Genomic DNA, 144,179 nt, shown 5'->3' on the forward strand with positions numbered 1-144,179 from the left:
TTATTAGAGTATTACATCTTTATATTATCTTTAAAGCAATTAATTCAAATTTTCACTAATATCTGCCTACAGAAAGCAGGTAGTTTTTACTTGTTAATCTCTCTGTCTAGAGCAGTCATCCTGCTATACCATCTAACTGTTGTGCTCTCTACCTGGAGCCAGAGTCTTATCCAGCCTGTTAGTCTATGTCTTTTTATTGGGGAATTGAGTTCATTGATGTTAAGAGATATTAAGGAAAAGTGATTGTTGCTTCCTGTTATTTTTTATATTATTTTAATGCTTAATTTGTTGAAAGATTGCTTACTTGCTTTTTCTAGGGTGTAGTTTCCCTCCTTGTGTTGGCATTTTCCATCTATTATCCTTTGTATGGCTGGAATTGTCGAAAGATATTGTGTAAATTTGATTTTGTCATGGAATATCTTGGTTTCTCCATCTATGGTAATTAAGAGTTTTGCTGGGTATAGTAGCTTAGGCTAGCATTTGTGTTCTCTTGGGGTCTGTATGACATCTTCCCAGGATCTTTTAGCTTTCTTAATCTCTGTTAACAGAGAAGTCTTGTGTAATTCTGATAAGTCTGCCTTTATATGTTACTTGACCTTTTTCCCTACTGCTTTTAATATTCTTTCTTTGTTTTGTGCATTTGGTGTTTTGACTATTCTGTGATGGGAGAAATTTCTTTTCTGATCCACTCTATTTGGGGTTCTATAGGCTTCTTGTATATTTATGGGCATTTTTTTTCTTTAGGTTAAGAACGTTTTCTTCTATAATTTTGGGTAAGATATTTACTGGCCCTTTAAGTTAAGAATTTTCACTCTCTTCTATACCTATTATCTATAGGTTTGGTATTTTCATTGTGTCCTGGATTTCCTGTATATTTTGGGTTAGGAGCTTTTTGCATTTTGCATTTTCTTTGACAGTTGTGTCAATGTTTTCCATGGTATTTTCTGCACATGAGATTCTCTCTTCTATCTCTTGTATTCTGTTGGTGATGCTTGCATCTACGACTCCTGATTTCTTTCCTAGATTTTCTTTCTCCAGGGTTGTCTCCCTTTGTGATTTCTTTATTGATTCTATTCCCATTTTTAGATCCTGGATGGTTTTGTTCAATTCCTTTATCTGTTATGTTTTATTGGTTATGTTTTCCTATAATTCTTTAAGAGATTTTGGTGTTTCCTCTATAAAGGCTTTTACCTGTTTACCTGTGTTCTCTTGTATTTCTTTAAGGAAGTTACTTATGTCCTTCTTAAAGTCCTCTATCATCATCGTGAGATGTGATTTTAAATCAGAGTCTTGCTTTTCTGGTGTGTTGGGGTATACAGGGCTCACTGTGGTGAAGAATTGGGTTCTGATGATGCCAAGTAGCCTTGGTTTCTGGTGCTAATGTTCTTGCCCTTGCCTCTTGCCATCTGGTTATCTCTGGTGTTAGCTGGTCTTGCTGTCTCTGACTGTGCTTGTCCCTCCTGTAAGCCTGTGTGTCAGTACTCCCTGTTTCTGTGTCCTGATGGCTCTGGGCAGGTCCTTCTTGGGCCAGGAATTTGAGCAGAAGTGGTGGTCTTACCTGTGCTCACAGGTGTATAGCTCTCTCTCGGTGGTATTTGGGTATAGAGCTCAATGACACAGGATCAGCTCTGGGCACTCAACTATGCAGATCTTAATAAGACATCTAAATTTTAGCCACAAAGATCAAAAGCTTCCAGAAATCAGAGGACTGTTATCACTTTACTTCTAATTTAATAAGAAGAAAAGTAAATTATTATTTTGAGGTGTCTCTGTATTGTAAGTACTCTCATATTTATTCATGTTGGGGTTCAAATATGAAATGGCTCTCACAGCTCATATGATTGAGCACCTTGTGGTGTTCATTAAGAAGGCTGTTGATGTTCATTAGGAAGGCTGTTGAACTGCTAGGAGGTGGGTCATGACTACAAGAGGTGATTCCTGGGGATAGGCCTTTATGGGTTATAGTGGAGTCTTGCCTGTAGTTACCTGATTTTCCTGCCATGAGCTGCACCCTATCATCCCAGCCATGACTGACTACAACAAGCCAAAGAAACCATGACTTAAAATAAACTTGTTGTCTCTTTTTTTCCTAAGTATTGTTTCTCAGAAATGAGAAAATAAGTGAGGACTGTCCTGCTCCATCACTTTTGCTTTTACTTATCACTTCTAAAACACAGTGTTTTCTGTTTGTTTGTTATATTTTGATGGGAGTTTTATAAAGTGTGTTTTGTTCATACTTATCCCCTCTCCAGCTCATCCCAGGTCTACTCCCTCTGCTATTCCCTAACCCATTCAACTTTATGACCTTTTTAAAAAGGAAATAACACCCTCTCAAGCCTAATTCATGCTGCCCAAATATTCTTGGATATATGGCCTTCCATACAAATGAGGTCAACTTTCCAGGGAATGCACTCTCTGAGAAAACTGTCTGTCATTTTTCTACTACCTAATAATTGTTAATAATTCCATGGCTAGGGGTGAGGTTTTACATATATCTCCATTCTAGTTATTATATTATTTTTTGTTCTGGCTTGAACTTGTACAGGTCTTGTGGCTGCTGTTGCAACTATTATGTATCCATATATGCAGCTGCCCTGCTGTGTTCAGAAGACACTGTTTTCTTGTACTCATCCACTACCTCTGACGCCTACACTCTTTCTGTCCTCTTTCTTTACTGATCCCTGCACTTTCATAATTCTCAGCTCCATTTAAGGCTGAGAATTCTGAAGTCTCTTGTTCTCTACACCTTGGCTAGTTGTGTGTCTCTGTGTTAATCACCATCTACTGAAAATAGAGGTTTCTATGATGAGCTATATTGGTCTATAAGCATAACCATGTCATTATGACTCAGTTTAATGTTATGTCTATTTAGCCAGTATAGCAGTTGTTTCTTGTAGAGGAATTTTAATCCAAAAACATAGCTACTCTGGCAAAGGATCACACTCAAAGACCTAGATTTGTGTGATCTGGCTGAAATACAGACATACCCTTAGTACACACATTTAATTCCAAACAATGATGTCTAATTGAGAGGACAGATAAAGTAATGAATCAGAGAAAGATTTGACAAAATGTGTCAGAGATAGGATATGCCTAACTCTCTTGAGATCAGACAGGAAAGAAAGGCTATTTAAGATCAGTGCAGGGCGAGAGGTGAAATTGAGGTCAGTTGAGTTTTTGCAGTTCCATTTAGCAGTCAGTGCAATTCAGTTTGTGGAATTCATAGGCAGTTTTTTCAAGTAGAGCAATTCAGTCAGAAACTTAGGAAAGCCAATTTGAATCAGTCAGCTTGGAGAGAAGTTTGATACAGAACAGCTGAGTTGAGTGAAGCCAGAGTTCAGAAAGAGCTAGAAAGAGTAAGCTTATTCAGCAGTAAGTCTTGGAGGTTGAAACATTTTAGGTGTAGGTTAGAAGACAAAGAGAAGAAGCTGAAGCCTTCAAGATCCAAGCTTATAAAAGAAATAGATTTTATGAAGGCTAGAAGCTTCCAGGCTTAGGTGTGGAGATAGTTAGATAAAAACACTCTGGGTTCAACCAAAGCCATGTATTCAGAAAGCTTGAGTATGGCTCTCATCTCATCCCATCCTCTGAGGAAATAAAAACATCTACATTTCTCTCCTAGGGCCTATGACAACTCTGGTCTTGGGTTACATGGTATTCTTTTTTCCACAACATGTGGCCTCTTTAACTCCTAGAAACTACCTTTATTCTCTTATCCAACTACATAACTCTTTCCTCTTTCTTTTCTATTCCACTAACAATGAGCTTCCTTACCTTTGCTCTGTTCTCCTTCAAAATATTGTTAAATCACTAACCTCAGTTTGTAGCCTCAGGGAAAAGATTAAGTTTACTATCTCTTAAGTTCTTGCCAAAAACACAAATACCATATTCACCATGACTTTTGTCTTAATTTTTTTGTTTTTGATTTTTTGGGTTTTTTTTCTTTTGGTTGGTTGGTTGGGTTTTTTGGTTGGTTTCTTTGGGTTTTTTCTGCTGGTGGTGGTGGGTTTTTTTTGGGGGGGGGTGTTGGTTTTTTTGTTTGTTTGGGGGGTTTTTTTGAGTTGAAGAAGAAACCGTGGAAGAATGTTTACTGCATGACTGGCTCTGGTTTGTTCAGCTACCTTTTCTGTGCACCTTGGGCCCAACTGTTTAGGACTAAAAACACAGCTCTTCTGCATCAATCATTAATCAAGAAAATATGCCACACAGGCCTACAGGCAATCCGATGAAGTCAACTCCTCAATTGATGTTCCCTCTTTCTAAGTGACTCTAGTTTGTGACAAGTTGACAAAAACTAACCAATGTAACTAATAAAAAAACAGATCTTTGCAAGCTCCCATACACTTTGTATAAGCATGCATTTACAGTACTAATGCTTGTTAGCATTTGAGAATAATGAACTCTCAAAAAACCATCCATATATATTTTCATTTTCTTTTATCTAAAAGTAATATTTTCACTTAATAACTTTAAGGGAAATTATCACAGTTATTAAGACAAAGAGAAAATGAGTGGAGAAAGAATTTAGTAGGGACACAAGAGTGACTATTGGTAAATTTCACACTTTTCATAAGTTTCACTAAACAATCTTAGTATAAAAATATTCATTCTGTGTCTATATATAACTCCAAGGGAAGGTTAAATGTGCCCCAATACTATGTCTCCTAAGCCAACAAAAGGGGCACAGAGTTGCTTTCCGGCCAAAGGATGCAAAGGAAAGGACAGAGATGCCTGCTGGACATCCCCTCAGAGGCAGATGCTACTTCCTCTGGAAGTATTACACATTTGCTGGCAAATAAAAGCTCCCTTTTAGGGCAAGCTAGGGAGGACAATAAAGACACGTCATCACCCACCATCTGTCATGAAAACAAACACCAGCTGACAGGGAAGGCAACTCAAATCCTACTCCCACCCCCACAGTAAAGTCATGCCTGACCTCCTGAAAGGCTGGCAGGGAGTGAGGGGAGAGGTAAGGGATTATCCACAGGGGACTATGGGGATCAAGTTTAGGGTCAACCTGCTCAGATTGCTGCATTTTTCTCATCATGGCCTAAAAAGCATCAGATTTTCACTGTAAGTAGAAGGGGCAAAACAAATTAGGTAAATAGAAGTTAAAGTAAAAGAATCTAGAAAAACAACCACTGTTATAGGTGACCAGACAACCTGTTGTGTCTTGATATCTAAGGCCCCAGAGGGACAACAAGGTAAGAGAAAGCCAAGCTTGGATTACAGGCAACAGAAACAATTGAACACTGTCAAGGCAAGAACCAGACAAAGCCAAGTAATGTAAATAGAAGTCTCAGTCTCAAGATAGTTCAATAAAGAGAGAAGGCATTTTGAACTAGCCGTTAGAGGAAAGATTTGGCTTATCACTGCTTGTCACAGAACTATTTTGTGTGGGAGAGTCAGAAATCCTAGCCTCTGTGCTACCTTTACTAGTTCCTTATTAGTTCAAGAAATCATTCTTCTCTGACTCATGAATAGCATAAGTAGATGGTCTCAGAAAAAAAGAAAATACTGTCTAAGGTCTGAGACAAAGTTAAAGAAATTGCAAACCCTAATAATAAAACTATATCCCACCCCAATACAGAAATTCAGCACCTCTAATTTCCAGTAGACCTGATCTGAGGAGTTTAGACCCACATGGTGGATCCACAAAGGAGCTAAAATTGTACCTTTTCTTCTATCATAAAGCATTTCCTTACAAAACTTAGAATCAATATTGAGGCCATGAGGGCTTTTCCCTATCCATTTTGACATGTCTATTGCTTTTCTTGTTTGGCTTATGTTTTGGTAAATGGTGTTGATAAGACTTTGTAAGTATAACTTCTGACATTACTAGAAGATACATCTCAGAGCAAACTCTCTGATTCTCTGGCCCTTACAATCTTACTGTCCTCTATTCTGCAATATTTCCTTTAGGGATCTTTAGGAGTGTTTTGTGACTGTAACCTTAAGACTGTGCTGCACAACTGCATATTGATTAGTTGCAGTTTCTGTAATGGTCCCTATCTGTTGGAAAGAGACATTTCTGCAGTCTTCTCCAGGGAAGAGTACACCAATTAGCTATTTAATATCAAAAGACCAGCCCTAAAAGCATACATAAAAATAGCATACAGACATATTAGGTTACATTTAGGAATATAAATGTATATGCATATACATATATGCATGTAATAGAAATTAATAAAAAAGAGGCCAAGAATTTTAAAGAGGAAAAGAAGTGTATGAAAGTGTTTGAAAGAATGAAAGAGACAGAACAAATGATATAAATATAATGTCAAAATTAAACTTAAAAAAAAAGTAAACATTTTAAGGGACCCTTACCAGTTTTACAAATTTGGTATGTTGTTCTCAATTTGTTAGAAAATGTCTCCTTGAAATGAAATCATCAAACAAAACAGTGTTTATAGTCAGTTTTTAAAATAATTATAAGAGAAACAAGAGAGAGAAATATTTATTCTGGTTCATGATTTATGAGGACTCAGGTGATCATGGTGGGAGAAATAGGGCAGAAGATATGAAGATAAGACCTTGTGTTAATACTTGTTAGATCAGAATTATACCAGGTTATACTTGGTAGATCAGGAAACAGAGACCTTGGGCCAAAGTGGGGTCAGGCTATAATCCATGAGGCCCATTCTCCAACAACTCGATTCCTTGAAGATTCCAGTCTTTCAAAACTATGCCATCATTGAGGACCAGTGTTTCAAACACATGAGCCACTGACAGATAGTTTAAATTATAACACTCTACCCCTGGACTGTATAGATTTGTGATCATCTCATACTAAAAACTGCATTCAGTTCAATCTCAAGAGTCCTTACAGTGTTAATAGTGCCAGAGCTGTTGAACGGTGCAGAAATTCCAAGTCTCTTTTGAGACTCAAGAAAAACTCTTGAGAGACTCTATTTTTGAGAGTTCCTGTAAAAATAAAAATACTAAGCTATGTGCAGTAATAACAGTACTGAGTAAACATCCTCATTCCAAGGGTTAGAAAGAATATAGCTTAAGAAGAATGAACCAAAGCAAGATGAAAACCCAGAAAGGCAAACACCAAACCAAAAAGCTTAATATCTGACATCTAACACTTGTATGGGGCTCATCTACAGACCACAAATGGTTGGGTAGTTCCACACCTGCAACCCAGTCACTTGACGCACACAATGGCCTCCTTCCTGAGCCACCTCCATTTCTATCTTCACTTTTTCTTCTGCTATCACTTCTTCATGAAACAAATGTTTCATGTTGCTGGCATTTCCAAAATCCTGGGATCTCCATTGCAAATTAGGCTTTATTATCATTGCCTAACAGATTGGTTGTTTGGGAACTATTTGCAAGGAATGCACTCCTGTTACACATTTTCTGACCTCATCGTCTGTTTTATGGAAACATGGCATGTTGTTTCCATAACATACATGACCCTTCCTCATTCTTCCTGAAAACTAGTTCTAAGCCAAGAAGTACATAGTCAGATTTATTGCATCAAAACACCCACTCCTAGCACTATTTTTTCTGTTGTAGTTAGCTTCTCTTATCATTGTGACAATTTTTCTTAGATACCAACTTTTGAAGGGAGGATTTATTCTAGTTCACAGTTCAAGGAGAGGATCCATATCTCCTTGGCGAAAACATGGTAGATGAAGGAAAATGACAGCATGTCGTGTTGTATCTCAGCTGAGAAAAATGGAGAGCTAGAAACAGAAATAGAACCAAGCTGTAACCTCCAAGGCCCACTCTTAGCCACTCATTTCCTCAGCTAGGTCCCACCTCCTAAAGGCTCCAAAACTCATCCATTCAGCAGCAGCAGCTTATGGGACTGTTAGGCCATTTCATACCCAAATCATACTGGTTTTATTTTCCATTCACTGGGAGAGATGACTAGTCAGATTCAGTGAGTACATTGTTTTACTTAAAGTTACAGGTGTGTAAATTCTTAAAGACAAAACTTCTTTTCTTTGCATAAATCCAATTATCAGGTGCAGTTTATGATTTCTCCTTTACATCTTCTAATGGTTTTCCACTAAGTTAGTCCAGAGCTTAAAATTTTCTATACCCCATCTCATTATTTTTAGAAAAAAAAATTGACTTTTCTCCTCTTTCCATTATTAAAATAGCCTAAATAAAATCTTGCCTGCCTAACATTTTCCTAAGGAAAGTTCTGCTTAGGCAATCTATGTGGCACAATTTCTTTAGAAAACAGCATTCCTCCTAGTTTGAAATTATACTTTGTTTTCCATATAAAATTTATGACTAACTCTTTTCTTTTTTTTAACAAATATTTATTGACAGCAGAAGAGGGTCGGAGTTAAAATCAGCCTGAGGGGCCTGCTATAATGAAGAGAAGTCCCTAATTTTATAAGAACCTCTTGAGCAGACTGGCCTTCTCTGGCAGAGAGTAAAGATGTCCTCATAGACTATATCCCAGTGCACACTGGTTCAATTTTATCTCAAACAAAGGGCTGTGGAACAACAACAACAAAAAAAAAGCCCTGAAGTAATGCAGTTATTAATATTGAGAATAAACCTGGAAAACCTACATTGCCATCCTGGATCTCAGGTCCATTATCTGGGACAATGATTCCTTCCAATCTGTCTTTGGGCTAATTAGTTCTGTTCTTTCTTTGATTTATTCTACTTGTGAGGGGACTTAGTGTCACTGGTTTTTCTTTTTGTTCTTATTAAAAGAATCAAAACATGTACACATACATACACAGATTCTCTCCCCTCCTCTTGTAAAAAAAAAAGCATATTAGAGTTACTAAGTTGAATACTAATATGAGCTAAAAAGAGATGAAGGATAATACTAGATAAAATACATGAGTACAAGAATGAGAGATCTTGATCTTCAGAACAAACTGAAAACTAAAAAGCATCTAACAGAATAAGCATTTTCAATTTGTGTATGGTCCTCTGCCTTCCTAATTGGTACTTTTTCCCACTAGTCTTAACACTAGTCTGTCCTCCTTGCCCTTTTCTTTCTTCTCCTTCTTGAATTTCTTCACAAATGGTTCCTCAGTCCCATGGAAATGAAAAAGGAATAGCAAGGAGAGGAACAACTACCATGTCTACATGTTAATTTAAACATAAATCACTTGTAATTCTCATGAAAAGTTATGTAAGAAAGATTATTATCTTTACTTTACAAATGAAAAACAGAAACAAAAAATAGTGTATTTTTCCAAGAGCATAAAGCAAGAAAACAAATGAAGCAACACTTACAGGCACATAGCAGTATCATTTAACCAGAAGAATGACATTCCAAATCCTCCTGTGTGATCCACCAACCACTAGCCCTCAAAGATGAAGGAATAGACTCATGTCATGTCCCTAGTTAATCAATAAAATCTGCATCATACATTAGTTAGTAAACATGTGGTATCAAATTAGGCCTGTTTCCTACTCTTTATATAACTGAGGGTAGTTTACTTTGAAAATGTAATATGTCTATGTATTAAAGGAGGCGTAAAAAAATCAAATAAATAAGCTATCACTAGCCTCCACAGAAAAGAGTAGTTCAAAGTAGAAAAAAAATTTTTTTTTCTTATGGCATTGAAGTCCTCCTTTCTGAGTAACAAAAGTGGGGCATTTGGTTAAATATTTGGGAGTATTTTCCTGCTGTGAGAACACTTGTTTATAATGGCTATTTCTCTTTGTTGGGGTTGATTTTGATCAAAATTTACCTTAATTCTTTATATGGTAGGCTCATAAGCAAAGAGGAAGATCTTTGAGGTACTTGATGTCATTCCAGAGGAATAACATCATGGATTACATATAAGCTACCCAATGAGATGATTGATACCTCTACTGTCTGAATGCTTGTGTCCTCTCAAATTCATATGTCAGAAATTGATATACAATGAGATAGTATTAGCAGATGATAATTTTTGGAGGTTGTTAGACCATGAAGGCAAGTCCTCATGAGTAGGGCTCACTTCTCAAAGAAGCTTGAAGGAGTCTCATATTTTTCTACCAACTGAGGACACAAAACACATCATTGAAAAAAAAAAATCCTTAGAAGTCTTTGGATTTGTTGGTGTTGTGATAATGGATGTCCCAGCTGCAAATGCATACTGTGTAAAAATAACACAGGCTGAGGCATTGTGTTGTAACAGTTCCTGAGAGAACAGCCTCTTCCTGAGTTTGCACGGATCAAATTTCACTCACTGGTAGTTGACACAGTTTTGAGATTCCGGACAACTCTGAATCAGGTTGTGTATGATGATGAGAAAACCCAAAGAAGTCAGCACTGCATGAAAGTGGGAGGCATCAGTTTCCCCGTTGTGGCACTGATGGCCCTCAGCAGTTCTTCATAACTGGCATCAGCAGAGGAGCCAGCCATTGTATTCTGGGAGTCATCTTCAGGAACAATTTCAAACTGAGGTTGTACACCACTATCCTTGATCTGACAGGTATACAGACACTTCTGGTCTGGGCACTTCATGCTGGCATACACTCTGGTACTGCAGTGGCCCACAGGATAGATGACATTCTCATCATGGAAGCCAGGTTGGTTGGTGAGGATATTCCCCAAGCTATACACTGTCAGGCCCCCTAGTCCGATAGGGAACACAGGCTGTTGAAGGATCCAGGGCAATGAGCCGAACCAGCTTTCGAGAACCTTCCCTCCATTTTCTTTTTCTTGGATGTTTCCTTCAGAACTTCCAGTTTGCTGTCCTCCTTGCCCTTTTCTTTCTTCTCCTTCTTGAATTTCTTCACAAATGGTTCCTCAGTCCCAGTGCTGGGCCCAGCTTCCTGGATAGTTCCCACAGAGCTGGCGACACCATAAGCCAGGGGCAAACTGGAGCTGTGGGAAGGAGCAGCAACCTCTGGTTCCCCTTCAGTTAGAGCATGAATACGGAGAAGTTTCTTTAGCAAGTATCTTTCTCTTTTTTTTGTTTTAAGAAATTTTTCTTCAAGATCAGTAATTTCATCACAGAAGCATTTTCAAACACAGCCTTAGCTGCTCTGCACAACCATGGGTACTGCAGCAGGTACTTCTCTTTCTGGCTTTTTCTTAAATGTTATTTACTTACATTTCAGATGTTATCCCCTTTCCCCGTCCCCCTTGAAACCCCTTATCCCATCCCCTCCTCCTGCTGCTTCTATAAGGGTGTGCCCCCACCCACCCACTCCCACCTCCCCTCTCGAATTCCCCCACACCAGGCATCCAGCCTTCACATGACGAAGAACCTCCTCTCCCACCTATGCCCTACAAGGCCATCCTCCCCTACATATACAGCTGGAGCCATGAGTTCCTCCCTATGTGCTTCCAGACTGGTGGTTTAGACCCTGGGCACTCTGGTTGGTTGGTATTGTTGCTCTCCCCGTGGGGCTGCAAACTCCTTCAGCTCCTTCAGTCTTCTCTCTAACTCCTCCATTGGGAACCTGTGATCAGTTAAATGGTTAGCTGCAAGCATCTGCCTCTCTATATGTCAGGCTCTGGAGACCTCTAAGGAGACAGCTATATCAGGCTCCTGCCAGCATGGAATTCCTGGCATCCACGAAAGCATCTGCCTTTGGTGGCTGCACATGGGATGCATACCCAGGTGAGGCAGTCTCTGGACAGCCCCTCCTTCAGTTTCTGTCCCACACTTTGTCTCCATATTTGCTCCCATGAGTATTTTTTTACTTCTTCTAAGAAGGACTGAAGCAGCCATACTTTGGTCTTCCTTCTTCATAAGCTTCATGTGGTCTCTGAGTTGTATCTTGGATATTTCGAGCTTTTGGGCTAATATCCACTTATCAATGAGTGCATACTCTGAGTGTCCTTTTGTGATTGGGTTACCTCACTCAGGATGATATTTTCTAGTTCCATTCATTTGCCTACGAATTTCATGAATTCGTTGTTTTTAATAGCTGAGTAATACTCCATTGTGTAAATGTACCACATTTTCTGTATCCATTCCTCTATTGAAGGAAATCTGGGTTCTTTCCAGCTTCTGGCTATTATAAATAAGGCTGCTATGAAGATAATGGAGCATGTGTCTCTGTTGTATGTTGAAACATCTTTTGGGTATATGCCCAGGAGTGGTATTGCTGGGTCCTCAGGTAATACTATGTTCAATTTTCTGAAGAACTGCCAGACTGCTTTCCATAGTGGTTGTACCAGCTTACAATCCCACCAACAATGGAGGAGTGTTCCTCTTTCTCCACATCCTTGCCAGCACCTGCTATCACCTGAGTTTTTTATCTTAGCCATTCTGACTGGTGTGAGGTGGAATCTCAGGGTTGTTTTGATTTGCATTTCTCTGATGACTAAGAATGTTGAGCATATCTTTAGGTGCTTCTCAGCCATTTGAGTTTCCTCAGTTGAGAATTCTTTGTTTACCTCTGTACCCCATTTTTAATAGGGTTTTTTTGGTTGTCTGGAGTCTAAGTCCTTTGTAAATTTTGGATATTAGCCCTCTATCAGATGTGGGATTGGTAAAGATCTTTTCCCAATCTTCTGGTTGCCATTTTGTCCTATTGACTGTGTCCTTTGCCTTACGGAAGCTTTGCAATTTTATGAAGTCACATTTGTTAATTCTTGATCTTAGAGCATAAGCCATCGGTGTTCTGTTCAGGAACTTTTCCCCTGTACTTAGGTATTCGAGAGTCTTCCCCACTTTTCTTCTATTAGTTTCTATGTATCTGGTTTTATGTGAAGGTCCTTTATCCACTTGGACTTGAGCTTTCTACAAGGAGAAGAATGGATCGATCTGCATTCTTCTACATGCTAACCTTCAGTTGAACCAGCACCATTTGTTGAAAATGCTGTCCTTTTTCCACTGGATGGTTTTAGCTTCTTTGTCAAAGATCAAGTGACCGTAGGTGTGTGGGTTCATTTCTGGACCTTCAATTCTATTCCATTGATCTTCCTGCCTGTCTCTGTATCAATATCATGCAGTTTTTATCACTATTGCTCTGTAGTACAGCTTGAGGTCAGATCCTACTACAAAAGCCTATACTCAACAAAATTAGAAAATCTGGATGAAATCAACAATTTTCTAGACAGATAGCAGGTACCAAAGTTAAATCAGGAGCAGATAAACCATTGAAACAGTTCCATAACTCCTAAAGAAATAACAGCAGTCATTTAAAGTCTCCCCCCCCCCAAAAAAAAGCACCCAGGGCCAGATGGTTTTAGTGCAGAATTCTATCAGAACTTCAAGGAAGACCTAATACCAAGTCTCTTTAAACAATTCCACAAAATAGAAAACAGAAGGAACACTATCCAATTCATTCTATGAAGTCACAATTACGCTCATACCTAAACCACACAAAGACCCAACAAAGAAAGAGAACTTCAGACCAAGCTCCCTTATAAATATCAATTTCACCTCTGCCCAGTCTGCTGTTGTGTGAACCCCGGATTCCACCGGAGACTTTCTGGAGGTTCCACGGATCCCACAGCCAGCCTAGGTAGGAAGACCCACATACTGCCCTAAGCCCATAGCTGGGTGCTGTGAGTGCTCAGATTCCAGCAGATACTCCCCCTCCCCACCCCTTCGGACTAGCACTCCCCTTCCGCCCCTCTCCCGGATCTGAGGCCTGGACCAGACCTCTGCCCAGTCTGCTGTTGTGTGGACCCCGGATTCCGCCTGAGACATACTGGAAGGTCTACTCAACCCAGAGACACAGAGGAACAACTGAACTCAGAGCATCAGACAACATATCCTGAGATATCCTAGAGGAGACACTGCACCCAGAACAGCAGACACCTAGCTGGACTGCTACCTTGGAGGCACCATATCCTGAGGCATCCTAAAGGTACCACTGTAATCAGTGCAGCTAGAAAAGATCACAGAGACATCTGGACCCCTGGGAGATCAGACACAAGCGAGATAACTGGAAAGGCAGGCATCAGTCAGAGACAGCAAGTACAGGCAGCACTAGAGTTAACCAGATGGCAAAAGGCAAGCACAAGAACGTAAGCAACAGAAACCAAAGTTACATGGCATCATCAGAACCCAATTCACCCATCATAGCAAGCCCTGAACACCCCATCACACCAGAAAAAGCAGGATTCAGAATTAAAATCACTTCTCATGACAATGATAGAGGACTTTAAGAAAGACATAAATAACACTCTCAAAGAACTTAAGGAGAACACTGGTAGACAGTTAGAAACCCTTAAAGAGGAAACACAAAAATCCCTTAAGGAAGTGCAAGAAAACACAACCAAAAGAGGAAGGAATTAAACAAAACCATGCAGGATCTAAAAATGGAAGTAGAAACAATAAAGAAATCACAAAGGGAGACTACCCTGGAGATAGAAAACCTAAAAAAAAAAGAAATCAGGAGTCATAGACACAAGTATCACTAACAGAATACAAGAGATAGAAGAGAGAATCTCATGTGCAGAAGATACCATGGAAAACATTGACATAACTGTCAAAGAAAATGCAAAATACAAAAAGCTACTAACCCAAAATATACAAGAAATCCAAGACACAATGAGAAGGCCAAACCTAAGGATAATAGGTATAGATGAGGGGGGAGACTCCCAACTTAAAGGACCAGTAAATATCCTCAACAAAATTATAGAGGAAAACTTCCCTAACCTAAAGAAAGAGGTGTCCATAAATATACAAGAAGCCTACAGAACTCCAAATAGTTTAGACCAGAAAAGAAATACTTCTCGCCACATAATAGTCAAAACATCAAATGTACAAAACAAAGAAAAAATACTAAAAGCAGTAAGGGAAAAAGGCAAAGTAACATATAAAGACAGACCTATAAGAATTACACCAGACTTCTCACCAGAGACATAAAAGACAGAAGATCCTGGACCGATATCATACAGACCCTAAGAGAACACAAATGCCAGCCCAGACTACTATACCCAGCAAAACTGTCAATCATTATTGATGGAGAAACCAAAATATTCCATGACAAATCCAAATTTACACAGTATCTCAACACAAATCCAGCACTTTAAAGGATAATTGGTGGAAAACTCGAACACAAGGAGGGAAACTACAACTAAAAAAAGCAAGAAAGTAATCTTCCAAAAACCGTAAAAGAAGGTAGCTACACAAACATATCTCCACTGCCAATAACAAAAATAATAGGAAACAACACTCATTTTTCCTTAATATCTCTTAATATCAATGGACTCAATTCTCCAATAAAAAGACATAGACTATCAGACTGGATATGTAAGCAGAACCCAACATTTTGCTGCAATCAGGAAACGCACCTTTGTGAAAAAGACAGACACTACCTCAGAGTAAAAGGTTGGAAAACAATCTTCCAAGCAAATGGTCCCAAGAAACAAGCGGGAGTAGCAATTCTAATATCAAATAAAATCATTTTTCAACCAGAAGTAATCAAAAAAAAGATAAAGAAGGACACTTCATATTCATCAAAGGAAAAATGTACCAAGAGGAACTCTCAATTCTCAACATCTATGCCCCAAATGCAAGGGCACCCACATACATAAAAGAAACTTTACTAAAGCTTAAAGCATACATTGCATCCTACACAATAATAGTGGGAGATTTCAACACCCCACTCTCAGCTATGGACAGATCACGTAAACAGAAACTAAACCGAGACACAATGAAACTAACAGAAGTTATGAACCAATTGGACTTAACTGACATCTATAGAACATTTCATCCTAAAACAAAAGAATATACCTTCTTCTCAGCACCTCATGGTACCTTCTCCAAAATAGACCATATAATTGGTCACAAAACAGGCCTCAACAGATACAAAAAGATTGAAATAATCCCTAGTACCTTATCAGACCACCATGGACTAAGACTCATCTTTGATATGGACAAAAACAACAGAAAGCCCACATACACTTGGAAACTGAACAATGCTCTACTCAATGATAACTTGGTCAAGGAAGAAATAAAGAAATTAAAGACTTTTTAGAATTAAATGAAAATGAGGACACATCATATCAAAATTTGTGGGACTCCATGAAAGCAGTGCTAAGAGGAAAAATCATAGCTCTAAGTGCCCACAAAAAGAAAATGGAAAGAACGTACATTAATAAATTGACAGCACACCTGAAAGCGTTAGAACAAAAAGAAGCTAATATACCCAAGAGGAGTAGACGGCAGGAAATAATCAAACTCAGGGCTGAAATCAACCAAGCTGAAACAAAAAGAACTATACAAAATATCAACAAAACCAGGAGCTGGTTCTTTGAGAAAATCAACAAGATAGACAAACCCTTAGCCAGACTAACCAAAGGGCACAGAGACAGTATTCAAATTAATAAAATCAGGACTGAAAAGGGAGACATAACAACAGAAACAGAGGAAATTTAAAAAATCATCAGATCCCACTACAAAGGCCTACACTCAACAAAATTGGAAAATCTGGATGAAATGGAAAATTTTCTAGATAGATACCAGGTACCAAAGTTAAACGAGGAGCAGATAAACCATCTAAACAGTCGCATAACTCCTAAATAAATAGAAACAGTCATTAAAAATCTTCCCACCAAAAAATTTCCAGGGCCAGATGGTTTCAGTGCACAATTCTTTCAGACCTTCAAGGAAGACCTAATACCAATCCTCTTCAAGCTAGTCCATTGAATAGAAACAGAAGGAACACTACCCAATTCCTTCTATGAAACTACCATTACACTCATACCTAAACCACAGAAAGACCCAACAAAGAAAGAGAACTACAGACCAATCTCTCTTATGAATATTGATGCAAAAATACTCAATAAAATTCTCGCAAACCGAATCCAACAACACATCAAAACAATTATCCATCAAGATCAAGTAGGCTTTATCCCAGGAATGCAGGGATGGTTCAATATTCAGAAATCCATCAATGTAATCCACTACATAAATAAACTCAAAGAAAAAAACCACATGGTCATCTCAGTAGACTCTGAGAAAGCATTTGACAAAATTCAACATCCCTTCATATTTAAAGTCTTGGAAAGATCAGGAATTCAAGGCCCATACTTAAACATAGTGAAAGCAATATACAGCAAGCCAGTAGCCAACATCAAACTAAATGGAGAGAAACTTCAATCAATCCCACTAAGATCAGGGACTAGACAAGGCTGCCCACTCTCACCTTACCTATTTAATATACTACTGGAAGTCCTAGCTAGAGCAATTAGACAAAAAAGGAAGTGAAAGGGATACAAATAGGAAAAGAAGAAGTCAAAATTTCACTATTTGCAGATGATATGATAGTATACTTAAGTGACCCTAAAACTTCCACCAGAGAACTCCTAAACCTGATAAACAACTTTAGCAACGTGGCTGGATATAAAACCAACTCAAACAAATCAGTAGCCTTCCTCTACTCAAAGGGTAAACAGGCTGAGAAAGAAATTAGGGAAATGACACCCTTCACAATAGCCACAAATAAAATAAAATATCTTGGCGTGAATCTAACCACACAAGTGAAAGATCTCTATGACAAGAACTTCAGTCTCTGAAGAAAGAAATCAAAGAAGATCTCAGAAGATGGAGAGATCTCCCATGCTCCTGGATTGGCAGGATTAACTTAGTAAAAATGGCCATCCTGCCAAAAGCAATCTACAGATTCAATGCAATCCCCATCAAAATTCCAAATCAACTCTTCATAGAGATAGAAAGAGCAATTTACAAATTCATTTGGAATAATACAAAACCTACGATACCAAGAACTATTCTCAACAATAAAAGAACTTCTGGGGGAATCACCATCCCTGACCTCAAACTGTACTACAGAGCAGTAGTGATAAAAACTGCATGGTATTGGTACAGAGACAGACAGGAAGATCAATGGAATACAATTGAAGACCCAGAAATGAACCCTCACACCTGTGGTCACTTGATCTTTGACAAGGGAGATAAAACCATCCAGTGGAAAAAGGTCAGCATTTTCAACAAGTGGTGCTGGCTCAACTGAAGGTCAACGTGTAGAAGAATGCAAATTAATCCATTCTTATCCCCTTGTACAAAGCTCAACTCCAAATGGATAAAGGACCTTCACATAAAACCAGATACAATGAAACTAATAGAAGAGAAGGTGGGGAAGACCCTCGAATACCTAAGCAAAGGGTAAAAGTTTCTGAACAGAACACCAATGGCTTATGCTCTAAGATCAAGAATCAACAAATGGGACCTCATCAAATTGCAAAGCTTCTGTAAGGCAAAGGACACTGTCAACAAGACAAAACGGCAACCAACAGATTGGGAAAAGATCATTACCAATCCTATATCCGATAGACGGCTAATATCGAGTATATACAAAGAACTCAAGAAATTAGATGCCAAACAACAAAATAACCCCATTAAAAATTGGCGTACAGAGATAAACAAGGAATTCTCAATTCAGGAAACTCATATGGCCGAGAAGCACCTTAAGAAATGCTCAACATCCTTAGTCATCAGGGAAATGCAAATCAAAACAACACTGAGATACCACCTGACACCAGTCAGAATGGCTAAGATCAAAAACTCAGGTGATAGTAGATGCTGGTGAGGATGTGAAGAAAGAGAAACACTTTTTCATTGTTGGTGGGGTTGCAAGCTGGTACAACCACTCTGGAAGTCAGTCTGGCAGTTCCTCAGAAAATTGGACATAGCACTATTTGAGGACCCAGCTATACCACTCCTGGGCATATAACAAAGACATTTATAATAGCTAGAAGCTGGAAAGAACCCAGATGCCCTTCAACAGAGGAATGGATACAAACAATGTGGTACATTTACACAATGGAATATTACTCAGCTATTTAAAATAATGAATTCGAGAAATTCTTAGGTAAATGGATGGAACTAGAAAATATCATCCTGAGTGAGGTAACCCAATCACAAAAGAACACACATGGTATTTACTCACTGATAAGCGGAGATTAGACCAAAAGTTTGAAACAACAAAGATTCAACTACCAGACGACATGAAGCTTATGAAGAAGAAAGAACAAGTGAGGATGCCTAGGTCTTTTTTAGAAGGAGTAACTAAATACCCAAGGGAGCAAATATGGAGACAAAGTGTGGGACAGAATCTGAAGGAGAGGTTGTATGGAGACCATTCCACCTGGGTATTCATTCCATGTGCAGTCAGCAAAAATAGACGCTGATATGGATGTCAGGAAGGGAAAGCTGACAGCAGCCTGATAAGGCTGTCTCCTTAGAGGTCCCCCAGAGTCTGACATACCCAGAGGCAAATACTCACAGCTAACCATTAATCTGATCAAAGGTTCCCAATGGAGAAGTTAGAGAGTAAACTGAAGGAGCCTAAAGGTTTGGTGGCCTCATGAGGAGAGCAACAATACCAACCAGCCAGAGCTCCCCAGGGTCTAAACCACCAGCCTAGGAGCACATATGGAGAGAGACACATGACTCCAGCTGTATATGTAGGGGAGGATGGCCTTGTTGGGCATAGGTGGGAGACAAGGTCAATGGTACCTTGAAGGCTGAGCACTGAATGGAGGGGGGGGAAAATCTGAGGGTGGGGAGGGGGATTGGGGGGTAGGTGGGTAAACACCCTCATAGAAGCAGGAGGAGGGGGGATGGGATAAGGGGTTCCTGAGAGGTGGGGAGAATGCGGTAAGGGGATAAAATTTGAAATGTAAATATTATATCCAATAAAAAAGAAAAGCTGTTAGAACCAACATCCTTAATAAAATGGCAGCCCTCTTTTAAAAAGAAAAACTATCTTGATACTAAAATTTGTTTTGAGAATTGTATATTGCAGAATGATCAGCCTTGGTGTATCTACTCATCAAGCAAGCTGGGCAGACCTGCTCAAATCTCTGAGGTCCGGGAATTCCATCTGGAGGCAGTGAAGACACAGCATCAGAGGTTTATTAACTTGTTCTTCCCCCCACTCCTCTTCTAATATCTCAACACCCATAATCAGCTTGAAGAAGCTAATGAAGAGTCAGTGCCCCTATTCCCTGGGCTTGGGGACTAAGGAAGTAACTGTTGGGCTGTCTTTCTAGGGAAAAGTAGTGGTTTTGTGGGCATAGAGAGGATTAGCTAGCATTTATTGCATAGCCATAACCTATTAGTAGAAATCTGTATAATTAGTATCAAGATGAAGATATAAATTCTTAAATGGCACCAATTTACTTTGATTACAAATTTTAAGGTTTTCATTGACATGAGCTTCTTAGTGATACAAGAGTGAGATGAATATTGTTACTCTCATAGGCATTGTACCAGTATAACACATTTAGGAATACAAGGCTTAGACCCAGTCCTTCTTTAACTTTTTTAACTGATTTGAGATGGTCAGCCTGTGAGTTAAGGAACTATAGCAAATTCATGGCTTGGAGTTTATTGTTAGAGTGTTTTATTTAGAAATAGCTGAGTGGAGTTAACAGGCAAAAGTCCAGATTACCTTACATGGATAGTTGGTTTTCAAAACATCAGAAATCCTTAGAATTGACATCACAAACATTTCTGTATTAATCTTCATTTTCATTAGAGACCTGTCTGCTCCTAACAGCTTCCTATATTGAATTCTAAGAAGAAATTGAGCATCTTTGGAGTTACTCCAGTTGTGGTGAGATAGCCACTAGGCAAGAATTGCCTCTTTCCTTCTACAGACAAATTACTGTCCAGAAAAGGACACACTTGCAGAATAGTTGACTGATTATATCTGCCTAGACAGAGTAATCAGCCCTTAATAATTCTGCAGCACTAAGGTCTGATCCTGGGCCAGAAGGCTGAAGAACAGATGTTCCAATGTTTTGTAGTAGAGGGAGTGTCCAGGTGTTCAGAGGTCTCTATAAATTGGCTAAGTTTTAGAAGCTATGCTTTGTGCTTCCCACAATTATAGTTAACTCAGTCATTCTGGATTTCTGATGGGGTTGAACATTTATAGCCTCATAGCCAATCCTGGCTATTTACCTTGAGAGAAAAGATTTGAGTGGATGGTCATCAGCTGACATTCATCCTAAAGCCAGGTTCAGAACTAAATGTTTTAGTTAGGATAGATGACAGAGGTGCTGGTTAGTCAACAAAAGGATGGACTGGGTATTAGGACTATCTTGTACCTCACTGGTACAAATTGGCATAATTATGCTCTAATTGTATTTTGAGAGAAAAGTTTCATTTTAACAGGAAGGGTGATATGTAGGAGGAGCTAAGGTGGGAGGAGTACTGAGAGGAAGAGAAGGAGTAAGAGGAGGAGAAGAAGAAGGAGAAGAGAAACTGGTGATGAAAGAGAGAAAGAGGGGTGAGACAGGGAGGCAGATGTTCATGTATCTCCACCAGTCAAAGATAGTTGATATATCTAGGTTGGGTAGTGGGTTACACCTCTGATTGATCAATACCAAACTTATAAAGCCTATGATTAACATTTTTTAAAAAATGTATAAATGCCAAAAGGAAAAGGGGGCATGAGATAGGGGCTTTCTAAGGGGGGAAATGGGGAAAGGGGATGGCATCTGAAGTGTAAATAATATATCTAATAAAAATGGAAAAAAATATCAATTTCAAAAATACTCAATAAAATTCTTGCAAACCAAATCCAAGAATACATCAAACAATCATCCATCATGATCAAGTAGGCTTTATCCCAGGAATGCAGGGATGGTTCAATATTCAGAAATCCATCAATGCAATCCACTATATAAACAAACTCAAAGAAAAAAAACACATGATCATCTCAGTAGATGCTGAGAAATCATTTGACAAAATTCAACAGCCCTTCATGGTGAAAGTCCTGGAAAGATCAGGAATTCAAGGCCCATACCTAAACATAGTTAAACCAGTATTCAGCAAGCCAGTAGCCAACATCAAATTAAATGGAGAGAAACTTGAAGCAATCCCACTAAAATCAGAGACTAAACAAGGCTGCCTACTCTTGCCCTACCTGTTCAATATAGTACTGGAAGTCCTAGCCAGAGCAATTAGACAACAAAAGGAAGTCAAAGGGATACAGATAGGAAAGAAAGAAGTCAAAATTTCACTATTTGCAGATGATATGATAGTATACTTAAGTGACCCCAAAACTTCCACCAGAGAACTCCTAAACCTGATAACTTCAGCGAAGTGGCTAGATATAAAATTAATTCAAATAAATCAGTAGCCTTCCTCTACTCAAAGGATAAACAGGCTGAGAAAGAAATTAGGGAAATGACACCCTTCACAATAGTCACAAATAATATAAAAAATACCTTGATGTGAATCTAACCAAGCAAGTGAAAGATCTGTATGACAAGAACTTCAAGTCTCTGAAGACAGAAATTGAAGAAGATCTCAGAAGATAGAAAGTTCTCCATGTTTTGTCTTTTTTGGGGGGAGACTTTTCATCCTGGCCTTGCTGGACATCATGGTGCACAGCTTGGAGGCCAGGCTGCTCAACATGCTCATGGTCTGGCTCTTGCTCAGGGGCTCCAGGCTGCAGAGGGGATGGCACCCAGGCAGAAACAGATGGCCCGAAATGTTTATTGACCGCCTAGTAGGTGCTAAAACCTGTGCACCTATTGTGAAATGAGTTTTAAACTTTCCAAACCTTTTCAACCTTTTTCTGTTGTTGTTGCTACTTTGATAGAGTACTGGTTAGGAATTTTGTGTAATGTTCCTTAATAAAAATTTCTCTGATATTATCCTAAGATCAGATTGAGGAATTTTTTTTTAAAGTGACATTTTTGTCATATCAAATATAAATTGAGATTGCTCAGCATGTAAAATCAGGACACGAGTTAGATCCCCAAACTCATGGTCAAAGGACAGGACCACTCTTGGAAGTTATCCTATGACCTCTATATACATGCTATAGCTTGTGCATGCCCATGGTCACATACACATGTTATACACACATACCTCCATTTGTGTGTATATATGTATTAACACAAATATTATAAAATTATATATGTATGTTAAAAATATCACACTAATGTATAACACACAATGGCAGGAATGGAGAACGCTTGGGGAAAAGGCTACAGCTTAAACTGAAGTTACAGATAAGGCAAAAATAGAAAAAGTAGCTCATAGCTCATGGTAAGCATAGAATTCATTTCCTCTGTTTCCCATGGTATTTAACTTCTATTTATCTTTTAAAAATAAAACAAATAACAAAAAAAAAAAAAAAAAACCAACAAAAAAACCCTACCTACTCTTTTTGCCTAAGGAGCCAACAGATTACCTGTTACCTCTGAGTAGAATTCAAATGTGAGAATAAAAGCTCACATTCAATTCTGCAAATCCCAAATGAAACAGCAAGCCTTTCTCAAAGAATAAATTATTGAAGAATTACCAATTAGTTGTTTAGCTGCCTCCTTAAGTCAACATGAATATGCGGAAGGAACTAAGACATGCAATCCTTTTTGCCTGGGCCTGGAGCAAAATAATTATAGAACATTCCTCATCTCTTTTATTTCCAGTAGAAAAAAAGTAAGTGGTTTTTTTTTACTTTGTTTTTCTTTAACCTTAACTCTACATCAGATACATGGGGTTTTGTGAAAATAGACTGGAACAAAGAACATGAAATGAGGTCAACATTAGGGTCACAAGCTTAGAGCTAAATCCTGACTGATGATCTTATACATATGCCTTTGAGAACTTTATAATGAGTTGTTTAATAACAAGACCTATTTATTAACTAAATCTGTCTTACTGGGTACTTTTTCCATTAAATAAAAATGACCATGGGTTTTTAATGTAAGATGTAAATGGTAGGATAAAGACATGAGAGGAGCAAGCATGAAGACATCCTACTTGATGGAAAAGTTCATCCCCAGAGTGTGAGGATGGCGTACGGCTTGACATTGATATTCATGCCACTGGAGGAAAAGACTTCTGCAATAAGTATTATGAATATCAAACTAACTTAAACTTAGAAAAGTAATTTTTGCTAATATCTACTTAGTACATAGCTGGTGCACTGACTAACTAACTTGTACCATGCACTGATCTAGGCTTGTAGATTGCTATATACAATCAAGACTCATGGAGAAACTGTGGGACCTGTGCTATAGCAGAAGCATACCCAGAATTTAAGGTGATTGAAAGATTCTATCATACAGTTTCAATCATTAGATAATGTACTAGTGACAGTTTACAGAAGGGGTAACAATGGCCCCAAGTTAAGATTTGGGGACTCAGAGGTTAACAGTACATTGGTACGACTGAGAAGATGCATGCACAGAGTATAAATATTCAACTGTCTTCTCCTGTTATGTCTATACCAGCCATGCTAATTTCACAGACACTATTAGGCCTGAAGAAAGAGAGCTGGGGTGGCAATATCAAGCTTGACTATTGAGTGTTCCAGCATTTTTGGAGGTATCTTGGGGATGCCAGACCTGTCCTGCTGGGGCCCAGCTGTCAACAGAGTCCTCCTGACATCTAACAATGAGCAGTCAGGAGGTCAGGAGAAAATAGAGCAGGGAGAACAATGAAATTCCGATGCTATAGAAAGAGAAACAATTGAGACAGAGAAAAAATAAGCCAAATGTTTCAGAACAGTGTGGATGGGTGGCTCTTGGGTTGGGGAAAAGCAAATGTGAAGATAACACTAAAATGACTGAATTTCAATAGGGGTGTCAGGAAACAATGAGGAGAGACTCCATCCTTGGTTATTCTGTTTAGAAGAGAAAACGTTAGGTTGCCCAAAGAATAGGTTCTTTTCTTCCTGACCTTGGGCTTGTCTGTCAGAAACATGGATTTGCTCTGCCACACAGTCTGATCTTGTGTAGCTCAGAAGTTCATGCTTTTGTCCATTCACTGAATATTTATCTCTTGATATTAATCAGAGTTTGAATATACTAAGGAATGACAGCTGTAATTTATCTTACTGCCGCTGCTGAGTTACAAGCTTTCAACAGATATAGGTTTGGAAGCAATGTTTTGCAGCAGAATGAGTTAAATGTTCTCATGCAGGTTTGAATCAAATGCTTTGTGACCATTACAAAAATAAATTAGTAGATTGCAGAGTAGGGAAGCCTCATTTGCCCGGGTGATGACTGTGTTCAGAGCAGAATCAAAGAAGCTGATAAAGGCAAATGACATTGGATCTGTCTCTCTGTCTCATGAAATGTAAGCAGAAATTTAACAGACAAAAAAAAAAAAAAAGGCAAGGAAGATGGTAGCTCATTCCTAAAAGTTTAAAGTTAGTGAGAAATCAAGTAGGAAATACGTGACTAATAAAACCCTGCAATGTCTAGAGGACCAGTAGGTTTATGCTCAAGTGGGTTATTTAGGATACCATCAGTGATCAAATAAAACTCTAGTCAGATAATTATATGAATAAATGTTAATTTTGTATATTTGTAAGAAATAACAACCCATGAGCCTTTGATGAGCCATTGCTGAGGTCTTCTTCAGTGACATATTTAACATGAAAAAAAAAAAGTCTCTATTTACCTTTGGGGTGGGAATGGCAGCTAGGGCACTGTAAGGACTAGAATCAGGCCTTTTGAGGAAAACACCAAGGAATGTGAGTGTCATGTGGAAAAAGTAATGTGATGTCATCACAACTGTCAGTGAGGAAAGAGAAGCTGAGCTACCTAAATTTAAGAGGCTATATGAGATAGCATCTGTAAGGACATCTCTTTTTCCTAAATCTATTGATTCCCTTAGCTATTTTGCTCTGCAGTCTCATAGTAGGTAATCTTTTTCTCAAAAAAGAGTCTACATTATTACCCATGAAAGCTGAGTCCACTGTCATGATAGATTCTGAGGAATGTCCATGTTATGTAGAAAATGGATCATACTTGACTAATGATTTATGTATGGTTGAAGTCAGTAAAGTTATTTCATATGTTTGCCACTCATGAGCACAAACAGGTAATTTAATGTTGGAAAATATTAATAATAGGTTTGTAAAGGGGCAGTATGAAGCTAGCCTATTGATTGGATAGGTCTTAGCCATATGAGAGTACTGGAGTTTAATTATAACTAAATAAATTTAAATATTTCCTTAAATGTGCCAGAGAAATTTGAAAAACTCAATGTTCTATTGGACATATTTGGTTGAGAATCGAAGTGCAGATGGAAACACAGACTTAGATTCACCCAGTTAGAATGAATGACATCAAAATATAAATAAGTGTGTCAGACATAAAAAGAAAATGAACTTTCACATACTGTTGATTGAAATGTAAATCAGTATAGCCATTATAGAAAATAGTAAGGCAAATACTATTAAGAATAAAGGCACCAGGTGATTTAGCAATTCCACTCCACAGATCTCCAAAGTAAAAGACATAACTGCATGCCTATGTTTATTGTAAAACTACACCCAACAGCAAAGATATACAATCAACTGAGATGACTATTGAGAGATATATAGATGGAGAAACTGTGTTTCATATATACAATAGGGTATAATTCAGCCATAACAAGAATGGAAGCTGTAACAACAAAAAATGGAACCTGAGGACATTATTTTAAATAAGATCATTATTTAAAATAAGGTTGAGAAAGCAAATACCACATGCTCTTACTCAAATACAAGATTAAAAGGCTTACCTTATGGAAGTGGAGAAGAGAATTGTAATTGCCAACAGCTGGAAAGAATGGAAAGGGGAAGAGAAAGGAAGGGGATAGTTATTGGGGCAATGGTACAATTAACCAGAAGGAATTACTTCTAATGTTCTATAGTTCAGTATGGTAACTCAGATTGATGACAATTAAAACTAGAGAGGGCATTGTCTCAACATAAGAAAATGATAAATGTTTTAGATTAATATGCCAATTCCACAGATCTAATCATTGTGCATTGCATATGTGCGCTAAAATAAGACATTGTATCCATTAAAAATATATAAAATTATTGTGTCAATAAAATTATTTAAAGTGTAATCCAAAAACATATAGGTCCTAAAATCAGAATCCAATTGTGAAATTTCAATACTGACAGATGTTAGTTATATGGCCTAAGAGAGGTATGTAGTGCCTCAGACTTCCATATGAAATATGAAAACCTGTTATTGCAGATATAATGCTTCAGTAAGGACTACATTATTTTATATATGCAAACAAGTAGGATCATTTTTAATATGATGAGAATTCAATTAGTAATAGCTTTTAGGATAATTATTTACCCATGTTTATGTAGTAACTTAGGGGCATAGACAAAGTTCCAGATCCCATCTAGCCTTTTCTACAGTTATATGAGCCAGTTTTCAATAGAGAGCATCATTTCACATTCATAACACCCTGTTCTTGCCACCTTACACATCTCCCTCTTTGCTCAATTTCCTTATGCTGTGCAATGGAATCTCCCATCCTGAGAACCCATGCCTGCCCCCCTCCCATTTCCTTTCCTGATGCCCATTTTCTCAGGGAATCCAGGATCCTAGGAACAGCTGCAGCTGCTCCATCTGCCTGCAGCTGCTGCTCAGAAGCAGGAAAACATGTCAGCAGTGCTCCCTCCCAGGGCTGATTTTCTTTCTCATTTATCCTTGAAAATCTTGTTGGACTGTGCCAACTGTGGGCACAATATCAGCTGTCCCCTGTCTGTCCCTGATGCTTCTGCTCAGGGACCTTTTGTATTCAGGCTCCAGCTGAGTCACACATTCTAGACTATAACCCAGTAATTCCTTCTGATAGCTTTCATGGGTATTCAAAACCATGCATGTTCCTATGGGTCACTTTTTCTCTTGGCTCTGATTCTGCATTAGTCTGTTTCACCAGCCCAGTGTGGCAGACATCGAACTCTCCTAGGAGAAACTGTAGATGGTGATGAAGGCAATGATGACTACAATTTATTAAAGGAAAGAGTGCCAGGCCTCATACTACATATCATGTCCCCTATGCTTAATGTCATTAAAATCACTAACTCTTATTGTAATTATCCTACAGATAAAGACTTTGATGTTTTAAAAAATTCTGAAATTTGTCCAAAGTCAGTGAATGATATTATGTGACAAACCTGCTACTTATCTAGGGCTTGTTGGATTATCAACTCCAAAATAAATCATGAGCCTCTGAAGACTGTAAGAGACAGAGCTTTCTTCATATGTACAGTTGGTGAAAAAGTATCTGCTTGTTACACTATGACATTTGTGAAGACGTATCTAGTGACTAAATAGGAAAGTGGTTGATTGCAACAAAACTATTCAAGGGAATTGAATTATGTGGGACCCTAAAACAAAAACAGGAAATTATGGTTTGCATATAAAGCCTTCTCTAAAAGTCCCATGTGCTCAAAGCTTGGTCTCTAAATTATGAGTCCAATCTTTGAGGTGTAGTTGAATTATGAGGACTCCACCCAAGTAAAAGAAAATATTAGCTCATTTGTGTATTCATAATTGAGTAGACTTAAAAGGTGGTGGAAAATATGTAACATCAAGCTATATTGTTGGAAGTAACTTGCTGCATCATGCCTTTGAAGAGCTTTCTCTGTCTCTCTTCTCATCACAACAAGCCCATGGTCATAGGGACATTAACTGGAATCAAGAACCACAAATAATAACAATATAATAATAAAATTATAATAATAATAACTTCATCCACTGGGTTATATTTTCTCAGATATTTTGTCACTATGATTTAAAAAAAAAAAACATAACACAAGGAACCAGTGATTTTTATGTTGTTCTGAAGACACAATCAGAGACCATACTCAAAGGAGGGATGTTTCACAATGTAGTGGGCCCCAGGGTTTGTGCAGCAGGAACCAAAATGGATATCCCTCGGTTAAGATACACAATGGCAACAGCTGCCTATTTTTTTAATATAGAGCTGAGTTTCCCTTCTACCTCATGAATGACCTAGCTCTTCAGGACAATATCTAAAAGACTCTGAAATGTTTAAATTAGAGAAGTTGCACCCACTATTTTCTATTCTCACCTTGATTCTATTGTTCTGCTTTCTAAAACTATGCTGTTTCAACAATGTTTATCTGCATGTTACTCTACATTTTTATTTGTACAAAAACATTCTGAAGAAAATATAATTCAAAAAGCTAGGGACATGACTCAGTTTGTAGTGTGATTGCCCAGAGAATATTAAACACTGAATTCATTCTCTAACTCCACATAAAACCAATCATGTTGGCCTACAGCTGTAATGGTAGCCCTGAGGAAGCCAATATAAGATTATTAGAAATAGGCACTGATCAGGCCATTCTCTCCTACATAGTAATTATAAAGGCAGACTGGGCTACTTGAGACCCTGCCTCAAACAAATAAGCAAGAATAATAATTCTATATAAAGTCACTCATTTTGTTTTGTTTACTTTTCCTTTCTTTTCCTTTTTTATTATCTCTCCTCTCTCTGTGTGTGTGTGTGTGTGTGTGTGTGTGTGTGTGCTGGCGCATGCGTGCACATGAAACTCAGGTCATCAGATTTTGCCACATGCAAATTTTTTCTCTGAGCTATCTTACTGGCCACCATTACTACTACTTTATTGTAACTACATTTGGGTATTATTAGGAAGGGGACAATGAATAAAGCCTATAATTCCAGCATTCAGTAGCCTGGAACAGAAGAAGCAGAAGTTAGATGCCAGCATGGACAAAGTAGGGAGGAAGAAACAAACATTTTATGGATGTGTTGGAATGTAAAGTGAATATCACAACTCTCAATAGATACTTTAAACATTTCCTTGTAAAAATTGATTTACTTTTATCTCTTGCCCTGGGGGCTATCAATATAACACATACCCTAAACAGTGTCCCTTCTTCAGTAACTGAAAACAGATAGAGGATACATAAGGTGAAATAGAAACTTAAATCTTTGGATTTGTCATCATGAGCTCCTAAACTGTGAAAGATGAGCAATATAATCACTACAGAGATAGCTAGGGAATGTTTTACCAGACATAATTTCCATCCAGACCTGGAGTGTTTGGACAGATTTAGTAATTAAGGAGAGCACTCGGGAAAAAATTACATTGAGCTAAGACAGGTAGCAACTTCACTTTGTGGTGATCAGAAGAACAGTAACCCAAGGAGACAATATAAACTTACATATAATAGCAAAGAAAAGAAGAGAGCATGGAGTGGGTAGCTTATGGGTTTAAGTGGTATATGTATGTCTGGAACATGAATAGTTTGGTGAGAGAGGCTAAATATTATGTTTGGAAGGTGGGGGCTTTATTCCATAATGACAGGAAGATCAGCGCAGTACTTTTAAATCAGTGTATGTTCATGGATATGCATGTGAGTACATATTTGTATTGGTGAGTACAGGAATTCACATATCACAGTGCATAAAGATATCAGAGAAAAAGCTCAGGTATCTGACCACTACTGTGCATAGGATCAATAAGCATAGCATAGTTAGCTGGCCTAAAATTTAGGTGATTAAGCTGTCTCTATACTATTGGAGCACTGGGATTGTAGAGATGTGTTTTACTGCACCCTGCTTTCTGTGGGGTTTGGATATCTGTACTCAGGTCCCTCATGTTTGTGTGGCAAGTGCTTTACCTGTTGAATCATTTCCCCAGGTTAAGGAAGTTTTTTTTTTAAAAAAACAAAAATACCATTATGCTGACCTTACTTTAAAATAGTTTATCAGAGTATAGTGATAGAGAAAATGAGACATTGAATACAAGAAATATTATCACTATTGTATGAGTTCAAATGCATGAATGCTGAAAGTCTGAAAGTGAGGGAAAGAAAGCATGTCTGAGGGGTCAGGTGAATGGAAGGCAGTTAGACAGATCATTTGTAAAGGTTCTACTTTCTTTTTTCATATCTAACTCTATTCTGCCCTCTCTATCTTCTGCTGGAATTCTGATTCTCCCATATTGCTTCTGTCAGTAACTGCTCATGTTGGTTTCCTCTTTGTGGAAATCTAAACACTAAGAATCAGTATTCTTTCTCAAGGCATTTTCCCATAGCTAAGAGAAAGTAAGTCCTTCCTTCCAAAGTTTCTGTTTGGATGGAAGATGAGTTATCTCAGAGCTGCAGGGAAAGTGGGAAATTTCAGAACTTTCCCTCAGGCTGGCTGTGACTCCTAAACTTGTCTTTATCCCTCCTCCAACACAAAGTCTCTCTGATTCCCCCTGGCCCTCCATCTGTCTGCATGTGTCCTAGATCTCCCTAGGCAGGGATTAGGTAATTATGCCATTCCCATCAGTATGCCCAGGAGTCTGGCAGGAGGGAAGCTGCAGGCTGGCAGCAGTGGGGTGGGCAGGAGCCAGGGGATAGTCTGCTCCAGCTTGCGGCTGTGTTTGGCCCTCAGTGGGTCAGCCACATGCCTGCCTGCCCTGGATCTGGCTTGGCACAGAGGCCAGCTCTCAAAGGAAGAAAAACAGCATTAGATAAGAATGATTGTCATTGTTAAAGTTCCCCTCTAGGTCTAGTCTAATGTGAAAAAATAGACACCCCCCTCTCTCTTCCTATTTTCTGTCTCATCTCCTCTCTTGAAGCCTAAACTTCTAATTTAGATGTTAACAGTGTGAATGAAGGAACTGTCTATAGACTTGTCAAAAATTAAAAGAACCAAAAAGTATTTCTACTGAGAGTGTATTCAAACATAATATATATACATATATATAATACCAACTATATATAATTATATATAATGTTGAGAATATATATATATATATATATATATATATATATATAGAGAGAGAGAGAGAGAGAGAGAGAGAGAGAGAGAGAGTTGGTGTTCAATGTATACCAAACTATGTTGAATTATCCACATTTTCAAATATACATAGACATAGCAGATATTTACCTTTATATATGCTTATTTTAATATGTATGCATTCATATATGTCTATAAAGAAACACAGCATAAAATTAAGAACACTTGAGCTGACACTAAGAAATAAGTTTCATATGGCATATTTTCAACAGACCTCAATGTAGAGGGAAGAAGTGGTTGTAACACTGGCAAGTTACCAGTGAATTGATAAATAATGCCCAACCCATGTGTTTAAAAGCAACAGATTGAACTAGGTGGGTAACACACAAAAGAGACAAGATGGTAGAAGAGGCCATGCTTAGGAAGAAGGGTTCAGCTGGAGGAGAAGGGGATAAGAGAAAGTAATATATGTGAACATGACTGAAATACATTCTACACATGTATGAAATTGTCAATAAAATAAAAAATCTAAAAATAATCCTCAGCACAGATTATGCATATGAATAGCTCAGAATTTACAATATTTGCAATAAAAATAAACAATAACAGTCAAATTTATCAACTTATAGAGGAAACAGAGAAGTTTCCCAATTATAAAAATAGTATAATGTCTCCTCTTTGGCCTTAGAGAAATCTATTTTAGATAACTGGAGCCTAAGAATAAGTTCATTGCCAACAAAATCATTTTCCCAAATGAGAATAAATTTAAAACACACCACATCCTTAAAATAGCTGATACGCAATTGTAAAACTACATAGTGACATTTAAATAGCACTTAGATTTTAACATGAAGATCATAATTTCCTTGGTTATCAGCTTCTATTCAATCATTTATTTTTTCTTTTCCAAAATTATGTAAATTTGCTCTCTTGTCATGGAGGAAATGAGCAGAAGGTATTAATAGAATTACTAATATATTTAACTAAAAGAAATGACAGGTATCTAATGTTGAAAGCATCTTACTTTATAGGCATAATAATAGAAGCTTACAGAGTTTATTGAACGCTCATGCTTATCTAATCCCTGCCCTTGGAGATATAGAACACTTGTAGACAGATAGAGGACTGGAAGAGAGGGGTCATGTTCTACTATTTATTTATTTATTTATTTATTTATTTTATTTATTAGATCTTTTATTTACACTTCAGATGCCATCTCCTTTCCCCATTTCCCCCCCCTTAGAAAACCCCTATCCCATGCCCCCTTTTCCTTTTTGCATTTATACATTTTTATAAAAAATGTTAATCATAGGCTTTATAAGTTTGGTATTGTTCAGTCAGAGGTGTAACCCACTACCCAACCTAGATATAACAACTATCTTTGACTGGTGGAGATACATGAACATCTGCCTCCCTGTCTCACCCCTCTTTCTCTCTTTCATCACCTAGCTTCTTCTCCTCTCCTTCTTCTTCTCCTCTTCTTACTCCTTCTCTTCCTCTCAGTACTCCTCCCACCTTAGCTCCTCCTACACATCACCCTTCCTGTTAAAATGAAACTTTTCTCTCAAAATACAATTAGAGCATAATTATGCCAATTTGTACCAGTGAGGTACAAGATAGTCCTAATACCCAGTCCATCCTTTTGTTGACTAACCAGCACCTCTGTCATCTATCCTAACTAAAACATTTAGTTCTGAACCTGGCTTTAGGATGAATGTCAGCTGATGACCATCCACTCAAATCTTTTCTCTCAAGGTAAATAGCCAGGATTGGCTATGAGGCTATAAATGTTCAACCCCGTCAGAAATCCAGAATGACTGAGTTAACTATAATTGTGGGAAGCACAAAGCATAGCTTCTAAAACTTAGCCAATTTATAGAGACCTCTGAACACCTGGACACTCCCTCTACTTCAAAACGTTGGAGCATCTGTTCTTCTGCCTTCTGGCCCAGGATCATCTGACAGACCTTAGTGCTGCAGAATTATTAAGGGCTGATTACTCTGTCTAGGCAGATATAATCAGTCAACTATTCTGCAAGTGTGTCCTTTTCTGGACAGTAATTTGTCTGTAGAAGGAAAGAGGCAATTCTTGCCTAGTGGCTATCTCACCACAACTGGAGTAACTCCAAGGATGCTCAATTTCTTCTTAGAATTCAATATAGGAAGCTGTCCGGAGCAGACAGATCTCTAATGAAAATGAAGATTAATACAGAAATGTTTGTGATGTCAATTCTAAGGATTTCTGATGTTTTGAAAACCAACTATCCATGTAAGGTAATCTGGACTGTTGCCTGTTAACTCCAGTCAGCTATTTCTAAATAAAACATAAAGTACACCCTTATAATAAACTCCAAGCCATGAATTTGCTATAGTCCCTTAACTCACAGGCTGACCTTCTCAAATCAGTTTAAAAAAGTTAAAGATGGACTGGGTCTAAGCTTTGTATTCCTAAATGTGTTATACTGGTACAATGCCTATGAGAGTAACAATATTTATCTGACTCTTATATCACTAAGAAGCTCATGTCAATGAAAACCTTAAAATTTGTAATCAAAGTAAATTGGTGCCATTTAAGAATTTATATCTTCATCTTGATACTAATCTGATCAAACTACTTTTATGTCATTTTAATCCATTGTAATCAACATATCAATTCTCTGGCCTAGCTGAGACAGAGATAATAATTGACTTGCTTAGGACTACATATCCAGTTAGCTTCAGATCTAAGTTCTGTCTTATTCAACACTCTTAACAAGAACTCTGTGGAGTTCCTATGCTTAAAGTTGTCCTATGCTTAAAAACAAGTTAACATTAATATATGAAAAAATAAATGAATCATAAAAAATTGTGGCAGTCATATCTTATTAAATATTTTCTAAGTACTTTGGATATGGAATCTCAATTAATCAATCATCATAATCCCCATGAAGACGGTACAACTAGCATTTCCATAATCATTCTTATAAATATGAGATGCATGAGGCTGTGACGGTTAGCTAACTGAACAAAGATGGCTCATCCAGTAAATTCTCTAGCTAAGTACTATTATTTACCTTCAAATGTTACAATATAATCACTACACCACACTATCCATCAACCACTCAGGCTGAAGGAGCTAAGTTTGAACATCTGACACTTCTTTGCTGATAAATTTTATATTCATATCTCTGATTTACTAGTAAAACATCTTACATCATAAAATATGCAAAATGAAATTAAATAGATACATGTACTAGAAATGGTGGGTGTTTTCAAGCAAAAACAAATTAACCTAGGGTCTCCCACACTGTCTTCATAGCCCAAACAGGCCACATCCAATAAAACATTTATATTTTGTCAAGGAAGAGAATCTTCCTCTCTTGGGTTCTATTGTGGACGTAGTAATTAGTCAGACTGGAATGTAGCATGGCCAAAGACAACTCATGGCTTATCAAACAGCTTTGCTTCAGGCTCTACCATTAACAAGCAATGAAAACATGAGCAGATAATTTTTCCTCAGTTTCTTAATCTATAAAATGGGAGCAATGAGTGATTGCTTTATGGGAATGACTTTAGAATCAAATAAATAAATATATGCAAATCATTTGAAACATGGCATTTTGTGATAAGCATCTTATAGCTGAAACATGTCATTTTCTCTTTGGAGCAGTCTTTACAAAGTAAAGAGACTCTCAGTAACTGCCAAATAATGTGTCATTCAGTATTGCAACCTAAATTCTTCAACTTAGCTTCATGAATTTTATTGTTTAATGATAGCCAGTTGAAGCATCGCAATCAAAATATTTTAAATATAAAATATCTGAAGATATGTGCTTAAATATTATGTCAATACACAGAACTATTTATAGAAAAGGGGAGGAGACAATATATCATAATGTTTGTGACAAATGTACCAAATATTTGCTTCTGTTTCTATAAAAGATCTCTAGTAATTATTAACTTAATGTGTTTGAAACAATGGTTTCTTTGTGGAGACCAAAAACAGTAGATTTGAGACACAGGAAGGAAAATGGCTTTCCTTTTGTTTTGTTTCTTAAATCTTAAGTTCAAGTCTTTTCTTTGTTAACCAATTTTGTTTATATTCATCATCATCATTATTAGATCTTTCTAATTTGCATTTTATTAGTTCTAGAAGGACTCATTAAAAATATCATGAGAAACCTAAAAAAATCAGAAAATATTAAAAGGCAACTGTCAAAATCATACTTCATATTGTTTAAAAAGTTAGCAAGCTCACTTAAATTGCAGATAGTGATCTGTCCTTATATGGCCAACTTCTCTGGGGTTGAACTAAGACCCTAAATATTTCTGTAGCCTGAAAGATTCCTCTTTTCTCAACTGGAAATTTTGTAGTTTATTGTATGAGTGATAGAGACATTTATCTACTATACTGTGGCCTTCCAAATCTTCTGGGAAGATCATCTATAAGAAGAAATGTGCAAACCCTCTGCAGTGGCTGGACTTACTGTGCTAGCTGCTCACCAAATTTAAGTGTAAAGACTGAATGAAATCTCCAAAGAGTAACATTGCCAAGAAAAACACACTGTGTAATAACACTCAAAGCTTTATTGCTACTGGAAAAGGGAGAGAAAACAGTCATTTTTTATATGCAATTGCTTCATTTTATCTGAAAATATTTTCAGAAGACTAGACATTATTTAAAGAATGAGTTCTTTCCAAGCATGGTACAGTACTAAATTTGTATTAATTATAAATATCTCTCTTCACAAGTCTATAGTCTTGATTCACATGTGCTACATTCTCCAAAGGCATAATAATAATATAACTCTGCTGCACCTTAAAGGAAAAAATCTAAAGCGATTAAGTTGCATAGCTATTCAAATTATTGCTCTTTTTTTTAATAAAAGCATCACAAGCAATCAAGAATTGATTTTCTCCTTTTCTCTCATTCCCAAATTATAAGCTACTTTCCCAGTGAAGCTTTAAGGCTATATCTATGGGACTCAAATTTTTACTTAAAAAGAAGGAAAATAGATTAAATAAATAGTATCTAATAAATAATACAGATAGCAATTATCTATAAACATAAATTCTAGGTAAGTAACAGCAAATTCTCAAAAAAATTACATAGGATGACTCTATAAATAATTATGCTTTCTTATTCCCACTAGGGTAATTCATGGTTGCCGGGAGCAGGGGGAGGGGAATTACTGCCATGAGTTGTTTAAGACTCCTTTACAGACTTTTAAACATATTTATAAGCCAAAGGTGCAAAGTGAGCAGAGTAAGTGCTGCAATAAGATGGACACAAAATAACTCACAGTGTGAAGAAATAAGTAAGAGCAATAAAGAAAAAAGATACATGTATAGTTTGGTAGATAAAATGGCATATTCATCTGTCATTAATATTGTCAAAATTTATTCCTAGAGATGTATCCTCATCTACTATAAATAAGCTATTTATACTCTTGGGTTGAACCTAAATAATTGTTGTGGAAGATGGATCATGATAGTAAAATTTCTCAGAACTAATTTCTCCGGAAAAGAGAAACTTGGTAGAGCCAGTGTGGATACAAAGAAAAGAGATGCCACATAAAGAAAAATAAACTTTCTTAAAACTGATCAAAACCTGTGCTGAAGATACAGACAGATAAAAGCATTCATTGACTCTAAATTTTGATTCTAATCAAAACTTTGCTATATAATAGTATAATATCTTGGAAATGAAGACAAGTAACAATCAGTGGAGGGTGGGAAGTAAGGAGTTACATTTATGTTGTGAGAATTCAAGATTGATTAGTGCCTGCAATCCTGGAATATGTGATACTGGAGTGGACAAAACTCTATGGCTTTAATCACACTGCTTTAAACAGTGAAATTCGTCTTACTAGAGAATATCCACATTTTTTTCAGAGGCTATGTGCGAGGCAGAATCCTTCAATTGTATTAGTGGGATGGCAGCCAACCACCATTTTATTGCTCTACAATATGAATTTGACTGAGTTCTGATTCTAACTGAAGCACCTAAACACTTGTAAAATTTCCCACAGCCCTTTAGTTATGGAAGCTAAGAAATGAGCTAGGTAATATTTCTGTGTCCCAGAACAGAAATCTCAATGTCTTTCTTGCTTGACTCCCCTAAAACAGTTGTTTTTTAAGTAGTATCAAGAATAAAGTTTGTGTGAGGCTTCTATCATGATTCTGCAATCACTAAAAATAATTTGTATAACTTTCAGCACAGTGATAAGTAGAGTTGATCTCTTAAAGAACATGTTTGGCTATTTATGGTAATATCCAAGTCATTATTTTAGGCTCTGGAAGTTATATTTAAATAGACACAAAATGATTTGTCAATTTCACACAAATTTTGTGTTCTATAAGCCAACAGACATGTACCTGATGCCCCTTCCAGTTCTATATAATCATTCCATTTATGCTATTTTCTTTTATTGCTTTTAATTTTTAAAATGTATGAAAGATGAAAGATATATGTTGACTTAGAACAGTTGCTTCATATTTATCAAAAAGCAACAAACACTGGAAATGGAAAGTTAACTGGCAGAGCATTTAATTAGTCTTTGGCACCACTGGAGCAGGGCCTAGGCTTTCTGTTCTATTACCACGTGGCCTCAAACCATCAAATATGTTCACTTGAGGATCCCAAATATAGGATTGGTTCAAGGTGAGAAGTTAGTGGGAAGAAAGATAGCAGGTACAAGAAGTTCTGAACAAACTAGGACTATTGTGTTTGATGTATATCCAAAGGTTCTTTTAAATTTTCTGAGAGTTTAGCTCAGCCACTAGAAACATGGAAAACATCTCCATGTCATTCTCTGAAATGCTGGTGCTTAACTTATTGCTCTAATCAGAGAAGATCGTATTGAGCTGAGTTCCAATACCATGGTGGGGGTAGGAATCATAGGTCAGGTCTACAGGAGCATCATAGCGGGGTGTGCCAGTCTGAAAGGGAGTTGACTGCACATGCCCTGAACTTAGACTTGCAGAGGTATAATGTGGCATGAAGTTGTAGGATTTTTCCAAGTCGGGGGAGCCATCTTGCTTCAAGGAGAAGTTGCCACTAATGCTCAAGGGTGGTGTGAGTGGACCCTCATAAGGGGGGGTACTGCAGTCGGGTGGATGGCTCCTGAATGAGTCTCCCAAACTCTTAAATGGTTGAGGCTTGAGATGGAGAGGATGTGTTTCCATATGGCCATAAGGAGGGCTGGGGAGCCCTGGAGACTGATAATTGAAACTGTGTACAGAGACAGTAGAGTCACAAATTGGAGATTTTTCCTCATGCTTCTCCAGGAGGGCAGATTGAGGCCCCAGTTGGAGGCAACCAGCGACCAGGTTGCTTGTGGGCTGAGAGAGACCTTTACATAGCATTTCCACAAATCCCTTCCCTTCAAGTGTCTGACCAGTCTCCAGGACTTCAGACAAGGCCCAGATGTAGTTCCTTGCCAGTCGAAGAGTCTCTATCTTGGAAAGCTTTTGAGTTTTAGAGTAACATGGCATGACTCTCCTAAGATTATCCAAGGCATCATTCAGGCCGTGCATCCGGGTCCGTTCTCTCGCATTGGCCTTGACTCTTCGAGCCCTGAACCTTTCCAGTCGAGCTTTAGTCATCTTCTTTTTCTTGGGACCTCTTCTTTTAGGTTTATCTCCATCTTCTTCCTCTTCTTCCTCCTCTTCAATACTGCCATGTTCTTCAGTTAAGGTTCCAAGCATTCCATAAGAGCCTGGTCTTCTCTCTTGCTCCTTCATCTCATTTTGAGAGCTCAGACCTTTGTCCATCCAGGATTGTGTGTTGAGCAGCTCCATCATATCCTTGGATTTCATGTACATTTTTGCCATCTATAGATTCTGGAAAAATGAAAATATAAAAAGTTAAACCCCCAAATATCTGGTGTAAATCTAAACTGAGATAGACATGATGGCACATGCCTATGACCAGCCCTTAAGAGGTGGAGGCAATAAAATCAGGAGTTCATCTTTATCAGCATATAGGAGTTTATCTTTAGCAGCATAGAAAGTTTAATCCCAGTCTGAGCTACATATTGTCAAAAAACACATAAACTTTGTGTTTATTCTGTGGATATAGAGCAATTGTGTTTCGTACTTTCTTTGCCAAGCTGTCAATTTAAATTAAACCAAGGCTCAGAAATTGTTCTACACATACATCTATTTACGGCACATTGAAAAAAAAAAAAAAAACAAGCACAAAAGAAAAAAATTGAATCCTCATTGTGGTGTTACTGTCTGACTCTTTATTCTTAGATTATTTATATTATGAGCATTTTATGCAAAATAACTCAAGTAAAACTCCAAGAACACATTCTTTTCTTTAGCAAGTTTATAACATAAAGGAAATAGATGAACATATAAATAATTGCCACAATAGTAAAAACACGAAATAGCTAAAACAATCCTGTACAATAAAAAAACTTCTGGAGTCATCACCACCCCTGTTTTCAAACTGTATTACAGAAGTATAATAATAAAAGCCACATGCTATTGGCATGAAAACAGACAGGTTGATCAGCGAAATCAACTAGAAGACCCAGACATAAATTCACAAATCTATGACTGCCTGATTTTTTATTTAAAAGTGTGGGGGGGGGACGGGGAGAGAGAGAGAGAGAGAGAGAGAGAGAGAGAGAGAGAGAGAGAGAGAGAGAGAGAGGGAGAGGGAGAGGGAGAGAGAGAGAGAGAGAGAGAGGCACAACAAAAAAAAATCTTCAACTAATGGCACTGGTGTAACCAGATGTCTGCATGTAAAAGAAAGCAAATATATCTGTATCTATCACCCTTCACAGAACTCAAGTCAAAGTGGATCACAGACCTCAGTGTGAAACCTGATACACTAAACCTGACAGAAGAGAAAGTGGAGAATAGCCTTGAATGCTTTTGGCATAAGAGACAACTTCCTGAACAGAACACTGATAACACAGGCTCTAAGATCAACAATTAATAAATGGGGCCTGATGAAACTGAAAATCTTCTATAAGGTAAAGGATACCATCAATCAATATGACAAAACAGCAGCCTACAGAATGAGGAAAAAATTTCACTGCCTCCACATCTGACAGAAGGCTAACATCCAAAATATATAAAGAACTCAAACCAAATAACCCCATTAAAAGTGGAGTACAGATCTCAACAGAATTCTTAAAAGAGAAATCTCAAGTAGCCAAGAAACACTTAAAAATTCAACATCCTTAGCCATAAGAGAAATGAAAATCAAAATTACTTTGAGATTCCATCTTACACCTGTCAGAATTGCTAATATCAATAACAATTGACAAATAACAAGTGACAACTCATTCTGGCTAGAATGTAGAGCAAAAGGAACATTCCTTCATTGGTGGTGGGAGTGCAAACTTGTACAGCCACAGAAAACCAATATGGTGATTCCTCAAAAAGTTGGAAATGGATCTACCTCAAGACCCACCTGTACTACTCTTGGACATATACCAGAAGAATCCTCCAATCTTTCACAAGAACACTTGCTTAACTGTGTTCATGGCAGCTTATTCATAATAGCTAGAAACTGGGAACAATACAGATGTCCCCTGACTGAAGAATAGATAAAGAAAATGTAGTACATTTATACAATGGAGTATTATTCAGATGTTATAAAAAATAACATCATGAAATTTACAGGCAAATGGATGAAACTAGAAAAAATTATCCCGAGTGAGGTAACCTAGACCCAGAAAGACAAGCATGATATGTGCTCAGATATTAACTATTGAGGATAATCATTCTACAAAGGTTAAATCAAGAAGGGCTCAAAGGGGGATGTATGGGTCTTCCTGAAAAAGAGAAATAGAATAGATTTTGCAGGTGGACTGTGGGTGAGTATGGATGGGAACAGGAGGAATCAGGAGAGAGTGGGGGTTATGAATGAAAGTAGAGAGTACTGGGAAAGAAAACTGGAAAAGGGGGGACTAGGAGGGAGGCACTGTGGAAACCTAGTGTAGTGGAAACTCCCTGGATTTTATGAGAGTGACCCTAGCCAAGACTTCTAGTAATGGGGGCTACAGAGCCTGGACTGGCCATCTTTTGTAATCAGGTAAGGTTTTCAGTGGTGGGACTGGGACATCAACCCAGCCACAAAATCTTCAACCTACAATTTATCCTGCCTGCAAAATAGGCTGAAGTAACAATGGAACAGAACTTGTGGGAATGGTTAACCAATGACTAGTCCAACTTGAGGCCAACACCATAAGAGAGAGCCCACATCTGACACTGCCTGGATAGCCAGGAACTAGAGGCTGGATAACCAGGCACCTAGGATAGAACCAAACACAACTGGCCAAAAAAATCAATTAAATGATTCCTAATGATATTCTACTATATTCATAGATTGGTGTCTAGCCCAATCATCATCAGAGGCTTCATCCAGCAACTGATGGGAGCAGATGCACAGAAACACACCAAATATTAGGCAGAGCTCAGGGAACCCAACAGAAGAGGAGGAAGGACTATAGGAGTCAGAGCTGTTAAGGTAACCAGAACATGGCCCATAGAATCACCTAATTAGGAACCATAGAGACTCATAGAGACTCAAACAGCAATCACAAAGCCTGTATGGGTCTGCTAGCCCAGGTCCTCTGCATGTATGTTATGGTTGTGCAGCATGTTCTTCTTTGGAATTCCTAATAGTGGGGATGGGAAGTATCGCTGACTCTTTGGCCTAGTCTTGAGATCCTTTTCCTCATACTGGGTTGCCTCATCCAGCCTTGATATGAGAGTTTATGCCTAGTCTTAGTAACTTATTATGCCACTTTTGGTTGATATCCCTGTGAGGTTGTCTCTTTTCTGAAGGGAAATGGATGAGTGGATTGGGAAAGAAGGGAGGTGGGTGGGGTGGTGGAAGGAATGAAGGAAGAGGAAACTTTGGTCAGAATTGTAATGAAATGTACAACATAATAAACAAAGAAAAAGAAAATTTGCTGAAAGTGAAAATGATTTTTAAATAATAGATATACAGTATGAAAATAAACATATTATCAAATAAAATATATATTGAGTAGCTAAGCAAGTAAACTGTTCTGGGTTGCTAGCATAAAATGAAAAGCTATTAGCAAGATCATCATGACTACCTTCTTGTGTTCTACAGAGGCCTATCTAGCCTCTATTTGGAGATTTTCACAAGCATCTAACTTGTACAGTACCATGTTCCCCACAAGCTCTGCCAACAGGTGACTTCAAGAACTTCATATTAAATAGTTCCACTGTGGCTGGACTGATCCATGTCCAAACGAGTGTTGTAATTCTTCATAAGCACTCTGTGTTCTCTCACAGGGTTTACGAGTGTCAGACTTGTGTCACAGTTTCATGAAAGAACCATGAAATAAAATTGCCACTGGCCATTAATAAATTTACCCATGTATTGACAACTCTTTCCTTTGCACATGAATCTCACATCATTAGAAAAGACTATGACAATAGTTAGAAGCAAAAGTCAGTGATCCACTAAACCTATTCAAGATTATTTCAATGAAACAGTCAGAAAATACTTTATTACACATAAAAAATATGAAACAAATGTAAAACAAAAAGAATATAGTGACTGTGAACATAACATGAACTGTTTTAGATAAACACAGAAAAAGCCTAACTACTTCAATTCACTTGCCTAACAGATACTGTTTGATATGCTTAGTATGCAAATTTTACCATATGAAAAATAAAGATGTGATTTAGTAAACATCTTGCATTCATATTACAAGAGTCTGAGCAGTTTTCAGATTTTTTGAGTCATTTGTAGATATATAGTTTAGCAGATAAAAGAATCAGATAAACCCTGCTGGGTCATCCCAGCTTACTAGTTAGTCCTTGAAACATTAAGTCCTCCATCACCTTTGATTATGAAAAAGGGAAGAACATGATAAAATGTCTTTTGATCCTTAAAGCTGGAGTCTCCAATCAATTAATTCAGGGATTAGTACATGATATTTACAAAAATATAAAAATATTATTTGAATTGTTTCTGGTAATTGGAACTTGTTTTCATTGTAACCTCATTTACCTTCTATAAATAATTAATGTTATTGCATTGCAAAAACAGCCCAGGTTACATATTAATCAGCAAGGAAATCATGTCAGCTTGACTTACTCACTTAATAAGGCTTCCTGGTAAGCAGCTTTATTGAAAACACACATTGGAACCTACTGGTCAACTGGCTGCCCAGGCCAAGTCAGAAAATCCCACTTTTAATATGGATGATGAAGCTTGTGTGCTGAGCTGCACTTCTAAGTCGGGCAAATATCCAGAGGGATGGGTAAGGACCTAATTAACTTTCTGTTAAAATAACACAGATCTTCCAGAGGCAGGTGCAGGCTGAGGCCAAAAAGGGGTGGGGTGGGCTTGGCTTGGGAAACCTAATGCTCTCTGTGTAATTACAATAGCTTTTGTGTAGCATTCTAATTTTGCAGCACTTTTGCACTCATTAATCTATATATCCAATAGAGCATACTGTTGAGGGTGATGAGTATAGTCAGCAGCACCATGAGGCCAGTATTTTAAATGATGGACATGTAAATACATAGTGTGACAGCACATAAAAACATTTCTGATCCCAAATCCTAGGCTTTACAGTTCTTTTCCTCTCTTTTCTCTTTCACCATAAGTAATGAAGAAAGCCATTTTGTCTTCAGCAATTGTAGATCAATAGAGCTAAGGCAAGAGGAGTAATCATTATCCAAGGAAGGCTTCCCTTGATGTTCTCTGAGGCAGCTTTTAACTCACATTCCAGGATTCATTCCTATCTCAAAGGCTTTTCTTTGTTGCTTTCAGCTACTTATTCGACTCCTCTTCTCTTCTGTGCTCTTTTCCTTTTCCTCCTCATCTTTCTCTCACCTTCATTATTATCACTGCACTGTGGCATACTGATGTGCACAGAGAGAAGGGAGAGATGAAAGAGAAGAGAATCACCTGACCCACCTGGATCTGAGTACCACTCTCACTTCTGTATTTGGCTTTCCTATCTTCTCTCTGTAGCTAGCAACTCTTGTTTGATCTTGCTATATATGTCAGTAGACATCCTACCAGGAATTGGGGTTGAGAAAATAAAATTGACTAATATTTGACTTTAACAAACTTGGTGATTTTTAAGAAGCTTCATAAAGGGCTGTAGAGATGGCTCAGCCATTAAAGGCTAGGCTCACAACCAAAAATATAAGAAGCTTCATAAAACGATACTGTTGGTGGGTATAAAGGAAAAAAATCTGTCGGACTTGGGCAAACAATGTGAAGCAAAACAAAGCAGTGAAATTTTACCTTTTTTTTAATCAACCATGAGAAGAACAGTGATAGCTCTGATTCAATTTTCTCTATTCCCATATGTATTGGTACAGTAGCTCTAAGAGGATTCTGTGGGTGTATAAATGTGGCTTCAAAAACATGAGGACTAGAAAAGTGCAGATGGAGCTCTAACTCAATATTTTCAATTTCTGATTCCTAATCCTAGTTTTATTTATTATATTATTTTATATAATAAAAAGATAAGATATAGTTTACATTATTCAACACAAAAGTATGGCAAAGGATAGTGTAAAACAGTATCTCTATATTTATTTTGAATTTATCTTTGGAATTTCAAAAGTCTAACCCATTCTTGCATGTGTTTTCTTCATTCAAAATTAAATTTTCCCCACAGATGAATAAATAAAATACACTGTATATGCTGTTGTTATCTGAATTCCACCTCACCTGTTTGGTACAGAAGCAAATATGATAACTGCCCAATAGTCTTCACTTCTCATCTAGACTAGACAGCACACACTCTGGAGTCAGGTCGACTGGATCCAAATTTCAATTTTACTACTTTATTTGTGACTTAAACTTTTATCTACCTTAATCTTCTCCTCCTAAAATGGAAATAATAATAATAGATCTAACTCACAGATTATTTTCAGCATTGAATGAATTGATGCATTAAACCCTTGGGATTAATGCCAAGTATCATGAATTCCACATAAGGGTAAGAAATGACTACTAAACATCATGAGTCATATTGACAATAATTACACATATAATTTTAAAATCTATGTTTAATGTTAATTTCAGGACAATGAAAATCAGTTATCTATTTCAGTTTTTGTTTAAAGGTATTTTTAAAAACTCCTACTTACCCATGTAATAATGAAGCTAAATATCAAAGATCCTGTAGGACTAAAAGGGATGAATGAGGATTCTAAGCTCTGTCAGATGCCTCTACAGTCAGACGTAAAATTAGCTTCCAAATTTTCATTCTGTTTATATTTGTGTAGATGAAAGGAGGGTGAAAGAGGGAAAATTCTCTCTCATGCAAAAGAAATTTGACTTGATATTCATTCTTAGTTACATGCTCATCAAATTTCTGGTGGAATGCAGAAATCCTGTTAGGACTGTTTTATTTTTGATTCACAACATGAGCTCCAGAGAAAAGGTGAAGTTATCTCACAAATAGAAGCAAAAGCCAGAACTTTCCAAAGATAAAATGGGCTTTCTCAATTTTTACATTTGATATTTTCAAGGTATCACATGATAGACAAGGAAAACAAAACTCAGATCTGTTGAAAATGTATGATGCACTTCTAATTTTTTATGAATAAAACTTAAGTGGATTCTCTTCAGAGCAAAAACCAAAGCCCAATTCATCCTTTAACCTGTTTATATGCCATCTCATAGGTATCTTGAAAGAAACACAAAAGTAAGATACTTTCTTGTCATTAAAGTGTGAGATGAACATAGCAAAATTATTTTAATGTTTTGTGGATATTGTATGGATATTAAAGGTTATGTTTCTGCCTCATAGAACATAGAGATAAAATCATGTCAGGATTTTCTTAATTTCTTGAAGAAAAATTAGTTTCCAAAATTATAGGACATATGCCAGTGTGGCTAAAATGAATTAATGAATACTAGCTTTTGAGTACAGAATTCTACTACACCCAACATATGTAAACTCATTCTGATCTTATAAAGTCGATTCTAGTCTTCAATGTTGGTATTTGGATTTCCACATACACATGCATTACAGGATTTACCTCTTTATTTCCTTCAATAAAATCTCAGTTTTGAGTTATTTTCTTTATTTAAAATATTAATCTCATTTTTTCACTTTAAAACCTGTTTTGAAAAGGTATTTGCCATAGACAATTCTGACTGTATAGTATCTTGGCTAATGAAGTCATGGTCGTATGTTTCTACTATGTGGAGAATTACTGCATGGAATTCTTCCTATACCTTTACTTTAACTCTTTCTGGAAAAGCTTCAATTGAAAAGTGGGTGAAAACATTTACACATGTATTTGTGATAGGTTGGCCAGTGTTTTTTTTTTTCTCTTATAAGCTGATGGTATTGATTACCTCTTGCTGCTATGGCTCTAAATACAACAGAAAGGGATTATACAGGCTAATGTCTAGAGAATTTAAGGACCATATAAACTAAATGCTTTGCTCGGAAATGCAGAGCCTACAACAAAACAGAAAACAAAAAACACAAACCAAAAGTTCACAAGTGGCACTGTATGGGAACAGTGAGTAGAATAGTAAGTCTTTCATAGCCAAGCTTCTATATCTACAACTACTATTTCCCACTGATTATTAAGTATGTGAATGACACACACACACACACACACACACAGAGAGAGAGAGAGAGAGAGAGAGAGAGAGAGAGAGAGAGAGAGAATACAAGGCCATACTATACTTCATTCAGTTTCACAGCCTCAGAACATAATAGTGAACTTCATTAGCAAAAGTTAAATAAGTGTCCAATTGTCTCTCCATATTCTTTACTGTGTTAAAAACTAAGGTGAGGTCATTTGCATTTGTTAGTATTTCTTGAATATATTTTTGGTGGAAAAGTGATGAGTATATGGCAGAAGAGGAAAGATACACTTAGACAATCATTTTCGTCTAATTTGCAATCTCAAACAGCTGGAGGAAAATACATTTCTATCCCATTCAAACCACTGAAGAACTTTTGGCAAAGCAAATGGGGACAGTAAAGAGAATCTTCACCTGTGACCTCCCAAGGTCTCCCTCTCCTTATTTAATTTTCAGTTCTCTTCTCTCCCTGCACTATTTGCCAAGACCTTGGGCTTTGTGAACAAAGCACTCAAATGAGCCAGTTCTCCCAACTTGCTTGATAAGCCACTTTGGGAAAAAAACTAAACTTTTGCAGCTTTTTAGCATTAGCAAGATGGAAGGTTGAGCTTCACAGTGACAGAGGAGTCACCAGCAACCTCTTCTCTTCTGCATCTGTGGGAACTTCACACAGAAACTTTAGTAATCACACCCCATCCACAGGCTCACCTCCGGCAGTCCAGTTCCAAGATTAAACTCTAATCTGAGTCCTGAAGGACTATCAGAGCAGTCAGATCAGATCGTGCGTGGGAAACAGAAGACACTTTCAGTCGTCCATGTTAAGCTGATAGCTACCTTCTAGTGACTGTTCCTGGTCTGGGTACCCTGGCTGTTACTTATTCTACTTTTTCCTGGAGTTCTAATACACCACCAAGACGCCTTCAGGTCAGTGCCTCCACCACAGCTGGTTTCCTAGGTCTTTTCAGTACCTCTTTCCCGGGGTCAGCTCCCGCGAGTAGCTCTTTCAGTACCACAGTCTCTGGGCAGCTCCTGAGATCTGACTGGAGCTTCTGACTTGCCGCAGTTTTGCTGGTTTTGCCTGCTGACCAGGGCGGGAGATATTGCCCACAGGCTAGCCCCTCCCCTTCCTAGCCTAAAGACACACCTCCTTTACAAGGCTTCTCTGACCAGGTCCAGCTTTGCCACTGCGTGTTTGTTTTTTTTTTAAACCAGGAAGGGGCTGGAGGGGGAGGGCTGCTGAAGTTGAGGGGTGAAAACTAAGAGAACTAAAAAGACTTGTGGTTAAAAAGGTACAAGGCAGAGCAGAGCAGGCAGAACAACAGAGGGTCAGAAAACTGGAGACACACTTGGAAAGAAAGTTAAAAACGTAGATGAGGCTGGTGGCCCATGCTTACAAAGAATCAAAACCTGAGAAAACTACACAGCAAGGACATAGTGCTAGTGACTCTACTACCTTGCATGGGGAGATTATTGGTTTGATTGGTTGGTTGTTTTCTCAGAGGATTTTGGTTTTGTTTCTTGGACAGATTATTTTTGCTGCGTGTGTGTGTGTGTGTGTGTGTGTGTGTGTGTGTGTGTATTACTAACATTTGAACCTAGGGCCTTGCATATGCAAAGCAAGCACTTTACCACTAAGCTACATCCCCAAGTCTTTTTCTCAGAGTTTTAAGTGTAAAATGAGGAAGTCTCTGTCTCCCTTTTCAACATACAAACATATTCCTGTTATAACCATATTTGCTGTACAGGTCTGTCAAGTATTCTTCAACACATTTGTGAAAACAAAAGCAAATGTGTAAACCCTCAGAGCTCTGGCTCTAAAAAATAGTTTTATTATCACTGTAATTAAAGACTATCTTAGGGTTTAAATAGTTAATTTTTAGAACTCTAATGTAAGTATTTTGTGACTCTTGGTCTTCAGAGAAAACTAAATAAAAATTAACTTTTTTTGGTTTTTACAAGTAACTAATCATTTTTAGCAAATTTGAATGGGATAGTTTGCCTCTAGATAAAGCATCTCAATAGTTTCTAGATGTATGTTTATTAGATTAATTCTGTCTTCAAAGCCATACCCATGAATACTAAAAGTTGTTGTTGCTGTTGTTGTTGTTGTTGTTGTTGTTGTTGTTGTTGTAAGTGGCACCATGCCTGTGAGATTTACTGTGGAGGGGAGGAATGGAACATTAGTAGAAAAGTGAACATATTGAGACAAAGATTAGGGTAGAGATGGAACATTGTGCTCAGACACCTCTGACAGATAGAAGGAATTGAACATAAGAGGATTAACTCACGAAATACATTCAATTGTGTGTATGCACAGGTATAGTGTGTGTGTGTGTGTGTGTGTGTGTGTGTGTGTGTGTGTGTGTGTAATCATGTAGTGGCAGAGGGATTTTTTCTTTAAAAACTGGTTTTGGGTTTTTGAGTTGTTCATTTTTGTTTTGTTTTGTTTTGTTTTTCTTTTCAGGAAGGTAGGTGGAATGCATTTCATCAGGGTTACTGTCAAAACTCCTTGACAGTTGAGGGGTTGGCTGTTGAATTCTGAGAGGGCAGGAAGGGCATGAAGGCTATGCAATCAGCAAAGGGAGGGAGCGATGACTGCCTTAAGAAAAGAGAATTAAGGTCATTTGCACTCATTCTCCTCCCCCACATGGTTCCTGGGCCAGAGAGCCAGTCCACAGCCCTTCCCTCTTTCTCTATTGCTTTTATGTAAAGATCTGAGGTAACCTGTTAGAGCCATCTGCTGAGTGGGGAAAAGGAGACCAGACCAGCACTTAGTTGCTGGCCCACTGGCCTGACATTAGGAACCATTGAAGCAGAGAAAAGGAAGGCAACAGGCAGATTTATGAGCAGCAATCTGTTATACTCCACCCCACCCCACCCCCAGGCTCCTCTGCCAGGAGACAGCCTGATAATCCATCAACCCCACTAATGAATTAATTAGTATTCTCAGTAATCCTGACCCCCAAAGGAGACCTGCCCATAGTCCTGTAAGGAGAGTAGAAACTGCCTTCTGCAACCAGACACTGAAGAAGTGAGACCCCGTCTGACACTGGCCCTAGGGCACTGGGCTGAAAGCCACAGACACTGTTGGTAACTGTCCCCAGATGTCCCTCCTTCTCATCTTCCCTCGGGAGACCACTTGCTTTTGTTGAATTAAAACCACTACTTCCAAACAAATGGGGTCCAGAGGCATAAATCAAGAACTATAGAAAGTGAAAAACTGAGCTTCAGGAAAGAAATTACTGGGCTGCCCATAATCACAGTAAAAATTTAGCAGGCCCTAAGCCTGATCCACTTACTGTGACTCTGAGGCAGCAATAAGGTGGGGAACAGGTTGAGAAGAAGGCCAAGGACACAGTCTGTGATCTATGAAAGTTTAGGGCTCAAGTAGTAAAATGACCAAGAGTCAAAATTAATTAAGAAATGTTTTTAAACTAAGTGGTTTGTGACTTGAGATACTTCTGAATATGGACTGGAACAAAATATAAAGACACCAGCTAATTTTCCAAGTCTGTGGAGAATGACATCAGGGAGATTCATCATCCCTCTTTACAACCACAAAATCTTTTTTATTCTTCTCACAAATAGAATGCAATGGACCGTGAAAATAAATAAATAAATAAATAAATAAATAAATAAATAAATAAAAGATTAGAAGTAAGTATACTTGTGTTCTGAACCTTAATCTAGGACCAGACCCGATTTGTTTGGCAGTGTTAGTTTTAATTCAGTAAAAAGCAGATAGACTCCTCAGGATCTTGGTAAGATGTGGTCTAATGGCCCAAGCATAGTGTTCCCTATGATCAAACATCAGGGTAGATCAAAACTTCTGATCTCTGATCTCTCATGTTCTTTCTACCTCTAACATTCAGTAATGGCAACATTGTTAGATGTCACAATTATCTTTTGAGACTGAATAGTTCGAAGGCCAGGTTTGGTTAAGGCACCAACATTGGCCAGTGACCTGGTCATAAGTGTAAGTATATGTGTGTCTCCACCTATATAATTGGTAATTTGTTTCATTTTTCCTCTACTTCATTCATCTAAAATCTGTGCTTCTGGGTATTTATATTGTGAATTATTTCAGCTTCATATTACCCACATTTGTTTAAATCTGCTTAACAACTCTCTTTAAAAACCTCTGTACTGTTGCCCTAAGCCTTCTTGGCAATTGCTGTTCCCAAAAGTCCTCTTTTATTCATTGGCTCTTAGAGCTACTATTTACTAACGATGGGACATCAGACGGCTTATTTTCTTCTCTACTCTTAAGTTCCATCATATGTAATTGGGAGAAATAAGGCTCAGCTAATGAATTTTATCTGACAAGTATACACAATAACAGATGGTGAGTTTGCTAAGTTCTTAGTATAATGTCTGACACTTAGCAAGACACTAGTGAATTCTAGTTATTGGTATTTTACCTTAAACATTAGAATTTCCTACTGCCCAAAGAGCTAGTATCAGGATCTCTTTTTACAAGATTTGTTTCTGTATTTCTGTGTTACAATAATCATACTATATTAATTTATCTATTAAACATGTTTTATGCAGACTTGCCTATAGGCCAAGCTGAAAGAGGCATTTTCTCAGTTGAGCTTCTCTCTTCCCAGATGACCTTAGCTTGTGTTAAATTGAAAAAAGCTAACTAGACAGAACTCTTAATTTTTTAAATATACAAATAGACATTAGATGATATATATTTTTACATGTACATTCACTTCTTATCTAACATTTTTGTATGAGGATATTTGTTACAACATAGATCTAAATCAAAAAAAGAATGTTTTCTTCTCACATAAGTATAAAATAATAATTTGTAAGTTGTGAAACTACAATTGGTTTTAGAACATAACCAAAATGCCATTTCCACTGTTAGTTACTTTTCTCATTATTGTAAAATATCCCTGACAAAAGCAATTACAAGAAAGAAGGGTTTGTTTTGGCTTACAGTTTGAGGGTACAGTCCATCACTATGTGGAAAGGTGGTGGCAGGAGTCTGAGGTAGCTGTTCATATTGCATCCACAGTCAGGAAGCAGAGGGAAATGAATGCTTGTGTTCAACTCAAGTTCTTTTTTATTATTTCTCTGTTTTATGCACTTCAGGGCCTGTCCTATAAAATAGAGCTACCCACATCCAATGTGGACCTTCCCTGTTCTGTTAAACTGTTTGAATAACATACTCATTCACATACCTAGAAGCTTGTTTCTATGGTGATTTTAAATTATATTAAATTGACAATCAAAGTGAACAATTGAATCAACTCATTAGTTCCCACCAACTCCACCCTACTATTCTTAGTCCCAGAAATCTTAAGTCTTAAGAACAATTTAAACTCGAGAAACTCCAATTTTAAGGCTCCTCCACCTAGAAAATATGTGTTATGGGTCAGTGGGGATTTCCTGAACAGATAAGTAACTAAAACACAACACAGTAAAGAGGTAAATAAAGCCAAGTACAACCTTCAAGTACTTTAAGTTGTACTTGAGGAACAGACAGAGCACAGGTTTGTGTACTTGCAGGTCAAAATCAAAACTTTTTCACCAAGTAGACTCTTAAAGGCTATAACTTGGCCCTTCTAGATATTCTCTGTTTTATGGTCTAACACTTTATGATTAGTCTCTGCCATGTGCTTCCACCAGAGCAAAATGAGTCACTCTGCAGTTCAAACCTTCTCCACTATAATGAAATAACACTCATAAAACTGTACACCGAATTAATCTTGGTTTCTGTCCGTTCTTTTGCTCACAATATACACAAAGTAACTAAAACCTACTTCTATGGTAAATGATTCTTCAACAACTTTCCAATTTTACTTTTCTATCTTTCTGCTCCCGTAGCTATGACTATTTTATTTAATATGAATATGAGTTAAGAAGGCAGAGAATCAGACAAAGCAAAAAAACACATTGCTGTGCTCTTCCTTTGTCAAACTAAATATTTCAATATATCAGAATTATGAAGAAGGGGTGATAAAAATAAATAAGAAAACTAAAGTTCTCTTAAACAGTCCTTACATCAGCACTCTGAATATTTGTCTCCTTTAGAAATACACAATTTTCAGATTTTTTTATGTCAGTAACTTTGCATACCATAGCTCCTTTTCATAGATGTAATTATTATTACTTTTTAACTTTTTTCTTTGCCTTTTTTCCTTGTTCATCAAACTCAAGGCCTTGAACATTCTAAACAGGTAAATATAGATGTGTCATTTAGATGATAGAGAACAAATTTAATTAATCAATTTATCCAATAAAGAGTTGTGTGTTTCTCATGCATGATGGGTACTAAGGATGCATCAGTGAGCAAAGCAGAAATGATGCTAGCTTGTTCAAGGTAACAAACCAAGGAAGGAATGTACTTCTTGGAATGACTGCTTACTTCCATGCCTCTCTATTGGTTTGATCTCTCTCTCTCTCTCTCTCTCTCTCTCTCTCTCTCTCTCTCTCTCTCTCTCTGTGTGTGTGTGTGTGTGTGTGTGTGTGTGTGTGTGTATCCATGTACATCTATGTACCATGTGTGTGCCTGGTGCCCAAGGAGTCCAGAAGAAGATGTCAGAGTCCTCTGGAACTGAAGTTATAGATAGTTGTGAGCCACCATGTGGGTGCTGGGAATGAGTCCTCTGTAAGAGCAACCAATACACCTAAAGACTGAGCAATCTCTCCCTCCTCTTAATATTTATTTTTTTTTAATATCTGAGCTCTAAGAGAATATATTTAAGTGAAAATTTTGTGAGTTAGCACTCCACTTCAGAAACTTACCTATTCCCAGGAGTAATATTAGTTATATAAAGGTAGGTAATGGTCCTATGGTGTCACTATAAACAGGAATAGCCTGTGAAAATTTGAGTAAATTAGATGCCATATGCCCTTTTTCTTTCTACTCCAAGCATGGCCCCATCCATTCAGTATATATCCATATTTAGTAGTATCTATGATGACCATAAATTCTGATTTACTTAATACATTCATAGCTTAAAATTATACATAAACCAATGATTCCTTATTAACAACTTTAATTTTTATTTTATTAGTGTGTGGACAGTTTTCAGAATTTCACTCTCACCTTTCACTTTGGTTTTTCTTTTTTTAAGGGAGGTCTCTTATTTTTGCTGCTACATTGTGACTAGGCTATCAGGCTTGTGATTTTTTTTGGCCAAATCTTCTATCTCTGTCTCTGATTCCACTATAGGAATGCTAGGAATACAGATGGACTGCACTATATTTGGTTTTTATATGGGTTCTAGAAATTGAACTCAGGATATCATGCTTGTGAAGAAAGAATTTTTAGCCACTAAACTTTGTAACTGGCCTCTTTTAATTATTTTAGAAGTTCTTTGACTTTCTAAAATATTCCAACTTGAAGCTCATTGCAGAGTCTCTTTATCTACACTCTCCACTGAGGTATAGAACTCACCTGTTCCTGAACTCTTTAGCTTCCCTTGATTCTTTCTACTTTACTTCACCATTAAAAAAAAAAAATCTTCCTTACCTAAGTTGTAAAAGATTGTGATGATGAGGTTCAGAGGGGCCTAGGTAAAGATGAGATGAGAACTGGGAAAAGTAAAGTGAGGGAACAAAAAAAAAAAAAAAATAGAAGAGGAAGAAAGAAAGAACAAAAGAAAGAAAGAAAGAAAGAAAGAAAGAAAGAAAGAAAGAAAGAAAGAGTCCTTTTTATCTCATTCCGTGACTCAGTAAAAAATAGCCCCAGGCTTGTCTTCTTAGTATTCAGCTGCCATCCCTTACCTTCACCCAGATGAATCAGTTAGAGCACAAATAAATCCTTAAAGGTAAGCACTATTTCCCCTTCAGGCTAGGATGGATTTAACCTCTTTAAGGGCTAAATTAAGACTGAATATTTTCTGTGGGTACCAGCTGAGGCCAGGCTGTATTCTCTAGAAACCTCCTACAATATCCTGGGGTAGATGTTGCCACCTGGCACTGAGGGCACTAGTGAGCTTGACCAAGTAACTCAGCCTTGTTAAACAGCTACAAGGCTGAGCCAGGAGCAATCAAGGCCAACTTCTGCTATCATGTGTGCAACACAGCTTTGTTACTTAGGAATACAGGATCTTTGTACAGGTTTTTTATTCTCTCAGATAGAATTATTTTAAACCTGACTGGGAAGAAAATTTGAAGATGATGATTTTATTAGAGTTTGAAAAACATTAAGGTAGGAATGTTTAAAATCTGCCAGAAAGAGGAAGATGGATAGAGGAAAAGAGAAAATCATGTTTCTGAGTTAAAGGAAGATGATAAGAGAGGGAAGAGTTAGGGGAAGAGAAGAGGAACTTGACAGGGTGATGGATAAGAAGGAGAGAGAAAGAGAGGGTGGGGAATGTACATATACAATTCACAGAAAGCAAACTTAGGATTTGGGCTGGTATCCATAAAAAAGGAAATGGTGTATGTGAGTACACTGTCACTGTCTTTGGACATACCAGAAGAGGACATCAAATCCCATTACAGATGGTTCTGAGGCAACACGTGTTGCTGGGAATTGAACTCAGAACCCCTGGAAGAACAGTCAGTGCTCTTAACCACTGAGCCATCTCTCCAGCCCCAGGAATTTTAATGTGCCCAACTGAATGTTGCTCTTGCATCTGGTCTTATCCTGTGCTATTTCAACAATCATTTGAAATCATTCCTCCCTCTTATGTGTGGTATCACAAATACTAAGGAGAGTAGTTGTGATGTTTGTTTATTGTTAAAATTAGTGTTACTGGGTAGAGAAAAGGTGGCATTCAACACTGTTCACAAAGAAAGGGCCTATATCCAATGGCCTGCAAGGATGATAATAATCCGACCAGCTCTAACATAAAAGTTTGGGGAACTTAGCAAAACTTTGTTTCAAAATAAAATAACTAGAGTGCAATGCTTCCAGTGCATGCTGTTATATATCTTCAGTATAAAAATTTTAGTTTTGCTTTGAGTTTTGAGAATAAATTAGATAGAAACTAAATTAATTCCCTGAGGCCTTGGGACACTGGACCTCAGTCCTTCCCTGTCCACTGACCTTTCACTTCTCAACTATTCCAGAATAACATCCTAAATACCACCCTCACCAACTACTTTCAGGCTTAAAGGGATTTCCATGTTTCTATTAGGCCTGTCACTACTATATATCCTCTTGTCCCTCCCTTCCTCCTCTTTCCTTTAGTGCACATGTTCCCCAATTTGATTTACTTCAGGACATTGTGTGGATTTGCAATGGCTAGTCCTCAGAGAGCCCTCAAAGGGAGCACTCCATCTGTCAACCTTTCATCATCTCCTCCCTGGCCTGCAGTCATTGCCCCCACCCTCCTCTTTGTATGCAGACTTTGTATGCAAGTTGTTGAAGGTTAGGTAAATTTTTCCTTCCCTACTTTGTCTCACCTTTGCTCTGATTTCTGCCACCCTTACTCTCTGATTCTGTTTGTCCCTTTAAGAAGCCTTTGAAATTTTAGAAGTCTGAGAATTTACAGCTCAGAGAAGCTACTTTGCCTGTTCTTCCCTACTGGGATGCCTTGTGCTCTGCAATTAAGATAAAACAGAGAACTGGGTTATCAGTAAACTCCGGATTAGGCACACTAACAGAAGGAAGCAATGGTGCAGAAAATCTCAATCAGTAGATAATCTAAAATTATATCCTACTTAACAACTATTATCTATTCAAATCTGTGAAGATACAAGCAAGAATGAAATAGTAAATGCCCCAGTTCCTGAATACTTCCATTGTCTCCTGGTGGCTATGCACACAAATGAACAACTTCATTTGAGAAGATGTACTAGAGATGAACACATAGTGACTCAAGAGCCAGGGAGTAGTTCCAGTGGGAAATGGAGTTTAGACTCTGCTTTGAGACATCATGCCTATGAACTTTTATCCTATGAACTCAGCACCAACTGTGAACTGGACATGTATATACATCTCTTATCTTTAAGCTACACAGTAACCTATTTTATATACCATGTATAATTAAGTTTGCAGGGAGATCTTTCTCTTTGTTCTATCATTTCCAACTGGTATCAAAATTCACTGACATTTTCTGAGGGAAGGTGTAGCATAGCAGTAGTAGCATTTAAGATTTCAAGTGTTTGGAACAGTTCTGGAACAGCAAAGCCTTTCACATATCGGACTCATGTATGTTTTTCTCTTTTGTTCAGAAAGGCTGAGTGATTTGAAGGGCAAAAAATAAAGGATAAAATACACAGTGCACTTGAATAAAATTACATATAAAGGTGACTTCGAGACAGGATAGAAAGGTGGGGAAAATTATGGGACACAGGACAGGAGAGATGCCCCTCATTCCATGGTCTGGTTGAAGCATCATCTCTTCAGCTTAGAGTTGACAATCCCCACAGAACTAACATTTGCTTTAGGTTTTTCTCCCCTCCCAGATGAAAACCTGGAATTTTCTAGACCAGAAATCTCATTTACAATAAAATATATGTCTTCATTCCCCTATATAATCCTAGTGGCTCCTAATTTTACTTTATCTGATAATAACCTCATCTAAGACATCTCCAGAGCCCTCTATAATCTTACTTAATAATCAAGATAGAAAAAAATAGGGGGAAAGTTTTCTTAGCAACCATTCAAAAGGTGTCTTTCGTGAACCACGAAAATGATATCGATGTTATTGCTTAGATATTTAATTATGACTCTCCCTTAAGAATATCAGCCCTCACTTGAGCATGTCTTATTCTTTTTCAGGGCATAACTCTCTCTCCTTTTTAACACATTTGTCTATCTTTTGATAAACAGTGACTGTCTTTTGAAAAGCTTACATTCATATTTGTATGCTGCATTTTCTCCTTGAGCTCCATGCTTTTGTGCTTTATTCTTTACCTGAGTGCCTGTTTACGAGAGAGAGAGAGAGAGAGAGAGAGAGAGAGAGAGAGAGAGAGAGCTCTTCTCCACCTTGACTCATCCTGAAATTCCTTTCTACATCAAAGCAAATTATCTGGTGTCACCTGCATTTAGGTCCCTACAAGACTAAGCAAGGTGTTCTTGCTGCTGTGGGTGTTCTCATGCAGCATGGGGCTGTTTCCATCCCTGCCTCCACTAATGTCAGTCAGGATCCATCATTGATTGTTTCTTGCTCTACTCTTGGCTTGCGTGTCACTCTGTATTGCTTCCTTTGCTCCCATTTTCTGTCAAATGACCTAAATAGTGTTTATTAAGTACCACCAAAGATAGAAACAGTTCAGAGTTTCCATACCATATTCCTGGGTCAAATAGTTCATAACTTACACAGAAGAGCAAAAACATGGAACCTTTAATGCCATAACCACTCTTTTGCACCTAAGATAGGCATCTTGAGACTATAGTGAGGTGAACCAGCTTTGATGTAACACTTAAGGGAGGTAACTTCATTCAGGAGCAGATTCTAGAATGAAAACACATTAGGGATGACCCCAAACTCCATAAAGGCATGATCTGTTCCTTTCTACCATCTCCCTAAATGCTTCCCTTCAGTAGTTCCTGTGTCTGTCTATAAGAATGACATTCATCTCTCCCTTTTGCTCAAAATTTTCTAATGACTTTCTATTTACTTGGAGTAACATAAGGCTTTTACAGTGACTAGTAAACTACACATCCTGTTCCCACTCTCTGTAAGTGTTCTGATGTGACCCTGCCTGACTTGTACACTCTGCTCCAGGGTTACTAGCTTCCTTACCAGTCTTCAAAAACCCTGGCTATGACTCAGAGCATTCAGTTGTTTCTTCTGGTAGCAATTCTCTTATACTATCTGTTTATACACACCATGTCTCATATCTTGCAATGATTATTTATAGCCAAATTATATTTAGATTAAATTATTATGTATCCTTGAATAAGTTTTACTACTTATTAAAACCCAATGTAAGTTTTAAAATTTATAACACTATTTCTCTGATTTTTTTCATTTGAAGTTAAATAAGTTTTACTTTGCAGAAAATGGAAGAATAGCTTATTGTGCCTGAGATAACCCTTGCCTCATCGTGTATTGTCATAGTTAATACCATTTGTTCATTTCTTCGGTATAGGGCTCACTGTTTTCATGTAATGATGTGTCTCTTTACAATGGATGCTCTGCAGTATAAAGCATAGCTTCTTATACGTGTTGAGTAGAACTATGGCTATCTCATCACACTGCCAATTCAGTATCATTGCTCAAACTTTTGCAATTTTCATGACAGCTAAGTACAACTACAATCACTGTGGACCTAGTAAAGAGCAGAGGTACTAAGTCATTTTGCAATTATATGGCATTATTTAGATAAAAATAGAAAATTAACTTTCACAACTATTCTATAAACATCAGATTAAAAACCATTAATCTGTGAAGCTAGAGTGCTATTTGCACTTTAGTCTGTCTTAGATGAGAGGCATGTGATTTTTCTTTAGATGAGAAGGCCTACTTGACAATTTGTCATTCCCTTACGACTTCAGATCTATTCATGTTTTTTCTTCTTTCCCATCATTACTTCCATAGAAATACTTTCCTCTGTTTTATCCTTTTAGCTATTCTTTTTTAATTTTCTGGAATTAACAATTATCCTCACCTCTAACAATTCCTGAACCACTTTAAGTTAGTTATCAGTTAATAATGGGCTAAACTGTAATCCCCTGGTGTGTGTGTGTGTGTGGTAGGGAGGCAGTGTAAGGCCCCCACGAAGGGAGGACTTCACCCAAGTCTTGAGAATTCGTGGCCACCCATTAACTCACAAGACACCGAACTTGATGTAATCAGCAAGAGGTATATTTCGATCAACATGTTGAGGTCAAGACCTGTAGCCCATGCAGGGGCAATGGGGGTCTGATCCCCGGGCTTTGGAGACAGAATTTAAAGCCAAAAACCACAACTCTGGGGGAAAACCACAACTCAGGGGGAGTGAAGGAGGGTTATTGGAAAGCACCTGTGGAAAGTTCCAGCCCATTATTCAGTTTATGACAGGGTACAAGGAACAGTCATGGGGAACATTTTGTATGGGCTATTCTCTGAGAGCCTATTCATAACCAACCATCTATCTTGTGGTCAGACAAGTTCCTGAAACACAGAGCTCACGATCAAGCTGACCTGCACTCTTGGTTCTGTTCAGTCTGCTAGTTTTGAAATTTTTATCCCTTTTAGCAGGGTACTTTTCATATTCTTGCACCTACCTTCCAAGTCTGGAATAAAAGATGTATACCATACACCTTATTTCTGCTGTGCTTGGGGTTGAATCCAGGTTTTGTGTGTGTTCAGCAAGCATTCTACCAGAACAGTTGTATCTTCAGCACCCTTCCTAGCCCTTAATATCTATTCATACTTGTAGTTTGTCATCTTTTTTTTTTAAAAAAGAAAAGTCTAGATATTTTGATTAAGAGTGCATTTAAGATAGTCTGTTGATATTAGAAATTAAGTAGTATTTTTATTTTTCTACTAAAACATAAATGGAAAATATTACCAGATGCCTTCTTATTAGAGCCCCATTTTCTTTTCTGATTATGAAATAAACTGTGATTATGACCACAAAATACATAGAATCCTGATTTTTCAGCAGTCCAGACTATTATTTCTGTTCCAGTGTCTAAAAATATTTGGTACATGGAAAGACATAATTTTGCTAGACATGAATTTAAGGCCCGGGAGATGGCTCAGCAGAAAAGGTTTCTTGCTGCCAATACTGACAACCCTACTTGATCCCTGGAACCCACATGGTGGAAGGAGAGAACCAACTCCCAAAAGCTGTCCTCTGTTCTCTAGACTTTGGTCTTGGCACATGTTATTATGTACATAAAATAAATAAATGTAGAAAACTAAATTTAAAATGATATGTATTGTTATCTGATTTCTACAATGTGACTTGCCATTTACTTTTTCAAACTAAAATCTAATTCAATACAAACTAATAGTCACAAAAAATTTTATGGGCTGGAGAGATGGCTCAGTGGTTAAGAGCAATGACTACTCTTCTAGAAGTCCTGAGTTCAATTCCCAGCAACCACATGGTGGCTCACAACCATCTGTAATGGGATCTGATGCCTTCTTCTGGTGTGTCTGAAGAGAGCAATGGTGTACTCATATACATAAAATAAATAAATCTTTTTTAAAAAAAAGAAAGAATTTGTAATAATTTATATATTAAAGATCAATTATTTCTAAAATTAGAACTAGCCATACCTCATAAGTTATAACTATGAAATGAAGCTGGCCAAAGGTAAACTGAAATTCAAAAACAAGTTATTTCAAATATTCCCAGCATCAAATAAAATACTTCATGAAGTATGAATAATTATATATCCTGGGGAAACATAGTTAATCTGTTTAAAGACAATGCATTTGGGTTGTTTGAAGTGTCTGTTTCCAGGGCCGAGGGCTGTGGCTCAGTGATAGAGCACTTGCCTCACATGTACTTATTCCCAGTGTTCCTCTACCCTTCAAAGAAAGCAATAAGCAAATGAAAAAATTTTCTTATCTGTAGCCTTTTTACTTCTTGAAACACACTGTGCCTTTGATTATTTAAATTTGGGGGCTAGTACAAATATATGCAATATGTAAATGTTATACCAGATATAAAGAGATAAATCAACTTTGGAGCATAATGGAACATGAACTTGATATGGTCCAAGTATTTATGTCTAAATGTTTTGAAAATTATTTCTCTCTCGATGTCTGCTTTCCTGCCTATTCAACCTCATCATTATCAGATGCTAAGAATGAGCCTTCCAAGTGCCCTGAGATATAAAATAGCATTTGATTTCCATGTGGATAAAATATGATGTTAGCCTACAGAAAGAACTATAAATTGAGGTTTCTATAAAAATAAGTCATACTTATGTGAAAATTTTTAATAGGTAAATTGATTGGCCAGAACTTTTGTGTTTGCAGGGAGCTGGAATGTTTTAGACCAGAGTCAAATTACCTTCAGCCGTCACTAATACCTTAAATAGCTATTTATTATCCACCTTTGTCACTATTGTGTTAATCCTTTTGGAACATTTTAACAGACCATTAGCTTTCAGCAACACAAAAGCTAAAAAAAAAAAAAAGTCTTCAGGTAGCATCTGAAACCAGTAACAGGAATGTCTGTGTTTCCTTGCAACCTGTCTACTTGCTACTTCCAACCCAGGTATTTGAAAAGTGCCCTGAATTTTTACTTTTATTTCTTATGTAACTATAAAAACTTCACAAGACTATTACAATGTTGGAACATGATATTTGAAGTAACTTGAATAGTGTTCCTAGGAGTTGGTCATTCAAATTTGGCCCCAACATAAACTTATATCTTATTATGATTAATGTGAAAAGACAGAAGATTGGAGTGAAGCATCTGTCAACAAAGAAAGGACATAATTATCATCAAACCATCATAATTTTACAGGATTTTACTCACTGGACACCTCTTCAATATATCTGTTCTGATTCCTTTTCCAAGTCTGTGTGTGAGAGTTGTGTGTTTTGCAAGTGTGTGAGATGTGCATGTATGAGTGTGCCCACCTTGTATTAGTGGAGAAGTTGAAGGATGGTATCAGCTATCTTGCTCTATCACTTTCTACCTTGTTCTTTGGAAGCAAACTCTCTCTCTAAAACTGAAGCTGGTCGTTACTAGCAAGCCTAGAAAACCCTTTGTCTTTTCTTTATCCTTCCCCAACAGCTATATTTACAAACGTGAAAGTATTACAGAAAAGTTGGGGGCCTCTAACATATCCCTAAATTGATACTGGATAATTGGAGTTCCTTCTTTGAGTGCTTAGTTTCATTAACAAAAGAACTTAAGAATGGGCTGAAAGAGAAGCTCACAAACTTTTTCTTTTAGTTTATAAAAAAAGTCCCACGGCAAGTTAGATGAAAACATCAGCAGCTACCAACAGAAAGGGAATAGGGAAGGGAATTGGGGAAATCCATACCATTTAAGGTAAGTTGACTGGAGGTAAGCTCCATGTCTGGCAAGGAGCTACATGGTGGGGAGTAGGGCTTTAGAGAAGTTGTAAGGAAGCCTAATAGACCAACAATACTGCATTTAGACTCTTGCCAGCATCTAAAAGGAAGATACAGAAAAGAAAGGAGAAGTTATACCTTTATTAGTAAGGACCCTGAAATGTTAGAAGACCCAACAGAAGCCCATGGGATTGTGCTAACAGGTAGGAATTCTTGGAGGGAAAAGAACATTATCTTATTACGGGAATAATTACTATTCCCATCTCTTTTAGCAGGGCTTAAGGTGAACCCACCAACCTGCAGGTAGTTCAACTTTTCTTAGGAATGGATCTTTTAACCAAGTCATTGGACTGCCCAACTGGACTACTGCATCTTCATCCAGAATAGCTTTCTCTTTATGGGCCTTTAATGCCTGCTTAACACAATTATGTGGCCACATAATTTCCCTTGGGGGTTAGGGATGAGGTGGTATGGAATCAGTGGCTCAGACTCTAAGAGTAGGTGAGAATGGAGCAGCAAGCTTCTTTATCAGGGAATGTCCTCTATACCCTCCACCCACATCTCATTGGTCCCAAGTAAGTGTGTCTTCCAAGTGGCAGTTCCCGATTGGCTGGTATTGTCTGCATCATCAATCTTTAGGCTCTCAGGCAGTCTTCAATTAGGTCCTCATGCAGAAGTTGCCTCTGAAGCTGCATGGCCCCTAATGTTTATGCGGAGACCTGCTGTTCTTCATACACACACTTTGCTTTTATCTTACTTCTGGGATCCAAACTCAGATCCAAAAGTTGCTGAATTCTGTACAGCAAGCAATTTTACCCACTATGCCATCTCCCTAGCCTTCTAAGTCTCTTGTGCTTACTGTGTGCTTACTGCACAGGAACTAAGAAGAGGAAGAGGTAGCCATGGATTTCTTCGTAGGCTTCAGAGAAAATGTGGTCATGGCAGGTTAACCGCTTGGTGCTTGCTTTTAGCACACAGTGCATATAAAACTAGAAGCTCAATGCTTTCTTAAGGTAGCCTAGGGAACCAATACAGTGTTCTTCTTTGGTCACATAGCACTCACTTTTAAAAAATAATATAATTTTTATTTTTTGAAGTTATCATGTAATTGCATCATTCTCCCCATCCCTTTCCTCTCTCCAACCTACCCCTCCCCTGCTATCATTCAAATACATGGACTCTTTTTAATTGTTTTATATACACACATACCACACACACATACCACACACACAATTATATGTATGCATCCACTTTTTAATTACTTACGTACTAGACTGAAGTCTTCAAGAGAAAGGGCCTTTCTATTCCATAACACTGTATTATCTTTAGGGTAGTAATTGATACAGTGCAGATAAAACATATTCTGAATTTATGTATGAAGAAGCCAGGTGGCAAAGAAGTTCAAGGACTGTGAGAGGTAATACCAATAATCTGGTTAAAGATTTGATGATTTAAAGTAACTCTACTGCAAGAATTTTTCTTTTTAATCCTTTAAATGTTTTCCTTTCATGGCTCTACAAAAGGAATAGTCACATTACAGCAGTACACTTATTTGTGGAGAAAATGTTACACGCACATTCTGAAAGTCATGACTTGGGTAGCTCTAGACTTTAAGAAAAATACCTGTCCCTCTCAGCTAAGAAGTTTGGGCCCAGAGAGCTCTATAAATAAAGCATCATTCTACTCCACAAAATTCATCTCTGTTCCACCCCTAGCCAAGAATGTATTTGCAACTTATAAATTCTGAAAGAGAAAATCGTTTTCTTCAATGGAGCAACAGAGGGTATATCAATTACACTCTAGGGCAGGCCCCATTCTCAGAAATTAAGCAGTTTATGCTTTTTTGGTTTATCTGTGTACTTTTTAATTTTTTTTATTTTATTTGTTTGTTTGCTTGTTTAAAGAAAGAGAAAACATGAAGTTGAGTGGGTAGGAGAGTGTAAAAGGATCTGGGATGAACTGGAAAAGGAGTAAGAATATGATCAATAAATATTCTATAAAGTTCTCAAAAATTGATTATTAAGACTATGCTCTCCTCTGGGTACTTCCTTCATACCCTTCATGCTTGTAAGTCATGAAATTGTTATGCCTTTCATGTCTCTATCTTTATTCTCCTAGTCCAGAATTTCTATTTTCATTCTATTAGCCTTCTGAATAATTTTCAAAATTTTACTTAAAGGTCCCTCTTCAATAAGCATGCCTCTTCTGGCTACAGTAAATTCTATACTTATTTCCTGATTTTTATTCACATATAGTTATTTCACATATATAAAGCCTAACTTCTCTGTTTTTGTTCTTGTGAGACAATGTTTTATATTGTCCAGGCTGGTCTTGAACCAGATATACATCCAAAGATAACCTTGTACTCCTTATTGGCCTGCCTCTATCTCCCAAACATATGTGCTACTATGCTTAATGGCTATGACCTTCTACAAAGCAAGAATTATGACTTTACATATTCTCTCCTTTCTTGTTAGATAACATAGCATAAGTGCATGAGATAAATATTAGTATGACAAATATTAACAGATAATTGTTTTCTTTATTAAAAATAATTTTAAAAAGGAAGACACTGTCATCATGAAAAAAAAACTATTATTATCTAGCCATAAGCAAGAAAAGGCATAAGCTGAAAGGCAGTTCCTGAAAATACTTTGTATTAATAATTACAGTAGCATTATTTTTATGTGTAACAGAAGTAAAAATTATTTTCCAAGGTTTGGTGGCCTATAACTGTAATTTCGGCTACCAAGACTGGATTATCAGAATTCAAGCCCTGCACACACTACAGAATGCATTCAAAGATAGCCTGAGCAACCTAGTGAGACTCTGACTCCAAATAAAAAAATTAAACAAGTACAGAGAATGTGACTCAGTAGTACAGTGCCTTCTTCATAAGTGTAAGACTCTAAGCCCAGTTCCCAGTACTGAGGAAGACAGAACAAGAATCAACAATGACTCCTGCAGGAAAGAAGGCACAGACATGTGACAGAAAAACTGTGCTTGGCAAGAACAGATGGACATGTGGAAGTGGTGGTCAAGGCTTATTTTTAAGGAAAAATCCCCTGTCATCCTCCCTTTGGCTCTACTGAGCTGACCACCAGCAGGAGTTTGGTTGGGATTGTGGAGGTCCTTGGAGTAAAACTATATTCTCTCATATAGTCCTAATCGAATACAAGCGGCCCAAATTGGCTGGGAAGACAAAACCACCCAGGCAAAAAGAGTCAAATATCCTCAGTAAATATTGGCACTGCTCATTTACTCTTTATTGGACCAGTACCCCAAAGATAGGAGAAGACAATTCTAACCCAGAAAATATAATTAGTCAGCCTTCTGGTCTGCATTCTAATTTAATCTGGACAGCTGTGCCAAGAGTTTGTATTAGCATGACACTGGGAGGTGGAGAATACAATTACCAAGCAATAGAGGAGGGAAGGAGCAAAGGGAGCCTGACCACTGTGTGTGTGTGTCTGCAACAGGAATACAGTGGGGGCAGGGTGTCAAGGAGGATGAGGATTCCCTTGAGAGAATGGAAAAAGAAAATGGCTTCTGGCCAGGGATCAACAGAGAAATTAGTTTGGCTTTAGAAAAATTACACATGTGTGATTTCATGTATAGGTGGTGTGTGTGTGTGTGTGTGTGTGTGTGTGTGTGTGTGTGTGTTTGTGTGTGTTTGTGTGTGTGTCTGTGTGTGTGTGTCTGTGGTGTCTCTGTGTGTGTGTGTGTGTGTGTGTGTGTGTGTGTGTGTGTGTGCAGTTGTACTGGAGTGTCTGAAGAGGTGGATTGGTAGGCTGAGAACCAGTCCATTCTGCATGATGAATGTGAGTCTGAAAGTATACAGATCCTTTCTGGATCTAGGTTAAGGGTTGTTGGAGCAAGTTATGGTTGAACTGAGGGAGATATTCTCAGATATATTTCAGCTCCATGTAGAAAGCAAAGTAAGATCTGAGTGTTGCACACCTGCTGTGTTATTCCTTTCAGCTCAAAGCGCAATAATTGTAATTTAAAGAACAATCCTTAGCTTATCCCACCCATACAGAAAAGCTTTCAGCTACTAGTTTGTTTCCAGGTTGTTTACTTCATGTTGAGCTCTGCCAAGGAGCTTATGCTTATTATCATACGGAGTCTTACAAAGCTAAGAAGGTATTAAATATTATAATCCACCCACTCATTAACTAAAGAAACTAAGATTCAGGAAAATAAAACAAAAGGGTCACAGTCATATATTAGCAAATTTTGAAGGCAGGAACCAAATCTAGGCCAGACTGTCTCTAAACATGCCAACTATTGCTTTCTCCATTTACACATGGGGAACTGGGCCCTGGAGCAATAGAGCCATTTACATTAGCTGTAAATATGACCTAGTGTCAGAACTAGAAATAGACTTTCATTTCATGAGTTTGCTCTTTTGTGGGGTACCTATGGGAAAAGAGAGGGTATTGATACCAGAGGTAGAACTGGGTATTCAGAAAAAAAAAAAAAAAAATGAAAACCAGGTTTCCTTACCCTCAATTTAATGCTTTCACTAACATAAGTAAAAAGGATGTAATAGCTGTGCTGTTAGCTTATTTACTATGGAGTAGTTTCCCATACCCACTATTTAGCATCCCTTCCTTGTTAAATGAGAAGACAAAGACTTCAAGGCACTGGAATTTGCCCAAACTCAAATACAAGTAAATGGTAGAATCAAGACTCAAGTCCAACACCTCTCTGAGAAGCATACTGTCTCTTTCTGCATGGTGCCAATCTCATCTTTATATTCCAACAGATTTGTAAAATTAAAGTATCCTTTGAAAAGGAAAAGTATACTATATCTCTAAAATTCATGAAACTTTATCTTTAGGTCAGGCCTGTTGGCCAATGATACTTGAAGAGAGAGGAGGTACCAGGCATAGTGACACACAACTTTAATCCCAGCACTCTGGAGGCAGAGGCAAGTAGATCTTTGTGAGTTAGAGGCCAGCCTAGTCAACATAGTCAGTTCCAGGACAGCTAGGACATACATATTGAGATCTTATTTAAAAAAAAAAAAAAAAAAAAAAAAAAAAAAAAAAAAAAAAAAAAAAAAAAAAAAAAACCTAAGGTGACATTTGACGACTGATGGACTTATTAAGAATCACATGTTTTTTAACCCTTAGAATTAATATTTCTTGTGGCTCTCAACCTCTCCCCTGTTCTGTATCAACCTTCAGAATAATTCTTTCATCCCACTTGACTTGTGAATTATAATAAAGGGCAGAGAAGGTGTCCAGTTTTTTCTTCTGCCTCATGCAATGAGACTGCTGCTTCTTCAGCTTTTTCTCAGTAACAGCCTCTCTCTGGGCTTTGAGAGGCACTGGGAGTGAGGGGAGAACTCACCAGTTTCCTCTAGTGAAGGAAGGGGGGATTCTCTGTCAGACTTCTAAAAACTGACAGAGCCAGCCTTGTCCTAATAGCTCAGCTGCACAGCATCTGTCCTTCACCCAGGAGTGGCTCTTCTCTAGGGTCTCTGCCAATCTCCAGGGCTCTGGAAAAAGGAACCAAACAGGGCACAGATGGGCCCTTTTTCTAAAGCATGTGAACACCACTGGGCCAATGCACATAGCCCTTGTGCAGGAAGCCAGAAGTGGCCTGAGTATAGAGACATCAACAGCACATAAGCAGCCTCTTAAGGACCACATTCCTGGAGAAAACTGACAGCCTTTCTTCTAACAGATAGTTTTACTGTAGATTTTCTCATGATCTCACTGCAAACTGGTGGGGGAATGTGGAGTAGATGATATTTGACTAGCCTGTAGATAAAAATATACTGTCTACACTGCTAGTGGAAAAAGCAAGCCTTTTCTCCATTCAAAGCTCTTTTTTTAGTTGTGTCCTCTTTTGGGCTAAGGAGGAAGGATTTGAGAAAGTAGATTGAAAACATGGAGAAGGGCAGCTATAGGAGTGATGGAATCAGGAGAGAGATCTGCATATAATGCTGCTTCCGCATTACATGCAGTTTTCATTTCTCATTTCATTTTTTATTTTAAAGTACAGAATTGTTCTTTTATCTTTCCCTATCTTTCATGACATTGACATTTTTGAAGAATGTGATATGGCATTGTAGAATGTTCTTGAGTTTAATTTCTCTATTATTCATGTAATCAGATTTGAACAGGTCATTGCTGTGAGACTATCTAAGTGTACAGCACCAAGAAGCATGTGGGAAGGTTATGCCTTCTATGGGGGTTGTAGTCATGCTCTCTGATAGGTTATTTCTCCTCTAGTGCAATGAGCCTATTCAAGCTGAATTAGATATATTAAAGGCAGGTTTGTTGGAAAGCTTCTCTTGGGCAGAATAATTCAATGTTCCCAAGAAAAGAGGCCAGAGAGGTTGCCATGGTGGGGATGGGAGGGGGAAAAGAGAAAGAAAGAAAAGGGTGCACATACAGAGAGAGGCAAAGAAGAAGAAGAAGAAGAAGAAGAAGAAGAAGAAGAAGAAGAAGAAGAAGAAGAAGAAGAAGAAGAAGAAGAAGAAGAAGAAGAAGAAAGAGAGAGAGAGAGAGAGAGAGAGAGAGAGCGCAACAGACCAACATGTCTGGATTATCTAGGGAAGTGCCTCTGAAAGAAAGGCAGGCCAGCCCCTGGGATGTAAAGTTCAGGGCTGGGGGCAGAGTATGACAGGTAGGGACTGAGGGATGCAAGGAGAACCTGAAAGCCAAGTCTGCTTTGATGTGTAAAATATGCACTTCAGTCACTTGTACCTATCAAACTTTCAACTTTAAATTTCTAGTTTTAGATATTTAGTGTGTCCAATGATAAATCAATGATAAATCAATGATAAAAATTGAGCTTATTAGACATAAAGTTAGAGCTATGTTTAGGAATAGTACCATAAGAAGAGGAGGAAGAAAGGGGAGGAGGGAGGAAGATTTTTGTACCTCTAGCTCCTCAATAATATCAACTTTCCTTCTGCCTGAAACTCTGATACTGGGTTCAGAACATATTTAAACCTGGAGTCTAACACAAAATCTCAGTAGACTGAGTGATGATGATGCTATGTTTCCAGGCTAAGGCAAGCCCAGTTTATGATCAGAGATTTTGATGTTTTCCTTATGCAATCGTGCACTGAGAACTGTATCCCTGGCTTAGTAAGATGCTACAGTACATTCTTCAAAAATGTCAATGACATGAAAGATGGATAAAGATGAAAGAACAATTCTGGACTTAAAAAGACAAGAGAAATGAAAACTGCATGATCCTCAACATGTTTGGATAAGTTTTGTGCTTGTATGTGTGGTGTATGCATGTATACAATGTTTGTGGGGTTGTGCTTGCCATCGAGTGAGTATATGGACTGAGTCTGATGTTGAGATGTCTTCCTCAGTTGCTTCTTCAACTTTTTTTTCCTTTTGACAGGCTCTCTTATTGAACCAGAAGCTTGCTATTTAGATTAGGATGACTATTCTGTTACATTCAAGGATCTGCCTGTCTCCAGTCAGCCCCCAATCATCAGGGTTGCAGGCATGAAGTGTCACATGCAGTTTTACTAGGGTGCTAAGGATCCAAACTCCAGTCCTCATGATTGCCCAAGAAACACTTTACCCACTGAACCATCTCCCCAACCCAGAAAGTAAAATTTTAATTAAGTCTGTAAGTTAGAGTTAAATAGCAATATTGCATCATTGTGAGATTTCTTGATTTTTCATAATTACAGTTTATCTATGAAAATTACTATCCTTGTTTTGAGTTGAATAAATAGTAAATGAGTAGATATTATATCTACAGTACATTCTCAGAAAGTTCAGGAAGAAGATATAATAAAGCAAGGTATTAACAATCATAAATTAGGACAGGCATAGAGTTACAACCTCTGTAAATTTAAAATCCTTTCAAAACAACTGGGTATTTCCACAAAGTTAGAATCTGAGACTAGGCACTGAGTTCCCTATACTTAGCCTCACATCATATCATCTTAGAGTTCAATCATTCCCACTGCCAGTGTAACCACTTGATTTTCTTCAAATCTCTCCTGTATTTACATCTTAGAATGTGCTCAATTAGCGTTCTTTTTGTCTAGTAAGACCTTTTTATGCTACCTCACCTTTGAAATTCTGTTCAACCTTGGGCATCCTTAATTAAATATGAGCAATTTAAGAAAAATATCCCTTTACTGTCCATTTAGCTGCAAATATGTCCCCTCCAGTTATCCAAATTAGATAAACACACTGGTCCACATGCTGCTGGATTCGGCTCTGATTGAGGTCAACCGAGGAAGAACTTTGTAATTGCATGCTCGGAAATGAGTGTCAGCTGCCACCTGCTGGTGATCAACATTACCTCAGCTTGAACGTTTCTTTATGAACTCAAATTTTTAGGAGGAAAAATCTGATTTAAAAAAATCACTTCATTCATCGGTTGAATACAATAACCATTTAAAAGATTGTTTTAATAACAGTTAATGAATGTTATTTGTTTTCAAGTAGTAGTTACTTATTGATATAAGCAAACAAACTGCAAAGAATTTTATTTCATTTCATCATTTTACAATAAAACATAAAAACTGCTAGATGAAGCCTCTCAGAGAACAGCCATGTTAGGTTTCTGTCTGCAAGCAAACAGAGTATCATTAATAGTGTCAAAGATTGGTGCTTGCCCATGGGATGAGTCTCAAGTGGACTGGTTATTCCTTCAGTCTTTGTTCCCTCCCCAGTGCCTGCATTTCATGTAGACAGAATAAATTTGGGTTTGAAAGTTTTGTGGGCAGGTTGGTGTCTCTGTCACTTCACTGGGGTTTCTGCCTGGACACAGGAGGTAGCCTCTTCAGGTTCCATATTCTCAATGCTGTGAGTCATAGCTAAGGTCACTCCTATTGATTCTTGGTCACTTTCCTTATCCCAGGTCTCTGTCTTGTCCTGGAGATGTCCGTCACCTTCTCACCCCTGTCAGTTGCAGATTTCCATTCATTCTCATGACAATCTGACTATCTCTCCTGTCCCTCCCTACACCTGATCCTGAACACCTCCTCCCATTCCTCTCCTCATCTCCTCTCCCTCCCAGGTCCCTCCCTCAATCTGCCTCTTATGACTATTTTATTCCCCCTTGTAAGTGAGATTCAAGCATTCTTGCTTGTGCCTTCCTTCTTGTTTAGCTTCTTTGGGTCTGTGGCTGACTCAGACAGATGCAGACATCCATAGCCAAACACTGGATGAAGTCTGGAAGAATAGAAGGAAGAATTGTGGTCCAAAGAGCATAGGAACTCCACAGGAAGACCAACAGAGTCAATTAACCTGGACCCTTGGGGCTCTGAGACTGAACCACCAAAGAACACACATGGGCTGGACCTAGGTCTCCCCACACATATGTAGCAGATGTACAACTTGGTCTTCAAGTGAGTCAGGAACAACTGGGGAGGGGGAGGGAGGTGGCCTGGGCAGCTATCTCAAAAGCTGTTGCTTGTACTTGGGATATGTTCTTTTAGCTGGGCTGTCTTGTCTGGCCTCAGTGAGAGAGAAAACACCTAGCCTTGCAGAGACTCGAAGTGACAGGGTGGGAGGATACCCAGGGGATGCCCACCCTCTCAAAGGAGAAGGGGAGGGGGAAGGATTTTGAGAAGGGATGTAAAGTAAGTAAAATAAATAAATAAATAAATAAATAAATAATAGTTAACATCTACAGTGGATTTGTTAGCATCTGCCAAAAATAAGAAAAAAAGAAAAAGAAAATAAGAAAGAAAAAAGGAAAGAACGTATTTGGACGGGAAACAGAGCAAGGCAGCTGGCTCTGGTTCCTTACCCCTTCTGTGACCATACATCAGAAGAAACAAGTTGGATATGAGCTACAACAAATTAGAGTAAAATCACTTTAAGGTATTTGGATCATACCCAAACCTATTTTTTCATGACTCTGGTCTTCAAATACCCACAGTGCAAGACACAGTGGGTGGAGGCTGGGTGTGCATTTGGGCAAGACAGTTCCCAACCCTTACAATTCAGTTTTGCCTTCTCCATCTGGTGAGTCACTTCTTTCCAGGTTCTGTCCCTGTCTCTGAAGCCATTTCCCTTCTTTCTTCCCCTCTTCTACTCTGTGCCCTCTTTCTTTTCTTTATTTTTTTTTATAATTTAAAAAAAAAATTATTTATTCTCTTTACAAACCACTCTTTCTTAGACCCTGACAAGAAAAGCTCTGAACCAAGTCTCCTGCACTGATCCCTCTCAGGAGCTTCTGTAGACATCTTCTGATCAGAAATTAGCTGTTGTTTCTTTTTTCTTTTTTTTTTTTTTTTTTTTTTTTTTGAGGAACTAATGCATAAGACTGCATTCTACAACTCTCCTCCCCTTCCTCCAGCTATTACATTTTTTTGTCTCCTCATCCATAGTGTTCTGCCAGCCTTGGAGGTAGTGGAGGGGTGTGACACAGATGTCCTGTCTCTGACTGAGCACTCAACAATCACTTATTCTTAGCACTTTGACAGTTATGAGTCTCTGCATTAACTGCTACCCATTGCAGAAGGAAGTTTCTCTAGTATATTTTGAAATTTTAATCTCCAAGGTGATGATATTAAAAGGCAGTGATTTAGAAAACAATTGGTTCATGAGGACAGAGCCTTTGTGAGTTAAATTAATACCCTTGTAAAAAAAATTCTAGAGAGCTAGTTCTCCCTTGTTATCATATGAAGACAGACAAAAGACATGTGAACTAGGCAGCAACCCCTCACCAGACACAGAATATACTCTCAATTTGAGCATGGATTTCAAGCCTTTAGAACTGATGAGAAATCAATTTCTTTTGCTTATAAACTACCCACTTTATTTTTATTGTTACAGCCTGATGTATGACACTATTCCTAGGGAGACCTGAATAAACATTTACTCACCCCAGATAGAGAAGTGAGGACAGGCCAAAAAAAGGATGCCATCAAAGTCTAACATGGTGAAACAGTGAGTTTTCATGGAGTTAATTATAGAAATGTGGGTAATGGGTTACTTATAAGAATAGAAATGACTCAAAAATGACTTCACCACAACTCCACCCCAGTGTGAGAGAAGCATGAGAAATTTGGAAACCTGGAACACACTGCGTAGCCTAAAAAAGTACCTGAGGACCTGGTCTGAAAGCTTTTTTCCACATGGTTCCCCTGATCTCTGCCTCTTCCAGGAAGCTTGGTTGGTGTCTGGAAATCTCTCAACAGTCTTTACTGCTTTGTAAGTTTGGGGAGAAAGCAAACTAGTGAATCTGGTCAGTTTCAGGGACTTCTTGAAGACTTTGAATTGTTTGCTTCCTGGGTTTTAAAGAAATGTTTCAACAGACTCTAGAACATCGCAGTCTTAAGAAGCTTCCCACTACAATCAGATGTTTTATCCCATAAGAAATTGCTATACAACATAGCCCAAATAGACTAGGAAAGTTTCAATTCTAAATTGCCTGTTTTTCTTTCTACCTCATGTACTTTCCTCTGAGAGGTTACTTTAAGCCTTCTTTTCTTCTAGGTAGAGAGGCGGATTTGAAACTATTAAAGGCCATGGATTTCTCTAAATAGAGTGGTGTTTGTTTGTTTGTTTGTTTGTTGTAAACTCTCAGGGTAACTGGTTCCCATACTATTCAATCCCTAAATGGTCCTTCTCCATTGCAAGTCCATCTCATCCTAGGTGTTAGCAATTCCTCTTGGCTCTGCCCAACAGTTAGCTAGCAACAGTCAGGTATGAGCCTGGCTCAAATATAAAGACTAGACTGTTCACCTGTCCCTCTCCCTCTCTCTCTCCCCCTCCCCCTCCCCTTCCCCCTCTCCACGTGTCCCCAACTGGCTTCTTCCTCTCTTCCTCTTTCTTCTTTTTCTATCCTTCTCTGTCTCTGTTTCCCTACCTTTACCCCTTTCCAGGTCCCTGCTCCCCTCCCTGGCTCCCTTACCCCAGTAAACATCCTTTTGTACCTGTCCTGTCCTGTGGCTTGATTGTTCAGGGGGACACCTTGGCAGAGCCTGCTGAGTTACTCCCTCCTACATTATTACATTGCAGTTCATAAAACAAAACACTAGGTTGGTATAAAACACCATCTAAATTTGCTTAGGATCTCCATAAGTCCCAATGCTTCTGAACTGAAAGGTCTTAGACAGAAGAGAGATGGTCTATGAACCATAAGCCCATCAAACAGTGCATGTGAGTACAACCCTTTGGTGAGTACACAAATACCAAAGAAAGAACAGAAACAATGGAAAACTAACTAACACTGTCAATCATACCTCAAAAATAGACAACGCAGGGCTGGTGAGGTGACTGGGTAGGTATAACACTTGTGCACTGGGACTCACCACAAGGTGGCAAGAGAGAACCTAAGCATTGTTCTCTAACCTCCACATACACCCTGGGGAGCATGTGACAGTACACACCACACACACACACATACACACACACACACACACACACACACACTTGCCAGAAACAAACACAGGCAGTCATTCAGAAAAATAACTGCTCCATCTTTCTCAAAGGTAAACATTTTCAAATCTGTTTATGAACATCTCCAAGAAGTTAAGCTTTAAATATACAATCTGATCTTTTAAAGTTTTGTATTTCTCTAACGCGCGCCCCCGAGCCTTGCATCTGTGGGAGAGAAAGCACGAGATGCAGAGATCGGGTAGTTACTGCAAAACGAGGCTTTTTAATCTGTCTCACACACGTGGAAAAACGTGGAAGGGCTGAGCTGTGGAAGGGGCCTGGCTTAAGTATAGTCTAGAGTGACGTATTCACTTCTGATTGGCTGTTCGCTCACCACCCAACATTCAGTGACTTTGGCACGCCTTTCTGCCTAGCAGCTACGCAGATAATTGTTTACATCTGGAGAAGACACGAGGCTAGCGCCAACTTGGGGTGGCAGATTATATTGCGGCTCCTTACATATTTCCCCAATTTTCCTCATCACAGAACTGTATATGTAAGAGGTAATACTTCTCTTTCAGACATTTGTGCCCATGGATGTGAGTGGGGAGCCGACAGAAGGTGGCTATCTTCCTTGCAGCCATATTGAGCCAAATACCCTGATAAGAGACTTGAATACATTAGCCTGCAACAGCTGAGCACACTCTGATAACATCTTGCTTTAGATACCCAGAATTTTCCCTTGGGTGTGTGAGACTTAAAGGTGTGTGACTTAAGGGTGTGACTTAGAGATCCGACTTAGAGACAAGACCTAAGGGCATGATTAAAGGCGTGACTTAGAGGCATGGCTTAGAAGTGAGACATATAAAAGGCGAGAGGCAGACAGGAGAGTTCAGAACAATTTAGAGTAACAGAGATTTAGACACTAGGAGTAGGAGTAGACATCAGACACTTCAGGGAGTACAGCTTGGAGTAAGAATTAGGCACTTGGCACTTGGAGAAAGTACTTGGAACTTGTAGGCACTAGGGACTAGGAACTAGGGACTAGGAACTAGGGACTTGGAGAGAAGAAGAGAGACTGAAGAATAAATGTGATTGAATCACACTCTGTCTGGTCTCCATTCCTCATGTGTCCTCACTCTCTCTCTCTTGCTGAACCCCGACCCGCAGACCTGAGCAGCTTGAGGCAGTGTAGGCTCTAATAGTTTAGCCCCCAAGGCTTTTGGCAGTGCGGGTTCCAACATTAATAGAACGGTCCATGACATTTTGGTCCCCAAACGTGGGGTAGTGCAGTTCTCAACATTTTTGGCCCCCAAACGTGGGGCAGCTCAGGCTGCAACAGATGTGTACATTCACATATGTACAGACATTTGGAAGGTAACAAATATCACAGCCTTAATGGACTTGATTTCTGAAAGAGCATCTTCTGACTGACTGTTCTTCAGTTTTTCTGGACTTCAATTTACCTAAGCAGAAGAAATCCCGGCACTGAGAAGAGTGATTTAAGAGAAGGCATAGAAGGCCGAGAGAGTTTCACTTCTCAAGATCTTTCACCCTCAGAATGCAGAGGCAAAGGACAACAGTACCTAGACAGACATATTTCTCCTTGTAAGGAACCCCTGATGAACTGCCACTGTTTTCTCCTTTCTACCCACAGTAGTTCCAGCTAAAGCCCAGGCTGGCTTGGATATCATTATGTAGTGCTTGGCAACCTTTTTGCTTTTGCTTCCCAAGTACTAAGATTATAGTCAGGAGCTCCACATCTGGCTCTGCTCCTACTCTGGTCCTTTGATACATGTAGGAAACAAATCACTAAACATCTCACATGAACAGTTTTTTAAAAAACCAGATTCCTACACAAAGTAGTGTTTTTTCATATCATAGGAACCCAGCTTTGAATGGAGCAGATGTCATGCATTTGGGCCTGGGCAAAGGGGCCCAGCTGCTAGGCAGAGCAGAGCTCTGAGCAGCAGCTTCCTCTCTGGGCAGCTGTCCTGGCTGTGCCCCAGGTCTGGGCAACCTCCCAGATGAGTCTTAGCTCCTCAGCTTCAGACTTGTGCCTGGCCCCTCCATCTGTCTGATGGGCCCGTCAGAGCTCAGGAGTGGTTTGGACATTGCATGTGTACAGATATTATTCAAAGGTGATATATATTTGGCTTGAAGTAGACTGTAATTTTTAATACATTTTCTGTTACCTTTATAACTTTTTACCATGTATTACTTAATAGCCTCATGCTCCATAACAAATCATATGATAGATATTAAACAATAAAGAAAAATAATTAGTATAGCTGCTATAGGAGGTTTTACTGAATAATCACTTTAAGTAAATCATATAAATCCTCAATTTTAGTGGCACTTACTTATTGTATAAATACATGAATTATTTCTTTTTTTTTCTTTTTTTTGTTTTTTTTTTTTGTTTTGTTTTGTTTTTGTTTGTTTGTTTGTTTTGGTTTTTCGAGACAGGGTTTCTCTGTGTAGCCCTGGCTGTCCTGGAACTCACTCTGTAGACCAGGCTGGCCTCGAACTCAGAAATCCACCTGCCTCTGCCTCCCAAGTGCTGGGATTAAAGGCGTGCACCACCACCGCCCGGCAAATTATTTCTTAATATGAGAGAAAGCTTTCATCTATTGGCTCTCTTTTGGTAACTCACAAAACTGAAGAAAATTCCTTAGTTATTTTTCTTACAAAATCATCCCAGTAATGTGATGAAACATAATATTCTAGAAATATTTTCAAATTTACAAAATCAATATAATTGTGTCCATATTACTCTCTTAAAATACTTTTTGTAGCAATTTAGGTATCAGGAGAATATATATTTTATAAGGTTCTCTTATGTAGAATAAAAACACTTGGAACCTATTTTGCAGTGTCTTTATTATGGTGATGTCCCAGTAGATGATAAAATTTACAATGTCTGAGCACTCTGATGCCATTCAACATTTTTCTCCCCTCCATCATGTGATGTGTGTAACAGTCATTTCACTAAACCCAGAAGATTCAGTCAGGACTACTCTCCTTTTAGTTCTAGAGATACCAGAATATAAAAATAGTAGTAAGTTGTTGTTCACATATACACTCTAAAGGAGCTAGAGTTACACTGAATGAAGTTAAATTCCCTTCCCCAAAAAGGTAAAAACCTGACTAGAAACAGCAAAATTCAATGACCTCAGCACTTGCTAATATAGTGCATTTTACATTTCAAAATGTCTACCAATTACATTTTTATTTGTTCAGTGAAATTCACCAAAACACTAGATTCATACAAATAATAATTTTTGCCTTTATTCGTGCATCTATAGTCCATCATTTTTATTGTAAATTGTAGGGCACTGAGCTGAGAGACAACCAGGTGTCTGGTTGAATGAGCTTCGAACCCCGGAGACCCTTCAGGGACGGTAGGCCGTTCAGCTCTGTTCCTGGCCCCCTGGCTCTCTCAGCTTCTGCCCTTCACCGCTTCACAGCCCCTGCCTCAGAGAGGTTGAGAGGTCTATGACCATCAGGTCACATAGGAATGGTGCCCCAGGCTTTCCTCACGTGCATATGAGGCATCCCCAAAACCTCAGACTAAGCCAATGAGGTTACCTGCTGCTAAAACCTTCACCCACCCCAAACTGTATATATTGAGCTTAATTGAGAAGTAAAGCGCACACAAGAACCATCCAGGTGTCTGAGAACTTGACCCACCGCCCTTCCCCGCTACCTAGCCGGCACTTCCCTGCCTAAGAGCTGTAACACTTCAGAGCCCGCTGGGCTCTTCCGATACCTAGCCAGCATTCCCGGCTAAACAGAGAGCTGTACCACTTGGCAACCCTCCGGCTCTCCCTGGAGCCTGCCTGGAACACCCGGCTGCCTTTTTGTCAGCTAGACAGCTCCTTATCGGCCTGGCCCGAGCCTGGACCAGTTCAGCGTGGAGAAGCAGGAGCAACACCTGGAGGATACTGGCCAGCAACTACGAACACCAGAAGCAGCGGCAGGGGCAGGCAATCAACCCTCCCTGCTCTCGCCCTGCCACCAGCCTGTCGCAGGACACCCTCCAGGACCAGGGTCCAACAGTAAATGGATACTTATTTCTTATTAAAGTTTTAAAAAAATCAGCTCCATGTGTAAGGTGTTTTTCTTCTTTCATTTGTAAGAGAAACTCTCTCTAGGTTGCTACCTTTAAACTCACAATGCTCTGGCTTCAGTCCTCTATTAGTGGTATTACAGGGGAGCCACAGCATTCCCAGCCAGTTTTCATTATTGTTAAGCAAGAGGGAACAGCTATAACTTTACTAAAGGTTTCATGTTGTGACCCTTTCATTCTCCATTGAAACAATTGTTTTATATTTCCCTTCTTTCAAATATAGATATACCAACAAAGTAGTGTTTCTAAAATTCATCTTCAATAAAGTAAACAGAATAATAAAAACATGCTAGTTTTATAAGTTTTATACTCATCTATTAGTAAAGATATTAGTAATAACTACTGTAATATCTATGGGTAATATAAAATTTTATCCATAAAACTCAGTCATTAACAAAAGTATAATTTTGCCAATTGGTCACATCTACAGTTGGATTTCTTTGCAAGGCAAATCATGTAATAAAGATAAGAGTAATTGCATATTTTTAAAGCCCCAATGTATCTAGTATACAACATGAAAATAATGTTTTTTGGATAATTAAGGTAGGGACAGTGTGCTTTATAATAAACTTTTTTTTAAATGAAAAGCTAGTTCTACCAGATACCATGTGAAAAATGAGCCTGGAACTACTGCAGTTATTATGGACACATGGGATAGCAAGCAACTCCTTTTTATGAGCTGGAAGAACAAGTGGGCATGTACATGTGGATCAATATATTTGTTTCAGTTTAAACAGATTCTATGGAAAATAGTCAATATGTCTAATGGTTATGTTCTGGCATTAGGTAGAGCTCTTAGTTGCCATCTATGAGGTGAGTCCTCCCAAAATACTCTCATGTCTCTTTTAAGCCTATAACCTTGCAGTACTAGGCTGCTTGTGCCTCATGTCAATGAAAATATGTAAGGTGACTTCATAATGACTGTTACAAGGAAGTGCAATTTTAAGTGTTAGCTCTTAATGTCTGAGGAAATTCTGTGCAAACACAATTAAATAATTCATTTGGAATTTTATATAAATTATTTAAAATCAACATAATTGCTATAATAACAACCTATTACAAAGAATCAACTATTTTAGGATAGAGTTCTCAAATCATAAATAAGTGAATAAAAAGAGGTGTATATTTGAAATATTTAAATTTTTTAAAACTAAAATATTTTTACTTGCTCAGTGATTAGATATAAGTAAATCAGCTTTCAACCCAGACCAGACATCTTCTTTTAAAGGCTATTCACATTCACATTTAAAGGCCTTCATTTAAAGGATGCTGAACTTTACCATGGGGAAGTAATTAAGGGTAATAATAACCATAGTTTCTGACCAAGGATATAAAAAGACATTCTGTTTCTTATGTAAATGAACAAGATAAAGATGGAATGACAGGGAATTTGGCTTTTTCGATAGAATAAGGAAATATATGGCATTAACAAAACATCTATTTCTAGATATATAGCATTCATAAAATTAAACATAAAATATTGTGCTGTGCTAACTAAAGACAACTTTCAAATATGACATAGAAACAGATGAATAAGTTCAAGGAGTGTTTCATTTGCTGTACATAATAACATAAATGGGTGGAATCCTCCTTTTGGAAGAAACTATTCTCTCTGATCATTGTGTTCCAAGGACTCTTAGCTTTAAAGATAATCTTATAACTTTAGATGTACAAAGATGAAAAAAGAAGAGGGTGATCACAGAAAATGGAGGTAAGAGAAAAAGAAGCAATAAGAACACCAAGGATAATAGTGTGGTCATTGGGTCATAGTGGTATAGCACAATAATAGAAACCAGACTTTTGGATTCTACTGAATATAAGCAGTATTAAGTGATACTCACTGAAATATTTTTAACTTTTTAAATTGGAATATGATATCGAGTTTTTAAGATATTTACTTATTCACTCATTTATTTATTATGTTAGTGTGTAGGTTGTGTTTGCCTGAGTTTTTGTGTAATAGGTGCATACAGAACCTTATGCAGGTGAGAAAGAACATTGGCTCCACAGAACAGGAAAGCAGAAAACCTGTTTCCAGGCTCTGCAGGAGCAGCATATATTGTGAAATATTGAGCCATTTCTCCAGCCTCAATACTGATTTCTAAAAGTCCTTAATATTCTATGGTAAAAAAATCTAAAAATTGAAATATATTTATATATAAACAGAAGATAAAATATAAATGCATTTACCATATACATATTACACAATTATGTATGCATTCATATATATCTTAATATTCATATGAGTATGCATTTTAAAGTATTAAATTTTACAAGTCATGTATGTATGTGCAAAACTGTGAGCCAAGCCTGGTGATTCATGTCTGTAATTCCATCACTTGGGAAGCTTCTGCCAAGAATTGCCAAGAGTTTCAGGCAAATTTGGATTATAGTGTAAGATCCTATCTTTAACACAATGTACATTATTTTTCTCATATTTTATATTAAATGAATGACATGCTTGTGTGTTGTATTTTAAAAAGATGCTATAGATTTTAAAGCGAAGAGAATCTTAGTGGATTATTTCTCTTTGGTAGAAGAGAACACTGATATTCAATAAAAATCAAGCTATTAGCACATACTTATATTAGAATCAGATGGATCTTAATCCAGCCCTATGTTTTTGCCAAATTCTATAAAGAATACAAAAAGTCACCTTGGAACAACAAATTGGCCATAAGATGTAACATCAAGCCCTTGAAGTATATATACAGGTAGTAGATACTTTATTATCTCAGTTAGCATCAGAGTTTTTATTTACAATCACAGGAAAAATAAACAAAAAATATTTTTAAAATACTGAAATCTTGAATAGCATCAACTTCATAAATGTCAAGTGGCTATATTTTCATGAACCAGGTGAAAACATGGTCAGTGAAGTTTGTGGTGTTGAACACAGTCAGAGGATATAGGGTTGCAGATGGAAGATGGGAACTGAATATTTGAGACAGCAGAGGCCTGAGCCAGAAGATAAACACAAAGAAACAGTGTAGAAACCAGTCTTTATCTTTGTGTTTTAGCAATTACTTGTAGAAAGAGAAAACATTTTTTCTTTAAAAAAAAAAGTCAAGTAGCAATTTTCTTTTTTATTAACCAATATCTCCAAATTTTCTTTGTGAAAAGGCTTTTTAAAATGGAAGATAGCTGAATAAATTAAAGGCATTTTATTTTAGAAATATTAAGGAAAGTTGTGATTACTGAGTATTTTCTTTGAGGTAAGCATAACTGAACATTCTAGATGGCTTTATCCCCTCTATCTTTGAAACCATTCCTTCAGGATTATCATCCCCATTTTGTAGCCAGGAATATGAAGGCCTGAAGATATTAACATGTTCATGACTGTAGAGGCACTAAGAGCTGGATTGCCACTCCAAAGTCTGACATTCTAGCAATAAAATTATATATCAGTGTTAACAAAATTCTGGCCTTTTAGGAATAATAATTATTTGTTTTATTCTGAATGACCACATGCTTTCAAAGGCATTCAGTATCTTTACCTTTGAGACACTAAATGCCAATATCTGTATCCTAGTTCTGTGAAACTTAAAATTTCTTCATGTTTCCACATTCCCAGTTGACATAGCTAATCTCCATATCCAAAACATGTTTTTAAAAAAAGTTAAAAAATAATGAATTCCAGAATCTTAAAGTTTATATGAAATTTAATAATTTCTCAATTTTTACAGATAATTTGTAAATGAAATGGCCCGACCCACGGGCCTAGTAATTCGTGGGGGCGAGGAGGACCGCATCCTGAAAAAAAGAATGGGTGAGAGAGAGAAATGGACTCAAGGAAGCAAATGCTTGTCAAGAGTCATATATTTGAGTGCAAAGCGCTTATTTATAATACATTTTGCAAAGGGAGGGGTAAGAGGGATCCAGGTGATGGGAAAGTACAGAATCTTCTTGGCCTGTGCCCTGAAACAATGGCGGTCTAACTGCTTTCCTCAAAAGATACGGTACACTGCTTTGAGTCTATAAGTCTATCTGTAACTGTCAAGCCGAACCTTGTGGTTGCCAGGGGGATGAAGCTGCAGGGGACATTATGCAGGTGGGGAGAAGTAGGGGGTGAGGGTAAGAGGCGAGGGTCCTGGCTTCTGACAATGAAATATACTATTAATGAAGAACAGGAAGTGTGCTGGGTTTATAATAAGTTTTAATTTTAATTTTTTTTGTGTGTGTATAGTTAACATCTATCTTATATTAGAAATTGTGTTCAACATTTTCATCCCTGGCTATAAAGAAATGTGATAGGGTGAAGGTCTGGAGAGATAAGAAACAGAAACTACAATTATCATTTCCTTATAGTATATTTAAGAAAATAATCTGGTGAGAACTGGTGAAGTGCCCCATGAAGAAAAGTTTCAGGTCTGATACTCTGGAACTCACACACTGAAAGGTGAAAACTGACTCCCAATAATTGTCTTCTGATGTTCCAGTGTGAGCTTTGGCATGTGTGCATGCACACACATGCACACATGCACTAAATAAATGTAAAAATATTAAAGTTTTGCCTCCGTATGAATTATTGATCAGTACGACCCCAGAGGCACTAAAAACAATACAGGATATTGCCATTGCTCTTATTACCCACTGTAACTATATGGTAAGATTCTTTTGCTGAAAATATCACATACTTTAATTGCAAGGCACAAAAACTCAATCAAATGGACCCAGAGTCTCCTAATGGCTGGTGTTCATAGTTCTGGAAGGTTCTATGAAAGCTAGTGAGAGAGGAAAGCATCAGTGATCTTATCCATCATGGACCCTGCATGATACAATATGCCAGACAAATGTGTCCATTTGGTACAATAGTGACAAGACTGCTTATGAGATTAACCAGCTTTTCTCTTGATGGGATATAAGGTATTCTTCATAGAAGTACATTCATGCATGATACTGTAAACCTGCTCAAAACTCATGGCCTAGGTAAGTCATAGGCCTTATGGAAGAAGAATCGATATCGTTTGTCTAAATTACTAAGTTATCAAATGCCTTCTAAATATTTATAGGTTGGTGCTGCTCCCAACCTTACACAGAGAAGCTTCTTAATTATTCAGTTAGTAGTTGTTTATACAGAAAAACATCACTGTTAAAAGTGTGGAGAATAGTGAACTGTGAGTGCTCAGCTATAAATGGGACATCTGTATCAACTTCCAACCCAAAACTCAAGGAACTTCATTGAAGAGAGAAAGAATATAAGAGCCATAGGATATGGAGAGGTGATATGAAAAACTGTCTTCTGGGCTGTTGCACACATGAACCCAGCAGTCATTATCTATCCAAGATCTATAGATAAAACCAATCCAGTTAAATATTCCAGCATGGAGCAAGGCAGGGACTCCCAAGACCCCACCCCTAGCTGAGGAACTATTTAGCAATTGATGACTGCTGAAGGAAGGAGAGGCATTATTCTTTAGAAGTGTGACACTACTTGGAGTTAGTGGTCTAAAAATAAATGATAAAAGGAGAATATGAAGGTGGAAGGTAGATGTTATAGGGTGGTCCTGTGAGGATTTGGAAGATGGGAAATGAAGAGTGGATATGATTCAGATACAGTGAATAAATGCATGGTATTTTCAAAGACTTTAGAAAAAAGATGAAAAGAAAATCATGGTTCTAGAACTTAATTTTCTGAGCAAAACCTTTATTTGAGCCTTTCCCCACCATGTTACAGCTATATTTAAATTGTATATGGCTATTCAAGGGGCTGTCTTATTGAGATTTGAAATGTAATTTGGGGCCATAGTAAGAGAGAAACCCAACTATCACTTCAATCCTAAAATTGAAAGAGAATACACATGTGAAAAAAGTTACATTTAGCATATGAGGGAAGTACTTTGTACAATGACTATTCTAATAAATATTTATAAGTAAGTGTGCAGGCAACCATAGAGTTGGCGTGGCCAGTTGCTTTGAAAAGCATGCATCATAGGTTTTTCAGGTTAGAGTTCATGGCTCCTGGAGCACAATGTGCCTTCCAGTTCCTGAGAGACTGATGCACTCCCTCAGGCAATGAAGTAAACAGGCCTCTTTGTTCCCCTTGGAATTCTAAGAAGCAAGGAAGCTTGACAGGACAATTGGTTGTAGATATTTAATCTTGTGTACCCTGTATAGCTTGCAAATATCATTGTACCCTGGCAACTACCACTGTATTGATCCTGGCAACTGCCATCATATTTTGTTTCTGATAAGGGTATAAAAAGTCTGGTTGCTCTCAACAAAATTGCCACAGCCTCAGTTGTGCTGTTTATTCCAACCTAGCCTGATATAACTCCTTGAGGCCATATCAGGTGCTTACATAAGGGTAATTGTTGACAACCGCTCTGCCCCACACTTGTGGGCCAAAATGTCTTGGACTGCTCTATCAATGTTGGAACCCGCACTGCCAAAAGCCTTGGGGACTAAATTGCTAGAGCCCGCACTACCCCAAGATGCTCCAGAATGCAGGTCAGGGTTCAGCAAGAAAGAGTGAGGACGGATTCAAAGAATGGAGACCAGACAGAGTGTGATTCAATCTCGTTTATTCTTCAGTGTGCTCAGCTGCTGTAGGCTATTATAAAAAAGTCTCTTGTCAGGGTATAAGGCTCAAGATGGCTGCAAGAATGATAACCGCCTTCTGTCGGCTCCCCACAGGTAATGCTTAATTTCAATTGTCAATTTGATGAGACTTGGAGTTACCTAGGAAATGGGAATACCTATAAGTGATTATCTTGTTAAGTTATTGAGCTTGGAAGACCTGCTCACTGTGTGTGACACCTTTCCCTGGGCTGAAATCCTGGACTGTATAAAAAGAACAAAGTGAGCTGAGCACAAGCATTTATGACTTTCTCTTCACTGCAGATGCAATGTTACCAGCTATATCAACCTCTTGCTGACTTTTCCATGAGCCAAAATCAACCTTTCCTGTCTTAAATTACTTTTATCAAAGTCTTTTATCACAGAGGCTAAAACAGTAACTAAGACAGTGCATAATTCAAAAAGAAAAGAATAAAATCAGAAGATGTAGGAGATATCTAGACTGAATAGGGAACTATCAAAGAAACAGAAGAAAGCCCAATAGGAGATGCTGAAGCTGTGGAGGAAGTATAGTCAGTGGTGCTAAATGCTACCCAGGATGAAACTGAAAGAGAAAAACTCTTCTAGAGTTTAATAAGGCCTCTCTGAAACTGAAAGATAACAAACTGAAGACAGCTACACGGTGTAGTCAACTTTAAAAGTCTAACTTTTAAAATTTTATTGGAAAAGTAGTTATTTCCTAGAATAAGGGAACCTGAAGTGGGTTTAAGCATAACAAGAAAGGTGTTAGGAAATGATCACAGGGTCAGTGTGATGGCTCAGGGAGTAAAGGAGCCTTCAAAATAAGCCTGCTGATCTGAGTTCAAACCCAGGATCTACATGGAAGGAGAAGATTGACTCCTTCAAACTGTCCTCTAACCTTCACATGCATGCTGTGACAGGGGCACACATGCATACACAAACACACACACATACAGAGAGAATGCACACATAGAAACACAAATAAATCCAATAAAAAATTTTTAAAAAGAAATCAATGCATTAAAATTGCTTTCACTGATAGTATTTAAGAAGAAACTTCTGGGGAATTTACCTGAGTGTGAAAGAGTTATGAAAAGCCCAAGTAGGGAGAAGTCCTCGTCTATGGGACAAATGTGAATAGATTTTAATGGAGAGACAAGTCTAATTTTTAAATCATTTTCTAGATTTTCTATGTATGTTTGGCTACTGGAGTGGATTCTAATTACTTCTAATTATATTGAAGGAAGATGTTCCCAGATTCTCATTGTCTAGTGGACAATACCCCTCCCTAGGTATAGAAAACTGAACTCACAGCAAGCAGTCATTTCAGAGGATAGGCTCTGCCTGTAAGCTTATGGGTAATAGATGCTTTATTCTTCAGTCTCCTAAGCTAGAACAGAGGATGTGGTTGGCTAGGAGGTGGAGGCAGTGCAGATGTGTGTATAGATATCTGTGTGTTGTCTCACATCCGCTTCCTCTTTTGAGCTGACAGTTGAATGAGAACAGAGAGAAAGTCACAGTCTGTAATATGAAACTCTCACTGTCCTCATCTCTAGCACCACTCCTTAAGAAAGGTCCAGCCTTGTTTTGAGAACTTTCTTGCCTCTGGTAAGTGTAGTTTTTACTTTGGCTTTATGGTGGAGCTGATATAAAATTATAGATACTTATAGAGAAAAAAAATATGCGTCAGGAAAAAATCTGGCTTCCAAGTAAAGAGATTTATCAGGAGAGAAACTTTCATTCTTGTCGCTGACTCTATAGCCTCATCATTGGAACTATTGAGCAGTGATGCCTCTTTCCATCCTCCTGGCTACCAGATGCTATTGTTCTAGGGTCATGAATCATAGCCTTTTTGATGAACTGAATTGCTATTCACAAAATTTCTTTTGCCTCATTAGAGTTCTTATTACCGTCTTACTGAACTCGTATGTGTAGTCGCTTAATTCTATTTTCAATTATGAAAAGTTGTGAATGAGAGAGGTTTCTTGGTTTGGTGACAGGTTCTGTTTAATGCCCTTATTTCTGAATTTGGGAATCTCCAAATCTGGCCTGACTTTTCTCTCAGTTTTTCTTTGGAATCTTCAGCAAAAGATATAAAGATAAAGTGTTGTGAGGTATGTAAAAATCACTATGTAGGAAATTTATACAGTTGAATACTGACAGGCCAGATTTACTAGAGGTCCATGGTCCACATTTTGTGAATACTAGAGTTTTGCCCCATATTTCATCTAAATATGTTGACCTCTCAGTGACCTACATAATATTAGGGCTGGAGTCTCCAAAACCCTTTGTTTCAGAGTAACCACCCATCTGTATCCTGGGGAGGGAGGAGGTATGGAAATATCATTCACACTGGGGTTTTTCCACAACCATGTACTACCAACTTCATCCGTGGGTAAAAGAGGCAATGTAGGGATTTAGAGCAAAGCCCCATCAAGATAGAAGTGTACTGTAGAAGTGGTTTAATAAGATAATAAGCATTTAGAAACAATGCCCAAGGAAATATTTGTGACTTTGTATATCACAAATGTCCTTAATTGGAAGTTTTATACAATTCATGAGGAATTAGAGGTTGGAAGCTTCCAAATTGGATGCCCAAGCTTCTGATTCAGCAGATGTTCAGCTTGAGTGGTAAGAGCCATGGATCTGCAGTCTCCTATATCATGAACATTGGTGAAAAGAGCTCAAAAGGTCAGGTTTATTGGTTGTCTTCTATAGAGAATGTTATCATAGAAAGCAAGATAAAGTTATAATAGGAGGGATAGAAAAAAAAACAACAAACACAAGCAAGCACTCAGGCCATTTAGAGGCTATTTATAACCAGACTAATAATATTCTCTTAACTCCTTTGATCCTCTGAAAGTTAAGATATTTTCTAGAATGAAGCATTATATAGTGAGGTGGAGAGACAACACAGTCCTTTTAGGTCCGAGGTCTGTGATTCAGATTCTGATAGAATGTTTGGTCTTGCCTCATGCCTTGGTCTTGACCCATGTCATGACTCAAGCTTCACTCTGAATGGCGGCAAGGGAAAAGATGCAAGCATTTCTTTCTACATGTAGACTAACAGCTGCCTGATTTCCACTTAAAGCTCAAGGAAAGTGACTAACTTAAAAGCCACAGCCCTATGCTCAGCCCAGTGAGAACAGCCAAAATACAGATTTGGGCTGAGAAGAGAATTCTGTCAAATAAGCTGAGGGATGAGAAGAGTATATGTATCTACTGTGTTGGGGGGGGGGGGCTGGAGAATGAGAACAGGAATGAAATAACTCCATGACCATGAAAACAAGACATTGAATAAATGATAGTAATACACAGGGATCACTTCGTGGTCAAGAAATCTCTTCACTTATCCTAAACAAGTCTAGATAAAGCCATATGTAATTAGCCAGGGTGAGCTGCTTTCTTATTCCTGATACCTTTTAGCCTGTTCAGATTTTTTTAATGGCATCTCTCATACACCAACACAGTGACTTGATCCAAATATATCACTTTAATATCTCCCATGGTCATTCATAAACCTCCACAAAACTCACTCATATATGAATATTCAAAGAGAATGACAGGAAAAGAACTTAGATGGTTTGCTTTCAGTATTCAGCAAAACTTGTTTGTGAGGAAATGTCATAAAAAAAGGAAAGGTAACAGAGTTACTGTTGAAGGTCAGCTTCAATACCACAGGGTAAACTGAGGAGGGCTGAGTGTAGAGTCAGTGATTGAAGGCTGGTGCTGATAGCAACAGGTTATGATAGCAACCAACAGGAGCTATTGCTGATGACAGCCAGCAACTAAAGAAAAGAAAAAGGGGGAAAATCATATACATGCATGTATACACACACACACACACACACACACACATGCACACACACACATGCATGCACCAAGTGGATGAAGCAAGACAAGCTCCAACAACTTAACATACACACACACACACATATATACACATACATACATACATACACACATTCACACACTGGGTGGATGGAGCAAAGCTTCAACCAACTTCACACATACACACATATACATGCATACATACATACATACATACATACATACACATATGCATATTTTGTGGATGGAGCAAACTCCAACAAGTTGACTCTAACAACTTTATTTTTTCTCTTTGTCTTTTTATACCATTTAAGTCAAAGTTCTCTATGTAAGAAAAAGATTACATCATAGCCACAAGTTACATATTCTCTAAAAAAAAAAAATCACCACTAAAACATATTCTTCAAAATATATTAAAACCATTACACAAAAGAAAATTACAACAGGATTATTGATTATGTGTTTTTCTTTTTAAACTCAAACCTAACTAAATATTTTCAGTCAAACTTTCTTTTTACAAGTTTATCACAACTCTAAAGCAATAATACAATCACTAATTCATCTAAACACTATTGTTCTATGAAAGTTCATCTTCATGTTGATCTGCAGGAAAATTGCCCAATAGAGTGGGCTATCACCCAGGAAGTAATCATACCAGGCTACAGGGAGTAGGAGTCTCCCCATATCCAATCACACCAAGCCAAATATACAAAGAATATAGCAATGACAAACATGAGAAGGTACATCAGTAGCAAGAAGCAATCCTGGGATGAAGCCCCTGGGGCTTTGCCTATCCAAGGTAAATCCATAACAACCGTGCAAAATGGTGGGCTATCTCCAGGAAGCTCACTTGCCCACTGCAGCTCCTCCTGCATGGAGTCCACCAGGTTACATCTCATAGTTTCTACTATTTACTAAATAACACTAGCTTTCTTTTTAAATTTATTTACTAAGTAATACTTTTCTACCCTCTGAAACAAAAGACAGAAGTGTTATAAGGCATGAAAAATGAAAGGCAAAGAAATTACATTGTGTGGCTTCTACTATTTACTAAATAACATCCTTTTTTTCTTTTCCCTGAAGCAGAGACTGAAGTGTTCCCTTAGGTCATAGATGTTTTAAAGTGTTCCAACATTATAAGTTGTGATCTAATGAACTTCCTAGTGCCACACTGACAATTAGAAACCAGGAAGAAAGTTACCATTGATCCAAAAGAAGTATAACAGCCTGTTGTAGATTTTTGACACATAAGTTTGAAGAGGGTCAACCTGGCTTGAAGTTAAATTTGCCCTGTCCACGGAGAAATGCTGTCTGCTCTGGTATTTCTCCAGACTTCTGTATTGGTAAGACTATGCCTGGGCTATGGATGCAGAAGTTATGTTAGGCCACATCATGGAAACTCTATTTTCTTTTTCTGTTTTCTTAAGCTTGATCTCATTCTCAGTCCCAAATCACAGGTACTGCTTGGGGCATAAGTAACACACAAACATAGAAGAGAAGTATGTCTGGTCTGTTAGTGGAAGAAGGTCCAGAGCATTGAAGACTAGAACCCAGGAGTGGTAGGAGGAATGTTGTGTGATAAAAGGAAAAAGGAACACATTTGTGATACAAACTTGTGAGTCCTATTTTCTATTTTCTCTTCTCTCCTTCCCCTTCTCTCCTTCCCTCCTTCCCTCCCTCCATCCCTCCTTCCTCTCTCCTTCCCTCATCTTTCTTCTCGCCTTCTTATCTCTGTCTAGTTTTCTTTGCTCTAAAATGATTGTCCAGGATTAGAGTTCTCTCTGGTCCCTCTGGAAATTATATAAGGAAATACTACACTATTGAAGTAGAGAATGATTTAATGGGTAAAACTAGATGAGGATCTGAATTCAGATCCTCAGTACTCACGTAAAAGCTAGAGGTGGTGATACAATCTGTTATTAATGCTGAAGTAGTAGAGATAAAAGAATTCCGAGGACTGTGTCCAGCCAGCTTAGCAAATCAGTGTATCTCAAATTTAGTGAGAGACTATTTCAGATAACATAGTGTTGAGAACTGCACTAGTCCCACGTTTGGGTGTCAAAAATGTTGGGGCCTAGGCTGCCCCACTTTGGGTGGCCTAAAAATGTTGAGAACCACACTAGTCCCTGTTCGGGTGCCAAAATGTTGAGGCCCGAGCTGCCCCACTTTGGAGGGCCAAAAATGTTGTGGCCCTCTCCACTCAACACTTGGTTGCCACTGTTTCCCGGCCCAAGCTGCCGCTTCGGTCTGCGGGACAGGGTTCAGCAAGAGAGAGAGTGAGGACGGATTCGAGGAATGGAGACCAGACAGAGTGTGATTCAATCCCGTTTATTCTTCAGTCTCTCTTCCTAGTCCAAGTCCCAAGTCTTGAGTTCCTAGTTGTACTCCTTTTGTTCTCTTCCGAGTGTCTAATGTCTACTCCTACTCCTAGTGTCTGAATCTCTGTTACTCCAAATTGTTCTCCCTAAAGTGTCTGATTCTCTGTTCTCCAAATTGTTCTCTCTAGAGCCAAGTGTCTTCTACCTAATGTCAAGTAATCTGTTTCTTTCTCTGTCTGCCTCTAGCCTTTTATATGTCTCACTTCTAAGCCACTACTTCAGGTCATGCCTTTAATCATGCCCTTAGGTCTTGTCTCTAAATCTGATCTCTAAGTCACACTCTTAAGTCACACACCTTTAATCTCACACACCCAAGGTATCTAAACCAAGATTATCAGAGTGTGCTCAGCTGTTGTAGGCTGATGTAAAACAAGTCTCATGTAAGGGTATATGGCTCAAGATGGCTGAAAAACTGATAGCCGCTTTCTGCTAAAAGTCGGCTCCCAACAGCGGAGATACCAAATATAGACCTTTGGCCTCTATGGGTGCACATAGGGGTACATGCACATGTAAATATATGCCACACACACAAATAAATAGAAAATAATGAGGGATTATTTTTCTCACAGTTCATCTCTGCCTAATGTGAGCACCTCTCTTGAATACCCTGATGTGGTGCACTCTAATGTATTCTAATGATCATTCCCTTGTCTCCTTTCTTATTCTTAAAACTATCCTACCTCTTGAGACTAGCTTATATTGATAGAAAATTAATAACAACCTTGTGTATTATTTATTATATAATACCTAATTTTGATCTTCAATAACCCCAAACGTGTGGCAAGTATCAGTTTACATATTTAAAACACTTAGGTTCAGAGAAATTGAATAGTTTTGCCAAAAACTCACATATGTAGGTGAACAAGCTATGATTTTAAATAGGAATACTCTGATTCCAAGTCTCAAGATCTGCCCACATTTTTTCTTTCCCTGAGTTTCTAAATAAAACTGTGAAGAAAAAGAAATGTTACTGAGAGTTTTAAAACATCCCTACACTGAACCATATGTAAGCAGAGCTATTATTTGTCAGTTTCACAGTGGTAGGCCCATTTGTTATATTTAAATATTAAAATAGGTGGGGAGAAACTAGTGTGGGGGGGAAACTGTAACCAGGATATATTATATGAAAAAGGTCAATTTTCAATACATAAAAAAAGAAGAGGAGAAGAAGGAAGAAGAGGAAGAGGAGGAGAAGGAAAAGAAGGGAGAAGGGGGAAAGAAGAGTCAGCAGCAGCAGTAACCAATTTAGCACATTGTTAATATATCCCATCCCAGAGAAATGCATCAACCACAATTTTCAGTTTTAAGTAAAAATTAAACCTGTTCCTTGGGAAAAAAGATATGGCCACAGTAAACTGTGGTTGGTACCATTGCTCCCTGCCCCTCTGAATGCAGCACAATCTACCCCAGCTGCCCCTGCTTTTTCCACAAGATTTCCCAGACTGTGCCAAAAAATCCAGCAATTCAGTAACTAGGCCAATGCAGAGCCTGGCCACAGAGCTGTGACTAGTGTTAACTTTGTTAGATCAGTACCTCTCTATAGTTGCTGATAAATATTCTAATTCTACAATCTGAAAGCAATCAAAAATTCTCATGTAATCCCAAATTGGACCTTGTTGGAAAATTGACCTGCAAGCCAGAGGAAGGTTAGTCTGCTTCCAGATCACCAAGAGTCAAGAGGAAAACTATGTTGGTAACACAAACAAAGCAATACTTCTTTTGCTGTGATTACCACACAGTTCAATACAAAATGTGTTAGGTTTATGCTGTTTCTCCTCCACTAGATTATAAAATAGACAGCTGAACAGAATATAAAGCAGAGAATTTACTTAAATAATCTTGTTTTTTTTTTAATGAAATATGGCATGTTGCAGTGAGAGGAAGTACCTCAGCAGGCCCTGCCAAAGACTCCCCCTGAACAACCAAGCCATATGGCAGGCCTAGTACAGAAGGAAGTTTACTGCAGGGGAGCCGAGGAGCAGAATGGGGACCTGGAAAGGAGTAGAGGCAGAGAAAGGAAGGGAGACGGAGAAGGATAGAAAGAGAGAAGAAAGAGGAAGAGAGAAAAAGAGGAAGAGAGGCTTCTGACTTATGGGGGTTAGGGAGAGAGAGAGACAGAGACAGAGACAGAGAGACAGAAAGACAGAGAGACAGAGATAGACAGAGAAACAGAGAAACAGGAACAGAGAAACAGAGAAACAACAGAGAAACAGAGAAACAGAGACAGGTCACCAGAGTGGTCTTCTTTCGTGCCTGGCTCAGACCTGGAAGATAGAGACACAGCTATTACTAGGTAACTGTTGGGCAGAGCCTACAGGAATTGCTAACAAGTTTGTATTATCTGCAGATACTTGGATGACAATAGACTATTTTATTACTCCAGTATTTGTGTAAAGACTACAACAAGAAGTCAAACAAATGAAAGCTTAAATCCAAGCCCTTTTAATATGCTTCCTTGAATAAGACATTCTCTCTGAGCTTTAGATGCTAATGCTTAGCTCTAAGGTGTTGGTCAGGATTAAGTGAGGTATTTTATAGGACATATTTGTGGATAAACATTGTCTTCTACACAATTCAGTTCTTACTAGTACCTGCTTCTTTGATTCACTATGTCAGTGTATTGTGAAACTGCAGCTGAATCGTCTAGAACATGGAATAGCAGTTTAGTAGGAAGTAGACAATGTTCTCAATTCAGTAATAATGACATTTTCTCAACCATTTCTTCACTACTGCTACAAGTATTGTATTTGATAATATTTTATTAGTAGATAACTATTCTTAAGCAATCCTGTGACCTTAAACCACAGATGTGACTTCATCCCTACTTCTATAAACTCTTCACAGAACAAAGAACATCCTCTCTTACTCTATTTGGTTGTAGTTAATTCAAGACCTCCTGGTAGTTTATGGAAAATAATTCAAGAAAAAAAATCTAGATAAATGTCTAGCCCTTGGGGAAATTCAGACAAGCAGTAAGTAGATCCTTTGTGTCACTTTTCTTGAATTGTTGGTAAAAACAAAAGAAAAAAATATACAGGTTCCCACCTTCTCTGTATACATTGGGCATAGTACAGCCAATGTTATAATAAATTAGCATCAAAGAAGGTAGCAGTCAGAGTTCAGAGAAATTTTTGAGTAGCAAATGAAAAATGAGGATAGAAAATGATTTTCTAAGATAGCATAATTTGTTACTTTGAACTTTAAAATTTAATCATACTTGAGTGACCCTTATGGTGTATTAACTAAAGCACAGAAAGATGGTCCCATATAACAGGATCCCTTCACTACAAAGTAGGTAATATACACACAGAAGATTTGAAGCCATGGAAAAAGGCAGGTGGGTCTATACCTCTTCTATTCCATATACTAGTTGAGGGAAATTTCCCAGTACAAGTATGAGTCTTGCTCTTCAGCAGGTACAATATTTGCTAAATTATCTCCACTGAAAAGCATTACAGCATGCCCTGCCGTGGGGCTCAAGGGAGATTTTACAAAGAGTGGTCCAATTAACACAGACATGCTATATACTTTTTGAATATGACACAAGCACACATGCTGGATGCTAGAAACTGATCAGAGAAATGACGTGAATATTAATGGTAATTCATATTTTTTAGCTTTTACTTAGTAGTAGTACTTTCATTATCATTGTGTGTATGTGTATTGTGGAGAGGGGGAGGTCAGAAGGCAACTTTCAAGAGTCAGTTTTCTCCTTCCACCTTGAATTCCAGTGATTGAATGCAGGTTGTCAAGCTTGTGTAGCAGACATTCTGACCATGTTCCTTCATATTGTGGAAATACACTTTTGTCTGATGACTATTGTTATTACTGGAACATTTGGAGAAAATATTTCCATTCCCATCTCTCTATTAACCTCCCTTCAAAAACCTCCAAAGCTGTATCTTGCCATCTCTGTACCCATCTGTCATTTCTCTGTAACATACTCACTGCTGGTGTGTTTATCTGATATCATTTGCCACTTCCTTCAGATTTCCAGAAACAGAACTTAGTTTCTTATCTCCCAGCAGTATATTTTCATCCTGTTACTATGAACCAAGCCCTTTATTTATTTCTATTTCCCAATATTGCTGCCCATTTTTACAGTAGTTCTATTTAATGCTTTGTTAACATTTCATGATGACCCAAACATGACAAAGATTAGGGGAAATTACTTTCTATTTTAATTTCCACACCAAGAGCCACATTTGGGGAGATTAGTTCCTTTACGCCTTCTCTCTTGAGATCATTGGGGGTGGGTGGTGCAGGAGTGTGCACACATGGGCATGCACAAGCACATGTACATGGAAGCCAGAGGTCAACATCAGGTATTCTCTATCAGTCTCCATCATAAATCTTAACATGGTATCTTACATTTACTCTGGAATTTGCTGTACTGCCTGACCAGTGAGACCCAGGAATCATCCTAAATCCACTCCCAGTTTTGGGATTACAAGCATGTGGTCCAGCTCTCAGTTTTGTCATAAGTTCTAAGGATGTAGTTCAGGTCTTTGTTCTTACAGGGCAAACACTTTAGAAGTTAAGAGACTTTACAAGCACCTACCATAGTTATCTTTTAAAGTAAGTGGATGATTTTATTCTCATCCAAACTGCCAGGAAATGATCTTTGCAATGTTCTTTGTGATGCATGTTAGAGCTCTTAGTTTGTGTCTTTCTGCTGCCTGTAATTACAGCCAGTTTTGTGAGCCTTTCTTTGTAACTTTTAAAGCATTAAGCATTCTGTTTCCATATACACTTTCCTTTAGGTAGTTGCTATAAGTAAAAGGTCTGTATAAGGATGTGTAAATAAGAAAAAGGCACTGTCAGGCACATGCTAATGCTGTTCTGAGTTGCAGGAACTCTGAGAGCAGAAACCGGTTTTAGAACTATCATCTCTCTGTTCCCCAACTTTCTGTCCCCAGCACATAGTTAAAACTTATGGAAGCCTTGAAGCTATGTGCTGAGTGTGTCTGTGGTAACTTGTTAAGGCACTAGGCTCTCATGGGGCATTCATTCATTTAGAGTATTTGTTTAGCCAACATGTTTGGTTCTATTTTAGACATTAGAAACACAGCAGTGGACAATCCAAACAAACACATCTGACCCTGGAGTTTATGCTCCAATTAGAAGAGTAAATTAAACATAATATAAATTAGTAAAAGTGTAACGTTTGTTGATGATAATAACCAAAAAGAACAGTCAAGCAGAGAAGTCACAAAGAGACAGGGTTAATGCCAACTGCAGAAGCCACATCTGACTTCCTGGAGGAAATGGGTTGAGAACAGATTGAGGACTGTATGGGTCTGGTGCAGCAAATACTTAGGATGAAAAAAAATGAGAGAAAAAATGTGTAAGAAAAACCAGGGCTGAAAAGAAGTGGAGAAGAAATTCACTTATTTAAATGAGAGCTTCAAAGATGTGAGGAACATAAAATAGTCATATCAAAGATGGTGCTGAGAACCTTCACCTGTCATCCCAAGTAGGGAAAACAAGGTATTTCCAGTTGTTTTTGGTACAGACAATAGGGTGTCATAGCCCAGTGTGGCAGCCCTATACCCTTTTCTACTTGTGCCCCCTCTTCTCTTTCTGTCCTTTCTTTCCCCCTTTCTTCCCTCATTTCCTTCCCCCATTCCTTCCCTCTCTCCTCCAGTAGTCTCTCTACCTCACCTCTTCCTCCTCTGTCTCTCCTTCCCAGTTCTTCCTTTTCCCCCATGCTTTTCTTCCCTTGCTGCCATCCTTTTAAGTTTTTCTAACCTCCAAAAATGTCCTTGTGCATAAAGGATTCCCTGTGATTTGTGTGAAGAAATTAAAGAAATGAGCAACTCAGTTTTGGCATTTTTCTTTCTGGGCTGGAAATAGACTATTAAATATTTTGGAAGGCAGAACTAGGAAAACACAGTCTAACTTCAGACTTTCCAGAGACTTTTCCTGAATTCTTTCTGGAGACAGCCTCATCCTGAATCACCCAATGCTAGCAAATCTCCTCTGCTGACCCTCTTTGTAGATTTCCTTTGTCCTGAGCTTAGTTATGAGGTTGAATATTCCCTAAAAGGCAAAAAAGGAGTGCAAAAACATCTCACAGTGCTAAAGCTGCCTTTCCTAGAAGACAAATCCTGGCCTGGGCCCAAAGGGAAGGGGCCTAGACTAGACAGCAACAATTACAGATAGTCTTTTCTCAGTATACAGCAAGACAAAACAACTGAAACAATTTTATTGCACTAGATATTTCGTGTCCAGGATGTTCTTAAAAAAAAAAAAAAACACACCTGCTTTAATACCTTTGAGTCTTAAAGGAAGTCTCTTGAAATTTCTATATTTTTCTCTTCTATTTTTCTCTGAATTCAACAGAAATATAATTATAATCAATAAAAATATAATGTTTTGTTATTTATTTATTTATTTATTTATTTATTTTATGTATATGAGCACACTGTCACTGTCTTTAGACACAACAGAAGAGGGCATTGGGTTCCATTACAAATGGTTGTGAACCACCATGTGGTTGTTGGGAATTGAACTCATGACCTCTAGGAAGAACAATCAGTGCTCTTAACCTCTGTGCCATCTCTCCAGCCCCTACACCTCACTTATTTTTCTTTCTTCCTTTTTTTTTTTTTAGGTTAAGCAACAAGCAAGACAATAAACACAAATAGTCAAAGAACAAGCAAGGCAATAAACAAAATTCCATGAACATTCTCCTGACCACTGTTTTCTAAGGGCTTATCAGGATGACCAAAATATCTGAGCCAACTTCCCGGTTCTAGCCCAAAGTCATTTTCATGTCTGAAGTCTATTCCCTTGTTCTAGCCTAAGATTTAAATTCCTGCCTGAAATTGCTTCTTTGTTCTAGCCTAATGTCAGATTCCTGCCTGAAGCCTACTTCCTTGTTTTTGGCCCATGTCAGATTCTTGCCAAGCATCCCAAAAAGCTCTCTGCCTCTCCCTCTTTTTTATTTCATAAACAAGACTGAGCCTTTCTTAGGTCATTTTGACAAGAATGCTTTCCTTACCCATCATGGAATGCACATTATCAAAAGCAATGCATTTCTGTCTTAGGTTGGTAAGGCTCTGCATAGAATCTTACCCATCCTTAGCTTGACAGCCTGTTAATTTAATAACTCTGTCTGGGGGTCCATTTTCAGTTTCAAGCTGACAACATGTTGATGTTGTTAAAGACACTTTAACACAATGGACAGGAATAAAAGTATTCCCAGGACAAAAAGGGCTAGCATGATCAAGCTATATATGTCATTCTTGAAGCTTGACCAAAATAGAAATACTGACCTCAGGCTGAAATATAATTTTGAAGATGAATCTGTGTATTGCAATCCCAAAGGATGGAAGCACGATATCTGAAAGTCTTGTCACAAATCTACTAACTCACTGTGGAGAGATGTGGGTATTGCTGAGTGCACATTAGCTCCTACCTTCCAAGCTCTATCTGGACAGATGATTTTTCCCTTTATTCTTCTCAGATTCTGTGCCTAGAGGCATTATATATTTTGGGAAATTATATATTTTTGGAAAGAGTGCAAAGGTGTCAAATTAACTATCAATTTGTGGAGTGACAATTGCATTGACAGGCTGAGTAAGTAACTCATAGTCAATGTGAAAACTGACAAATTAGAAAAAGTGACCATGTGGAAGGTGTGGTCTGCTAGTTACTTAAGGCAGTAAGTTCAGTGTCTTCTTGTTTCTATTACAGTTTTTTTTCCTTTTCTTTTCCTGGAGAAAATACTGTGTGTTTCCTAGAAAACCAAACAAATCCAGAAAGAAAAAAAAAAAAAAAAGACAAGCTAGAAGCACTAAAGGCGTGATCATATCTCTTCATAAAAAATTGGCCTTCTTAAACTTTGCCAATTCTACACTTTTAAAAAGCTATCTCCATGAGGACTAAATAAAGTGTAATTTAAAGATTTTTGTTTTTCTTTTCTTTTATTAATTGGAGGGGGAACAGAGGAAAATGGCAATGTCTTCCTGAATATCTCTTCACCTTATTTTTTGATATAGGGTTTCTCACTGAACCTGAAGCTAATTGAATTGACTAGGTTGTCTAGCCAATGCGTAAACTCCAGAAATCGATCATCTCAGCTCTGCCTCCACAGCTAAAATTAAGAGACCTACCCCTGTACTTGGCTTATATGTGGGTACTGGAGATCTGAACTCAGGTCCTTAAACTTGTGTACCAAGCACTTGAGGCATCTCCCTATTAGTTGTTCCCTATTAGGCAGTTCCTCAACTATTTTAGTTTCAATGGTAGATTCTGAGATACAAAATTACAAGTAAAGAAAACAATTCTTTTAAACATGGTCTCTATTGAACTGTGGCTTTGATTGATCTTCCCGGGCCTTCTGAGTACTAGAGCTACAAGCATTCGCTAACATTCTTGCCTTAAGAAACGTGTTTCTAATACAGCATTCCAGCTACCACAAGAAGTAGAGGTATTTTTAAGTCAAAATAAAATGTCCTCGGTGGCCCCTGACTCCTGTTTGAAGCTTTTAGACTTATTGACTTGAAATACTTGACCTGGTACTCAGATTATTTTCAGGCATTCTCTTTTCTGGTGGTGGTGTTGTGACAGGAAGCATTTGTGAATCCCAAAAGACCACCAAGGAGCCGATTCCAATGTAATCACATTAGGGTCTCCTTATTCAAGCTTGAGCTTGGACCACACAAAAGAACGGTGGGGGCAGCCCTAAGCTTAGTTTCAGGCAAGCATCTGTAAAGACAAGAAGGGATATCTAGCATGGCACACATCTGATTGGGGGGGCGGGGTCGCATTATGACCTTTAACATAATTGTTTGGTGCTGGAAGCCAAACCATAAACTTAACTTCTGTGTTTTTCCTGGTGGGTGGTTGTAGTAAGTGAAGTGACAAGGACAGGCTTGTAACCTGAGGGTTCAGGTTTGTTGGGGAATAACCTGGAAATTGGTGCTAGACAGAGGTCTTGTTGGGAGCAAGGGGGGGGGGAGGTGTAACCTGGAAACTGGTGCTAGGTACCAGCCTGTTAGTTAATCCAAGTTCAACCTTAGGTCAGGTTCTCTAAGACGAAGTCCGAACCCAAAGATCTGGTCTCTCAGTGGTGGATGGGTTGAAGCAGCAAATGGCTACGCATCATTTCTTCCCCGACTAGGCAGTGAACGGGCTCTGTACAGACAGACTAGACAGTCACCTTTAGAGGAGTTGATATGAAGACAGGGTAAAAGATTTTTTTCCCCATGTTTCAACTCTCAGGAGGGCATCAGTGTGGTAGGAAGGCCTGAAAGTGGACTCGAACAATGGAGGCATCAGTGCTAAGCCCCACATCCTGGGAAAAACGAAGGGCCTGGCTACGACAGAGTCGTAACTGGCAAACCCAGGTCCTGGAAGAGGAAGCAGCAGCTGCACTGCAGGATGCACTGGATCCTGAGCCTTCCAGCCTGGATGATGTTTTCCAGGAAGGTAAGAAAATGCTGAATATCACACAGATATCCACTGTATCTTGCACAAGTCTTCACAGGATGGATATAGCCTCTGATTAGAGTAGAACCTCCCAAAGTCCCATTATGATTCTTCAATGATTGTAAGGGGGAGGTGTAGTGTAATATGACACATGAATTATGTGAGGAGGTGACAGGCATATGGTTGGGTAACAGAAAGAGACACCTTTATATCACCCTGAAAAACTTCTGTATGAGTCAAGGAACAGAAAAGAGTTTGTCTATGAATTAAGTTTGTGTAACAAAACTATATATAGTCTATGCCCAGATTCAGGCTGCAACTTTGACATGAGTGACCTTTGAGAAGTCTCTCTGAAGATACTTTTTACCCAGTGAAGCAGTTGTTCTTTTTCCAAAAGCCCACATTATCTGATGTTCAAAGAGAAATACCAGAGATGTAGTCTGAAACAAAAGCTTTTGGAACAGTAAAACCGTCCTTGTTTATTTGTTAGGAAATAAAAGCACAGGGCCATCCCTTTTCTGATTTTTCTTTCTTTCTTTCTCTTCATTGTTTATTTTTGAGAAAGGAACCATCCCTTTTCCCAAATTTTGGGAAAAGGAAGTAGAAAGCATGGTAGTCTGGACACTGGGGACTTTCTGAAATCTACAGGAAAGAGGAGACATGTCTAACATTTTTACATGAGTACATTCCTTTCATACACATGCACATACACACACACACACCGTGAGTAAAGGGTCATGTTGTGGCTTCTGTACGGACAACTTGCAGGATGCCTGAGTTACATAGGGAGGTGTGGTTTTCTTCAGTTCTGACAATCACCCAACGTCTGCTTTTTCTAGGGAATCCAATCAATAAGATTGAGGACTGGTTGCAGGGCTGTGGGTAAGTACTCAAAAGCAAAGATGTGGCTGACAGATGGCTGTAATGATGGACATGGCCACTATGAACTCAGAGATAAGGAAGAGTGAACACTGGTTTATGTGCAGACATGATGAAGAGATTTGGGACTTGGATCAGTTGGTAGTCCAGGCTGTTGGACAAATGCAACTCGAGGCTGAGATGAATTTAGCAGGAAGGTTGAGAATCCAGGAGAGATCTGGGCTAGAGCTAAGAGTAGATGGGACCCTGAATCTCACAGGCATGAGTGGTAACCCCCTTTCATTGGCTTTCCCCATTCTGACTACAGTTTTACATGATGTGTCAAAAAAAAAAAAAAAAAAAAAAAAAAAAAAAAAAAAGGGAAGAGCTGGAGGTAGATCATTCCTTCTCAGGAGCAGCACACAGGAGGGGCTCAGGAGCTTCAAAACCATGAGGAGTTCAGAGACTTTAGAGTATATTGCCTGCTTTCTGTAAAGTACTTTTAAATATAAGGCTCTCCTGAAACTCTTCCAGCCTGTACCATTTTAGACTCAGTCTCCTTGGACACGGGGAAGCTTCTGTGACCTAATTAGGTCTGACTGATCTTATAGGAGTGACTTCTAGAATGTACAGCTTCTGCATACTCCTCATTTTCCATCCAGGAATGTCTCCAGCTTTATATAACCTTTAATCCAAACTCATCAATTAACTGACATAAATAAACCCACTCTTGCTTGTTTGGCAGGAAATAAATAGTACTGAATAATCTAAGGTTGTTTATTTTAGTCTGCCCTGAAAGGCAATTCCAAGAAGTATTTTGTGTTTTTTCCACTTGTTTACAAAAGGTGCAGTATTTTTTACCCTAATCTTAGACACAATTCATTGACTGTAAAAGGCAGTCTTTCAGTTGTGGAAGGTGACGATGTTTTGCAAGTTTTGATGAGAAGCCATGATGAAAAGTCCTGGTTATTTTGGTGCTACACTAGACACACATGGGAGGAAGAGTTGTTAGAGCTAATGTCTTTATCTCCTTGTCTAATTTATTCAATTTCTGCTCAATAATGATTTAATTACACATTTTTAGATGTATATCTTATGGTTACAATTACTGTAATGAAACACCAAGACTAAAGCAACTTGGGAGGAAGGAGTTTTTGTTTGTTTGGTTGGCTTTTCAGGGTGTTTTGTTTTGTTTTGTTTTGTTTGTTTTGTTTTGTTTTGTTTTGAGGAGTTTTTTGTTTTATTTTTGGTTTGGTTTGGTTTGGTTTTGGTTTGGTTTTGGTTTGATTTGCTTTGGGCTTGGTTTGGTTTGGTTTGGTTTGGTTTGGTTTGGTTTGGTTTGGGTTGGGTTGGGTTTGGGTTGGGTTGGGTTGGGTTGGGTTTGGTTTGGTTTGGTTTTGGCCCTCTGTTTCTACAACACAGTTCATCATCAAAATAATTCAGGACAGTAACTTAAACAGGGAAGGAACATGAAAGCAGGAGCTGATGCAGAGGTCATTGAGGGGTGCTGTTATTGGCTTGCTCTTCATGGCTTGTTCAACTTGGTTTCTTATAAAACCCAGAATCACTGGCTAAAGGGTAGCACCATCCATAGTTCACTGGGACTTCCCTATCGATCTATAATTAAGAAAATGTTTGACCCTAACCTGAGTTTATGGAAGATTTTTTTTAATTGAGGCTGGCTCCTCTATGATGAATCTAGTTTATGTCAAGTTGACATAAAACTAGCCAATACAATATCCAATTTTCTGAATGGCCTAAAGTGATTCAAAATAATATTTAATGTGATTCTTTTTTTTACTTCACATATGCTGAAATACAGCTGAAATGAGTGAGCTTCCAGAAGCACAAGACTGTAAACTACAAATTACTACATTCTAAAAATAAAAAAATAAATAAATAAACCCTGAATTAAAGCTTAGGATGAAAATGTGACATTGTAAATGTAAGGCTCCAAGATTTTACCATTATGATCTGTTACTACTTAAGTAACCAAATATAAACAAATAACTGAAAGTCTTTACATCTGAAACCCTATAGTTGAAAGTAGCATGCCAACATACTTGTTGATATCTCAATGATGTGACAAGTATGTAAATGCTTTGCCTTTGCAATGGTGTTTAAGTAATGGTGGGGTAATGTGAACCTGTGCTGTCAACTACTTGGAGTCGGGGGGGGGGAAGAATTATTTGAGTCTAGGACTTCAAGGCCAGCCTTGGTACACTGTAGAACTCTTTTAAAAATATAAAATAAAAGAAGAAGATTTATAACTTAGTAACTTAACAAAAATGTCTCCCTATCAATTGACCTATCTGGTTATATCTCTTTATTCATCAGAAAAAAAAAGCATGCCCAGTGACTAAAAACCACTAGGAAGAAAGTTGAAAGAATGAAAGCTAAATGATATATCAATTATATCTTCAATAGTTTATTGATTGTTGTGTATTAGTTATTTATTTCTGCAAAAAAGTCAAAATATTTGCATGCATAAAAATTGGCTGACAGATACCAATGTTTTTCATAGTCTTTTTCTATGTGTTTTTTTCAATAATTTATTTATTCACTTTACATCCAGATTAAAGCCCCCTCCTCTCCTCCGAGTTCCACCATTACAAATCCCTCACACTATTACACTATTATTCCCCTTCCCCTTCTCAGATAAATGGAACCCCCCTTGGCTACCATCCCACCCTGGGACATCAAGTCAAAGTAGGACTAAGCACATCCTCTCCCACTGAGGCCCAACCAGGTAGTCCAGTTAGAGGAAGGGGAATCCAAGGGCAGGCAACAGAGTCAGAGACAGCTCCCATCCTATTCTAGTTGTTAGGTGGCCCACGTTATATGAACATGTGAGAGATATTTGAAGAAAAACAGATGGAAATGTAATTATATTTTTAGTTGTAGAGACACTGAAGAGGGACTTTCTGAAGAAACAGGGCAATCTAACTACAGTGGTGAGCTGTTCTATTTTCTATTTGAATGCTGTGCAATGGACTCTCATGCTCTCTCTGTGTGTCTGTCTGTCTCTCTCTCTCTCTCTCTCTCTCTCTCTCTCTCTCTCTCTGTCTGTCTCTCTCTGTCTCTCTGTCTGTGTTTATATATATCCACATTCATGTTTATGCTTGAAAATGAGTGTCTTTAGGTTCTGAAAAATACCATTTATTTGTTATAGAATAGTCTAGAAAGTACAAATGGAAGTACTACCTCAAAGCAAATGTTCCCTAATACTCAGAACTTACCCGTTAGTGGTTGCTTTGTTAATAGCTGCTATTTGAGAATAACCACACAAACTATGTACATTTATATATTTTTATCCTTAAATGTACTCAGACACCATCATGTGTTAACTACTTAGTAGAAGATTGTGAAGATGATTATAGATGAAAAGGTACACAGATAGGTTATAAATGAATGCATGTAACATTTTTAAAGAATTATTTATTTTATGTATATGAGTACACTGTAGTTGTCTTCAGACACACCAGAAGAGGGCATCCGATCCCATTACAGATGGTTGTGAGCCACCATGTGGTTGCTTGGAATTGAACTCAGGACCTCTGGAAGAGCAGTCAGCACTCTTAACCGCTGAGGCATTTCTCCAGCCCAGAATATATATAATTTTGAATCAAACCATGACAGTGGTTGTTGATGTAAAGATTGGGGGCAGCTTTGTGAATGTAAATATCTAGCACATTTGTATAGTTAAGGATATGATTAGACATTCAAGTGTGCAGTTGGTGTGTGTGTGTGTGTGTGTGTGTGAGTTGTGTTGTGTTCTGGGTTTATTTTCTGCAGTTTTTGAGGGAATTTTTTGTTTGCTTGTTTGGTTAATTTTGTTTTGTTTTTGTAGGGTACTCTAGCCATGGGACAAGCTTTGAAGATGACTTGAGTCTTGGAGCAGAGGGTAAGTGGCTCAGCTGTGTGATATTGGGATCAATTCAGAGAGGGTCACATAGTATGATGTAATGATAGGGTAGAAGGAAAACTTTAAAGAATCAGGGTCTCTCTGGGGTCCTATCTAGATGGAAAGAATAACTTGGTTTTCTAATTTGTTTTGATATATGATAAACACAGAAAGTACTTCATATTTAGAACTATTTCTTAACCTGCTTGTGATGATTCCTGACAGTCTTTTCACGCTGCTTTGAGACACTATCAAAGCACCATATTTGCTATGTACTTACCTTTGTTACTTCTTTTCCCTATTAGAAGCCCAACGAACCAGAGAAGTTTGAGAGCTTCTCTCTCTTCTTTCTCCTACTTCATCGTTATATTGGGTATCAGACCCAGTACCCCATCCTGCTAGTCAAATGCTCTATCACTGAGCTACATCCCCATCACTGAGAAGCAGTTTTAGGAGGCACATTTTGATGCTGGAGGATAAGGACTTAAAAAAAAAAGATAGAAGGACTGTCTCTCCTCAATGTCTCCAGATACTTTTAAGATGGGCAGTCAAGTGATGAGATGAGTAAGCCATGTGATGGGCAGGAAAAAGATCCTAAAGATCAGACACCCACCCTCAGGTCAGACAGGTTCTTGACTAGATCTTGAGTTCAGACTGCTGGCAAGGTGTTCACTTACATGTCTGTTGCACTTCCTAGGCTATGTTTGGTGATATTGAAATCCCAAACTCTGTACCACTAAAGAAAACAGTAGAGCTATTTTATGGATAGAGAAATGGCATGTGTGCTTTCATTTTTCCTCTCTAACTCATTTTTGCCTTTCTGTTTCTATCCAAGCCACATTACTGTCCACCAGTGGAAACCTCTTCTCTAGGTAAGTATGAAGTTTAGACACTTTGAATGATATCATCCAAGGTGACAATGAACTAGACAAGACTATAAAGTAAGAAATCTTAAACAAAAAGCCAAAAATACATAGTAAAGAGGGAGGGTTTTGTTTTTCGATAATTTATTTTATTCACTTAACATCCCCATCTTCTCTCCCTCACTTCTCTCCTCCCAGTCCTGCCCTTACGACTGACTCTCTTTCCTATTACCCCCTCTCCTTCTCCTCAAAGAAGGGAAAACCCCTCTTGGGTACCACCCCACCCTGGGACATCTAGTCCCAGCAAGACTAGGCCCATCAAAAGAAAGGCTTTCTAACGGGGTTGGGGGTGGGGTAGGGGAGGCATAGTCTAGGTTTCCTCAGCACTGGCAAAATACATCCAGTAGAGAGAGCTTGAGGTCAGGGCATAGATTAGTAATTGTAATTGAATGATGTCACTTTTCATCTATTTAGGAATTTCCTCCAGACACCCAGACCTTGCCAGTTACTTGATCTTGGCTCTAGTTTGGCTTCCAGCAGCATGACTGGTGGGACCAACAAAACCAGTTCAAGGTAAGTAGTAAGTTTTAGAGGTTTAGGTTAATTGAGGGATGAGAGACTGAGACTCTGCATACTGAAGCTTATATACATTTTCTATTTAAAATCAAGAAATATGATGATGTTTGTACCAAGATGAGGAAGGGGTGTAGAGGAACCTTCTTCTCAGAAATGAATGCTATGTACAAAACACAAGAACCTTTTTCCACTGAACTTATACTCCAGGAGATATACTAAGATTACCATCACAATACCTAGACCTATAATAGGTGTTCAATAAACTGTGTATTTTTTAATTAACTAATTTGTTGGTAGAAGCAATATAAAGCTTTGTTCAGTGCATACATTAACTGTATGGAACTTGCAAAGTTGAGGAAAGATTTGTCTTAGGATCTCAACTATTCCATAGAATGGACATATTCCCATGCAAATAAATCTAAAACAACATAAAACATGGGAAGTGATAAGTATTACTGGGCTATAATAAGAGTGTCAGAAATTTGAGGACAAAATTTCAATTTGAGACATGGTACTGAGACTTAAAATTTTTTTCATGTGATTAACCCTACCTATATAGAATTCAATTAAATGGAAATGTATAGAAGTAGGATTCAGGTATTGTATTAATCAGGGTTTTCTAGAATAACAGAATTTATAGAATGAATCTCTCCCCAAATAGAGAAAGGGTATTTATTAGTGCCAGGACCCTCCTGGCCTGGAGAGGGTAGAGACAGGGCACAGAGTAGGACTCTCATGTGGCTTTAAAGTCTGAGAGTCTCTGGACATTCTAGCTCTCCAACTGTACTGAAATGCTGATGATGACTACTAAAAAGTTCTAAAAACTTTCTTGCTCTTTCTGAGGGTAAAAGGCGACTGACACCTGTCGCCTAACAGTGGGGGGCGCGGGGGGAGATTAAGTAATGTGGCCTTTGCTTTATCTCAGCAGGAATTGTGCGGCTGTAACTTTTAGAAGTCACATGAAGAAAAGGGACACTCTGAAAAGTGGTTATAGCATTTATTACTAAGTTGTAAAAAGTTTCCTATGAAAGTTATCTAAGAAAGGGGGGTAAAGCTGAAAGATCCTAAGCAGGGCAAGGGAAAAATTATTTATCTCATCTCTTTGTCCTCAATACTTATACATCTTTCAGAATACATGATCACATGGTAAAAAGTTCACCACAAGTTCGCACATAAAATCAAATCATAAATTGAAATAGAAGTTTACAACAGAGAATGTTTACATGCATATCCATTAGGAGTAATTTTCTGGCTAAACATCTATCACCTGTCTCAGCTCCACAGGTTCACTAAAAGTTAAAAACCATAACTAAGTTGGGCAGTGGTGGCGCATGCCTTTAATCCCAGCACTTGGGAGGCAGAGGCAGGTGGATTTCTGAGTTCAAGGCCAGCCTAGTCTACAGAGTGAGTTCCAGGACAGCCAGGGCTACACAGAGAAACCCTGTCTCGAAAAAAACAAAAACAACAACAACAAAAAAAAACATAACTAAGTTATTAATGAAGTTTTGTATAGATAAACTCACCTGTAATAAATCATTAGTTCCCTTTTTATGACCTTTGGTTAATTGTTTTTACAACCTCTTGGAATGTGCTCTGTGTAGGAGAAAGTCTGGTTACTATCTAGAAGCAATTAACTGGTGACACATGGAAGATTGACAGAGTTCTCCTTGCAGTTTTGACTATCAGAAAAGGATGTAATAGCAGTCCCACTATAAAAGAGCTTAATACTCACTGATATAATTTTAGGAATTCTTATAAGATCATCATTAAGAATTAAGAAGTCATCTATTTGTCTATATAGCATCACTACAAGACAGTACATTTTTATAGCTCTGCAGAGATCTGCTCAAAAGGGGTGAGCTAATACCTAGTGATTGTTATATATGTTTAATAATAACAGAAAAAACATATTAATAGCAGGAATCTTTCCTAAAATGAATTTTTCCTGGGCCTTTCCCATGGATCAAATCTGTTGTGGATTATAATCAGAAGCAGACCATCTCAGGAAGATCACCTGCTAGTTATTAGTTTGTCCTATGATGGCTCCTGACATATTAGAATAACTTATACACTGTGGTTCAGCTAACCCAACAATGGCTGTCTGTGAATAAAAAGTCCAAGAGTCAAGTAGTTGCTTATCCATGAGACTAGATGTCTCTAGTATATTCTACAATCCCAAAGAAGTAGGGTCCAGCATATCATTACTTGTACGTGTGTTTTCAGGGCTGACCATTTGATATTGGTTAACCAATTAGTGTGCTCATCCCTGTGGAAGACTATTTCTCCTGCTTTCAGCATTCATTAGTTGCCTGTGGTTCTTTATGTAGGACCAAGGCTTCATGGGCTTTCCTTTTTCTACTTTGGCATGACTATTGCTATTGTTCTTGTTTGGTTTATGTTTAAGAAGTCTTATCAGTGAAACTTTATACATGTAGTTTCTGAGATTCCTAGGGGGACAGAATCTCCAGAAAATTCCCTGTTCCTCTGGCTCTTATAATTTTTCTGCTCCACCCTGAGCCTTTGGTGTAGTAATTGTGCTAACGCTGGGCTCAAAACTCTGCATTTTTATTGGTTGTAATTGTGTGTAAAGGTCTCCATTTGTGGCAAAGAGAAGTTCCTTGATGAGACATGAAAACTGCACTTATTTATGGGTATAAAGATAAATATTTTGAATTCAGTTAGGGATTATGTTAGTTTAGCAAGATGATTCTAACCTTTAGCCATGGTTGTGAGTAACTAATCAAGAAAATCTTATGTCAGCATCTCACAGATAAGGGAACTTTCAATGATGGAGATAAAAGGATCATGGAGCTGGCAACACAAGAATAAGTTCAGGAACTTCACTGTCCATCTGCTAATTAACATGGCCCCAAAATTGTCTATAATATTCTAGTATCCTTTCTGAAAACAATGATAATGATAGTCCAAGCCTTAAATAATCCACACACCTTGACTCCATTGTTGAAACAGTTATTGAACACAGGTGTCAAGTTATTCAGAATAAGAGAATGCATGGCAAGGGGAAGGGTAGTACTTGATCTTCTGGAAAATAGCACTTCTCTAGATGAACAAAGTGCTAGAAAGAGCAATAACTCTCTAAATCATGTATTGGATGTACCTCAGGTCTTTCACACTCTGTTTAGCTGTCTCACACAACTTCTAAGGCAAATACAGCAACAGACAGACTCCAAAGAACCTTGCAAGAAACAGATCTATTAACAGTGTGCAGCTGAGAACTGAAAATGCAGATATATTTCTTTGTTCTGTATTGCTCTCCATCTGCAAAGAAAGAATTTTCATATTTATTTAAATTTGTTTTCAGCTGTAGAAACAATTTAAAGCTCTATGCTAATATTTTTATAAACAGATCTGGAATATACATCCCCATGCCTCCAGACACATAAATTAGGTTCAAATGTTGAGAGCTCTTTTCAAAGCTACAAAACTATTATTAAATATTGTCCTGGTCACTGTTCTATAGTTGTAAAGAAACACCATGACCAAAGCAACTCTTATTTTAAAAAAATAAAATAAAAGTTAATTGGGAGCTTGCTTAGAGTTTCAGAGGCTTAGTCCATTGTTCTCATGGTGAAAAGCATGGCAGCACGCATGGTGCTGGGATAGTTGCCTAGAGCTAAATCCTGATCCACAGGCTGAAAGAAAGAGACCCTAGTCCTGGCATGGGCTTTTGAAAACTCAAAGCCCACCTCCAGTGGCATGTTTCCTCCAACAAGGCCACACCTAATCATTCTAATCCTTTAAACTAGTAATACTCCCTAGTGACTAAATGTTTACATATATGAGCCTATGGAGGACATTCTTACTCAAAACATCACAGATATTATGAATTCTTATATGTCTCCAAGTTGACCTATGTACCAAAACTTCCTCTCTTCAGCATCTCAGAGATTTTGGACCAGGTACAAGAAGATGCAGAAGATATTCTTTTCAGCCTGGGCTTCGGCCACGAGGACCACAAAGACACATCCCGTATCCCTGCAAGATTTTTCAGCAACCCTTCTCAGGCCAAGGGCATTGACTTTCAGCTCTTCCTGAAGTCTCAGGTGCAAAGGATGGAGATGGAGGATCCCTGCCTAATGCTGGCCAGTGAGTGTTACTTCAGACCCATGCATGCTCTTCTCTCTTATCTTCTTCTCATCTGCAACAGTGGCTCCATACCATACTTTTTCTTGGTTAACTTTGTCCTTTGCTTGTTCCAGTCTCATTTGTACTTTTCTAAAAATGGAGTACTTAGTGGCTGCTTTTTTTTTCTCTTGAAAAAAAAAATCTTGAGGATTTTCAATGCTGTTACTATTTTGGCTATTTTATTGGGTTCTTTTTTTTTAACCACTCTTCTCCACCCCAATCCTTTCCACCACCACCCATTCCCCCAACACTATGTAGGAGAAAAAAGTTTAGAGGGTAAAGGGGGCATTGATCTTGTTATATAACTTCCTGCTGATTAGGGGCATTGAGTTCCTTGGGGTAAGTTTGATCTTCGCCATCAGATAGCCATTTTTTTCTTGTCTCTTTGCTCACAACCACTTGACAAACCATATCAATAGCAACCAGCGCCAGGAGGGAGAACAGCAGACTCAGGGCTGTGGCGTTTATATACCCTCTGAAGAGTTCCCAGAATTCCAAACTTAAATTATCTTCAGCTGGTAGAATCACACCCCTGCCAGAGCACAAGATAAATCATAGGTTCACTGCTGTAAAAAATCTGAAGCAACCCCATATCCCACACCTTAGATTAAAACAAGAACATATTCACATAATATAACTGTTTTTTTAAGAAACCAAAATTCTCACTACACTTAGGCCTATTGTTCTTTAGCTGAATCAAATCAGCACAAAATTCTTACATCATTTTTCATTTTAAAATCCCTTTGTTGGGTTATTTACTGGAGATAGGAAGTCTAGAAGCCAAGAGAAGGGCCGCTGAGTACCTGAACTCTAAATTGGAGGACCACCAGTGAATAAACTGGTACCTCTCTCTGAAATTAGAGCTTTGGGGGAGATTTTGAGTAGACATGTTAAAAATGTAATTTGCCAATGAGCTCCTAGAGTCACCATCTTTATTTCTTATATTTAGGCCGGTTTAAGCAGGTTCAGACACTGGCTGTCACTGCTGATGCTTTCTTCTGTCTCTACTCCTATGTGTCTAAGACACCTGTCCAAAAGTTCACACCATCCAATGTGTTCTGGAATTTTGACCCAACTGATGTGCCATCCATCCGGATTCTGGCTCCAGACGCTGAGCCCAACTCACCCAGAGAACGTCTCCGGAAAGCAATCTCTAAAATGTGCCTGTATACAGGTTCCCGAGATCGGCTGTCATCATCTTACAACAACCTCAAAAAGAACAGTTTGGACCAAATTGTGTGGGAAGTGATGGACAGAGTGAAAGGAGAAAAAATAGGTCTCCAGCAAGACCCTGGGCATAGACAAGCCCCTCAGGAAGAGTCTATGCCCACAGTACAAAATACAAATCCATCTACCTCTTCACTTCCATGTGTTTTCTGCCCTAAAGAAGAAACATGGGGAGACATGTGCCATGCTCACGCTCTGTTAAGAGCAGGTCCACAGTACCACATAGACTCTACTCAGGTAAGGAGACAGCCGTGGGTTCTACAGAACATTAATGAGAAGCCACATTCAGCCGAGAATGAGAGGCCATGGGGGAAAAAAAGCAAAGCAAGAAAGAACATATTTCAAAAGATTCCCTTGGACAAGAATATTAAATCATTGAACTTGTCCATCATCCAGCAGAAACAAAATCAAAGACAAGCCAGAGATGAGCTGCATCAATCTTTAAGTCAGCAGCTTCAGGATGCTTCTGATTTGGAGCAGGTAAGAGTTCAAGTTTCTCATGAAACATACATGCACTGATGTTTTTTAATGTTTTTCATATAAATGAAATTGAAAAAACTGCACATTTTTAATAAAATATGTCTTTTGCCAAGGACCAGCCTCAGCATGGAGAAAGGTTCTGAGAGAAGGGGTGACTGGGAGCAGTGAAGATAAATGTCTTGAAGTCAAATCGTGGATCCAAGCAAATGACCTGGGTTCTGCTTGATACAACTTTTCCAGTCTGCTTCTCTCTATGTTCTGCTTTCTCTCTGGAGATTTCTCCATCTATATTCTGCTTGCTTGCTATTTCAAGTGATATCCCTATCCATATTCTGCTTGCTTTCCTAAGATATCTCTCTGTCCATTTCCTGCTTGCTTGTGTGCGTGTGCGTGTGCGTGTGCGTGTGTGTGTGCGTGTGCGTGCGCGTGTCTGTCTGTCTATACAAATACAGTGGGATAAAGGTTTTGGTCTCAGTTGTCGTTTTTCCTCATTAATTAATTTACATCCTGATAGTAGCCCCTCTCCTCCCAGTCCTCTCACAAACCCCTTCCCACATTGCCCCTCCTTCTCCTCCTTCTCCTCAGAGGAGAGGAAGTCCCTCTTGGGTACCACGCACCCTGGCAAACTGCAGCACAACTAGGTACTCTCCCACTGAGGCCCAGCAAGGCAATCCAGCAAGGGGAGGAGATCTAATGGCAAGAGACAGAGTCAAAGACAGCCCCCACTCCAATTGTTAGGGGACCCACATGAGGCTGCACATCTGCTACAAATGTGTAGGGGCTAATGTCCAGCCCTTCCGTGCTCTTTGGTTATTGTTTCAGTCTCTGTGAGCCCCCATGGGCCCAGGTTAGTTGATTATGTAGGTCTTCTTGTAGTGTCCTTGATCCCTCTGGTTCCCTCAATCCTATCTCTTTGGGTATCTTTTTAAACAATCCATCACAGACAGGGTTTTTTTTAAAAAAGAAAAAATACAGCTTTATCAAAATTCTTTATTCTTCGTATCTTTTTCTTAAGATTTATTTATTTTATACAGGAGTACACTGTCACTGTCTTCATGCACACCGGAAGAGAGCATCAGATCCCATTACAGATGTTTGTGAGCCACCATGTGGTTACTGGGACCTCTGGAAGAATGGCCAGTGCTCTTAACAGTTGAGCCATCTCTCCAGCCCTATTCTTCATATCTCAAAGATTTACCAAGAGTAAATTCTAAAGGACTATTCCAACCCACCCATATCATACAAAAATTTGAAAGGAAGTTAGCTCCTAGATTCATTGAATTAAAACAGAAAACATGTGAGGTATATTGCAAATTTTTATGTATGTTATGGATCTATGTAAGTATATTGCAGTTGCCTTGAAGAGTATCTGCTTCTATGCTATTTGTCCACTAGATGTCAGCCTTACATAAGAAAATGTCAAGATGTTCCATGAATACCAATTCCCCTCACAAACCTGAAGCTATTCAGAGTAAATTTCAGAATCCAAAAATATTAGAATTCTTTGGCTAAGAAATATATTTTAACTATATGAATAGATCATATTTTCTGTCAACATAACAGGAGAGATAATGGTTAGACATTTTGTATTATATTCTGCATCCTAAATGTGTATTTTTCAAAACTGTAACATATCTACAATTAGGATGCGTCTTATAATTTATATCATTAGCCAAACTTTCCTTTTATTTAATAGGTGTTCACATGTAATATTAAATAATTGTGAATCTTAGATAACCAAATACAATAACATGCAGTAATGTTAGGGTAGAATGTGCTTACAATCTCAAGAAAATGAAAACAAACTATTTTAAATATTTCTCTCTTATGATTACCTAGGAGAATCAAAAATATCTTCTAGGACAGTCTTTGTTTCAGTCTTGGTGTTTCCAACGTCTTTACCATGTCTTTTTTTCCTTTCTTTTATTGAAAATGATCATTTTTAATACATCGTATCACAATTACAGTTTCCCCTCTTTCTGTCCCCCTAGTTCTTCACTTCCCCTTCCATCTGGATCTACACCCTTTCTGTCTATCAAAATACTAACAAGCATGTAGTGGACAAAACAAACAGGAAGCCCAAGAAAAACCACAAACCAGTTATAGTTGCAGAGACCCATTTGTACTCAGGAATCCCTTAAAAACACAAAACCAGAAACTGTTGTTTTGGGGGCTTTGTTTTTGTTTTTGTTTTGTTAACCATCTACTGCTGGGCATGTATCCTATCCTTAAGAGTAGTTTGTTTCCCTAGTGAGATGTTTGTAAAAGAAACATAAATTACTGCTCTCAACCTGTGTCAATTATTCTATAAGAGGTAACAAGGTGAGAAAACACTCAAGACTTTGACATATATGGTGAGATTGGGACATATATGCTAAGTGTAGAGGGGAAATAGACTGAGATATACTGAGTAAACTTCTCTAACTTTTTAGAGGCATAAGGATAGATAAAATATGCTAGCAAAATTCAACTGGTCATTCTGTTCAGCTGAAGAATCTTCATTGTTCAGAGACATCCAACCTTCAAGGGTAACAGGGCTTAGAACCCACCCTCCATGCCAACGTTCCCCAGGGTCTCTCTCTCTCTCTCTCTCTCTCTCTCTCTCTCTCTCTCTCTCTCTCTCTGTGTGTGTGTGTGTGTGTTTATTTCTCATTTCGTTTTACAAATAATTCATCTGAATAAGGCACATGTTGACTTGAAATTAGCATATGTGCATCTTTTCTGCTAAAAGAGGACCTGCTCCTTCTTTGCTATTACTGGCAGAAGAGGTTTTTTTGTTTTTTTTGTTTTTTTGTTTTTTTTTTTTCTCTCTCTCTCTCTCCCACTTTCTCTTTTAATCTATGCCAAGGAAGTTCATGGGCATTAAAGGTCCCAGTCACTCTCCATAATTTACACTGTGCTTAAAGATCTCAAATCCACCACCATTCCCATTCATACCATTCCACTGAAATGTAAAGTATTCTCATTAGTAAAATGTAAACTAAAATTCTCATTAGCAAAAGGCAGAGCCAAGGAAGAGAGCCAATGTCTGATGTGCTGATGTCTCAAGTAGCACCCTGTGCCTTTGCTAGATGGAGAGGAAGTATAAGCACGATTATGTCCTCAAATCATAGATACCTCAAAGTATGTTTTTGTGTTAGGTGGAACTTAAATGATCTGGGAAACTATAGTGTTTATTTTCAATTCATCATTTTGTCATATGATAATATAACAATAATAAATATATGCAATGATTGTTCTATTTCATATACTAACCCTAACCCCCTAATTCCCTATCCCTAACCCAGGCTCCACCTAGTGTTTGGGTATGGGTGTCCTCATATGCTCCCATTAGCAGACAGAGTAAGCCTCTCTGATGATAGGCACCCATAATATACATTATATATAAGTATAACAAAATATCATTAGGAATCATTTCGTTGATTTTATTTTTAAAAATCTCTTTTTTAAAAAGATTTATTTATTTACTTTTATGTGAGCATACTGTAGCTGTCTTCAGACACACCAGAAGAGGGCATCAGATCCCATTACAGATGGTTGTGAGCCACCATGTGGTTGCTTGGAATTGAACTCAGGACCTCTGGAAGAGCAGTCAGTGCTCTTAACCTCTGAGCCATATATATATATATATATATATATATATATATATATATATATATATATATATATATCAGAAAAACAAACCCTTCTCAGTTGGTGGTATCATTTGGGAAGATTTAGGAAATGCTGGCTTGCTGGAGAAAATATGTCACTTGGAGTGAACGTGCATCCATACAGCAGTTCCAGTTCCTACTCTCTGCTTCCTGCTATTCAGCTTCCAAGTATGTTTTCTGGCCCTAATCAGTCACAGCTTCATACAATAAATTCTTGTCATTTGCGTTGACCTGTGTTTCAGGTGTGTTTGATCTCAACAGATCCTATAACTCAAAGGATTTACCACATTGCCACCTTCATAGAATTTCTCTCCAGTATGAATTCTTTCATGATGTGAAGACTACAGAAGTGTACAAAGGCTTCACCATATTAAATGCACTCACAGGGTTCTTTCCAGTCTGATTTCTTTTCATGCCTTTGAAGATGACTGTAACATGCAAAGACTTTACCACATTACTTACATTCATAGGGTTTCTCTCTAGTATGTGCTCTTTCATGCCTTTGAGAATGATTCTAATATGCAAAGGCTTTACCACATTGAGTATATTCAGAGGATTTCTCTCTAGTATTTCTTTCATGCCTGCAAAAATAATTGGCACATGTGAAAGCTTTACCACATTCATTACACTGATGAATATTTTTATATTTATAAATTAATGTTATAATTTGATGGAATGATAAAGAGGTATCAGATCTTAAAGTTTTATCACTTTGTTTGCATTCATGGTGTTCCCCTTCATTGTGGGTTGTTTTGCATCTTTGAAGAAACCTGTAATGTTAAGAGCATTTATTACATGTTTCACAATTATAGCATTCTTTTTCTATATGAAGCTTTTCACATGTTTGAAGAGAACTGGAAGAACTCAGAGATTTACCACACTGGTTGCATTTATAATTTTTCCTATGAGTCATACCACATTTGCAAAGTAAATCAGAACAAACAGAAGAATTTCCACATTCCTAGTATTCATGGGGATTTTCTGCAATGTGAGTTTATAAATGTTCCCAATAAAGTTGGTAAACTCTTGGGGTCCAGGAGTCACCTCACAAACCAAACAAATACCAATCTCAATCAGATAGGGATAATTTATTGAGTATATGTCCCAGGACTGATCAATAAGGGCTACAATTCAGACTAGGGAGCTAAACTGTGACCTTGAATTAAGAGCCTACGGGGCTTTTTAAACCTGAGATCTACAAACATCTGTATCAAGTTTTTCCACCAATCAAAATTTAGGAATAGGAGATTTCCTTAGGAACATATCTTTTTTGTACATTTATCCTGTTCCCATAGGTTGTGGTATTCAACTTGCCTTATATAACTTTCATGTCTTAACTCATTAACTAGTCAGTTATTCACATATATGTCTCTTTCTGCCAACTAGAATGTCAGTTCCCAGGGAGGTCTTAGGAAATTAAGCTTTATTCAACCCCTATTCAAAATGGAAGTCTTATTCTAAATAGATGCAGGCATCTCTCTTATGTTGGGTTCCATCCCAGGGGTAGCTTATAAAGGCAAATACCATAACAACTTACACACAAGTACAGGAATTGCTGCTGAGTAGTTGCTTCGGGTCTAAGCTTACTGTGGCTAACTATACAAAGCATTTGTGACTTCTGTTGTGATTGGTTTCCAAGAGGACAGAGTATAACAGAATACACAAATAACTTGGGCACGAGAAAATTTCCTCGTAACAACAGAAACAACATATGAGAAAGTTTCCTTATATCAGCAACAGCACACATGGAAGGCTAGGGTACACAGTTACCTAGGCCTTGACATTTCATCTAGGCCTTAATATTATACCTAGGTATTAACAAAAACCAATTAATTACAAACTTGGATCACATTCAGAAAGTCTACTTGAAGTGGATACTACTACATATCTTCTCATTTTTCTGGGAAAGAGAGGTACATTGCTTTTTTCAATATTCCTATGCTCACATGGTTTGTATCCATTGTGACATATAATACTTCTATTAAAAGAAGAATAATAACAAATGAAAGGGTTCCACACTGCATTCACACAGTTTGACTTTTTGTTCCTCATAAACATGTGGTATGGAATTAAGTTTTCTTTTGTTTTTTTGTCTGTTTGTTTTGTTATTTATAAAAATGCAATATTAAGTTCTAATCTTTTATTTTAAAGATTTATTTATTTTATGTATATAAGTACATTGTTGCTGTCCTCAGACACACACCAGAAGAGGGCATCGGATCCCCATTACAAATGGTTGTGAGTCACCCTGTGGTTACCGGGAATTGAACTCAGAACCTCTGGAAGAGCAGCCAGTGCTCTTAACTGCTGAGCCATCTCTCCAGCCCAGGGTTAAGTTTTCTATACAACAACATTCTTGACTCATACACTGCATCTCTCACCAAACTTAGCAACACATGTATCTGTGTAACTCCAGTTTTACTATGAATTACTTGCTTATTAGAAGGTTTTGGAATATACTTATCACCTATTCAACATGTATATCTTTTGCAGTATTTAAATGATATGAGACTAAACAGATTGGCACTTCTACAACTTAGTTCTAATGGGGTTATAATCAAATGGTGATATCTGTTAAGGCATTATTTCCTTGTTTTCTTTCTTATAGGAATGCCTTGCAAACATACCAGATACCTGACATTACTTAAGGCAGTGCTTTTTTACACTGTTGCTTTTCTTTAAAACTTTCAGGAAGGAGACATTAAAATTTCTTCAGAAGCATATTTGTATCAGCTTGCACATGAAAATAACCTTCTTTGTCTTCTAGAACTTTGACAATATTCTTCAATATTATGGTCTTCCCAATTGTAGCCTAAAATATAGTACCAGAAAATGTATCATATATTGTTGGAAATGAGGCAAAATTTAAGTTACTATTGTATAGTGAAAAATTATAAAGACCATTTTGTGAAAAATATTCAGGCTTTTTCTTTGCCCTTAGACCTGAGCAGAAAGAGTGCAAGTTCCAGAACACAGAACTGGATGCAAGATTTCAGGCCTTTACTTTCACTGCCCCCGGGACACATTCCGGGTGGAGGGCATTATCCCTGAATCAGAGGACACTTGCTGGATTAACATTCCTCAAGCCTCAGGGTGGGTCTATGGCAAGTGAGAAATAGTTAACCTGAAATAGTTGGTAATGACAGGGTAGGGCACAGTGACATGGTAAAACCACATTTTTGAGAAGAATGAGTGTGCAGAGTGATTTTCACATGACTCTAAATCATTTGGGGGTGGGTTCCTCTGGAATGTTCCACTATTTTTATGTTATGTATCCTAGACAACCCCTCACCCCACTTCCCACTCCCCTGGTTTGTGGTTTTTCCCTTTAAAACCCTCCTCAGACGGGCTGGCTTGGTCAAACTCTACTCCTGCGCGAGTGTGCAGTTTGACCGCTAGCTGCCAGCTTTCTTCCCTAATAAACCTCTGCTGATTGCATCCAGGTATGGTTTTGAAGACCCCCATACTTGGGAGACCCTTCCTCAAGCCTCCAGATATCACGACCACTCAAAAATCACAAGAAACCATACCTGGATGCAATCAGCAGAGGTTTATTAGGGGAGGAGCCGGCGGTCAAAAAACGACAAGCTCTTTAGCTCCAAGAGCAGGGTTTTTGGCCCCACGTGGGTTAAAGGGTCTTTTATAGCATGGGGTGGGGGGAGGAAGGCATTTTCGCCCGCTTACACATGATTGGTTGTTTTACAAATTTTGAACATAGCACTGGGAAGACCAAGGGAGGGGTAACCAAGAACAGTGGAACATTTCAGAGAATCTAGCCCAAATGATCTAGAGTCATGTGAGATCACTCTGCACACTCATTCTTCTCAAAAATGTGGTTTTCACCATGCTATTGTGTCCTATTCTGCCGTTTCAGATTACTATCTTTACTTTTTCCGGCTATAGGGCTATGGCCCCACCTAGGTGGTAGCATCTTTATCTGTAATCAGGAATGCCTTCCTGCCTTGGGCGAGGCTTGGGGAATGTAATCCAGCAAGTGTCCTTCACCTGGAATGTGAAGGCCTGAAATCTTACTTTCAGTTCCGAGTTCTGTAAGGCAAAAAATCTACACATATTTCATAAAATGGCCTTTATAATTTTTCACTCTACAGTTTCTTGTGATTTTTGGGTGGTCATAATTACCTGAGACTTGAGGAAGGGTCTCCCAAGTTTGGGGGTCTTCACTATCTTCAGTGAATCTTAGAACTATGACTAATTTATTCACCTCATTCTACATTCACAATTGAAATTACAGAAGAGCATTAGTAACAAAGATAAATATAACTGAAAAAAACACATAGGTTTACTGACTTTGAAAAAGAACAGGTCTTCCCTGGTAGAGGGAATAACATCAATAAGACATAGTTTGACCTTGCCACTATGTGCAGTGTTAGGTGCTGAGATCTGTAACCTGACACACAGCCAATGGCATGTGTTTCAAATCTCTGAGCTGATTTAACTGTTTCAACAAGGATTATACGTATCTACATAAGACAGCCCTTTAATCGTTAATTCGATATTCCCTGGCTCAAGCTACCCTACCCAAATTGTACACGCTTCAATCTGCTCTGTTTTTATTCACATGCATGAATTAATACGTGCTACAAAGTTATAAAATTAACCTGCCTGAGTCAGGTCCTTTTTCATAATGGTGAACCCTGTAGTTGACTCCCTTAAACTTTAGTCTGTAATCTGGCTATTGGGTAGTGCCCGGTGCAGTACAGCCTTGGTAGGGGTGGAATGACAAAGTTCCTGCCCCTGGAACCGGGGCAGCAGGTCTGGGCCTCCACAAGTGTTGATGGCTGGTATGAGCATAAGAATTGCTTGCATACTAACGTACATATTTTCACTTTCCTTCAATGAATGTTCTCCCTGTTAATGACTCCATGATAATTAGAAACATTAGTCCAGGAGTCTAGGGTGTGTCTATGTCTTTAGCAAAATGATAGACACTGGGACCTTTAAGAAAGCCCTTAAGGCTGTGGAAAAGAACTCTAAAAACAAAAGTTTGTAAATAAACAAATTCTCAACTATGCAAAAATATAAGGATGCAATATGAATTGTATAAGGAGCTTCACAGATCTAAAGGAACAGAGGCAGCTGCACTATGAGCCAGTTCATCAGGAAGATACAAAGACCAGCAGATGCAAATGCAGGCAGATTCCTGAGTTCAAGGTCAGCCTAGGGTAGAGCTAATTTAGGTGTAGGTGTGGTTGGAATGGTAATTCTAGGGAGGACTCCCATCCAGCTATTTTTTTGGCCTATGTTTATGCTTGCTGTCTCTTCCTAAGAGTCAAGAGGCTATGGTCATGGAATGCTAATTCCTGGTATGTTTTCTAGCAGCTATCCAGTTATCTGTCTGAAGAGCTCTTTTAGAATTTTTTTCTTTCTGATTTTGATTGAAAAACACAAGAATTACTTTTAGGATTTTTCATAGCAGCTTTCCTGACTTTGGTCAAAAAGCACATGAGCTACCCAGAGATCTTTTAGAATTCTTACTAGCTGAGAGAGCTGTCTCAACCAGAGAGGATTGTCTAGAGCAAAAAGCTAGCTATCTCAACCAGAGTTTTTTAGAATTTGCTAGAAAAAGCTATCTAGAGCAGAACACAGAAAAAGAGAGATGCCTCAACCTGGGACACCTAGCTGTCTCAAACAGACTACAATAGAGAGTTGTCTAGGAATCCAACTCAAGCAGAACATAGACAGCCAGTTTGGACTCCCTATTTGACTGTGAGTCATTTGTTTGCACTGCTCCCAGACACGCCTTCTCTCAGAAACCAGGACTTAGGCAAGGCTGGTCCTTGGCAACCTACCCTGTTTCACTTTGCAGTGTACACAGTAAACTGTTCCTCCTGTTTTGGTCTGAAGGCAGAAGCCATGTTCCACATGTAGCCCCATGGACGACCTACCACACCATGGTGGTAATAGTATTTGTATAGCCCATTACTCAACTTGCAGTGGAGTTATCAATCTGTCCCAAAAGTGGTGAAAGAAAATTTTGAAATAGGCCCAAACTAATAAAGTAGCAGGGCCCTGTAGATTCTTTCTCCCAAACCTAAATAGCTGAAACCGCTGCCTAGTTAATTAGTTACTAAAAATGTAGAGTTATAAGACGAAGGACAAAGGCCTGTTAAATCTTCCAAGAACATGGCTGGACATAAAGATAAAAAGTATACAAGGACATCCTTAGAAGAACAGAGATATGTCCAAATGAGTAATGGGCCATCTGGTGTTCTTCCACCCTTCCCCCTTTTGGGTCCGATCGGCCTATACAGCCTGCTGATGTTCAAAAATGTAAAACAACCAATCATGTGTACCCACGTAAAAATATCCCACTTCCCCTACCCCTTGCCTATAAAAGTCCTAATCCTTTGAGCCTCCAAGTTAGTCCCTCTATCTCCTATGTGAGATATAAAGATATGGGCTGGTCCAAAACTCTGATATTAAACTGCCTCATGTGTTTGCAGCAAGCTGGTCTCTCAGAGTTTTTGGGTGGGCGCCATCCTGAGACTTGAGTGAAAATCCCCCTTTGAGTTTTTTCAATGGAAGGGTGCCCAAAATATTAAATTTAAACAAGGATTTTTAGGACACAAGATTTTTGATTTGTGACTTTGTTGGATTCTAAAGATCCAATACCATGGGACGCTCTCCTCCAGAGATACTCAAGGACAGGACTCGCTGTAATAACATGAGGTTTATTGATGAATTGATGATAGCCAGTACCAGGGTTCTCTTGTATGAAGGCAAGAAGAACCCCAAGCCAAAATTGGAGGCAGTGTTTATACCATATTTACAGGGCTCATAAAGGCAGTTTTACCTCTTAATCAATAACTACAAAGGCTGACTTCAACAGCCATTCCCAAGCTCAGTTTCTGTTCCCAGGCCCAGTTGCTAAGTAATTCAAATTTGTACCCAACAAAGGTCAGTTTAAGTAGCTTCTATTTACCCAGGCTTTACTGTGTTAAGGGCTAATAAACTCCTATCTTGGGCTTTTCCTCTGGAATGTTTGTTGAGCCTTTGAAATGTGCTTCTCCTGGGATGTGCCCCTGGGGGAAGTTAATGTTTGAGTTTAAAACCAAATCAGAGCTTTTTATTAAGTTTAAGTTTCTACAGCTTCATGCTGGGTTCAGGTAAATTGCAATTACTTTTCACCTGTTAGGTATGAGACAACCCTCAGAGAAAGTCAGAAAACAGATGACAAACATTGTAAAATTTTTAAATTGTTAAAAAGCTGTATTAGTAAAGGTTCTCTAGATGAACAGACCTGATAGAGTGAATTACTATGTATATGTAGAATGTCTCACAGGTGGTGGTCCAACTAGGCCAACAACCAGGCTGTGTACCAATGGAAAGCCAAAGAATCCAGTTGTGATTCAGTTCACGTGGCTGAATGTTTCAGCTGGTCTTCAGTATATACCAGAATTTTGAATAAATAGGCTCTAATGCCAATAAAAAAATGAATTTGCTAGTCAGAAATAGGGCAAACAAAAAGAAAGAGCTATCATCCTCAATAACCTTTATATATATAGGCTGCCACCAGAAGCTATGGCCCAGATTAAAGCTGGATCTTATCACCTTTTGGGGAAAAGCTGATGGGCCCTCGAGTGTGGACCTCTGTTTTGTTGTGGGTCCATGCATCTGTCACAGCTCAGAATGGCTGGAACTGCAGCTCAGCATGGCAGAAACTCAAGAATCTTGGCTGAGACGGGTCGGTGCAGCAATGAGCGAGCGCAGGGCGAGTCCTTCACCCAGTCTGGTTCCTCAGAGGGTGCAGAGCTCTCAAGTGGACCCTGAAGTCGAAGTCGTCAGGGCCCCCAGACACCACTGGGGGCAGGGGCTGCAGCAAAACGAAGACAGGGATGTGTGAGGAGAGAGAGAGAGAGAGAGAGAGAGAGAGAGAGAGAGAGAGAGAGCCCTGGCAGCACCTCCTTTATTGACATGACAGATGATAGTTGAATCTGGATGTGCACCCCCAGTTTAGGTCAGGGAGGGCCTGACTTAAATAGGGAAGGAGAAGGAAGGATTTGGGAGGGAGTAACTTAATTAGCTACGCCCTCTGGCCTTTAGGTAACTCAATAATATGGAAATCTCTCTAGGGCTGAGGCCTGTAGCCACACCCTCTACCTGTGCTGGTGGCACCTCTCTGGGAGGGGCTGCTTTGTCCTACATGACTGTAAGGCACAGATCAAATGAAAGTCTTAGACCCCATGTCAGGACCCTGGGTTCTGGGAGTGTAGCAGAACAGATGCCTGTCCCTCACAGGCAGTGGACACCTGTTGGTTCTCCCAGCTATTTCCAGCCAGCGCTTCTACCAAAACCCAAAGCCATTCTATCATGGTCCCACATCACCTCAAAAGATCAAATTAAAGAAGGACTTCCCCATTTCAAAAGCTATAAATAAGAAAAGTCTCCCACAGTACCCAACTTTTTGGATTTTAGTTTATTTCAGATGTGGACAACTTGACTACCAAGGATAGCTATCACAAAAGTCAAGACATAAGAGCTGAGAAAGATTTTTTTTTCCTGTAGCAGACAAGAAGAGCATGGGAGTCATTTCTAAAGCAATGATTTTCTTTAACAAAGGAAGCATTGAGGCATTCTATTTCCCTGGCCAGAGCTTCACCTGCTTCCTTGGAGGTCTGATGCTGCCAGGGCCAACCAGAAGTTTCCCAAGCCCCAAATCCATGCCTATTGGGTCCTGGCAAACCCAGCAGGTGTAAGATCTACTCTGACTCCTTTCCACTCAATCTTCTGGTTCCACACCTCTAACCACAACCCCAGACACCCACAGCCATCAGCGACCACTAGATGAGAGACCCTACCCCCAATCCCCTGCCTGATGGCTCCTCTGGGCAAACCCAGAAGTGGCAAGATCTATCCAGCCTCTTCTGCATTCCATTCCCAGGGCTACAACTCCACATACATCCCTATAGGCCTGCTGCTGCTCCCACCTCCAGGACAATAGCCTGAAGCTATCAGGATCTACCAGCTCTGCCTGTATCCCAGCTACCACCAGTAACAACCAGCTCTACTTGCAATCCCAGAGGACTCCCATCAGGGACTACCAGGCCTGCCAACACTAGAGACAACCAGATGGTTAAAGGTCAGTATAAGAACACAAACAACAAAAGTCAGAGCAATATGTCACCACCAGAACTCAGCTCTCCTACTACAGCAAGCCCTGAATATCCTAATATACCTGAATCACAAGAAAAATACTTTAAATCTTATCTTATGAAGATGATAGAGGCCTTTAAAAAGGAAATTAATACATTTCTTAAAGAGAAACAGTAAAATACAATAAAACGGGTGAAAAAATTAATAAAACTATTTAAGACCTGAAAATGGGAATAGAGGCAATAAAGAAAACACAATCTGAGACAATGCTGGAGATGGAAAACCTAGAAAAGAAAACAGAAACTACAGAGAAAAGCATCATCAACAGAATGCAAGAGATGGAAAAGAGAACCTCAGGACTAGAAGATACCACGGAAGAAATTGATACATTGGTCACAAAAAATGGTAAAGCTAAAAAGTTTCTAATGCAAAACATCCAGGAAATTTGGGACAATATGAAAAGACCAAATGTAAGAATAATAGGAATAGAAGAAGGTGAGAGTTCCAACTCAAAGGCCCGTACAAATCTTCAACAAAATCATAAAAGAAAACTTCCCTAACCTAAAGAAACGCCTATAAATAGACAAGAAGCTTACATAACACCAAATAGAGTGTACCAAAAAAGAAAATCTTCCCACCATATAATCAAAACACTAAGTGTACAGAACAAAGAAATAATATAATCAAAACACTAAGTGTACAGAACAAAGAAATAATATTAAAAGCCTCAAGGGATAAAGGCCATATACCATATAAAGGTAGACCTATTAGAATTACATCAGACTTCTCAATAGAAACTTTAAAAGCCAAAAGGGCCTGGGCAGATGTCTTACAGTCTCTAAGAGATCACAGATGCCAGCCCAGACTTCTACACCCAGCAAAACTTTCTTTTCTTTTTCTTTTTTCTTTTTTTTGGTTTTTCGAGACAGGGTTTTTCTGTGTAGTCCTGACTGTCCTGGAACTCACTCTGTAGAACAGGCTGGCCTCGAACTCAGAAATCCGCCTGCCTCTGCCTCCCAAGTGCTGGGATTAAAGGCGTGCACCACCACCGCCCAGCTAGCAAAACTTTCAATTACCATAGATGGAGAAAACAAGATATTCCATGACAAAATGAAATTTAAACAATATTTTTCCACTAATCCAGTCTTACAGAGGATACTTGAAGGAAAACTCCAACACAAGGAGGTAACTACACCCAAGAAAACACAAGAAATAGATAATTCCACATCAACGAATCCAAAAGAAGAAAATTACACACGCACACAGAGAGAGAGAGAGAGAGAGAGAGAGAGAGAGAGAGAGAGAGAGAGAGAGAGAACCACCACCAACATCAAAATAACAGAAACTAACAATCATTAGTCATTAATATATCTCAACATCAATGAACTCAATTCCCCAATAAAATATACACAGGTCCATCATTCTGCTGCATACAAGAAACACACTTCAGCTACAAAGATAGACATTACCTCATAGAAAAAGGTTTTCCAAGACAACAAAACAAACAAACAAACAAACAAACAAAAAAGCTGGAATAGCAATTCTAACATCTAATTTAAAAACTTTTAAAAATTAATCAAAAGAGATACAGAAGAGTGCTTCATATTCATCAAAAATAAAATCCACCAAGATGAGGCCTCAATTCTGAAGATCTATGCCACAAATGCAAAGGCACCCACATTCATAAAAGAAACATTACTAAAGCTTAAATCACACAATGAGCCCCACACATTAATAGTGGGAGACTTCAACATCCCACTCTCACCAATTGACAGGTCATCAAGACAGAACCTAAACAGAGAAATAATGAAACTAACAGATTATGAATCAAATATACCTAACACATGTCTACAGAACATTTCACCCAAACACAAAAGATTATATCTTCTAATCACCACCTTACGGAACCTTCTCCAAAATTGATCATATCCTTGGTCACTAAGCAAGTCTCAACAGATACAAGAAAATTGAAATAACCCCTTGTATCCTATCAGACCACCATGAATTAAAGCTGGACTTCAACAACAACAGAAACAACAGAAAGCCTACATACTTATGGAAACCGAACAATTCTCTACTCAATGATAACTGGGTCAGGGAATAAAGAAAAAAAGAAACCGAAGACTTTCTAGAAGTCAATGAAAATGAAGACACAACATACCAAAACTTATGGGACACAATGAAAGCAGTGATAAGAGGAAAGTTCATAGAACTAAATGTCCTCATAAAGAAGTTGGAGAGTTCTCATACTAACAATTTAAAAGTATACCTCAAAGCTCTAGAAAAAAGCAAACACACCTAAGAGGAGTAGATGGCAGAAGATAATCAAAATCAGGGCTATAATCATAAATTATAAACAAATTAGAAACAACAAGGACAATACAAAGATTCAATGAAACCAAGAGAGACAAACCCATAGCCAAATTGACTAAAAAACAGAGAGACAGAGCCAAAATTAAGAAAACCAGAAGTGAAAAGGGAAACATAACAATGGACATTTAGGAAATTCAAAGAATCATGTCTTACTTCAAAAGCCTATATTCTATAAAACTGGAAAATCTAAATGAAATGAATGATTTTCTAGACAGATATAAATTACCAAAACTAAATCAAGATCAGGTAAACTATATGAATAGTCCTATAACCCCTAAGAAAATAGATGCAGTCATTAAAAGTCTCCTAAATCAGTCAATAAATAAATAAGTAAATCCCAGAACTACATGGCTTTAGCACAATTCTATCAAACTTTCAAAAAGGAGGTAATACCAGTACTCCTCAAACTATTCCACAAAATGGAAAGAGAAGGAACATGGCCAAACTTATTCTGTGAGGCCACAGTCACTTTGATACCTAAACCATATAGACTCAACAGAAAAAGAGAATTTCAGGTCAATCTCTCTTATGAACATTGATGCAAAAATAATAAAATACTTGAAAATAGAATCCAAGAATTCACCAAAAACATCACCTATCATGATCAAGTAGGCCTCATCACAGGGATGCAAAGGTGGTTCAATATATGAAAATCCATCAACATAATCTACCATATAAACAATCTGAAAAAAACACATCATCTCATTAAATGCTGAAAAAGCCTTTGACAAAATCCAACACCCTTTCATGTTAAGTCTCAGAGAGATCAAGGATACATGGCACATACATAAACACAATAAAGACAATATACAGCAAGCCAACAGCCAACATAAAATTAAATGGAGATAAACTTAAAGCAATTCCACTAAAATCAGAGACAAGACAAAGCTGTCCACTCTTGAAGTTCTAATCAGAACAATAAGACAACTAAAGGAGATCAAGGGAATACAATTGAAAAAGAATTTGAAAAGTCAAAGTATTACTACTTGCAGATATAATAGTATATGTAAGTGACCCTAAAAATTCTACCAGAGAACTCCTACAGCTGATAAACACCTTCAACAGAGTGGCTTGATACAAAATTAACTCAAAAAAAATCAGCAGCCCTCTTTTATACAAACAATAAATGGGCAAAGAAAAAATCAGGGAAACAACACCCTTCACAATAGCCACAAATAATATAAAATACCTAGGTGTAACTCTAACCACACTGTAGAACAAGAACTTCAAGTCTCTGAAAAAATAAATTGAAGAAGTTATCAGAAAATGGAAAGATCTCTCATGCTCATGGATTGGTTGGATTAAAAGTAAAAATGGCCATCTTACCAAAAGCATTCTACAGATTCAATGCAATTCCCATCAAAATTCCAACACAATTCTTTATAGACCTTGAAAGAGCAATTCTCAACTTCACATTGAAAAACAAGCAAACAAACAAACAAACAAACAACCCAGGATAGCTAAAACAATCATGTATAATAAAAGAACTTCTGGAGGCACCACCATCCCTGACCTCAAGGTGTTCTACAGAACAATAGCAATAAAAACTGCTTGGTATAGAGACAGACAATAAAATTGAATTAATGGAATTGAATTGAAAACACTGAAATAAACCCATACACCTACAGATCCTTGATTTTTTTTCTTCTTACAAAAAAAAAAAAAAAAAAAAAAGCCAAAACCATACAATGGGGGGGGGGGGGGGAGAAGCATCTTCAACAAATGTTGCTGGTCTAACTGGATATCTGCTTGTAGAAGAATGAAAATATCCATATTTATGACCCTGCCCAAAACTCAGGTCCAAGTGGATCAAAGAACTTAGCATAAAACCAGTTACTCTAAATCTAATAGAAGATTAAGTAAGGAATAGCCTTGAGTGCATTGGTACAGAAGACAACTTCCTGAACTGAACATCAATGGCTCAGGCACTCAGATATTGTATTATCCCAACTCTCCAATGTACCTTTTTTTATCTACATTATTTAATTTTGTTCTTCTTTCTGTGTATGTTTGTGTGTGTGTGTGTGTTGACTATGTAGCACAGGCTTTCCTCAAACTAACAGTGCTTTGCATACCTCTGTGTTTTGAGTGCTAGGGTTTAATACACTATGCCCAGCTGGCAAACGCACACCAAGAATTTGTCGTTCTTTTATGTGTCTGAGTGTTTTGCCTGTATGTGTGTTTTTGTACCCTATTCTTGCCTGTTAGCCATGGAAGCCAGGAGATGGTATCAGGACCCCTGGAACTTAAGTTACAGGTAGTGGTGAGCTGCCTTACGTACAGCGACTGAAACTTGGGTGCTCTGGAAAGAACATCGGTGATCTTGGCTTCTGAGGTATTTTCTCCCCTCGCCTCCCATTAATTTAATTATTTATTCACTTTACATCCTGATCGCAGCCCCCACTCTCCTCCTATCCCCCTTACCTCTGAGAAGGGCACACACACACACACACACACACACACCACTCCCCCCCACACACACACACACCACACACACACACACCCCTCACCCCACCCCCCACCCCCCCCCACACACACACGGGCACCAATCTAGAACTAGGTACTTCTCCTGGCAGACAAGGTAGCCAAGTTAGAGCCAGGAACCGCTATTCTGTGCGCCTTCAGCACATTCCAACGCAAAAGGGGGGTGCTAATGTCATTCAAGACCAATGGGAGCCAATCGGAGCCTTCAAACGGATCTGCCAGTCAGAAAAGGAGGCGGGCTCTTCCGGGTGCCTAGCAGCAGGTTCCGCTTAGTAGCTAAGCAGGCTTGAATGATTAGGTACGCGCCCTGTCTTCTGAGCCTTGCGGCTAAATGCTCTGAGCCAACTCGTGCAAGCTCCGAAGTTGCGACATGGTGAGCGCAGGGTCACTGCCAACAACGGGGAGGAGCAGGGGGCTGAATAGAAAGAGCTGGTGTGGTATGTCTTTCCGGGGGCTGGGTGGGAACCGGCGGCCACCTGTGAGGTCCCGTGAGGTCCCGTGAGGTCCCGTGAGGTCCCGTGAGGTCCCGTGAGGTCCCGTGAGGTCCCGTGAGGTCCCGTGAGGTCCCGTGAGGTCCTAGCCACTCGCTGAACCCAGCTGTAGTCTCTGAATGACTTCACTACAGGGGCTGTATCTGCACAGAGCATTTGGAACAGTGGCTTGTGTGTAGAATCATCCTTGGCAGGATGAGAAACTCGGAGAGCCCTGGATTCTATAAGTTCTGTCCTTGGCATTTAACATTAAGGTGTGCAAACCATTTGGAGTTAATTTTGTGGAGGTTCTAAAGGCGTCTCATGTGTTGAGTAGCAATTCAATATTAAGCTGTGATGTAAAAGAGTAGAATTGATGATGTAAAGAATTTATTAATGCCTAGGAGATAGTGACACCAAGTCACTGTGGGAGGACTGCCTCTAAAACCCACCACAGATAAGTAGTATGCTAACCAGGCCTGTTAGAGATAGAATGCTAGGATACACGTTTGTCCACCAGGATTGTCCAGAAATATAGCTCCAAGCCATAACAAAGGAAACAACCCTGATTTACAACCAGCCACCAGGCCCATCCCATATCAAAGAGCAGCCTTCTAACACGCTGCTCAATGAATGATTACAGGATCATAATCAACATTGGGGCCTGGTGCTCCATAAAGGTTCGGTTTTCTTCTTGAGAAAAGCATAGTTTTGCCACATGGGCAAGACTACACAGGGTGACAACTCTTTGAAAAGGAAAAACACTGTTGTGTTGAGTGCTGGCCTGATCAAGCAAGGCTTTCTTTCCCTGAGGAAAGAATGTACAGAGAATGTCATAGATCCTTCTGAAACCCAGAAACATATTTGGCAGAGCCAGTAAGTCTGAGGCCTAGACCTTAGGAGCTTTCCCTAAGGCCCAAGATCTTGGGCCAGGGCCTTTGGGAGGGGTTGCTTCAGATTCTGAGAACACAACTCTTTTTACCATATGGGGCTGTGGTTATCAGTCCCAAGGCCACTATAGAATTGGTCAGGAATGTTTTTGAGACACCCTGAGTTCTCCTTGTGCAGCAGTGTTTGATTAGACTCCTCTTGAGTGTGTTCCATTGTATGATGTTTCTGCTGACTTCATAGTTTCTTTATATGTTTCTGCTGGCTTTATAGAAGCCTCCTGTTTCCTTCCATTTCCCTCATGTGAGTAGTATACAACATGGTATTCTACTTAAGAAGCTTACTTAGCTTAAGAAATAGCTTGTGCAAGACCTCCCCACCCCAGCTTTTATACTTTCTACCTCCTCCTTTCCCTATGTTTTTCAAAATGTGGAACCATCCGATTAGGACATTGTAGTTCTTTTTTTTCCACCCTTTATCCTGCCCTCCACCCCCAGTCTCATCCCTAACACTAGATAGGAGAGAAACAAGGATAGAGAGAAAGAGATCCTTGAATCTAATTTCTTTCCCTTGTTTCTTCTTTAACGGTACAGTTACTAACAAATCACAACCAACCTCCCTAAAAGGCTAAAAACCCCCACCCCGACACTCGGGCTCCTCACATTTATGTGCCCTCCAAAATGTTTTCAGAATTCCAAATGTACACTATCACAGAAATCTGTAGCTGGCAAAACCATGCTTCTGCGTGGTCAGGGGCTGCAGACAGTCAGAAGCAGCCTCATATCTCTATACCTGGGATATGAAACTGAAAACATATTCTTATAATATTTCTGTTTTCTAGAGAAAGCAAAATTCCAGAATTATTTAAAATGTCACTACAAACCAGAGTTGGATGCAAACTATTATTAAAGAGAAATTTTAAATTAATCTTTTAATTGTATGTAATTTCCCCCTGGGAACACATATTCTAGAACAGCTGCATCTTCAGCCTTTCAGAAAAATATTTCTGAGATAAGCTGTGTTGACTCAGATCACCTTGATCACAGTCTCTTGATCCCCAGGGCAATGACCTAGCTTTCTTCTTGATTAAACTTATTAAATCCTTAAGTTAAAGGGATACATCAAAACAGAGTTTTAAAATTACTCATTTGAGTCATGGAATTAAATTGTCAATTGCAGCTACAGGAAAAAGATTTGCATGTGGAGCATGGCTTCTGCCTTCAGATCAGAACAGGAAGAACAGTTTACTGTGTGGGTGAAACAGGGTGGGCAATAGCTACATTAGAGTCTAAAGTTTAAGAGAGTCAGCTGCAGGGGTCACAATTATGAAGAAGGACCTGATTCAGGCAAGGTAGTAATTTTGTAATTTTTGAGATTATAATTAAATCATTTAAACCTTCTCATTTCTCTCTACTGTTAAGTCTTAAACCCTGGGACATATGGTTTAGGTGCCTGTTTAACAAATCAGAGTGAACCTGGCTGTCAGGTTCTCCCAGCATCCCTCAGTCCCTACCTGTCACAGGACATAGCTGGCATACGTTCCCTCTAGTTTAGGGATTGGGGTGCCCTTCTCCCAGCTGCCCTTCCTTATGTAATCCAACTATTTTGGATACCTGGTCTTTTTCATCTATCATTTACCCTCCTAGCCTCTTAGTCTGGCTCTCCCCCTCTCCCTTTTACCCTCTCCTGACATGGCTCAGGATCATGTCCACTCTGGACTCTCCCAGATGCCCCTGCCTAGATGCTGTGCCCTCCCTTTGCTCTATAATAAACCTTCTACTCTTCCATACCTAGGAGCACCCATGTCCTTTCCTTTTTTATTTCTTTTTTCATTCATCTCTCATTCACTGTTTCTTGATTTCAAATCATAGCCACCTCTCCAGTTGTTGTTAGTTGTTACTGTTTGAGTTTGACTGCAGGACTTCCCACCTGTGAAGCAAAAGGATGGCTTCACTGGATAATGCTGAGTGTGTAATGGAGTGAACACACAAAAGACCTTGGAAGATGGAAGATTCTACTAAAATACTAATTTACCATACTAGAGCTCTGTCTGCCCCTAGGGTGGAAGGGCAGAGCTGGGAAGGCCTGTGCTGTCTGAGTCATTTAATCTCTAATCCTCCAGTAGGGGATCTGGCACTGTCCTGAGGCCCAGCAAGTAAAGGACTCTGGGCAGGCTAGCAATCAGGAGGAGCACAAGTGGGGTGTAGCTTGCAAATTCTTACCATTTTCTTCTCTGATACAGTTCATTAGAGAGCTGTGAGAGAGACCATAAGCCATGCCATGGTGATTGTGGTGGCCACCAGGAAGAGCAGGTTAGCTAATCTCTGATAAGAGTCCAATTTAATTGAACTAGGATGGACTGTGAACCACACTATGTTCTGTTGGTACATGTGGCAGCCTCTGAACCTGCCTAAGGTAGGAGGAGGTTCAGGGTTAGGGCTCTGGCCATAGGACGCTGTGTTGCTTATAATATCAGGGACCAGTATGCACACACAAGCATTGCTTTTGGTGTGTAATGAGAAGGTAGATTTTAAAAATGAAGGTCTGGCTTCTAGAAGTTCTGAATATTACATTTCACATGCAATTTTGTGTGATACACTTTACAGATAGTTTAGAAACTGGTAGAAAGGGGGTGATGATTATCTTTGAGCAATATTTGATTAAAATCCTTTTACCTTTCCACTATCACCTGACAAAATGGTATGATTCAGGGAAATTCAATTCCAGGGTACAAAAGGAGTTTCTGAGATGCAGAGGCTTCTCAGGTGTGCATGGTGGTGTGCAGGTGGGTAGGTCAAATTCCACATCATGTGCCATAACCCATGTGGCAGGAAGCAGACATTAAATTATTCTTCAACCTTGGTTTGTATGTGGGCTCGGTGGGGCTGGGTTTGTGTGAGATCACAAGGAGGCATAGGGAGATGCTGAGCCATAGCCTACTTTTCTGATCACCTCCATACAGAGAGAGCTCTACAACCTGGGGCCTCTCTGTTTGGAAGTGAGATCAGTATTGGCTGGAGGGTCAGAAATATAACAGTTTAGGGGTCACTTTGAGTTATTTTTCTGGGAGTTGTGAAGCCTGTGTTTATTTAATTTGTATTAACCTGCAATCATAGGTAATATTGGTCAAGTTTACATTTTTCCTGGCTGAGTTTCTTTAGTTTCTGAGTTTCTTTGATTAAAGCTTTACTATAATTTAGGGCTTATGTTCTTGGCTTTTTCTCTGTGTTCCCTTATTCTGTCACGAATGTGGTAAACCTTCTGATTATTGTAGCTTCCTGGTAAGTACAGAAGTCACATTGTGCCAAAATGTGTACTATTGCTGGGATTAAAGATATGAGTCAGTATACTCAACTTACCCATCATTTCTTTTAGTTAGCAGTTGTTCATCCAATTTCTCTGATGTGTGCTCAGTACTGTTTGCTTGTCACTCTCTTTCTTTTAATGTCTGTTGATTGCCATTTCAAGGCTGTATTCTATTCAAAGGGCAGAGAAATGACAAAGGTGAACCTCGTTATTCAGTTTCCTTCTAAAATGACTTATTGATTACATCAGAACTTTTGTGTCTGGAAAAAAAGTAGAGGAAGCACCAAAATTACATGAAAATATTGTCAAAGAAGCATACATTTACAGTGATGTCTGTATTATGCTTTTGTTATACACATATATGGGATAATGTAGAATGCAGTGACTTATGATGATGTACATGTGAACTTCACTCGGGAAGAGTGGGATTTGCTGGATCATTCACAGAAGAGGCTCTACAAAGATGTGATGCTGGAGACCTACAAGAACCTCACTGCTATAGGTAAGACAGTGAATTACCTTTCACTTTTTAAAATAAGGGGACAAAGTTTTCTTTGTCACTCATGCTTTTCTGTAATTTCAATTGAAAATGAGGAAGAATATGGTGAATAAATCAGGTTCACTAAAGATAATAACTTAAATTTTGCCTAATTTCCAATAATATATCATACATTTTCTGGTACTGTATTTTAGGCTACAATTGGGAAGACCATAATATTGAAGAACAGTGTCAAAGTTTCAGAAGACATGGAAGGTAATTTTCATGTGCAAGTTGGTATGAATATGCCTCTGAAGAAATGTTAATGTGTCCTGGAAGTTTAAAAAAAGTGTAAAAAAGTGTATTTATGATTATTAAATTCTCCCAAATTCATGTACCTCAATGTCAGGTATCCAATTTGTGTTTGCAGGGCATTCCTCTGAGAAAGAAGACAAGGAAACAATTCCTTAACAGATATTACCATTTTGAATCATAGCCATATTACAGCTACTCTATACAACTGCCAATCTAGTCTCATACCACTCATATATTGCAAAAGATTGAATAGGTGATAAGTATATATTCAAAACCTTCTAATAAGCAAATATTTCATAGTAAAGCCAGTGTTACTCGTATACAAGTAGAACATTGCTAAGTTTAGTGAGAGGGGCATTTTATGAGAGTCAAGAATGTTGTTGGGGAGAAACCTTAATCCCTATACCACAGGTCTATGGTGAACAAAAAGTTGAATTGTGTGAATGCATAATTGTGTGGAACCCTTTCATTTGTTAGTCTTCTTTTCCTTTGTCACAATGGATATAACCCATGTAAGCATAGGGATATTGAAAACAAGCAATGTACCTCTCTCCCATAATAATTAGAAGATATGTAGTATTCCCCATTTGAGTAGACTTTCTCAATGTGATACATGTTCATTGGGAATTCATCCACAAACTCACACTGCAGCATATCCCTGTGAGTACTAGGAATGTGGAAATTCTTTTCTGTTTGTCCTGGCTCACTTTGTATATGTAGTATGCAAATGCAGTATATTTCACAATATAGGAAAATTTATGAATGTACTTAGTGTGATAAAGTTCTGAATTCTTCCACCTCTCTTCAATATGTGAAAAACTTCATAGAGAAAAAGAATGCTATAAATGTGAGCATGAAATAAACACTCTTGCAATTATAGGTATCCTCAAAGACTCAAAACAACCCATAATGAAAGGGAAACCACGAATGTAAGCAAAGTGATAAAACCTTAAGATATGATTCCTCTTTAAAAGAAGACCAAATTGTAAAATTAATTCCTACAGATAAAAAGATTCATCAGTGTAATGATGGTGGTAAAGCTTTCACATGTGCCAATTATCTTTGCAGGTATGAAAGAAATCATACTGAAGAGAAACCTTCTGAATACACTCAATGTGGTAAAGCCCTTGCATGTCACAGTTATCTTCAAAGGCATGAAAAAATTCATACTGGAGAGAAACCCTATGAAGGTATTCAATATAGTGAAGGATTTATACATTACAGTAGTCTCCAAATACATAAAAGAATACATACTAGAGAGAAACCTTACAAATGTAGTCTATGTGGTAAAGCCTTTGCATGTCATAGTAATCTACAAAGACATAAAAGAATACATACTGGAGAGAAGCCCTATGAATGTAATCAATGTGGTAAAGCCTTTGCATGTAGCAGTAGTCTCCAAGTACATGAAAGAATACATACTGGAGAGAAACCCTATAAATGTAATCACTGTGATAAAGCCTTTGCATGTAGTAGTAGTCTCCGAGTACATGAAAGAATACATACTGGAGAGAAGCCCTATGAATGTAATCAGTGTGATAAAATCTATTCACAACATAGTCATCTACGAATACATAAAAGAACACATACAGGAGAGAAACCTTATGAATGTAAGCAATGTGGCAAAGCCTTTGCATACCATGGCCAACTTCAAAGGCATGAAAGAATTCATACTGGAGAGAAACCTTACAAATGTAATCAATGTAATAAAGCCTTTTCACAACATATTCATCTCCGAATACATAAAAGAACACATACTGGAGAGAAACCCTATGAATGTAATCAATGTGGTAAAGCCTTTACATGTCACAGTAGTCTTCAAAAACATAAAAGAATACATACTGGAGAGAAACCCTATGAATGTAATCAATGTGGTAAAGCCTTTGCATATCATGATTATCTTCATATACATAAAAGAATACATACTGGAGAGAAACCTTATGAATGTAGCCAATGTGGTAATGCCTTTGCATATCATCGTGAACTTCAAAGGCATGAAAGAATTCATACTGGAGAGAAACCTTATGAGTGTAACCAGTGTGGTAATGCCTTTGCATATCATCGTGAACTTCAAAGACATGAAAGAATTCATACTGGAGAAAAACCGTACAAATGTAATGAATGTGATAAATCCTTTTCACAACAGCTTAGTCTCCGAATACACAAAGCAACACATTCTGGAGAAAAACCTTATGAATGTAAGCAATGTGGTAAATCATTTGCTTCTCACGGTCAGCTTCAAAGGCATGAAGTAATTCATGCTGAAGAGAAACCTTACAAATGTAATCAATGTAGTAAGGCCTTTGCATGTCAAAGTAATCTCCAAAGACATAAAAGAACACATACTGGAGAGAAACCCTATGAATGTAATCAATGTGGTAAAGCCTTTGCATTTCAAGATTATCTCCAAAAACATAAAAGAACACATACTGGAGAAAAACCCTATGAATGTCATTATTGAAGTAAAGCCTTTTTCACAACCAAGTGGTCTGCAAATATATAAAATAACACATACTGGAAAGAAACAGTATGAATGTAACCAATGTAGTAAAGCCTTTACAGGTCACAGTGATCTTCAGAGGTATGATTTGAATATGCTTGGCCCATGGAAAAGGCCCATACAAGACCCATTATGAGGGATGGCCTTGTTTGAGACCTTAGTTACCATGGGGGTAGGCTTTGCGGTCCTATGCTTAAGCTCCACCCAGGGCTGAAAAGAGTCTTCCCTTGGCTGCCTTCTGATGATTATGTAGAACTCTTGGCACCTCAAGCACATATCTTTCTGGACACTGCTGTGCTTCCTACTTTGATGCTAATGGACTGAATTTATGAATGTGTAAACTATCCCAGATTAAATGTTCTTTATAAGAGTTGCTTTAGTCATGGTTTCTGTTCACAGCAATAAAACACAAATTAAGACAAAGGGCATGAAAGAAATCAACTAGAGGGAAACTCTGAAAGTATTGAATATGGTGAAGGGTTAGGGTTGTTAGGGTTCAGGTTCTGGGTTAGTGTTAGAAGGTTAGGGGTAGAGTTGGGGATAGGGTTTAGGGTTAGAATTAGAGGAGAATGGGTGGATGGGATGGGTTAGGGTTAGGGGTTAGACCACAGCTGCCGTAACTCATGGCTAGGGTCAGGGTTTAGGGTTAGAGTGAGGGTGTTAGGGATAAAGGTAAGAGGGTTAGAGTTTGTGACATCAGGCATATGTGTAGCAGAGGACTGCCTTGTATGGCCTCAGTTGGAGATGAGCTTAACCCTATGGAAATTTGATGCCCCAGGAAAGAGGAATGCTGGTAGGAGTGAGGTGGGGTGGATGGGCAGTTGGGGGAACACCCTCTCAAAGACGGGGTTTGAGGGGATGGGATAAAGAACTCAGGGAAGGGGACTTGGAAGGGGGACAACTATTAGAATGTAAATAAAATAATTTTAAAAAACAAATATGTTTACAAGTGTTTCTATTAAGACTAGTTATCTAAACATCTGCCACTAGCTCCACAAGTTCATAAAATTTTAAAACAACTTTTATGTCTAAGCATGGTTTTGTCAAGAGGCAAATCATCTGCCTAGCATCACATTAGTATTAAAGTTTTGTATAGATAAATCTAGTCCGTATTTTGTCTTCTTTCCTTGCACCTACAATAAATTGTTCACTCCCAGCTGGCCTTTAGTTGTTGCGGTAAAACTCTTGCCCATAGGAAGTTCATAGAAGAAAAGACACAAGTCAATAAATATCAAATGAATGCTGCATGCCTAGATTGGGCAAATTTACCATTAAACTACACTGTTCCCCGGCTAAGAGAGCTCTTAACAACTTACGGTTCCCCAACTCCAACGGCTCTCCTGGTCTTATCCTCTTTCCCTGCCTCTGGCTCCTCCCACTCCTCTTCCACTACCCAATCACTGGCTGTAGCCTTTATTTCACAAATTTGATTGGACAGAAGGTTTACAAGATTCACTCCTCCTTCGCAGCCCCTCCCAGGAGTGGAATTACCATGACAACAAGAGGCTAGGGCTATCCACCACATTTAGTTATCAGATAATGGCTTTATAACCAGCCTGAAAGGAATGTTTTCCCTGGTTATAAATATATCTGCTTTCTCTTAGTGCAATTAGCCCATGATACCTGAAGATTTAAAGAGATCTAATTGCAGCTCTTTTTTATAGAGTGCTCAATAATTACTAGTATAAATGTAGGAATTCTGAAGAATCATTGTTAGGAATTACAAAATTATCTATTTGTCTACATAGCATCACTACAAGACAGAACATCTTTGTCGATCTGCAGAATATCTGCCAAATAGGATGGGCTAATACCCAGGAATTGTTAGATTCTGTAATAGTGAAAGAAGAGGCAGGTATATCAACAGCCAGAAGCAATTCTGGAATGAAGTCTCTCGGGGCCTTGCCTTCCAGAGCTGATTCATTGAAGCTCAACCAAAAAAAAGGTGGACCATCTCAGGAAAGTCATCCACTAGCCTTAACCTCTCTTAGATGACTTCTGACAACCATGGGTGTACCTCAGAGAGTCAGAGTCCCAGAGGCTTTGTCTCCAGATTGCTTCTTGCTGCTGCTGTGCTTTCTCTTGTTTGTCATTGCAATATTCTTCATATATTTAGCATGGTGTGATTGGGTGTGGGGAGACTCTCACTGCCTATAGTCTGGTGTGATTGCTTTCTGAGAGACAGCCCACTCTATTGCACAATTTTTCTGCAGATCAATTTGAAGATGAACTTTCATAAAACAATAATGTTTGGATAAATTAATGATTTTACAGAATTCCTGATTTGATTCAAATAGTTCTAGGAGGTTAGGGTAGTTGATAAGAAGTTTAAGGAGATGGTTCAAGTTATTTTGCCAGAAGATATAATAAAGTTAGACTCAGAGTAGAACATGCTCCCTCCCTTGTAGAATAGTGAGGCCTTCATAGGTTAGAAAAGGAGTCCAGTGAGCTTTCATATGTTACAATATGTGATCATACTGAGCTTTCATATGTTACAGTATGTAATCATACTAGGAAGAAAAAAATAAGATTGGGACAAGTTAGTGATCAAAGAAAACATTTATTCTAGGTTGGGTCTGAGTTCCTAGATCTGTGGTCTAAACATGTTACCACAGGTTTTGGTGTGCACCATGAAAAGACAGCATGTTGCGGTAAATCTCTTGCCCATAGGGAGTCCATAGAATAACGACACAAGTCAATAAGTATCAAATGAATGCTGCATGCCTAGATTGGGCAGATTTACCATTAAACTACACTATTTCCCCGGCTAAGAGAGCTCTTAACAACTTGCGGTTTCCTAGGTCAAGGCCTTCTTCGTCTTCTCTCCCTCCATCAACTGCCCTCTCCCTCGACCAACTGCCAACTCCCCCGCTTCTCTCTCTCCTCGTCTTCCCCCTTTTCCTGCCTCTGGCTCCTCCCACTCCTCTTCTACTGCCCAATCACTGGCTGTAGCCTTTATTTAACAAATTTGATTGGACAGAAGGTTTACAAGATTCACTCCTCCTTCGCAGTCCCTCCCAGGAGTGGAGTTACCATGACAACAAGAGGCTAGGGCTATCCACAGACAGCGTTATGAACAAACAGTAAATAATGTTATTGTAAATATAAGAATAGATGATCAGCCAGTTTAGCTGAACAAGACTTCAAAAATAATATGTAAAACAGACCATCTGTTTATTTGTAAATACAAACTGTTGCTAGTTAAGCATAGGGAAAAACCTGTTAGTATAGACTTGGCTTTTTTAAACTTTGTTAATTAATGGCAAAAGAATTGTTGCTTTGGGGTTATGATGAACTTGTGGAGAGAAAAAATAGATGGAAAGTGCTTAGTTAGGCATGAGTGTCAAAAGAAGAATATATAATTAATAATTCTGTTGCAATTTTCTTTTGTGTAATGTTTTTAATCTGTTTTTGAAGAATATTTTTGTGGTTGTTTTATGTCAGGGTCCAGCCTCAACACAAGATTAGAATTCTCAACTGGAAGCAGGGATATCTGGAAGGTGCATAATAAATATACACAGACTACTTTTTGGGTATAAGCTGACAGGCAATTTTTCAAGGCTTAATGTTTCTCTTCCCTCTCACTCTCTGCTTTCTTTCTTGCTCATTCACTTGCAGCTTGAGGCTGCACACACTCTGCATTCTTCTGCACATTCTGCTTTTCTCCTGTGTGCTTTTCTTGAACTCCCACACTCCTACACACCTCTGTGCATTTCCCTTTCACTCTCACACACACTCTTCACACACATTTCATACACATCTCACATACACTACATGCACTCCTTTCACTCACACACACACTCTCTATACACACCTCACATTCTCTCTTCACTCACTCTTCACATGCTCTTCTCATGCTCTCCTGCCTTTTTCTTGCCCCAGTCTTTTATTGATACTCCAAAAGCAAATAGAAAAAAAAAGACATTGTATAATCATTGCCAAATCAAATTTAAAAAAATAACCACATCCCACAAAGAATTAAGACTTATAATTGTTCCCCCAAATTTCAAGCTTCCCTATTCCTAGGCCTGTAGCCAAAATAATAATAATTGCAAACATCATTATTTAAACTTTAACTTTTAACTTATTATACTTCAGAGCTCAGAGCTCCAAGGTCAGCTACTTGCATTTTCCTGTGAAGCTCTAATGATAAATGACATGGACAAAGCTGCCAGGCAGTGGCCAGAAAGAATCAAATTAACCCTTAACTCAGTAGTTCCACTAGCTTTCTACTTCTGCACATTGCACACAATGACTCTCCTAAGAGTCCCAGTGTTTTAACTTAGTTTTACTAACATATATAACATAACATATAATTTATGAATTCTATACTTGCTTATTTTATAACTTCAATAGATTTCTCCTTTCTTGGGGTTCCAGTGTTGGCTCTATTTCATTTTCTAATAATTTCTTCAAATTTTCTTTGCAAGTCAAGCATTAGTCTGGAACTACCATTGTGCAGTTATTGCATTGTTTCCAAGATGAGAACACACAGCATGCACCTCAGCCATTAGGACTGTGCCATGCTGTGCCCTATGCCTCAATTTTTAATTGTTTAAGAATCATTACATCAAGGAACATCTAGTTTCACAGAATTCACCAGAGCAGAAGGAGAAAGAAGTAAGAAAATCAGATATAATAGAATAATTATGCACACCAAAGACAACTGAAAAACAGTCACACACAAATGAAATCTATACAGCCATTGTCCAGGGCTAAGGTTAGGAGAAATGGGAACAACTGTTTTTTTTACAAAGAGCTGCTGCATGCTACTGAGATGTCTCCATTCCGGTCTACTGCAGGTAGTCCCTTATTTTAGATGGCAGATCCCCTGGAGGGATGTTTCTCCTGCTTCTCAGGGTCCCAGACACCATCCTCTTTACAAGGAGCTGCTGCAGGCTTCTGAGATCCATCTTGGCCTACTGCAGGTAGTCCCTGTCATTGTATGCTGTCCTCATCAGTTTTATGTAACTGTGGCTATTAGGTAAATTTCTTCTCTCATAGAGAACTTTGCCTTAGGTGCTATAAAAAAAGCTAAGAG

The 144,179-nt window shown here is 38.4% G+C and overlaps 3 protein-coding genes and 1 pseudogene across 6 annotated transcripts; 2 read left to right on the forward strand and 2 right to left on the reverse strand.

The window, feature by feature from the left end:
- Positions 1-9,959: 9,959 nt before the first annotated feature.
- On the reverse strand, positions 9,960-23,697 carry LOC143435644 (transforming growth factor beta regulator 1 pseudogene; annotated as a pseudogene).
- A 12,254-nt stretch (positions 23,698-35,951) lies between these two features.
- Neurod4 (neuronal differentiation 4) lies at positions 35,952-48,060 on the reverse strand. 2 transcript variants are annotated; one of them, XM_076920849.1, is made up of 2 exons: positions 47,934-48,060; positions 35,952-39,227 (listed from the first exon to the last, which is right to left on the reverse strand). In XM_076920849.1, exon 2 carries the CDS (start codon positions 39,216-39,218, stop codon positions 38,226-38,228), a length of 993 nt encoding a protein of 330 aa, XP_076776964.1. In that variant the 5' UTR covers positions 39,219-39,227; positions 47,934-48,060; the 3' UTR covers positions 35,952-38,225. The 2 variants fall into 2 exon arrangements, with proteins under 2 accessions (XP_076776964.1, XP_076776965.1); XM_076920850.1 differs by having other exon boundaries at positions 47,674-48,052.
- On the forward strand, positions 47,782-117,170 carry Tespa1 (thymocyte expressed, positive selection associated 1). Of its 3 annotated transcripts, XM_076920848.1 has the most exons (11): positions 87,333-87,464; positions 101,297-101,503; positions 102,343-102,385; positions 105,260-105,315; positions 106,212-106,265; positions 107,101-107,137; positions 107,603-107,701; positions 111,603-111,811; positions 112,800-113,314; positions 113,474-113,557; positions 113,671-117,170. In XM_076920848.1, exons 2-11 carry the CDS (start codon positions 101,341-101,343, stop codon positions 113,698-113,700), a joined length of 1,290 nt encoding a protein of 429 aa, XP_076776963.1. In that variant the 5' UTR covers positions 87,333-87,464; positions 101,297-101,340; the 3' UTR covers positions 113,701-117,170. The 3 variants fall into 3 exon arrangements, with proteins under 3 accessions (XP_076776961.1, XP_076776963.1, XP_076776960.1); XM_076920846.1 differs by lacking the exon at positions 87,333-87,464 and adding an exon at positions 47,782-47,889 and having other exon boundaries at positions 112,800-113,557; XM_076920845.1 differs by having other exon boundaries at positions 112,800-113,557.
- Positions 117,171-131,439: 14,269 nt separating this feature from the next.
- Positions 131,440-139,508, forward strand: LOC143436456 (uncharacterized). The gene is given in 5 exon segments (XM_076920851.1): positions 131,440-131,554; positions 136,221-136,347; positions 136,539-136,599; positions 137,707-139,125; positions 139,127-139,508. Coding segments are annotated over 5 exon segments (1,758 nt in total). The 5' UTR covers positions 131,440-131,551; the 3' UTR covers positions 139,275-139,508.
- The last annotated feature ends 4,671 nt before the right edge of the window (positions 139,509-144,179 follow it).

This window comes from Arvicanthis niloticus, chromosome 22 (assembly GCF_011762505.2).
Source record: "Arvicanthis niloticus isolate mArvNil1 chromosome 22, mArvNil1.pat.X, whole genome shotgun sequence".
Lineage (NCBI taxonomy): Eukaryota > Metazoa > Chordata > Mammalia > Rodentia > Muridae > Arvicanthis > Arvicanthis niloticus.

Bases quoted from the DNA above. Each gene is read 5' to 3' on its own strand.
- Neurod4 (XM_076920849.1), bottom strand. From the start codon at position 39,218: ATGGCAAAAATGTACATGAAATCCAAGGATATGATGGAGCTGCTCAAC.
- Tespa1 (XM_076920846.1), top strand. From the start codon at position 101,341: ATGGAGGCATCAGTGCTAAGCCCCACATCCTGGGAAAAACGAAGGGCC. The intron at 111,812-112,799 runs GTGAGTGTTACT...TCTTATATTTAG, and splicing joins TCCCTGCCTAATGCTGGCCA to GCCGGTTTAAGCAGGTTCAG. The intron at 113,558-113,670 runs GTAAGAGTTCAA...TCTTTTGCCAAG, and splicing joins ATGCTTCTGATTTGGAGCAG to GACCAGCCTCAGCATGGAGA.